Raw genomic sequence first — 144,179 nt, forward strand, 5'->3', positions numbered from 1 at the left:
TGCCGTGGCCATCAGTCCCCTAGAACTTAGAACTACTTAAACCTAACTAACCTAGAGACATCACACACACCCATGTCCGAGGCAGGATTCGAACCTGCGACCGTTGCAGCAGCGCGGCTCCGGACTGGAGCGCCTAGAACCGCAGCGCCACCGCGGCCGGCCGTGCTAGTATCGGTGAGGTGAGGTGAGTTTCCAGAGGGGTTGGGGAGGAGGAGGGGGGGGGGGGGGAGCGGTGAGGGGTTCTTGGAAGCCCAAATTATCCGCAAGGGGTTATAATCCTACTAGCAGTACAATAGAACAGACCTGTCAATCAAAAGACAACAATAGCTTTGCCTGGGAGTGTATACTTGCCCCTCATGTAGGCAACCCGCACTAACAAATTGTCCTGATTGTCTCTTAGTTTCCCTATTCCACGCTACATTGCGTTTCTTCATTAGTTAAATAGGTAACCAATGATCATGGAAGCCTTTTCATTTATGTTCTACTATCAACATGTTTCTCCATGACAATTACGGATTTCACACACAACAGTTTATCAACCATAAATCTCTTAATCACGCACACCTTTACGCGAAATAACTGAATTACTTTTCTTACAAAAATCGTCATAACAATTTCAACCATTAGTTCCACTTTATTCCTACTGCTTATTCAAGATGCGTCTGCACATGGCATCACCTCGTGGGAGTCTAGCACTGACTCTTCTTACACGCGCCAAGATTGCGCATTGCCACTACTGCATGGGCATTGTTGTCATTATACAGCAAGATAATGCTCCCTCACAGCAAAGGCGTGCTTGGCCGAAATCCCAGATGCCAGTGGTAAGTAAGGAGCATGATATCGATACGGTATGACGTCAAAGTCAGCATTACTCCTTACAGTGTCCTGAACGAACTAGCCTATAAATTCTCTTTTATACTTTATAGACAACTAGGACAAAGTTACTTTTTAATTCTTTTGCAAATGTGCGGATCCTTTCCATGCTTTTTATTGTGAATGATAGTTTGCTTTACCAGTAGATTAAACTTGTTTGAATATTTACTCACATTTGCGTGTTTCACACTTAATTTGCAAATTATTGACAGTGACAACTCACTCCGGAGAGAGTACTCGTATATGACAATTATACCCTTAAATATTACAGAACATACTTATATCAAATTAATAAGGAAGTCCCAGAATCTTTCAGATGCGAAGGACGATAACCCGCTATTTTACACTTCATAATTCGACAGTCCACACTCATACCCACTATACCAGGGTAACCATACATAAAATCGGCGTTAATGATGCAACTTATACCTCATGAAAGCTGTAACTGCTGGTATGTCATTATGTGACGTTTAATTATACAAATCGTACCAAGAATGACATGCTTTTACAAATCTTCTAGGTGCTCGTACCTTGGAACGGCGTACTTTCGTAACGCGGAAGTTATGATAGGGAAATTTTCAACTACGAAATCATGTACGAGTACGGCGACTCCAAGCACCCCAGATAGAGCGCAAACGAAAGTCGGTAACTGTTTCTGCTGTCTTCGACACTTCGTATTAAGTCAAAATGACATCAAGTGTGCTTGAAGTCTTATGAAATTAGTGATACCCTGTTACACGAAGCACCTAAGGGTGCATGTTTGGGACTGCAGACTGGTTCACGTCGACACACACGAGATTTTCATGGCGCGGATCCGCGCATGCGAGCTAGACGGCAATAACGCGTGATCAAAGGAGAATGTCTCATTTCTTGTAAAGTCCTTCATTCCAAATAAGGGGTGACCGAGGGAAGTTTGTGCTAATTCACTCTTTGAAAATGTACATTTTCAAAAGAACTCAATGTTAAAACAGTGAAATTTTTCTAAATGTGTATAAAATACGTGCCTGCATTTAAGAGTAAAACGAACAAAATACCTTTTTATGGCTCTAAAGAAAATTTGTCTTACTCTTTCACTAATAAAATTTATTTTTTCTCACTACATTAATTATAATAAAAGTTTGTTGGGTTAGTAGTTCTCATTTTACTTGTAATAACATATTACCATCCTGAGTACAAACTGGCCAAATTCAATATTTCTAACGCAATTGGTTAAGGTGACAATGGTACCTGAAAGCCAGAGAATATAGTTTTGAGAAAATCTATTGAAAGTTTAGTATTGAACTTTTAGTATAGTTATTGATGAGAAGTATTTACCACTAACTTGAGAAGGCGGAACATCGTGGTACTATACAAATCCACTCGGAAGACACAAGATCACCTAAAATCACCCAAGGATACTCGCAAGCCGCTGAAAAAAGCAGGAATTTATAGAATTCAGTGTAGTTATGGGGAAGCGTACGTGGGTGCTACAAAAGGAACAATCAAAATACGGCTAGAAGAGCACAAGGGCAATGGCACAAGAGGAGAGACTGACAGATTAGTTGTTGCGGAACATGATTTGCAGCCAGGACACCATCACATTCATTTTGATAGGGCTCAGATACTGGCAGCCACAAGCGGATACCATGAAAGGTTATACAGAGAGGCCTCAGAGATTGTAAAACACACCAGGAATTTCAGTAGGAAGGAGGAGGGCGTGAAATTGAATGACTCCTGGATTCCGCTGCTGAAGAAGATGAGTACCAGTCTTTAGCAACAGCTGACGTTGGCAGTCGACAACGGCCAGTTGCGCTCGCGTATTCAAAACATGCAAAGTCAGGCCACTGCGCGGAATCGGAATTTTGTTGCAGTCAGTAGCGAGCCAGGGTGTGAATCGGACATTCAAAGTAGCTACGATCTCCCTTGAAAATATTCTCCGCTGATGGAGACGAATCATTAGGTGCTAAGGCGAAATCCATTCGACCACGGCATAACAATCTGGAACATTTTATGCATTGTGACATTTCCGGCCTTGGAAGTTTACATTTTACAATTAGACACTTCTAGAGGAGATGTCAAGAAATGTGCGACGCATGGAAGGTCTCCAGAAGAAGAGAGTGCAACTTTTGTGTTCCCTCACATTTCTGTTTATATGTAGCTCGGTCAAGGTGCAGCGTATTTTCACGAATACCGAAGAGGCTTTGCTATCGGAGCGGATTCAACAGACCGGCCAAGACGTAGCAAATAGAAACTGTGCTATGTCTCTCCATATTACTATTAGTAACAAATTGTGTAGTGGTGACTGAGATAGAATTGAGAGGCTATTGCACGATACTATTAGGAAGCGTATGTTGACAACGTCTAAAAGATAGAAGAAGTAGTTTGATAATTTGCAATCTCATCAGACAAGCTAACATTTAGACGCTTCCCCCACGTTATTAATATATCCGGACGTTCGTTACCTGACGATGAGAGAGATCTATGCTTGCCAAGGGTGGAAATTTTGCTATTAGCCCACGAGTTGTGCACAGGGAAGAAATAACAGTTAGTGTAGAATCATACATTCGTAGTGTGGACACGGTTACAGCTGAAGAAATCCTTATAGAAGCTGTAAGAGTATTGTCTCGCGCAAAGCCTCCAAAAAGTAATTTAACTGTGGATGAAAGGATGACATAAAACGCCTGAACGAGCACGATAGTGTTATTATCTCCTCTGACAAGAGAAATGCAACGGTTGTTTTGAATGTGACCAACTATGATAGTAAGATTAGCTACTTATTAGATCTGCAAACATATAGGAAACTGAGTAGACTCTACTGCAAAAGTTCTTGTAACTGTTATGCGGTTGATGAAGTCCTCTATCGAACGGAGCGTTCAGTGAAGTCCTTTCAATTCAGTTGCGCTACCAGCAAGAATTATGTGGAACGTGTTCCTCTAAGGCCTATAATGAGTGCTACTGGTTCGCCCACATACTAAATTGTCAAGTTCTTGACGTCATTATTACGACCATATGTGGGCCAATCTGATTCATATATCAAGAATTCAGTACATTCTATCAGTGAATTAAATAGTACAGTTGTACAGCCGGAGAACATATTAATTGGTTTTGACGTGATTTTTATCTATTACCTATGGTTCTGCTCAATGAAGTGTTGTAACAGCCGAATAGCATTTTTCTTCCCGGTGTTGCAGAACTGCTTAAATATTGCCTCACAATCACGTATTGCAAATGGAACAATGAGTTCTATGAACAGACTGATGGTGTCGCTATGAGGAGCCCCTTCATGACGGTTACAGCGAACTTCTTTGTGCAAAACTTCGAGAAGCAGGCACTGAAAACTGCAAACAAAAATGGAGTATATGGTTCCGGTACGTAAATGATACCTTTGTTTTGAAGTGGCATGGCAAGGAGGAAGTGGATCATTTTCACAAACACCTCAACGGGATCACTCCGAAGATTCAGTTTACCACGGAGGAGGAGGAGGCAGTCAGAAGATTAAATTTTCTTGACGTACTAGTTTTCAAGAAAGATGGTAGCTTGGGCATATGGTTTACCGAAAACCCACCCACACAGACCGTTACCTACACTGGGATTTGAATCACCACCCACAACAAAGGCGAGGCATCATAAAAAAACGTTGACAAATCGAGCAAAGAAAATCTGAGAACCAGAGCTGCTTGACGCAGAATTAAAACACCTCACCAATGCATTGCTCAAGAATGCTTATTTGTTCGCTGAAGTGAAAAGTGTTAAAACCACCGCGTAGGAATCATAGTGACGCTCAAGCGCCGGTGCAATCTAAAGTTTTCCTGGCGTTCATTAAGGACGTTACTGACCTCACAGGAAAAATTTTGAAAAAGCGTATCATACTGGTAATATACAAACACACACAGAAGATACAACATCACCTACAATCGGCCAAGGATGCTCACCAACTATTGAAAAGAGATGGAATTTGTAGGCTTCTGTGTAGGTGTGGGGAATTGTAGGTGGGTGCTACAAAAAGAACTATCAAAAAATGACGAAAAGAGCACAAGGGCAATGGCAGAAGAGGGGAGACTGACAGATTAGTTGCTGCAGAACATGCTTTGCAGCCAGGACACCACCAAATTTATTTTGATAGGACTCAAGTACTGGCAGCCACATGCTAATACCATGAAAGGTTATACAGAGAGACCACAGAGATTGTAAAACACACCAGGAATTTCAATAGGAAGGAACACAGTGTGAAACTGAATGACATCTGATTCCGGTGCTGAAGAAGGTGTGTACCAGTCTTCCTCCTTGGGATGATAGGAACAGCGGACGATGGCAGTTGACAACGGAAAGTTGCACTCGTGCATTCAAAACTTGCGACAGCACGCCACTGCGCGGAAGCGGTATTTTATTTAGCTGTAGTCAGTAGTGAGCCTGGATGTGACTAACATTCAAAATATAATGCCATTTGAAAATGGCCTCTGCACATGGGGACGAAACATTGGGTTTTAATGTGAAATCCATTTGACCACAGCATAATAGCCTGGAACATTTTGTTAACTGGGGAGTGTGAATACTGCATATTGTTATGATGTTGGATTCTGCGAAGCCACCAGCTTGGATGAAGAAGTGTATACACTAAGGTCTGTGGTGATCGTGGGCTTAAAAAGACAAATAATGTCCTTCTGCTATAGAGTAGTCATAGGAGCGGAAAGTCTGATCTAGTAAAGAACTCCCTTGACAGTGAATACGAGATAACTAGTGTTTTTTTTTTTAAGTCAAGTGCAGAGCTCAGTGATGTTCCCTGTTATTTAGCCTCTGGAGAAAACTCTTACTTAGTAAGGAAAATCACAACTGTAGTGAGTGGCACTGGGGACAGTTTGGATCAACTACTATCTAATGAAGGGCAAGACCAGCACATTGCTATGAATGCTGATCACACAGATATTGAGATTTTGACACTTTGAGTGATATGACAAATCCTGAATGACATGTTCTGTTCAACACATAAATGCAGACCTCCAGACCCCATGCAACAGATAGGCAGTCACATATGGGTGTGACTGATACTTTGCCACGCGCACTGTCGGTATGTAGATCTTGGCATGTTATTGGATTGATTTTACTGATGTGACAAGTCCTTGAATTTAAAGGCCTTAACTGGTTCATGGTGTGGGTTCCTGGTATCATGTCCTAGTTCATGAACCACGGGCAACGTATGAGTGGCCAAGTAAGTGGTCCTGACAGTCGGGATACCAGTTACTTTGGAATAAGGCTGGGCATCTCTGACATATTCTGAGTCGTGGACACCTTTGTGCTCAGACGGCAAAGACTACCAAATCCACTGGTTAGTCCCTTAACTGTTAGGGGTAAAACTCAATGGGACCCAGGGCAAGTAAGGCTAGCAACCTGCTTCCCTGGTACTATATATGTATATCTTTCCCTCTCCTTCCTGAAGAAGCAACCATCGGTTGCGAAAGCTAGTAATTCTGTGTGTGTGTTTGTGTGTTTTGTTTATGTGCCTGTCTGCCGGCACTTTCCCGCTTGGTAAGTCTTGGAATCTTTGTTTTTAATTTATATATATATATATATATATATATATATATATATATATATATATATATATATGACGCTGGCAACAATCAGGGCAAAATGCCTCGGACCTTTGGAGGTGACGGAGTCCCACCTCTAATGGACAAACCAAAGAATCCTAAGATACAACTCGACAAACGAATGGTAACGAGATGGGGAGCTATTAATATCAATGGGGGCTACTCTGGGAAGAAGGTAGAGCTAGTAGAGGCTGCAAGTAAGATGTGGTTGGACGTTTTAGCTGTTAGTGACATTCGGGTAGGGGGGTGAGAAAGAAGAGGAAGTGGGAGAATACAAGGTCTACCTGTCAGGAGGCAAAGCAGGAATAGCACAATGGTGTGTAGAGCTTTTCATTAGGAAAGAAATGGAACCCAGCGTAGCTGCAATAAGGCATGTAAATGAACGACTGATGTGGATAGATTTGACAGTGTCTAGTAAGAAAATTAGGATTGTGTCAGTATATTCGCATTGTGAAGGGACAGATCAAGATAAGATGGATAGTTTTTATGATTCACTCAGTGATGTAGTTAGAGTAAAGAACAAGAACAGTGTTCTGCTCATGGGTAATTTTAATGCCAGGATTGGAAATCGAACAGAAGGGTATGAAAAGGTTATGGGTAAATTTGGAGAGGATGCGGAGGCCAACAGGAACGGGAAACAACTCTTGGATTTCTGTGCCAGTATGGGCTTAGTAATCACAAACTCATTTTTTAAACATAAGAACATTCACCGGTATACTTGGGAAGGCAGGGGAACCAGATCTGTCACTGACTATATAATGTGTATTCAGGGGATTCTTTGATGACACTGATCACTATTTAATCTGCATTGAAATTGGTATTGTGAGGCAGAAAGTGCAGGAGGTCACGTCCATATGTAGGAGGATAAGAGTGGAGAAACTTCAGGATAAGGAAATCAGGCACAAGTACATAACAGCGATCTCAGAAAGGTACCAGTTAGTTGAATGTAGTCAATTACAGTCATTGGAAAAGGAATAGACAAGGTACAGGGACACAGTACTAGAAGTGGCCAAAGAATGTCTTGGAACAGTAGTGTGTAAAGGTAGAATGACGCAAACAGCTTGGTGGAATGAAACAATCAAGGCAGCCTGTAAAAGGAAAAAGAAGGCATATCAAAAATGGTTACATACTAGAACTCAGGTAGACAGAGAAGTTATGTTGAAGAAAGAAACAAAGCCAAACATAATTACAGCATCCAAGAAGAAATCTTGGGAAGACTTTGGAAACTGGTTGGAGACCTTGGGTCAAGCTGCTGGAAAACCATTCTGGAGTGTAATTAGCAGTCTTTGAAAGGGAGGTAAGAAGGAAATGACAAGTATTTTGGACAGGTCAGGAAAACTGCTGGTGAATCCTGTTGATGCCTTCGGCAGATGGAGGGAATATTTTGAAGAGTTGCTCAATGTAGGTGAAAATACGATCAGTAATGTTTCAGATTTCGTTGTACAATGGGACAGGAATGATGATGGAAATAGGATCACAATTGAGGAAGTGGAGAAAATGGTCAATAGATTGCAGTGCAATAAAGCGGCTGGGGTGGATGAAATTAAGTCGGAACTCATCAAATACAGTGGAATGTCAGGTCTTAAATGGCTACACAGGATAATTGAAATGGCGTGGGAGTCGGGACAGGTTCCATCAGACTGGACGAAAGCAGTAATCACACCAATCTTTAAACATGGAAACAGAAAAGATTGTAACAACTACAGAGGTATCTCTTTGATCAGCGTTGTGGGTAAAATCTTCTTAGGTATTGTTGAAAGGAAAATGCGAGTATTAGTTGAGGACAAATTGGATGAAAATCAGTGTGGGTTTAAAACGACTTTGAGGTTGTCAGGGCCAGATCTTTAGCTTACGGCAAATAATGGAGAAGTGTTACGAGTGGAATAGGGAATTGTATCTACGTTTTATAGATATAGAAAAGGCATATGACCGGGTTCCTAGGTAGAAGTTATTGTCTGTTCTACGTGATTATGGAACAGGAGTCAAACTTTTGCAAGCAATTAAAGGTCTTTACATAGATAGTCAGGCACCAGTTAGAGTTGACGGTAAATTGAGTTCATGGTTCAGAGTAGTTTCGGGGGTAAGAGAAGGCTGCAACCTCTCTCCACTGTTGTTCATATTATTTATGGATCATATGTTGAAAACAATAGACTGGCTGGATGAGATTAAGATATGTGAACACAAAATAAGCAGTCTTGCATATGCAGATGACTTAGTTGTGATGGCAGATTCAATTGAAAGTTTGCAAAGTAATATTTCAGAGCTAGATCAGAAATGTAAGGACTATGGTATGAAGATTAGCATCTCCGAAACAAAAGTAATGTCAATGGGAAATAAATATAAACCGATTGAGTGCCAAATAGGAGGAAAAAGTTAGAACAGGTGGACAGTTTCAAGTACTTAGGATGCATATTCTCACAGGATGGCAACATAGTGAAAGAACTGGAAGCGAGGTGTAGCAAAGCTAATGCAGTGAGCGCTCAGTTACGATCTAATTTCTTCTGCAAGAAGGAAGTCAGTACCAAGACTAAGTTATCTGTGCACCGTTCAATCTTTCGACCAACTTTGTTGTATGGGAGCGAAAGTTGGGTGGATTCAGATTACCTTATCAATAAGGTTGAGGTTACGGATATGAAAGTAGCTAGGATGATTGCAGGTACTAGTAGATGAGAACAATGGCAGGAGGGTGCGCACAATGAGGAAATCAAAGAAAAACTGGGAATGAACTCTATAGATGTAGCAGTCAGGGGGAACAGGCTTAGATGGTGGGGTCATGTTACACGCATGGGAGAAGCAAGATTACCCAAGAGACTCGTGGGTTCAGCAGTAGCGGGTAGGAGGAGTCGGGGTAGACCACGGAGAAGGTACTTGGATTCGGTTAAGAATGATTTTGAAGTAATAGGCTTAACATCAGAAGAGGCAACAATATTAGCACTGAATAGGGGATCATGGAGGAATTTTATAAGGGGGACTATGCTCCAGACTTAAATGATGATGATGAACTCTTATAAATGGATGTACAGACTGTTGCCAACACATTTCACATGCAAATGTTAGATCACTTTACTAGCACTGTTTGCTAATGTGAAGTTTGTTTCTTCTCCTTCTGAAGAAGATTGGTTTAAATCCATTGAAACAATGGTTAAGGTTAGTTTAAAACCACTATTTATTGCAACTGGTTGGTTGTCTTATCCACATATCCCTTTCGAATAATATATACAGTGATGTACGTTAAGGTCCCAGATATCATACCTTGCAGCCCTTCACTCTGGTGGACCTTCATTTGTCAGAAGAAAAAAAGAGTCAGAATTGTGCCTGAAGCTCAATAGCATCAGAAAAGTAGGGTTCTTTAGGTCGGTTCAGTGACGTAACGGATAGCGTAAGGCCTTGGGTGGTTTTAAGTTCAAATCTCAACAGGTGCTTTAAATTTTATTTTTTAATCTTTATCAAAATGACTTATTTCTATTCGTTTGTCACAGCATTTTAATCTCTGTAGGAACTTTTTCACTGTTCTCATTTTTACTTCGATCATTCTTTCAGAACATGAATTTAACTGTATTTATCTGTTACAATATTTGAAAAATAGCTATTTTTTATGGTAATTGTCACACAAACATTTAAATCATAGCCTACGTTCCTACTACACTATGGACAAAAAATGAAGACTGAAGTGAAAGAAGGACTTATAAGAAAATTGAAACTCAAGCAATAGGAATAGAAATGATGAATGCAATAACATATATGAAAAAAATAAAATGACACAAAAAAAATTCAAAATTGATATATAAAATTGATTAAAATCGTTATCAAGTGGAAAAAGAATAAGAGGCATAAAAATGTGACCAAATGAACAAGTCAATATTATGATTAAACTGCTGCAATGAAGGAACAGAAATAAAAAAATAAATTTAAAGCAAAAAAACTGAATAAAAATAATCATCATAAAGAAAACTACACAAAATTTTAAGTATCTGATGCTTTTGGAATCCACAGCTGTATGCATGCGAAGGCCTTACCCTTTGCAGTACACCACCATAACCAGTCGATATAATATTACTTTTTTTTTAAAACACTATTAAGCAGTGTGCAAATTTCAATTTTTTTTTCTATCAATTACTCACAATCGAGGGTCCACCAGGGTGAATGGCTGCAGGGTGTCATACCTTGGTCTTAACCTACATCACCATACAGATGGTTTCAGAAAGTCAATCCCAGTGCTAGTGATCTCTCCTTGTGAGCTATACCTCTCTGCCTCCTGTAACCTCCTTTCTTTTTTCCCTTTTTTTTTTTTTTTTTTTTAGGAAATAGCTTAGAAGAGAATATTGAACTTTCTTTTCAAGAAGAAGCTTTTAACAACTTCCATAAATATTTCTCTGCTGAGAAAGCATCATATCTCATGAATTAAGTTAGGGAAGAATTAAATAAAAATAATTAGCCTGTAGGCATTTCCTATGACTTCTTCAGTCTTTTATTGAGTGATCATAAAATTCTACTAGGGACATTACAATGTTTTGGTATTAACGGCCTTCCTCATACCTGGATGGAGTCTAGTCTCTCTCTCTCTCTCTCTCTTTTCTCTCTCTCTCCCCTTTTTAATTGGAGTGTCACATTAACACATGATATGGCATGGACAATTCACAGGAGGGAAGCATTGAATATGCTGTTCTTCTTCTTGACCTACATAAATGACTCACCTAGGGTCTTGGAGGACTCTTCAAAAACTATAATGTTTGCTGGTTAAACAAGAAGCTGATAAAAGGTCCAAACATATTCATAGCAGATGCAGCCAGGAGAATAATGCAACAGGCTTACAACTAGTTCACAGGCAACAGTTTAAGTCTAAATCTTACAAAAATTAATATTATGCACATCCAAATAAATAATAACGACTTACAGGTACCAAAAGTAAAGATCAATGGGCATACGTGGAATGAGACACTTTGTCTCTAATTCTAGGCATACAGGCAGATGATAAACTGAGATGACACTAGCAGGTGGATAAGTTAACCAAAAAGTTCAGTTACAACTAATTTGCACCTAAAAGTCTTTCTCACTGCACTCACCTGTACACAAGATTGCTAGCATACCTTCTTTTAATACTGCCCTATGGCACAGCCTTCTGGAGCAATACAGCTAAGGCAAGAAAAGATTTAGCCTACAGAAGCCTGCAAAAAGATATTGTATTGTGTAGAATTGATAACTGAGTATACTGTAGAAGCCCCTTTATGGACCTATGTATTCTTACACTTACATGCCAATACCCCATAAAGGTATTTGCGGTTAGTAGCAAGAGGGAATCCAGGGTTAACTAAGCAATTCCCACTCCCAGTACCAGAGGTACAAACAATTTACATATAATGAGATTTTCACCCTGCAGCGGAGTGTGCGCTGACATGAAACTTCCTAGCAGATTAAAACTGTGTGCCGGACCGAGACTCGAACTTGGGACCTTTGCCTTTCGAAGGCGAAGGTTCGCAGGAGAGCTTCTGTAAAGTTTGGAAGGTAGGAGATGAGGTACTGGCGGAAGTAAAGCTGTGAGAACGGGTCGTGAGTCGTGCTTGGGTTGCTCAGTTGGTAGAGCACTTGCCCGCGAAAGGCAAAGGTCCCAAGTTCGAGTCTCGGTCCGGCACACAGTTTTAATCTGCAAAGAAGTTTCAATTTACACATAGCCTATGCAATTCTGTATGCAGTTTAGAATGGAGTTTTATACTTAACGGCAAAAATCTCAGGTTGCCAGCAGACATCAGGCAGGAAACTCAAAATCCTCAGACAGGCAATAACAAAATGTAAAGAATACCTCATTGCAGATTACTAATATATCAACAAAAGTAACCAATTTCTGAAAATAAAATGTAACTGGAGATAAAAAATCCACTCCCCAAGCAGCAGGAGGAGAAAACATATATAAAGAAAGATTCAGGAAATGTGCAAGCTTGCAGACACTCTGTCTCCTTTTTATGGCAAAAAGATTGAAGGGGAAGTAAGAGGTATGAATGAGAAGGAGTGATAAGGTTTAGGAAATGGGGACAATCACATACAATTCACATAGTATTGCAGGTCAGGGGGAGACATACCAGATGGGATGAAAATTTAAAACCTTTTCATCTTAGAGATGGTGAGAGTAGTGAGAAAGAAATATCGGAGACAAAAAAAAGAGAGAAAACACAAAGACAATCAAGGAAAACTGTAGAAAAATTTACATAAAAATCTTGAGAACAGACTAGGATTAAAAAAGAGGTAACAAATGGCAAAGTGGACTATATGATACAAAAAAATTACGATAGGAAAAAAATTTATGATAATATATCATAATTGATAAAATCCATGGAAAAGATGTTAAAACATACAAAAGTTTAAAAACAGTACAAACAGAAAGAAGAAGTCATTGGAGAAAACTGAATCCATTGTGTTTGGGAGATAAAACAATTCATGAGATGGCAGTAACAGTCAGTCAGTGCAGTTTGCTAAAAAACAAACACAAAAATGTGGAAGAATCGTGCACAAGCAAGATAAGTAGCGAGATGGAAAGAAAACTGCCATCAAATTCGCAAACAAACCTGTGAAAGACAGTTGGGAGAAAGCTCTGCAGTGTATTCTGAACCACACACTAATAGTTGCATGCAAATTCGTAATTAACAATGGACCCACCTATGCATGCAGAAATCAGTATTAGGAAAGATTTAGGGGAAAGATATTGGTTATAACAGATGGTACAAAGAAATAAACAAGCGAACTACCACAAAAGGTTGAAAACTGATGACAGTTACAACAAGATAAATGACAAGTGAGGCTGATAAGGGGGTTATATAAAAAGGCATGATAGACACAAGAGCTAATATATCAATGAAAGTAATCAATTTTTGAAAATATAATATAACTGGATGGATACAAGCATCTACTCACCAAGCAACAGCAGAACAATTCACACATAAAAATTAATGTAATCTTCAAGCTTTCGGAGCCAATGATTCCTCCTCCTGACAGAACTGTTGAAAGGGAAAGAAGAGGTATAAAGGAAAAGGACTGGCAAGATTTAGGGTGTTTCCTTCTCATCCCTTTCCACAAGTCTCCCCCAACATGGGATTCTGGACGACTTTTCTGTAAGTCTCCCCAGTCCCTAAACCTCTCCAGTCCTTTTTCTTCAGCCCTCTTCCTACCCCTTCAATACTTCTGCCAGAATGAGCAACTGTTTCCAATAGTTTGCACATTTCCTTAACCTGAAAGTGTGTTTTCTCCAGTCTCCACTTGGTTAGGTAGATTTCTCGCTAGTCACTAGTACAACTCATCAGAATATTTAGACTCAGGAATGTAATTCTGCATAACTCTAATGTTTATACTGGACATACATTAACTTTGTCAGTGTTTAGAAAGCCGATAGTTGTCTGCCTTAAGCGAATGCTTTGTATGAAGTATTAGATGAAAACAATCGCTGCACAGTATAAAACATATAATGGACATACGTAGTACAGCACGGCTCACCAGAAACCAAAATGAGTATAAGAATATGATAACCAGGAAAATTTAAGGACATAAGTTTGCTACATTATTTGTGGACTAATTCAGATTGAGTATTGAATGAAAAACGATAGTAGGTGCTGATACACGAAAACAATTGTGTATAATCCTTGCAGAATTAAAAATAATGTTGGCAAGAAACAGTATAGCTACATATGAATCTCATTGCTTAACAAAATGGTTCAAGGAGCCTCCGTTTTCAAGAAGAATTAATTGTATTACAACAAATGGGAGAAGGAATGTATTTTTCAGAGCCGACGGTCAAAATCACTGCATCCTTGACCACACTGAAAATTTACAGGTGGGGGGGAATGGACCATGCGAGAAAACTGGTCTCTCACTGCACCAAGACACCATGATGACCTACACTGCCTCGAAAGTGGTGATAACCTCAGTCTCCCTCCCTCACAGGATGCAAATGGTCGTTGAGGTAGATGGGATATTAAGTGGTAAAGAAATCTAATGTGCCCTTTTGACAGCCAAAATTTCTTTATCGAGAACTGCAAACTTTTCATTCTGACAACTTTTCATTCTGACAATTTCAAGTTTTCTATAGATTAAATGGACTAAAGCAATAAAACAAAAATATTTTCCAAAAGTAGGATTTGATCAGAATACAGCCAGCAAGGAACAGCTTATTAGTCTGTGGACTATGCCACCAAACTATGAAGTCACTACATTGTGTGTTCTCAGTCCTTAACTCCACCTCACCTCACGACTTCAAGCATCTTTTCCAAGTATGACCTATGACAAGCAGCACATTTTCTACTGTGTTTTTAAAGTGTGCTTCGCGCTGAATGTCAATAAAGCTTAACTTCGACTGTAACACTCAATTACAAGTGCCTTCACTTTTACGAGCAGCACTATTATTCTGTAATACAACTTACTCCTGCATAACATGTGGGCAATTCAAATTTCAGCCACTCCCCTTATTTTATTGTAGGTGTTCATACTACCCCTTAGATGTGAATTTGAAAATCTGGAAAATAGTCACCTATGGCTGGATGGTGTCTTCAGTAATATTTTAAAGCCACAAATTCAATATTTATGTAGATAACCAGAAAATGGAAAAGACAGAGAGAACACCATCAGTCTATATACTGGGAGAATAAACACATTAACAGGATGTTATTTGTGGATGATCAGCTTATACAACACAGCAAAGACAAATTACAAACAACATTACATAAACTAAATAAATGCAAGCTACAATCTGATTATACCTATAAGCAAAACTAGAACCATGGCCTTTTTAGGTATTCACCCACAACAATCAAAAGTAGTCCTCAATAATAACTGATACAACAAGTAGCCCATTTCAAGCATTTAGGATGTGACACATGAAAAATTCAGGATGGAATAATGACAATATTATCAAAAGGACAGATTGCTACCCACCTAAAGCAGAGATGTTGAGTCGCAGACAGACACAACAAAACAGCGGTCGCTTGCACGTGTGTGTGTGTGTGTGTGTGTGTGTGTGTGTGTGTGTGTGTGTGTGTGTGTGTGTGTGCGCGCGCGTGTGTGTGCGTGATTTCTATTTCTGAAGAAAGTCTTCTGGCCACGAGCTTGTGTGTTTAGTAGTCTGTTTCTTGTGCCTTTCTGCAACTCAACAACTCCCCTACAGAATGCAACATTATCATATTATCTATATACAAATTTACAGAAAACAATATAACATTTACCAATGTTTACACTAATCAGCGAACATTTACCAATGTTTACACTAATCAGCGAGAACATTATGACCTCTGACCTACTATTGATATAAGCCTGTTCAGGCAACAGCAGCTTCACACTGCAAAGAATAACTGGTAGTCAAACACATGCACAGTGCATGTAGTATAAGTGAGTATGCTGTCTACATGTAGAATGGCGAAGGCACATGATTTATCCGAGTTTGATGGAGGGCAGATTGTGATGGCCTGGAGGCTTGGCATGAGCAGTTTGGAAACTGCAGGAGTGCCATGGTGAGTGTCTTCACCATGCGCCAAAACCAAGGTGAAACCATGTCCAGACACTATGGATTTGGGTGGTCACCCCTCTCGCAGATGTCATAGGGCTGGGCAGACTGGTAAAACAGGAGAAGCAGCAAATTGTGGGAGAATTAAGATCAGATTTTCATGCTGGATAGAGTTAAAGTGCGTGAACACACAGTGTACTGAACACTCCTAACAATGGCCTCCGAAGCAGACGACCTAAGCTTATGTGAATGTTAACACCTCAGCATCGGTAACTAAGACTGAAATGGGCACTTGACCATTGACACTGAACATTGGTACAGTGGCAAAAATTTACATGGTCTGATGAATTCTGAAACCTTCGTCATGTCAATGGGAGAGTGTGAATCCATCATTTTCATGGGGAATAGCGCCTTAACACCTGTACTGCGGGATAGACACATGCTGCCAGTACCTACATTATGCTCAAGAGAACATTCACTTGAGTATCCATGGATCCAGTGGAGCTCATGCAAGGCAGCATGATGGTTATGTAATATACTGGTTGCAGACCATGATCAGCATGTTTCCCAACAGCAGCAGCATTTTTCAACAAGATAACGCACCATGTCACAAGCCCAGGAGTGTGGAGTGGTTTGAGACACAGTGTCAACTTACAAATTATGTGCTGGCCCCCCAAGTCACCAGATATGAACCCAATCTAACACATCTGGGATGTGAATAAATGTGGCATCGGAGCTCATCTCCCCCTCCCCAAAATATAAGACAATTAGGTGGTGTGTGTGTGTGTGTGTGTGTGTGTGTGTGTGTGTGTGTGTGCGCGCACACACACAGATGTGGGGCCAACTCCCTTCAGTGATCGAACAGATCTCATTGCTTCCTTGCCATGACACACTGCTGCTGTTATCCATGCCAAAGGTGAACATACTAGGTATTAAGTTGGTGGTCATAATGTTCTCACTGATCGGGGTATGTGGTACAATGAAGAGAACAGTTATATGTAAAATAAGGAAAGAGACAACTGAAAATTTTAGTCATGTCCTGCTTTATTGTATGGGGGCAGAAAGTCGGACACTGGGAAAAAAACAATTATGGGAAATAGAAGCATAAAAATGGAAATCTGAAGATCTGTGAAAGACTGTACTAGGGAAGACAAAATTAGAAATGAAGTAATAATGCAAGAATTAGGCTTGCAACCAATAACCCAAAAGGCAATCCAATACAAAGAAAAATGGGGAGAACATGTACTTTGTACATGTACTAAACTAACAATGGATTATAAACCATAGTGCAAGAGATGTGAAATGATTTTACCGATCACTGATTACGCAGCTGTTTCTATGCTAACATGGTTCGTGGATCTACATCTCATTCACAGAAATAAATGTGGTTGTGTTCTTTTTCACACAATTGATACACTACTGAAAAATTTTCACATCTGCTCTGTTCAGTACTCATACACACACAGCATACAGCATCCATATGCAGAAAACTTTCTCATTTTCCACAAAAAACATTTCATTGTTTCTCTCTGCCTTCCTCCATTTTTTGGCTCTCTTATCACAACACAAGACTACTCACTACAAAAGTATTCTTACATGACATTATGTACATTAGAGAAATTTAATACAGAGCCACTTGAACTTGAACATAAACATGAAAAAGCTCTAAATCAAGTACATAATCAATTTCTATGCATCATACTAGCAGCAACTGACCACAGGTAAAAAATTTATGCTTACCAAAAGATAATTTTTCAAAAGGCTGGACATTATGGCACTAAAATAAGACAAATTTGTCTCCTTCACAGAAAAAAGGTGGTGACGGGTTGGCAAACAGATGGGGGGAGGGGCAATATGTTTCGTCACAGTATCCACACATTCTTCGGAACATTTTCAATATCATGGTAACTGAAATTGATCCATTAGTCAGTACAATAAAGTACTGGGTTACAAAATAAAATCTAAGAGAAATGAACTATCAAGTATTTACATAAAAGTTTCTAGGCTCTCCAAAAGTTCAACAAAGAGCCAATTTCTAAATTACATATTGTCCTTGTTGTTTTATTTTAATTGACTGGTGTCAAATGGAACAGAGTAATTGCTTATATAATTGTTGTTAAACTTCATCCAAGACATCAATTAAGAAAACAACTTGTACTAACAGTAACATTCATTATTACTTACATGCTCTTTACGAATGTTTGAAAGTTATTTGAATTATTGTACTAACAGATTATAACTTTTAGGCAAGAGAGCATTTTGTACGACCTCTTACAAATGCAATCTGAAATGTAGAAGGACCATTAAATTAATTTCTTTTAGATAGAAATAACCTTAATTGAAGTTACTGAATTATTTTCATTATTTTACAGGGAACAGAACAAATCAAATTTGCGACTTCTGCTTCAATTTGTGGCTATCTTCCTTGCCTTTGTCAACACATTTAAATGTTCATATATTACTATGTTTAGGAAGGAAAAGCAGTGACATGTGTGCAAGCAATAGCAATAAAAAATACTCTCGCCTGCTTCTGTCCCCTCTCCAGAATCTGTCACAAAGAAGTCAAACATCAGAAGCCTGCTATTTTCATTGCAATGATTGTAGCCAGAAGGCTTTTATCTCACAGGTGAGCTCAATGGCAACTCATTTTCTTTAAACAGTTATTTCATTACAATTTCATTCTTGAAAACTAAAAACTAAAATCAGTTATTTTCAATGCAAAAATATCCTTTTAACAATATGTCAGATTATGAAAAAGAGTCTGCATAAGCTTTGAAACTGCGTATAGCTTTTTATTTAAAGAGAATTTATTTTGTATTATGGCAGAAGGTACTTTTCTGTGCATATTTCTTATTTGCACTGACACTAAACAGTAAATTTTGTAAAAACATGAATAACCTCCATTATCTGATTTAATTGTCAAGCTCAACCAACATCAATTTACTATCAGTGATTTAAAAAAAAAATTTCAGCATCTGAAAAGTCATGCTCTGAAGGTCACACTATTCAATGCATGGACATTATCTCTTGATAAAACTGTAACATTAGCAACTATCATTTAACTGCCCAATTTCATACATGTACTCGGTCCCTTGTTATGCTTAGCAATACTACAGTAGTGTTGATGTCTGCAACCAAAATTAGATACTGTATTATATTTCTTACATTGTAAGAAAAATGTTCTACACACTTTATTCTGTTTTACAGAAGTACAAGTAATAAATCAATAATATCTGAAAAATGCATAATTACTTCCGGCATCAGTACAAAATCAGTTGTGCATTAGCTTAAGACAAGAAATCCATGATTAAAGTTTAAAATTAATTTTCCATTCAATATGTATTATTTTTCTTTCTGTTATATGCTTATGATGATGATGCAGGGTGATCTAAGTACAATTTTTATACCCCATTAGCATTCTTCACATCCATTCAAGAAGACTGCAAGCAGTGTAATTTCATTCAATCAATTTTCAGTATTGTCTTCCAAGAGATCCCAAAATAGCAGCAATTGCCATTTAACACTAAAGAGGTACATGACTTTCATACAATATTTACAAGTGGCTGTACAACACACTACATAAAAAAGTCAGTCTCATATGACCAGGATTTTCATAAGACACTGATTTTATGTCCACAGAACAACATTTTCTGTCACCATTTGGTAGATAACTGAACTGGCCATTTAAGTCTCTTTAACAGTTAAGTCCCATTTTCAAACCATGTTTTTCTATGTACTTCTGACGAGCATTTTCTATAAGGCGTGCTTTACGTTCATGAAATGACTGCATACGCTCCTGAGCAGATTTTGGGAAGCATGGCGGGCAGCTTTCTGAGCTGGTGCTCTGCAAAAAGAAAACCAGGAAGTACATTAAATGAAGAATTCTCATCTAGTATCAAGTAAGTTACTCTTCAAAATTTAAACTGCTAATGCTGACAAGGATATAAACAACATGGACTTGAAAGTGTTGCAGAAACCATCTTTCTATTTCATAATGCAAATTTTGGGGCAGATGTCCATAAAATTATGGGAACAGAAGCCCTGCCTAAAAGTCCACCAAGTGAAACATTACAGTTGTAGTTTCCTGATTTCCAGCTACATTCCCTTTCATTAGCTTATGGTTCCTGTGTTGGCCACTAGATACAGTGGACATGTTGCAAAAGCCTGTGTATTTTTCCTCCTCCTCCTCCTAGGCCTTTTCTGTAACAAGTTTCTGTAGTGAATCAGCAAGTCTAAACATAGCTAGACCAATAGAGAAATTGTACGATATGTATAACACAGTCAACCACTTGCAACAGGATTTTACTTTAAACTGGCTTCAACACGAACTAGGGTGTCTTCATCAGAAAATCCAAACAATTACATGTAGTAACAGGTGAACAGATTTAAGAGCAAAATATTCTTGTCATATAAAATACTTCATAGGAAGACAATATTTAAATTATATAAAATTACAGGCATCAGAACTGAAAAAGTTGGTAATTGTCAGTAAAATTATGGTTACATGGTGTACAGTGTAATATGCCATGTATCTATAATTTTACTGGCAATTCTGTCGGTTCCAATGTCTGTAATGGTATATTAAGGTACTTCTAAGCAGGAAGTAAATTTTTACTCTTCCCTTCTCACTGACACACATATTCAAACACACTTTTTAACAACTATCCCAGGGAAACTAATTGAGTGGACCAAATGACATGGAATTCAGTCCAAAGGAAACAAAATAACATGGGAATGCAATTTAGAATTAAAGACACACACAAGTAGCTGATACATTGATCAATTTAATGATTCTGTGCTTGATTTCATTTGTAAACAAGTTCATAATGCACCTTAACGTAGATGGCCCATCAGTAGGAATGATGAATAAGCTATATCAATTGAAACTATTTCTGGAGGACAAAGTCTGTAAAAGTTATATGCTTAAATGAATTTGTAGGGGAGGGGGAGGTTTGGAAGATCAAGCATTCTAGTAGAGCAGTCAATAAGTTTTGCAGTCAGACAAGATTTAAATTGGTTGAGCAAGGAAACACTAATTGAAAGCTGCTTTAGTTTCTGTAAATCATTTTTACGATTATTTTATAGATATGATGTGGAACAAATAAGATTACAAGGTAGATATACACACATGAATAGTGCTAATATTAATATTACTGAAACTTTTAGTTCTAAACATGCAACTACATTTAGAGATACAATTTTTTTTTACCAGTTCTGAAACAGAAACTCTGTCCATGGAATAGAAGGAGTTGTCTAAAAGAAATGATTTTAAGCTAGATTTAAAACTTGATCTGCTACCTGACAGACACTATGTTGTTGGGCAAATGATCAAAGATTTATGTTGCTCAATAATGTACTCCTGTTTGAGCAACTGACAGCTTTAATAACAGATAGGAAAGGTCATTTTTCCCCTCTAGTATTGTACGTATGAACATCACTGTTCTTTGAAAATTCAGATGGATTATTTATAACGAATTTCATTAGCAAATGTATGTACTCTGATGGAGCAGTTAAAATAACTAACTCCTTGAATAGATGCCTTCATGACGTCCTTAGGTGACCACCACTAATTATTCTCACTGCTTTTTTTTTGTGCAATCAATACTTTAAGTCTACGTGGTGAGTTACCTCCAGAAAACTATTCCATAAGACATTATTCAGTGGAATGCGAAGTACGTTAGGAGGCTGATCTGTTTATTACCAAGACTAGTGATTATACGAAGAGCGAAAAAAGCTGAACTTAATTGTTTGAGAAGCTCAGTAATATGCTCCTTCCAGTTCAAGTTGTCATCAATGTGAACAACTAAAAATTTGGAGAAATCTATCCTGTTAACTGAGCCCTGTTCATGTGCTACTCAACTGTCGGTATGGCTCTATTCGGTGTACAGAACTGGATCTAGTGAATTTTTTCAAAATTAAGGGAGAGTCCATTTTCTGAGAACCACTTAATAATTCTTTGAAAGACATTCTTAACAATATCTTCAGCTGCTTTTTCTGGAACGGGATTTATTACAACACATGTGTCTCTGCAAAAAGTTCTAGTTCTGTTAAGTGAGAAGTCATTCACGTGAATAAGAAACAGCAGAGGACCCAAAATTGAACCCTGTAGGACTCCCTTTGTGATAACTCCCCATTCACTAGAATTTACTACTCTCCCAACATTATTTATGTTATTCAGCACAAATTTTTGCTTTCTGTTCATTATGTATGATTCAAACCAGCTGTGTGTATAGCCTTCAGTTCCATAAGACCTGAGGTTGGCATGGTCCACACAGTCAAATGCCTTGGAAAGATCACAAAAAATAACAACTGGCGATAATTTGTTATTTAGGGCTTGCACTATTTGATGAGTAAATGTGTAGATAGCATTCTCAGACAAGTAACCCATCCAGAATCCAAACTGTGACATGTTGAGTAAATTTTTTTCACTTAAATGTGAGACTACACCTTAATACAAAACTTTATTCAAATATTTTTGAAAATGACACCAGTAATGAGATTGGTCTATAGTTATTTAAGTCACTCTTGTCCCCTTTCTTATGAAGAGATCTGACAATTGTGTACTTCAATCTGAAAAAATTCCCTGTGCAAGTGAAGCATTACATAGATCACCAAGGACTCCACTTATTGAATTAGAACAACACTTCAAAATTCAGTTAGAGACTCCATCAACACCACATGAGCTCTTGTTTTTCAGTGTATTTATAATTCCCTTAATTTCAGCGGGGGATGTTGGTGCTATTTCTAAAGGCCTAAAGTCCTGGGGAATGACATTTTTATCATATTTTTTGCTTCTTCAACTGAACCCTTTAGCCCTATTTTTGCTGCTACATTCAGAAAGTGATTGTTAAAAATACTTGCAACTTGTGAATTATCACTCACATCATCATTATTTAGCTTAATTGCTATGGTATGCTGTGCATTGTCAGGCTGCCACGTCTTCCGTTTGAGAGTATTCCACAAAGTTTAAATCTTATTATCCGCATCATTAATTTCTGTCAGAACACACAAGCATCTCAACTTCTTAATGACTTTACTTAAAATATTACAGTATCTTTTATAGTAAGCAAGTAACGCTGGATCCTGACTTATTCTGGCCTGTCCATATATTTCGCTCTTCCTCTTACACGATATCTTAATTCCCTTAGGAATCCATGGCTTACTTGAATTTGTAATGGCTTTTTTGGATAACGCTTCAGTAAAGCAACTCTTAAATACTGAGAAAAATTTATGGTGGAATAAATTGAATTTGGCATCAGCATCATTTTCTGTGTACACTTCATCCCATTCTACTCCTTCTAGGCTGCATCAATAAGCCTCCCTGCCTTGTATGAACCTACCTGAAGCCTGTAAGGTGTTATGTGTGTTATTTCCATTAACTGATGTGCATCATGATCAGATAGCCCATTAACAACTGAGTTCACATTAATTGTTACTGCCTGAGCACTGTCTATGAAAATGTTATCGATAAGTGACTTACTATCCTGCTGCACACAAGTTGGAAAATTTACAACAGACACTAGATTGAAACAACCAAACAAAGATTCTAGCTCATTTTTCCTATCCGTATGTTAAGAAATCTACATTAAAATCACCACAAACCATTAACTAATTTTTTTTGCCTACTAGGTAGCTCAATAATGCCTCTACATTTTTCAGGAATAGCTGAAAGTTACCTTGAGGGGATCTGTAGATTGTTACAATTACTACAGAAGTATATTGCAGTAGCAACTCACATGCTTCAAGGATCTGATCTACACAAAAACTATTTGCTTCAATATTTTGGACTTTGTGTCCAGTTTTTATATAAGTAGCAACTCCTCCTTTTTCCATGTTGGCTCTACATGAATAAGATGATAATCTGTAATCCCTTAAATTCAACTTCTTCATCCCTGCAGTTACATGGTGTTCAGAGAGAGACAAAACATCTATACCTTCAGGATTTACACCATTTTCAAGGCATACAAGAAGCTCATCTAACTTATTTTTCAATCCTCTAATGTACTTACGAAACACACAAATTTTATTTCTTTGGGTACTGCTACAGACATTATGGCACTGTTCTGTTTTAATTTCTTCCAATACTCTGTCTGTAACCGGACTCTAACCTAAAAAATGTGTCCCTTTGACTCCAGCAATCACAGATATTTTGTCTTGTGTGCATGTGCCCCCCTCTCCCCCTTACATTTTCAGCAAGAAGATCAACTAATCTATCCTTCCCTCTCCTATTCAGGTGCAGTAGGCCATGACTAGTGTAACCCCAAATCCCAATTGCATCAACAGGCACAGCACAGATAGGAGATTTAGTTTCTGCCAACAGTACCACCTCCCCCGCTCTCTGTTAACATGGTTGATGACAGCCATATTAACCCATGACTGATCATGGCACTGCAAAGCATTCTCAAACCCCACACGAGTGTGAACTGTTGCTGTTCCTATTACATCCAGGTCACACCTAATACTATAGTCCAAATTGTTAGCCAGGGTGTTTCCTGCTCCTCCTACAATAAGAAATGGTCCTCACCATCACGATCTGTGCACAAGGCCCCTAGGTTTTCTTAACCTGGCTAGGCTTAGCACTAGGTTCCACAATGCTTGTGACCTGGTTACTCGACTCTTAGCCTATCCTGTAGCAACTGACCTACACTTCTCCCATGACTGCTACCTAACAGCAGGACTCTCTTCTTTCTGCTTGACTTTACTCCCGAACTAGTATTACAATTATTACTTTGAATCTGCTGCACCCTACTTTCCTCAAAAACAAAATGCTAGAATATTGAGTATTCATTATCAGCATATATCATATATCCTCCTATTCAGCCACATGTGAATTTCTATACAAATTTGAAATGTTGCTGGAGTAGGTTGGCCATAATTTTTACTGATTTCAACAGATATAAAAGATGACAGACTTGCCATTTCTCTGAAGGACTTGTTGCCTACACATGGCCTAACATTAAGTTTTAGTGAGTACACTAGAGTAACAATCTTCTGCACCATGTATAGATAATATTGTGAGCAGTACAAATTATGGTGCTACAGAAAAGTTCATATTAGACCTTAACAATATAATAAAAGGAAAGTTGCTATTCACCATATAGCGGAGATGCTGAGTTGCAGATAGGCACAACTAAAAGACTTGCACTACGAGCAGCAGCACCAGTGCATGATGGGAGTGGCAACTGAGTGGGAGTAAGGAGGAGGCTGGGAAGGGGACAGGAAGGGGTGGCGGACAGTGAAGTGCTGCTGGCGAGCATGCAGGGACGAGGTGGAGATAAGGTAGGGCAGCTATGTGCAGTCGAGAGGTTAGAAAGACGGCAGGGGAGAGTTGGGGAGGGGAGAGGGGTAGCGGAAAAGGAGAGTTCTGTGTGGTACTGAGTTATAAGGATAATCATGGTCTGTGAAGGCTTTAGTGAGATCCTCTTATATGGCAAAAGGGACCACTCATCATTGCAGACGACCATGGTTGGCTAGACTGTATGGAAGGGAATTCTTGGTATGGAATGGGTGGCAGCTGTCTAAGTGGAGGTATTGTTGTTGGTTAGTTAGTTTCCTTCACTGACTCTCCACATTTCCTGTCCCTTCACTACATAGTGCCCTGCTCATCACTACTGATGCCCCCTCCCTTTACACTAACATCCCTAATGCCCATGGCCTTACTGCCATTGAACACTACCTTTCCCAATGCCCAATGGATTCCAGACCAACAATCTCCTCCATATTTGCCATGGCCAACTATATCCTCACTCACAATTACTTCTCCTTGGAAGGTATTACCGAGAAACAAATGCGGGGTACAGCTACAGTCATCCGCATGACATCATCCTATAGCCAACCTATTCATGCCCCATCTAGAAGAGTTCTTCCTAAACACTCAGAATCCTAAACCCCACACCTGGTTCAGACTCATTGTTGACATCTTTGCAATCTGGATTGAGGATAGGGACATCCTATCTACATTCCTCCAGAACCTCAACTTCAGCTGCTTCACCTGGTTCTACACAACCCAACAAGCAACCTTCCTAGATGTTGACCTCCATCTCAAAGATGGCTATATCAGTACCTCTGCCCATATCAATCCTACTAATTACCAGCAATACCTCAACTTCGACAGCTGCCACTCGTTCCATACAAAGAAGTCCTTTCCATAAATCCTAGCCACCTGCAGTCATCGCATCTGCAGTGATGAGTGGATCCTCTCAAACTAAACTGAGGGTCACACTGAAGCCTTCAGACTGTAATTATCCATCCAACCTTGTACACAAACAGATCTCGCATGCCTTTTCTTTCCAGAGTCCCATCACCTCCCAATGTCCCATCGTCCAGTCGCAGAGGATCTTTATCCTCATAACTCAGTACCACCCAGGACGGGAGCAAGTAAATTACATTCTCTGCCAGGGTTTCGACTACCTCTCGTCGTGCCATGAAATGAGAAATGTCGTGCCCTCTATCCTTCCCACCCCTCACACAGTGGTGTTCCGTCATCCACCAAACCTACAAAATATACTCGTTGATCCCTATACGACTCCTACACCCAACCCCTTACCTCACATCTCATACCCCTCTAACAGATCTAGATGCAAGGCCTGTCCCATACATCCTCCCACCACCACCGCCGCCGCCGCCGCCGCCACCACCACCTACTCCAGTCTAGTCGCCAACATCACTTATCTCATCAAAGGCAGAGCTGAATCTGAAACCAGCCATGTGAGCTACAAGCTAAGCTGCAACCACTGTGCTGCCTTCTATGTGGACATGGCAACCAACGAGCAGTTGTCAGCATGAATCGCCATCGACAAACTGTGACCAAGAAACAAGTGGACCACCCTGTTGCTGAGTACACTGCCAAACATGACTACTCCATTTCAATGAGTGCCTGTGCCATGTGGACCCTTACCACAAACACCAGCTTTTCTGAATTGCTCAGGTGGGAACTTTCCCTGCAATATATCATACGCTCCCGTAACCCTCCTGGCCTCAACCTACGTTAGTCATTGTCCTCACCCATCCAGCCCCTTCCCTGTTCCCATTCCAGCACTACTCAGCCCTCATCCCACCATCACACCCAGTCTTCACTTCTCTCCCTTTCCACTACCCCCCTTCCCTTCCCACCTCTTCCCCTGCCATCCCACTAACCTCCCGGCTGCACATAGCAGCGCTACCTTATCTCCACCTCATCCCTGCACGCTCACCAGCAGCACTTAACTATCCGCCACCCCTACCCTACTACCCCTCCCCTTTCCTGCCCCATCCTGCTCCTTACCCCCACCCTGTGACAGTCTTTTTGTTGTGTCTGTCTGCGACGCAGCATCTTCGCTATATGGTGAGTAGCAACTTTCCTTTTCATTATATTGTTACATTCCATCCTGGATTTTCCAACGGGATATTTGAACATTCAGCATTTTTTTTCCTCATTGTTAAATTTTGATAAAACATATACAGTGAAATGAGTCAGGAACTGAAGCCAATAAAATGTGAATACACTCGTTTTGACACTAAATAAAACTTCCTGGTTATTCAGTGAACACTAATGCCTTTGTATCAGAAGTCATGTACTGGCAACAAATGTTTTCCCTTCATAAGAGCCCATGGCAAAGTAGAACAAACTCGTAGATAACGAAAGGCATCAGAAAGTCTAGTGTTAGAGGAAGTTGCATATGGACACAAAGAATAGCCATGATGCAGAGTTTGTCATTTATGTGAACAAATTCAACAGAATATTTGAGAGAGTAGTAAAACTGGAAAAACAAATGGCAAACAGTAAATACATCTCAAACGATACAAATAAATCAAAATTTGCATGGCAGACTGTCAAAACTAAAACAAGTGCTGAGAAAGGTAATCATTTTAATCCTCAATTAGAAATTGATGGGGGAATTTTAATGAACTCCTGATAGCTCTGTGACGAATTCAACATATACTTTATAAAGTCAAAGACAACTCATGATATCTATCTCTCTCTCTCTCTCTCTCTCTCTCTCTCTCTCTCTCTCTCTCTCTCTCCCTCTCTCTCTCCCCTCACGTAAATCCCAATATAATGCAACACAGATCAGGAGTTAAATTTACTCATTTATCCTGCCATAAAGTGGCTAGCATTATACAATCCCTAAGGAATCTAAGATCTGTGGGATGGGATGAAATTCCAACAAAAATAATAAAGGCAAGATGTGATAATATTGTATCCCAACTTTGCCACAAAATAAATCAATCATTTGATGAGGGCTGCTTCCTGGACAGGCTGAAATAAGCAGAGGTATGGCCTATCCATAAAAAGAGTGGACGAGGTGAGACAGAAAATTTCTGCTCACTATCAGTACTACATTGGAACTTCAATTTTACGTTCTCTGATTTTACATTTTTCACGATGATACTCCATTAATTTGTAGCCCCTGTAAAAAACCCATAAGGACAATGCTAAAAATTTCCCAATTTACATTTATCCCTAGTAAAGTTTACCTTGATTCTAAGCTCTTACTTGACCTCTCACTCAACTTTATCCCATTTTCTTCCTAGTGACATTTGATGTGACTGAACGAGTTATAACTGGCCCAAAAGGCAGATGGTTTGCACCACGTGTGGTGGCACAGTTAAGCGATTGTTTTAGGCCATTGTGGAGAGGGGAGACACGAGGGAGGAAATGCTGATGTAATTAACTACTGGTGTTGCCTCCAAAACTCTCAACATTTAGCTTCACTACACAATTATGATATAATTACTGCTAGGTTGCAGCAGTAAAGAAAAAACAAGACAGTCAATGTGAAGTGTTCCGAACCAAGAAAATACATGATGAAGGGGCCCAGCCACCACCTTTTCTTGTGTCACTTATTAGTCAGTCTCATCTTTTTGCATGTATTTCTGCTGTACTGCATTCAGCAACAATATCAATTATCAACCTTTTACATTCAAACACTGAGTCTCGAAGAATATGCTCTGTCGTAATTGAGGAAAAGTTGACCATTTCTAGCTAGTGAAATCTTATTGGCTGACGATTTGTTAAGTCACCCAATAGCCAATGCAGACACCACACCACACTAACACATGGAGAATGAGCTCACCTACTGGATGTGTGGAGAGAAGGGAGTGGCCCTTCAACAACGGGAATGCAGGAAGGGGAAAAGCATTTTGTGAAGCGCTGAAAATATACTTTTCATGCAGATGATGTGCTATGTCACACGGAAACAGATCAAGGATTTTTGCGCAGAGCATTTTAAAGACTTTTGTGTTCAAATCTCATACAATACAGTTGCCCAACTACGTACACAACTCACATATATACTTTGCACCACACACTGTAGATCATGAAGATTGGCAGCAGTGATAGAGGGCATGAAGCGAACTGTAGCATCTGAGCTTTCTTGCAAATTTTACACAATTCACAGAAATTTACAGAGCAGACTTCTAATAAGCTTGTAACATCAATTAGGGAAGTAAACTTATTTTTGCATGTGTGTGTTTCTTTCGTAAAGCTAACATAACATTTTTAATGGCAGTGAGCATACAAAGTGCAGGTTGCAAGAAAAACATTAAACAATAACAGCAATGGTGACAGTGACTAAGTTTGTCATTAGTCAGGCTTCATCTACGAAAGACTGTGGTCATGCGTGTGCGAGTTGCATGTGTGTGAGTGTGTCTATTGTCTATTTTTGACAAAGGCCTTGTCAGCTGAAATCTTACTTTGTGACTGCCTTTTTATTGTGCCTATCTGCAACACGGCATCTCCGTTATATGGTGAGAAGCAACTATCCTTTTCATAACATTGTTAAAGTCTGTCATTAAGTTGATGTCCACATTTATTTTTATGGTTTAATCGCTCAGCTGTTGCGATGTACTTGTTTTAATTCAACATATTCATAAAATTTTTCTTTTTTCTGGGTGAGAACAAAGGATGATCTCTCAAAAATGCATGTTTTGAACATATAATCTGTGGTCATGACATGTTGGAAAATAGCTAGATTATATTGTACCCAGATATGAATTTAAATTTTTTGACGAGTTTTTACTTGCTGTTACACATGCCATGATTTTTTAAGAACTGATAGAATTCAATACCACAGATTAGGGTATAAACATTGAATTGTACATTATATTTCCTTCACTTAGACAGATTTTATACAAAGTATTTGAGAGGATTGTGATTTTTAATCATGTATGCCAATTAAATGTGTTTGTACTTTGGGAGGTTTTAACATTTTCCTCAATTTTGTATTTTTCATTTCTGGACTTCAAGGAAATGTAAAATAGGGGTTTCACTGTACCAGTTTATTCTAAAATATTTGAGCAAATAGTGTGTAATCAATTAGAGTAGTATAAGAAGAACCACAACATTATTCTTGATTATAAGTGTGGATTTAGGATGATTCAAAGCATTGTGCATGCTATGAATGAACTAATAACTAAAATAAGCAACTGCCTTGATAACAAGGAGTGTATATATGTTATCTTTTGTGACCTCACTAAAGTGTTTGATACAGTAAATGAGAAGCTGCTGCTCCACAAAATGGCAGTTTATGGCTTCCGTGGAGAAACTTTAAGCTGGTCTCATTGTATCTCAAAAACAGAAAACAGAGGGTAGTTAGAAAACAAACAGGTGAGAAAGCCTGTTCTAGTTGGAAGGAAACAGAAGCAAGTGTACTCCAGGGGCCCACGTTAGGTCCATTAGTGTTCCTGTATTACTTACACAATGTCTCGTGTAAAGCAAAATCAGAAACCATTATGTATGAAGATGACTCAGCAGCAGTAGTTTGGTGTAAAAATGATGAAGAACTGGCACAGAACACAAAACAAACTCTTCAAGAAATAGAAAACTGGATAAATAATAATGCTGTGAAACTGTTCATTACAAAAATATAAATTGTACCTATTAGGACCAAACTGCTGAATATATATCACAGTTAAATTATAAGGGCATAGAACTGACCACTGTGGATTCCATTAAATTCCTTGGAGTGACTATAAATAAAAACTTGGCAAGAACTGATTATGTGGATTGCTTACTGAAGCGATTAAAAAATTCTGTTGATGCAGTGAGGATTCTAAATAAAGTAACTGATTTAGTTGTGAAGGAAATTGTTTATCATCTCTATTTTATATCAGCTCTAAGATATCGCATAACTTTTTGGGGTATCAAAAAAGGTAATCTCCACAGTGTGTTCAGGATACACAAAAAAATCGTTAGGGCTTCGATGGGAACAAACATCAGTCAGTCATGCATTTGTAAGCCTTCACTTAATGGCAATATATAAACTACTCCTCTTCGAGATTAAAACACACACACACACACACACACACACACACACACACACACACACACACACACACACACACACCTCTTTTGACGGAAAATCTTTTACACAGGCTAATGACACAGAGGTCTCAAAAATGAGATCGACAGGAAGTGCAAAATAGCTAAACAGGGATGGCTAGATGACAAATGTAAGGATGTAGAAGCTTATCTCACTAGGGGTAAGATAGATACTGCCTACAGGAAGAGACCTTTGGAGATAAGAGAACCACTTGTATGAACATCAAGAGCTCAGATGGAAACCCAGTTCTAACCAAAGAAGGGAAAGCAGAAAGGTGGAAGGAGTATATAGAGGGTCTATACAAGGGTGATGAACTTGAGGACAATATTATGGAAATGGAAGAGGATGTAGATGAAGGTGAAATGGGAGATACGATACTGCGTGAAGAGTTTGACAGAGCACTGAAAGACGTGAGTCGAAACTAGGCCCCGGGAGTAGACAACATTCCATTGGAACTACTGAAGGCCTTGGGAGAGCCAGTCCTGACATAACTCTACCATCTGGTGAGCAAGATGTATGAGACAGGCGAAATACCCTCAGACTTCAAGAAGAATATAATAATTCCAATCCCAAAGAAAGCAGGTGTTGACAGATGTGAGAATTACCGAACTATTAGTCTAATAAGTCACAGCAGCAAAATACTAACGCGAATTCTTTACAGACGAATGGAAAAACTAGAAGAAGCCGACGTCTGGGAAGATCAGTTTGGATTCCGTAGAAATGTTGGAACACGTGAGGCAATGCTGTCCCTACGACTTATCTTAGAAGCTAGATTAAGGAAGGGCAAACCTATGTTTCTAGCATTTGTAGACTTAGAGAAAGCTTTTGACAATGTTGGTTGGAATACTCTCTTTCAAATTCTGAAGGTAGCAGGGGTAAAATACAGGGAGCGAAAGGCTATTTACAATTTATACAGAAACCAGATGGCAGTTATAAGAGTCGAGAGACATGAAAGGGAAGCAATGGTTGGGAAGGGAGTGAGACAGGGCTGTAGTCTCTCCCCGATGTTATTCAATCTTTATATTGAGCAAGCAATGAAGAAAACAAAAGAAAAATTCGGAGTAGGTATTAAAATCCATGGAGAAGAAATAAAAACTTTGATGTTCGCCGATGACATTGTAATTCTGTCAGACACAGCAAAGGACTTGGAAGAGCAGTTGAACGGAATGGATAGTGTCTTGAAAGGAGGATATAAGATGAACATTAACAAAAGCAAAATGAGAATAATGGAATGTAGTCGAATAAAGTCAGGTGATGCTGAGGGAATTAGATTAGGAAATGAGACACTTAAAGTAGTAAAGGAGTTTTGCTATTTGGGGAGCAAAACAACTGATGATGGTCGAAGTAGGGAGGATATAAAAATGTAGACTGGCAATGACAAGGAAAGCGTTTCTGAAGAAGAGAAATTTGTTAACATCGAGTAAAGATTTAAGTGTCAGGAAGTCTTTTCTGAAAGTATTTGTATGGAGTGTAGCCATGTATGGAAGTGAATCATGGACGATAAATAGTTTGGACAAGAAGAGAATAGAAGCTTTCGAAATGTGGTGCTACAGAAGAGTGCTGAAGATTAGATGGGTGATCACATAACTAATGAGGAAGTACTGAATAGAATTGGGGAGAAGTTTGTGGCACGACTTGACCAGAAGAAGGGATCAGTTGGTAGGACATGTTCTGAGGCATCAAGGGATCACCAATTTAGTATTAGAGGGCAGTGTGGAGGGTAAAAATCGTAGAGAGAGACCAAGAGATGACTACACTAAGCAGTTTCAGAAGGATGTAGGTTGCAGTAGGTACTGGGAGATGAAGAAGCTTGCACAAGATAGAGTAGCATGGAGAGTTGCATCAAACCAGTCTCAGGGCTGAAGACCACAACAACAACAACGACACAAGGCCTCCACGTTACCTTGCCTTAAACTTTGCTTATTTGAAAATACACAGTATTACATGACTTTGGAAATTTGCCATAAAATACAGTCAAAGTTCAAGCATGGAATGTTATAAACCACATCAGTAAACACTGGAAAATATTTAAAAAGCAAGTGTTATTACAGTGTGGAAGATTTTATAAATGAGGAAGACAAGTAGAGGATATCAATTTTTTCTACTTTATATTATAAGCTCCTTACCCGTTTTTGTTCTCTTTTAATAGAGGTATGGATTCTTTTTATATGTGCCCATATCTATTTACTATAAAAACAAAAATAAAAAAATAGTTAGAAAGATGCTGCGTAAAAAAATTAAAAAAAGAGGAAGAAATATAACATGTATTTAGCTTTTTGTGGTGTAATGTGCTTGTGTGTGCATGCAGAAACATTCTTTTCATGTATGTAGTTTTTATATATACCTATGTAGGCACAGAACAAGTCAGCATGGTTTCAATCAAATAATGGTATATAACATGTCATGTCACAATAAAAATTCTATTCTATTCCAACAAATGCTTGTGCCATGTTGCTCGATGAACATGCATTACATACCTGGATAAAAGAAATCATAAATGTAGTTGAATGTTACAAAAGTGTAAATGGTGCAAAGCATCAAAAAACTGATACACATCATCTTGATGCAAGTGGTCCTGATGAGATGCCAGCAACTGTGTCAAGTGTTCCACGAAACAGACAGATGAAGAGGCCCCTGGGGACTCAGTGACACTGATCAAGGTCAAATACGTGAATTCTGGCTTTAGTGGGTCACTGTTATGTCGCCGCCTCACTAGAGAGTATCACACGTCACAAAACATCACTTCATTATGAATGTCCTCATTTACTACATATATGTGTGCAGTGGGTACTACAAAATCCGACTCCATGTTAAGTAAATCCAAGAATGGGCATCAGTCGTCAGCATCTCTTGTTATAAACAGGAAGACTATTTTGTGTTGTGCATTATGAAGGAAGAGGCTGAGAACTGGGTCCCCTATTACACATCAGATGCAATGTCAGTCTCTATAGAATGGAAGAATCCAAGATCTGCAATCAAGTAGTATTCCAAAGTGGCACTTTCTGTTGGTACACATAATGCTTTCTAGATACAAAGCGCATTATGATGTTAAATTTCTGATTGTCACAGAAGTGATCCCCCAATATGTCCTTCAGGTTGAAAGACCCTACTGGATGAAAGATCAGAACTGCTGTAATTCCATCATCTGTTGCTACACGATTACAATCTAATATCCCACAGAGTCACGAGTAAGCTGTAACAGTAAAAATGACTGGCTGCAAAGAGCTATTTCTGCTTTATGTAAATAGTATAAACGGAAGTAGTTGGAGTTGTGCGGTATGGTCAATGTGGATGAAAATTATATGGAAATTATATGGAAAAGAAAGAAAACTGTCATTCCATTCTCACAATAGGACAAAATCTGAAGAATGTTTCCTAAAAATGATATGAGAAATGATTGGCCACATGCTAGTAGAGTCTGATATGAGAAAACAACATGTGTATCCTTAACATACAAACAAAAATAAAAAGCTGACTTGGCAACACTGAAAATAAACTAAAAATCAAACTGTTTTACCAAACGATAAATAAATATGATATGACAGTCCCAAACTGCTTAAGAACATAAAACAGCCATTAACTATTAAGAGCACAAAAAAAAGAGAGAGAGGTTCAAAGCTAAGATGTATGAGACTCCTCAGGTGTTGTGGTCTTCAGTCCAGAGACTGGCTTGATGCACCTCTCCATTCTACTCTATCCTGTGCAAGCTTCTTCATCTCCCAGTACCTACTGCAACCTTCACCTTCTCAATTAGTTTTATGTATTCATCTCTTGGTCTCCCTCTATGATTTTTACCCTCCATGCTGCTCTCCAATACTAAATTAGTGATCCCTTGATGCCTCAGAACATATCCTAACAACTGATCCCTTCTTCTAGTCAAGTTGTGCCACAAATTTCTCTTCCCCCCAATTCTATTCAATACCTCCTCATTAGTTATGTGATCCACCCATCTAATCTTCGGCATTCTTCTGTAGCACCACATTTCGAAAGCTTCTATTCTCTTCGTGTCCAAACTATTTATCAACCATGTTTTACTTCCATACGTGGCTACACTGCATACAAATACTTTCAGAAACGACTTCCTGACATTTAAATCTATACTCCATGTTAACAAATCTCTCTTCTTCAGAAACGCTTTCCTTGCCATTGCCAGTCTACATTTTATATCCTCTCTACTTCGACCATCATCAGTTATTTTCCCCCCCAAATAGCAAAACTCATCTACTACTTTAAATGTCTCATTTCCTAGTCTAATTCCCTCAGCATCAACTGACTTAATTCGACTACATTCCATTGTCCTTGTTTTGCTTTTGTTGATGTTCGTCTTATACCCTCCTTTCAAGACACTGTCCATTCCGTTCAACTGCTCTTCTAAGTCCTTTGCTGTGTCTGACAGAATTACAATGTCATCGATGAACCTCAAAGTTTTTATTTCTTCTCCATGGATTTTAATACCTACTCCAAACTTTTATTTTGTTTCCTTTACTGCTTGCTCAATATACAGATTGAATAGCACCGGGCAGAGGCTACAACCCTGTCTCACTCCCTTCCCAACCACTGCTTCCCTTTCATGCCCCTCAACTCTTATAACTGCCATCTGGTTTCTGTACAAATTGTACACAGCCTTTCACTCCCTGTATTTTACCCCTGCCACCTTCAGAATTTGAAAGAGAATATTCCAGTCAACATTGTCAAAAGCTTACTCTAAGTCTACAAATGCTAGAAATGTAGGTTTGCCTTTCCTTAATCTATCTTCTAAGATAAGTCGTAGGGTCAGTATTGCCTCACGTTTTCCAACATTTCTACAGAATCCAAACTGGTCATCCCTGAGGTCAGCTTCTACCAGTTTTTCCATTTGTCATATTTAACTTAATAAAACTATTAAAATATATCTTCAAGAGCGTGTGAAAAGAAACAATGAAATATGATAAGAGAAACAACTGGAAGCAACAACGATATGAATAAGATAAAACATATACTTGTTCTGGGAAGATACCCCATTTTGTCAGGTAAATGAAAATTTTAGATTTTGAGAAAGCTTCAACAGTTTCAAGTGAATCTTTACTAACAGCCCCTGAGGAAAACAGTGTTAATTCAATTTACTATATCATACTAAAACAGAAGTTGAGTCTACAGCTTTCACTTGATCTCTCCACATTAGTGAGAAAGTCTAAATCAAAGTGGAATCCGATAATAAGATTCCACATAACCAAAACTATTTTCATCAGTTCCTGAGGAAGATGTCAGGTGTTAAAATTGGGTAAAAAGAGGAATACAAAATACAAATTAATGAATCATTCTGAATCACTTTCTGTGGATTACAGTGCACTATTTGACTCCAGTGAAGATAACCTTGATGCATTTGTGGGCTCGAAGTTAGTCCTGAAATCCAGTTAACGTATCAAAAAGAATATAGTGCAAATCAAAAATGAAGTCACAGAACCAGTTTACAAGTTTTAGTATTTGTGACAATTGAGGGTGATAAACTACTGCATCAACAGGGGGGGGGGGGGGTGTCAAGAAGAGTGAAAATGGTATGCAGTGTTTTTGGTAAACTAAACGGAATTTTCAGAACTAATTTTCCAATGTGTCTGAAAAGGGAATTTAAACTTACAACAATAAAATAGATTTTTAATAAGAGAATCATTACAAAAAATTGAATACTTAGTAAGTAATAGAGAGGTCACACTAACAATTACTTGGTGGAACAGCAAATCACTGATCAGGTTCCAGGTGGGTGAAGAACACACAATTACAGCTCTAACGAAAAAGAAATGGAAGGTGGGCAGGACATTTAGCCAGGTGAATGGATGGTAAATGGACCAAGAAAGTTCTTTGTTGCATACCAAGATATAAGAAAATACCGAGACAAAAATCTAGCTGAAGGTGGGTAAATGACACTAGAAGAAATGCTGGAGCAACAGCGCTACCTACAGGTGAATGTCATAAAACACACATCAAAAAATGTTTTGGATCACCTCGGTTCTGAGATTTCTGGAACCTGTACACCAAATTAGAAGAGAGATCAACATAAATATCATTTCCGCCCTTTTTATTGCTCATGAAAACCACACACTGCATGTTGTACCACCATACAGTGAGACCTCCAGAGGTGGTGGTCCAGATTGCTGTACACACCAGTACCTATAATACCCAGTAGCACATCCTCTTATTGATACATGCCTGTATTTGTTGCAGCATACTATCCAGAAGTTCATCAAGGCACTGCTGGTCCAGATTGTTCCACTCCTCAACAGCGATTCAGCGTAGATCCCTCAGAGTGGTTGGTGGGTCACATCGTCCTCAAACAGCCTTTTTCGACTTAACCCAGGCATGTTCGATAGAGTTCACGTCTAAGAACATGCTTGGCCGCTCTAGTCGAGCGATCTCGTTATCCTGGAGGAAGTCATTCACAAGATGTGCACGACAGGGGTGCTAATTGTCATCCATGAAGATGAATGCCTCACCAATATGTTGCCGATATGGTTGCACTATCAGTCAGAGGATGGCATTCACATATTGTAAAGCCATTATGGCACCTTCCATGACCACCAGCAGCGTACGTCGGCCCCACATAATGCCACTCCAAAACATCGAGAAACCTCCACCTAGCTGCACTCGCTGGCAGTGTGTATAAGGCGTTAAGCCCGGCCGGGTTTCCTCCAAACAAGTCTTTGAAGATTGTCAGGCTGAAGGCATATGCGACACTCATCGATGAAGACAACGTGATGCCAATCCTGAGCCGTCCATTCAGCATGTTGTTCGGCCCATCTGTACTGCACTTCATGGTGTCATGGTTTCAAAGATTGAGCTTCCCGTGGACGTCGGGAGTCAAGTTGCGCATCATGCAGCCTATTGCGCACAGTTTGAGTCATAACACGACGTCCTGTGGCTGCATGAAAACAATTATTCAACATGGTGGCGTTGCTGTCAGGGTTCCTCCAAGCCATAACCCATAGGTAGCAGTCATCCACTGCAGTAGTAGCCCTTAGACAGCCTGAGTGGGGCATGCCATCAACAGTTTCTGTCTCTGTATCTCCTCCATGTCTGAACAACATCGCTTTGGCTCACTCCGAGATGCCTGGACACTTCACTTGTTGAGAACCTTTCTTAGCACAAAGTAACAACGCAGACGCAATCAAACTGCGATATTGACTTTCTAGGCATGGTTGAATTACAGACAACACGAGCCATGTACCTCCTTCCTGGTGGAATGACGAACTGATTGGCTGTCGGATCTCCTCCGTCTAATAGGCACTGTTCATGCATGGCTGTTTACATCTTTGGCAGGTTTAGTGACATCTCTGAACAGTCTAAGGGACTGTGTCTGTAATACAATATCCACAGTCAACATCTATCTTCGGGAGTTCTGGGAACTGGGGGTGATGCAAAACTTTTTTTGATGTGTGTACACAGTAAGATACCACTTTTCCTTCCAATATTAAAGGGTGTTGACATAGTGTTTCCATTACTCAGAATGCTGAGCCACTGAATTCTGAGGAATTACAAAAAGAGTTAATTTATATTTTGCAATGCATTTCACTGTACTTTTAATTTTTCCGTTCCATGTATCTTACAATGCCTGAATGGGATGTGGTGATACCAGAGTGATCTGAACCACAGATACTACCGTGAGACAAAGATATCACACCTATGAACTACACCCAAAAAATGGTGACAGCTGTGATTCTTACAATGCTTATGATGAGTTAAAATATACTACTCGGTCTGTAGAAAAATGTCTGTATGCATTTTTAAGTCAACATACCTCAATGAAAGCAGCAACAGAATTTAAATAGTACCACATCAAGCAATTAAAAGTGAAAGATGTGGATCAGTTAAAATACCAGATGAAGATTTTTTAAATATATGTTTGGAAAACATAATTAAATAATTTCTCTTGTACCATTATCTATCTTTAAAGCAGAGATATTGCTAGCACAGCTCACTGCATATTAAAGAATTTTTAGTAATTGATGCTGCTTATTAGTTCTATTTAAAAAAAGTATAACCTTTTCCCCCACCTAAAAGAATATATAGCTGGAGGCTGGTCTGAAGGTTCTTTTTTTTTTTTTTTTTTTTTAAATAACAAACATATAATACGACAATATCTAAAGAAGACCTTTACCCTGCAGCTTACCTCACATAACTGATGAAGAATGTCAGTTTTTTTCACTCAACAAATATCCTTCACCTGAAGAAGACTGTTGAAATTATTTTTTGTAATTTTCTTCAAACATACTTTCAATAAAAGGCTTATTTATATTCTAACAGAACACCAACATCACAACTGAAATTCAAATACATTCATATATAGTATTATAGTATATTTATAACTTGTATGATTACCTGTGACGCTCCACTGGGAATACTTGTAATACGTGTAGATGACACAGGTGACACACTCTCGGGCAAAGGATCATACCTCACTTGGCCCTCAAGAATATTAGAAATTGTAATGTCAACACTGCGTGTCCTCACTATTGACAAAGAGAGAACATTCTAATAAATTTTGTCAAATAGATGAATACACACACACACACACACACACACACACACACACGCACACACACACACACACACATACACACAAAGAAAATGGTTTCAGATAAAAACACAGTTATCCATATAAATTACACAGTAACATTATACAACAGTTCACAATGTACAACAAATTCTATGAGGTTTTCCAACACCATTGTATTATAGCATCTGCTCACACAGTAGTTTACAATCCACATGTCAGTTAGGAAATAAGAATCTCATATGTTATATTTGTTGCATAGGGCTATTTATTGCACAAATCCCTTGGCTATAAATCTGAGAGGATGGTAAAAGCTATCACAGTCCACAAAATTCTGGTTTTCAGTTATTAACATTAAGGGAGACAAATTTTTAATATTTGTTGAAGACAGTAAACAGAAACACTCTTGGAGCTTTTGAGTTCTGTTGGAACATATGTTAAAATGCTGCCATTCAAAAATAGTTTTATGGCACCAAAAACTGGCACATAGAAACAGGTTCCCAATTATTGTTTATGAGCACTTAATGTCCCAATAACAATGGAACAACTGATGGAAAACTTCCTCCAATTATGAAAGCTGAGACTAATTACAGGAGAGCAATGTGCTGAGCACATGCTGTGCTATTCCTAATGTCCAGTGCTAACTTAGGCAGGTGATGAAGCAACAGTAACACCTTTTGATTTTAAGTTTTAAATTCTTTGTTTGCTTTCGATTTTCTTTTGATACAACATTTGTGTAATATTCATTGTTATCAGTGGATCTCTCATTTATTTTATCAGAGTGTGATGTGTTTAGAAAAGTCTGATAATTCTTGTTTATGTTGTTTGGTATGAAACATGGCACATCAATTAATACATATTAACTAACGACACCAACCTCTTCTTAGAAATAATTAGTTTTAAAGCAATGTTTACATTAAAACAGAGGAAATATCTGTCAAATCTGTGTATAACTGCTTTCTGTCTACCAACAGACAGAATACGGTGCATGGTGCAGAGTACACTGTACCACTTCTAGTGCTGTTCAACAAGCTTGATATTCAAGCAAGTGGTTCTCTTTTCTCCAAAGGTCTCTTTAATTTTCCTGTAGGCAGTATCTATCTAACCCCCTAGTGAGATAAGCCTCTACATCCTCACATTTGTCCTCTAGCCATCCCTGCTTAGCCATTTTGCACTTCCTGTCGATCTCATTTTTGAGACGTTTGCATTCCTTTTTGCCTGCTTCATTTACTGCATTTTTATATTTTCTCCTTTCATCAATTAAATTCAATATTTCTTCTGTTACCCAAGGATTTCTACTAGCCCTCGTCTTTTTACCTACTTGATCCTCTGCTGCCTTCACTACTTCATCCCTCAAAGCTACCCATTCTTCTTCCACTGTATTTCTTTCTCCCATTCCTGTCGATTGCTCCCTTATGCTTTCCTTGAAACTCTGTACAACCTCTGGTTCTTTTAGTTTATCCAGGTCCCATCTCCTTAATTTCCCACCTTTTTGCAGTTTCTTCAGTTTTACTCTACAGGTCATAACCAATAGATTGTGGTCAGAGTCCACATCTGCTCCTGGAAATGTTTTACAATTTAAAACCTGGTTTCTAAATCTCTGTCTTACCATTACATAATCTATCTGGAACCTTTTAGTATTTCCAGGGTTCTTCCATGTATACAACCTTCTTTCACGATTCTTGAACCAAGTGTTAGCTATGATTAAGTTGTGCTCTGTGCAAAATTCCACCAGGCGGCCTCCTCTTTCATTTCTTACCCCCAATCCATATTCACCTACTATGTTTCCTTCTCTTCCTTTTCCTACTATCAAATTCCAGTCACCCATGACTATTAAATTTTCGTCTCCCTTCACTATCTGAATAATTTCTTTTATCTCATCATACATTTCCTCAATTTCTTCATCATCTGCAGAGCTAATTGGCATATAGACTTGTACTACTGTCATAGGCGTGGGCTTCGTGTCTATCTTGGCCACAACAATGCGTTCGCTGTGCTGTTTGTAGTAGCTTACCCACATTCCTATTGTTTTATTCATTATTAAACCTACTCTTGCATTACCCCTATTTGATTTTGTATTTATAACCCTGTATTCTCTATTAAAAGTAACTGACTGCCATTTCCTTCTCTACAAGAATCAACCTGTATCCTGTAAACAGTCTCGATCTCAAAATCGCAGTTTTCAACAAAACAGTGCTACTTCTTATGCCTGTCACTGTCATACTTTAATTATCACTTACAATCTTTCCTTCTGACGAATAGTAGTTAATATCACATTATATAAAGCCCTACAATATCCTAAAGTGGAGATCAATGGTAGGGATTTTCCCAGTAAAGAAGTTGAAGCCTGACTATGACAGAGAAACCACAATGGGAGGTGACTACCTTTAAAAAAAAAAAAAAATGGTTCAAATGGCTCTGAGCACTATGGGACTTGACATCTGTGGTCATCAGTCCCCTAGAACTTAGAACTACTTAAACCTAACTAACCTAAGGTCATCACACACATCCATGCCCGAGGCAGGATTCGAACCTGCGACCATAGCAGTCGCGCGTCTACCTCTCAGCATCACTGCTGTGATGGGTGTATGACAAATGATCATGGTTGAGCACACTCTAGTGCAAGCACACCAGGGGTCTTTGACAAGATCCACATGCAGGCAGATCTCTCTCTCTCTCTCTCTCTCTGTCTGTCTGTCTCTCTCTCGCGCACGCGCACACACACAGGGTTGTTTTTTCCACCATTTATAAGCTCTAGGGATTGATGGAAGAGACGATACAGAACAAAAAAAGGTCTAAAGAACTTAAGTTCAGAAATGCATGGCTTCCATCCTAGAGACCATTTATTCAATCATAATTGGTAACAGGAACTGCAGTCTAACACACACTGTACCACGCAGCCACAGTTACAGTATGCTTGGTTTCCTCCTAGAGAGTGGTACTGTTCCTTATACATCATGCCCCAGCACCATCTCCTGCCACGGTAATTGGTAATGTTATGTCCAATTCACTTTTCTTTCTGACTCACTTTGTAGTGGATGTGATCCAGTGTTGTACACAATGGTTCTATATTTGAATCGTGAACTTGCCAATGTGGTCCACGTTTACTTACAAAAGGCAAATGGCAATGGGCGGTGGGCAGCAAGGTTGTATCAGGAGACCTATCCCTGTCAACAACAATTACAGCATTTAATGTTTGTCACAGTGTTTTGCCATGTGTACAAGACAGGGTCGTTTCAGGAAACAGTAAATCATGAAGAACGTACCCAAAATGTTTGGACATCAGACTTGGAGGAAAATGTGGTAAGCACTGCGGAAGGTGACCACCCTGTCACAGGCAGTTGGCCCACCTGTATAGGGTAAGCCACATGACCGTGTGGAACATTCTCTGTGACAACTGTTACTACCCTTATCACTTAAATCATGTACAGGGTTTACTAGTGACAGACTTTCCACATCGAGAGCAGTTTTGTCATTGGTTTCTTCACCAGGCAACAACCACAATTCCGGGGTTGGTGACATCCATGCTATTCACAGATGTGAGGTAGTATGCAGAACAACCATGGTATAGTGACTGCGAAACATCAGCATTGGTGCAGCCAGAATGTGTGGGCCAGGATAACAGGCAACTGTGTTTCATGACCAGTCTTCCTTCCACTTTGCTTAACAGACCGGAACTATTGGTTTTTCTTGCAGGTGACTTTGCCTCCCCTGTGGGAAGAAGTGCCCTTGATGATTCAAAGAGTCATGTGGCTGCTACGTGATCGCACTTCGGTCCACTTTGCCATTTACATCCAGACGCATCTCAATCGTGTCTTTCCTAGCCGATGGTTCGGACGAGGGGGGGGTCCAGTTGCACAGCCTGCTTGTTCACCGGGTCTCAACCCATGAAGTTTCTAGTTATGGGGTAAAAAGTATCATGCATACACCCTTTGCCTATGCCCTTTCATCCTAACTGACAACATGGTGGTAGTCATGCTGATGTAAAATGCCGAACAGTGTTTACGTAACAGTTTTTGTATGACATGTTTGCTTATGTTTTGCCAGTCACAGGGCTCGTATAGCTCGTTGGTGGTAGGAGGGTGCACAGGGCAAGTCTTGCAGCAGAGCTAGTTGCAGGGAAAGGAGCCATTGGGTAGGGAGATGGTTGCAGAAGGAACATAGCGTCTGACAAGGATGTAACGGAGATTGGCAGGCTTACAAAAAGCTATTATAGGTGTGGCGAGCAAAATCTCAGACTGAATGGATCTTATTCTAAGGCATGATTTTAGAAAGTTGTGGCCTCATCGAAGTAGTTGATTAATGGTTTAGCAGTAACTTCTGTCTTGTTTTTGTATGTCCATCCATTTGGCAGCAGGTCTTTGGAACAACAACTGTTTACTATTGTGACCGAATAAAACACCTACAGCCGTCCTTATGATTTTATTTTATTTTGTTTTGTTGGAACCAGTTTCAACACTCCAATGCGCCATCTTCAGGCCGTTGATGTGGTACGGATTGATATGATCCCTATATCACATCAGTTGCCAGCATAACTGGATACGCAGATAATGTGTCAGCACTCCAACCATCAACTGCCACACAACAAGCCTGATTTCAGTATTAAATGTTGTCTTTCAGTATGTTCGCCTATACAGCATACAGTTCCACTGGCAATACGACTGCATCGATGCCAGCTTGAATATCCCTGCATTCCTGAATTTAAAATTGATGTAAAGGTTTTTCAAATAACTTATGGGAATGGAGATGGTGGATGGCATTTGAAAAGTAAGTGATTTGTTCTAAAGTGTTCAAGGCACTTGAAATAACCAAAACAGCATATGCTGGTTGTTTTGTTTTATATATGTTGTAAGTGAACACGTTACTCACTATTTACCCATAGACTTTCAGTATTTGCCCCAAAACAGTGTTGATTATTGGTTGGAATAGTACAATTTTTAAATTTAACACACATTGCAAATATTTACATCACCCTCCTCTTTCAATCTGAACCTTTAAATGTATTTTCAGGAGGTTGTTCTCCACGTCTCTAACATATTTGAAAAATGTAATTACTGCTTTGAGCTGCTGATAAAATCATTATTTAAATAACTAGTTTTGGTCGACTAAACATCATCACGTTCTTACCAGCATTTACAGCATTTGAGCATCATCATGTTCTTAACAGCATTTACAGCATTATATTTAGGTGAATTTGAATCAATGGCATCATACAATAAAATTATGAATTGGTCACTATTGTCACATCATAATATAAATTACACTGTCAATATATAAAGAGTGATCAAAAAGTTTCTGTTTAAAGGCACTGCTGCAGTGTATATGCAACACAGTGTGACTCCAATATGGGTATACAACCACCAATATGTAGGCAAGGGATTAGTGTGGCATTTGTGTCCTTCTGAGGTGCCTGCAGTAGGTGATGTGGAAACAAACAGGATCACGTGCTGTTATTCTTTTCTTGGCTGCCGAAGGACAAATACTAGTAGACATCCATCGGAGACTGAAGAATGTGTATGCGGCAGCATTTCTGTCAGAAATCAACACTGTGGAACTGTGTGCCAAGTTCAGGGCTGGTCATAGTTTGACACAAGATGCCAGTTGATCTGGGAATTCAACCTCATCCATTACGGACAACTGGCAGACACTCCAGCACCTGCCCTACAGTCCTGACCTCTCCCCATGCAACCAGTCATGGTCCCAGTTTGTATATACGTGACATAATTTATATTACAATGTGACAGCAGTGATAAAGTTATTTTTTATTTATCTGGTATCAATGATTTTATATATGCCTAATGTGATGCAGTAAATGCTTTTAAGAATGTGACGGTGGTCAGTCACTTGTTGATTATTTTATCAGCATCTCAAGGCAGTAATCATGACTTTTTCAACCAAAGCCTTTCACATTCAATGTATGAAAAATATCACGTGTTAGTAATTTAACTAGCTGTCTCATAACCACCAAAGGAAAAACCTAACATGTCATTTGTTTACACAGTTTATAACAATATTTGTTTAAGGTTCACTTAAATTTTTATAATTTTTTTGATTTAAAATTTTCGCATCTTGGTACTATATTTTCTGTATATGTAAAGTGTACTAACTCGGAGGTTGAATTTCTTTGTATTGTGTGTAAATAATATAAGTAAAATAATATGTAAACTGTTTATTATGTTAAATCCATTTATGTTAAGTCAAATTAAATGTAAAAATATTTATGTTTATAAATTATCCATGTTAATGTAAATTTGACAATTTAAGAAATGGTCATGCTTAGCAACAATATATGAAATAGGTGTTATGTAAAAGTCATTGTGCTTTTGTCTAAAACAAACATGGTTCTGGGTAGTGGACAAGCTGGCAAGGGTGAACTGACGTGCTACCTAAAGCAAGTGCGGGAAGTAACACAAACAGTCTGTAGGCAGCAGCAGTAGTAGAGTAGTAGAGGGGTTTTGGGCGCACGACAGCAAGGTCTTCAATGGCCGTTCAGTAACTTAGTGAGACGGGTGTCAAGAAAAATCCCAGAACAGGAATATAAAACGGAACAGAAAACATGGATAACAATTGTTGAAAAACATGTGCTCAGCCACACCAAAGCGTGGGATGAAGCAGAGCGTCAGCAGTAAAACATGGACAACACAGGAAGAAAATGATAGAGGAAGCTAAAACAATGTAGCAGATGGAAGTGGCTGGCTGGCTGACTGCAAGGAAAAAAGGGGAGGAGTCAGCCACTCTGCAATACACTAAAACCTCCAGCCTAAAATTTTAGGCCAGAGTCCAGACACATCACAAAACTTAAAAACCCTAGACACACACGTCTCATCATTAGCTAAAACAGAAGGCAGATCCCCAGCAACTTGTGCTTTTGCCCGTGCATCACGGTATAAAATGCAGTCTGTTAAAATGTGCTGGACAGAGATGTGCACACCAGAAGCATCACAAACCGGTGGATCCTCCCGCCATAATAAAAAGCTATGTGTGAGAGGACAGTGCCCGATCCGAAGACGTGTGAGGGCCACCTCCTCCCGCCTGAGCAACCGGCAGGAGGAACGCCACGGCTGAGTGGTTGACTTTATCAACCGCAGTTTATTGGCCGTCACCGCCAGCCATTCGTCCTCCCACAACTCCATACACTTCCTGTGGAGTGCAGCGATGACTGACTGCAAGGGAATAGGACACTGGACCACATCCTGCTCTCTGCAGGCCTCCTTGGCAGCCCGATTGGCCTGTTCATTGCCCCAGATGCCAACATGACCAGGCACCCAGAAGAAGGATACTTCTGTACCCCGCCATTGGAGCAAGTACAGTTCGTCATGTATCAGCTGGACCATCGCCTCAGTCGGGTACAGGTTCTGCAGTGATTGTAAGTCACTACGAGAATCGGAGTAGAGAAGAAATCGATCGCCCCGAACATGATTCATCTGCTCCAGTGCCTTCAGGATCGCGTGTAGCTCTGCTGCGAAAACGGTATATTCAGCAGGGAGGCGAATCCGGGTAACTTGATCAGGGAACACTACAGAACAGCCAAGGAAATTCTCCTGTTTGGAGCCATCAGTGTACACGACAGTGAAACCGTGATGCACATCTAAAATGTTAAAAAACAGAGATTGGAATGTAAAATCTGGTGTGCGATCTTTCTTAACACTAGTCAAATCTAAAATAAGTTTGGGTCTCCGGAGGAGTCAAGATGGGGATCTGCTCCAACCGCGACGCAAAACACGAAGACCAGCCATAGACATCGCAGCGAGGCAATCCTGTGCGCGAATCCCATAGGGCTACGTCGCAAGTTGCCGGTTATGAAATAACTGTGCCACAGGAGGCTGAGCAATGGCAGGGTATGCAGGGGTGTATGGTGTGGACAAATTTTTATACGCCTGGTGCACTGTAAGTAGCCGTCGCTGCATAGGAAGTGGCGGTTCACCAGCCTCTGCACAGATGCTTGGTATGGGGCTAGTTCGGAATGCCCCAGTGGTCAACCGAAGCCCTTCATGGTGCACAACGTTCAACATCTTTAAGTAAGAAGGCCTCGCAGACCCATGCACCGTGCACCCATAATCGAGCCGAGATCGCACAAACGCCCTGTAAAACTGGAGCAGACAAGTCCTGTCAGCTCCCCATGTACTGTGGCTAAGACATTTTAAAATACTTAAAGCCTTAAGCGACCGACGTTTCAGGTCTTTAAGATGAGGTAACCATGTGAGCTTCGAGTCAAAAATGAGCCCCAGAAACCTCACCGTGTCTTTAAAAGTAAGAATAGTGTCCCTCATCCACAACTCAGGAAAGGTTAAAAAGAACACATACAGACTTCTCAATGGAAAACTTAAAACCACTCTTCCGCGCCCAGTCATCCAAACGTCTAATCGTAAGTTGCAACTGACGAGTTGTCGTTACAAGGCTTGAAGAAGAGCAAAACAAAGAGAAATCATCCACAAACAAAGAACACTGGACACGACTTTTCACTATGGACGTAATGCTATTAATAGCGATGGCAAAGAGAGTCACACTTAAAACGCTACCCTGAGGGACACCGTTCTCCTGCTCAAAGCGATCAGACAGGACGTCACCAATTCGGTATCTAAAATATCGTGGCGAGAGGAAAGACTGAATAAAAAGAGGAAGACAACCCCGAAAACCCCATTCGTGAAGTTGCTCCAGGATGAGACGCCTCCAAGTGGTATCGTAGGCCTTTTCAATGTCGAAAAATACACCTAGAAGGTGATGACGGTGTAGGAAAGCTTCTTGTATAGCCGCCTACAGTAGGGGCAGATTATCGAAGGTGGAACAAAACCTCCTGAACCCACACTGAAAGCGATTAAGGAGTTGCCGGGATTCTAACATCCAGACAAGGCGGCGGTTGACCATACGCTCCAAGGTCTTCCCTATGCAACTAGTGAGGGCAACACTATGGTAGCTACTTGGGCTCGTGCGGTCTTTCCCAGGTTTTAAAAAAGGGACTAAAACTGCCTCACGCCACACATCAGGAAAGTGACCCGACGCCCAAATTGCATTAAAAAGTGCGAGGAGGATTTCTTTGTTGCGCATTGTGAGGTGCCATAGCATACTGTAATGGATCCTGTCGTGACCAGGGGATGTGTCACGAGCTCCAGACAATGCAGAATCCAGCTCCCACATAGAAAATGGGCAGTCGTAAACTTCATGAGAGGTGGACTGGAAGTCCAGACTACATCTCTCAGCAACGGCCCTATGGCGCTGGAAACCTGGATCCTGACTGGTTGTTGCAGTAACTGTGGCAAAATACGCTGCCATAGTCTGGGCAATGTCTCACGGATCAGTGTGGAGAGTGCCGTTACTCATTACAGCAGCTATGGGACACCTCCCTCCTCTGCCAGAAATTCTCCTGATGGTCTCCCACACAACGGAACTTTTGGTGGAACGATTAATGGTGTTCAGGAACTGTTGCCATGACCTCTTCTTGCTCTCAAGAATACTGCGGCGACACCTTGCCCTCGCCACCCGAAATACTGCAAGATTCTCAGCAGTCGGCCGAGACTTGAACCGACGCAGAGCCGCATGCCTGGTCCTGATTGCAGAGCAGCATTCGGCACTCCACCAAAGCACAGGTGGCCTCTTCCAGGGGCCCGTGGACTGTGGAATGGATGCTGCAGCGGCATGGTGGACCGTTTCGGTAATATGATCCACCCACACCTCAACAGTCGCACAATGTGCGAATTGGGCCAACTGGCTATAAAGTGTCCAGTCAACTTCACTGAGCACCCATTGTGGTGGTCTCCTTTCGGGGCCCACGCCATCTGGCAGATGAATCCAGATGGGGAAATGATCACTGCCATGCATGTCAGCGACCTCTTCCCAGTGAGCACTGGCGGCAAGAGCTGGAGAGCAAAGCGAGAGATCAATGGCAGAGAACGACCCAGTCGCTGTGCAGAAATGAGTACTCTGTCCTCCATTGAGCAAGCAGGCGCAGAATGACAGGAGAAGCCTCTCAATTGCTCTACCCCTGGGGCAGGTAATTGCAGAGCCCCAAAGCACATTGTGGGCATTAAAATCACCACAAATAATGAATGGTTGGGGGAGCTGTGTAAGGAGGTCGGTGAGGGCCACTTCATCAAGTGCCTCATGTGGGGGCAAGTAAAGTGAACAGACAGTCAATGGATGACGTACTTGCACAGACACAGCGACAGCCTGTAAAGTCGTCATAAGCGAGAGAGGCGAGGAGTGGTAGTCCGTCCTGACAAAAATACCTACACCTCCTCTAGCTCTCTCTCCACGCAGGTCGTCCTTTTTGTGGAGTGTATAGCCTCGCAGCTCAGGGAAGTATGAGGGATGGAAATAAGTCTCCTGGAGACAGAGACACAGTGGTCTACCCTGAGAGAGTAGGCGAAGTTCCTCCACATGCGTCCTGAACCCTTGCAAGTTCCACTGAAGTATGGGAGCCATCTATGTTGGGGGTAGCACCTTCATCCTGTCTCTCTGACGGGGCGGGGAGACCGCAGCAGGTGGAGGGGCAGGTGTGGGGCGAGATGATTGCCCCACACATACGTCGTATTCCATCAACTCTGGGGAGGAGTCAGATGAAGCCTCACGTAAAACAACAGCCGCATGGTCAGACGGTTTACAAAGGGATTTGACCTGGTGTTGCTGCAGTACAGGAGCTTTCTGTGGTTTGGTGGCCTTTGGGGGAGCTGATGTGGGAGTGGTGATTGGCGCACTGGGCTTGGGAACAGCCTCAGCTGTTGGAGGCGACAGGGGCTGGTCCAAGTTCGCCACTATACCCTTGTCTGCCGTTCGAGTAGGGGCTATCGGCTCTGAAACACTGGCTGTGTTGCAAGTGCACTGACAGCTGCAGGTGTTAAGTGCCAACACTCACCACCTCGGTCTGCGTTGAGGCATCGACTTTTGGAGTAGGCTTCTGAACCAGGGATGCGAAAGATGTAGCGAATGTGGGAGGTTGCATCGACTTATAGATCTTCTTGGCCTTACCATAGGGGATTCGCTTGTTGTTTTGATTTCCTGGACTTTGCGTTCCTCTAAAAATATTCGTCAGTCCCTACTCCAAACAGGGTGGTTCCCAGAGCAATTAATACATTTAGCCGGAGACGAGCAACGAACTCCTTCATGAGCAACCTTACCACAGTTGCCACAAGTCGCTTCGCCTTTACATCCTAAGGTGGTATGCCCAAAACGCTGGCATTTAAAACAGCGCATTGGGGCCGGGAAATAAGGCCTCACACTAAGGCGAAGGAAGCCAGCTTTAACATGTTCAGGAAGTTTTGTGCTACTGAAGGTCAGAATAAAGGAGTCAGATTTGACAACATTGCCATCAACCCTCTTCATGATGTGTTGGACATCAACGATACCCTCCGGAGCCCACTCACGTTGCAGTTCGTCCTTGGGAATGTCAACTAGATCCCGGCATGTGACAAGACCTTTGCTGTAGTTCAAGGTGCTGTGCAGTTCAGTGTCTATGGCATACTCTCCAAGACATTTAGCAGATTGGAGGTTAGTTGCTTGCTGGGAAATGGAAGTTTCCACTAGCAAGGTCCCACTACGTAAGCGCTTCACCGATTTTGAGGAGCCACAGATGCCCTCCAGACCCTTCTGTATATAGAAGAGCGAAACCTTCTCGAAACTACCCTCCTTCCGTTTCACAATGAGAAACGGATTCTGAGTACCAGAATGCATCCTGTTACTAAAGACTTCACTTGTCAAAGATGTGCTGCAGTCAGGGGGACTGACTGCACGAGCCCTCTTCAGAGACTGGGAGTTAGAACCTTCCAGCGGCCCACCCTTTCCGCTGGGAGGAGGAAAAGAGGATTTCGAAGGATCCATCTCAGTCCCACGAGCAGCTAGGGAACTAGAAGTCCACCTAGACAGAGCCCCGCGTGCCTAGGTAAGCCTTATACAACTGAGGTGCGGCAGGTTCCCCAGAGGTAGCCCGCTAATGACTGTTCCACCTCAACAGCCATGCATCTCATCGGCGCGCAGCACACCTTGAGATTGAGGGGTTGTTTATAGAGGTATATTCCATCCTCGCGATCCGGGTGGCCAAGCCAAGATCCCCACTCCCTGAGACACACGACATTCCACCGCCGTGCTGCACGGTGGTCGTTGAAGTATGCCCAGAGCTTATGGTGACAGGGGACTTGTGGCACTTACCAGTCCCCAGCTCAGGAACCCCGGGGTCGCCAAGCCCATACACAGCAAATGAATGCTGAGCCCCTGGGGACTGTAGGCAGCAGTGATTGAAGCAGCACCTTTGTGGAGCAGAAGCAGCTTTGCCTGCAAATTTGCACAAAATGCCTTGGATGGAGACTGCAAATGGCTTAAGGCATAGCTGCAAGTTGTTAGGCTGCTCTAACTAGAATTGAATGATGCGAAGAAGAGAAATTTAACCCACACAGCAAGATACTTACAGGCTGTAGTGTGGGCAGTGTAGCTGCCATAATTATTCACCACATTCGAGCCTACAGCCACCAGATACATTTTTTTACAGTACATCTACTTTTCTACAGTGTGAACCATTAATTTAAACTGTGTTTTAATAACCATTCCTGAACTTTAAAGAAAGTGGTTCACCCTGTTATTTCATCCTAATCATACACCCATGTAGGGTTCCATCCTTGTGTTTGATGAATCCGAGTATCCTATTTTACAAACTTACTAAGTGCCAAGAGGTACCATTTAATTTGTTTTCTTAACAACTGCAAAGTGTCATAGCAAAAGTCGGCTTACATAAAATTCAATCAGAGTGTAGCCAAGTTACTAGAATCTGGTAAATGACTATACCGAGTTAGTTCAAAGAATAATATTTATACTTTTTGAAAACAAATTCCAGTAAGAAAGAGGTTTTCTTGAAGTGAAATGATCAGTATAAAGAGTGTGTGTATCTAAGTATTTTAGTATTTAAGTTTGTTTAGTACAGAATTTTTTTTAGCTTCCCTGCAGTTATCTACTGGGTTTGTTCTCCTTTTAAAACGCAATGTATAAGGGTGCAGCAGATAAAAAGAAATTCCAGTGTCTGCACTAACATTGTTTACGTGGAGTAATATTAATTCGAAGAACCAAATTAAACAGTAGGAAGAAAGTAGATAAAGACTCATACTTCTGCTTTTCCAATACTTCACTGTTTCAGCACCTGGATAGCCTGGTGGACATTAGTACATGTTTTAAACCGCTAAATGAACTCTGGACTGAGTTGCCCTAGCTTCAGTATAATAATAATCATATTGCGTTTCTATGTAACTGCGGGGTAAAATCTTGGGACAAGAATTGAGTAGTCAGATTTACTTATATATTTGACACAACGCGCAGTCAAATCCTGTAAAAAGGGTAACTCTACTGATTAGCTTTTCCTATTAACAGGACTATACTCCCATAGTGTACTTTATTTGGAATCTAAACTAAATTTTAGTAAGGGGGTTATGCAAGTCTTTTCCTGTAACAGAACTATTTGTTCTGTTGGGGTATAGTATATGTGAAAACATCAAGACAGGTTTTTCTATTAATTAGGTTAAAGCATACTAAATTACAATAGAAGTGGTAGCGTTATAGGTTGACCTACAGTCAAGGAAGTTGGTGCAATGCAACCGCACCATTCTCTCGCCTAATATGCAAGTGTTCATTTCATCAAAACCAAAGAAACAGTGGTCTTGAAATGTGCTCTTATCACCTCCTCCTCATAGTTTCTACAAGCAACAACCAAGATGAATTGGATGTGCCCTGTTCCTAACCACCAATGGAATTTAGCTAAAAGCATTCCTTCTACATGCAGCTACAACAGCTTATTAGGGGAAAGACATCTGGATCACATGAGGTGCCAGTGAGATTCCACAAACATTATGCAAAAGAACTTGCTCTCCATCCAGCAGCAGTTTATTGTAGATTATTGGAGTAATGAATGGTAATCTATCAACTGGACAAAAGTGCAAATCATTCCCATTTTCAAGAAGGATTGCGGGACAGACACACAATTACAGGCCTACATTGTTGATATGAATCTGCTGTAGAATTATGGAATGTGTGTTACATTCACATATTATGACATTTTTGAAGAACAAAAAATATCCTACAATTTTTTTTTGCAAAACTGACATTACTATTCCTCCACGACATCCAAGTACTGTTGGTATCACACCTCAGGTTGATGCAGTGTCCCTTGACCTCAGGAAGGCATTGGACACCACCCTGCACAGCCATTTAATTGGAAACGATATGGGCTTACCAAGTATCAGACCAGATTTGTGACTGGATTCAAGATTTCCTTGCAGGAAGACATCTTTGCAGATAGAACTCAACACATCACTCTTAACAGAACAAAATTGTCACCTGTAAAAGGTGTTTAAGGAATAGCCCAAGGAACTGTGATATGACAGTGACTGTTTACAATACTTATGTAAACTGTCTAATTAATTACATTGGACTCCATGAAGCTGTTTGCAGATGATAGATGATGTGGTTGTCTATAAGAAAGTGACGATGTCAAAAGACAGTAGCTAACTGCAGGAAGATCTGCAGAGGATTGATGGATGATACAGGAACTGGTGGTTGACCCTGAATGTGAATAAATGCAACCTAATGCACATACACAGGAGAAGAAATCCATTACTGTATAAACAATCTATTGATGAAAAACTACTAGCTACCATAATATATCTAGTAGTAACCATCCAAAGGAATAAATGGAATGATGACATAAATAGTTCATGATTTAAATAACGAAAAATTGCATCCGTTATTTATTTTTGTCATGCTCAGCACAGCACATTTAAAGAATTTGTTCTTATATTCAAACGTATTTGTTAACAAATCTTTTTGTCATGTTTGCATGTGTGATTTTCTGCCTCTCTTGCACAGTAGCTGTCTTTCTGAGGATGTATTCCAATCAGAAAAATAGATAAAATAACTATTGGGATTTTTTTTTTTTTACATGCCACTGTTTGAAATGGTATTTTTGTCTGTCTACAAGTGTAGATTAAAACTGAAGAAACTACAAAAAGGTGCTACTTTAAGGAGACGGGACCTGGGTAAACTGAAAGAACCAGAGGTTGTAGAGAGTTTCAGGGAGAGCATAAGGGAACAATTGACAGGAATGGAGGAAAGAAATACAGTAGAAGAAGAATGGGTAGCTCTGAGGGATGAAGTAGAAGGCAGCAGAAGATAAAGTAGGTAAAAAAGACAAGGGCTAATAGAAATCCGTGGGTAACAGAAGAAATATGATTTTCATTGATGAAAGGAGAAAATATAAAAATGCAGTAAATGAAGCAGGCAGAAAGGAATACAAACGTCTCAAAAATGAGATCGACAGGAAGTGCAAAATGGCTAAGCAGGGATGGCTAGAGGACATATGTAAGGATGTAGAGGCTTATCTCACTAGGGGTAAGATAGATACTGCCTACAGGAAAATTAAAGAGACCTTTGGAGAAAAGAGAGCCACTTGTATGAATATCAAGAGCTCAGATGGAAACCCAGTTCTAAGCAAAGAAAGGAAGGCAGAAAGGTGGAAGGAGTATATAAAAGGTTTATACAAGGGCGATGTACTGGAAATGGAAGAGGATGCAGATGAAGATGAAATGGGAGATACAATACTGCGGGAAGAGTTTGACAGAGCACTGAAAGACCTGAGTCGAAACAAGGCCCCGGGAGTAGACAACATTCCATTAGAACTACTGACGGCCTTGGGAGAGCCAGTCATGACAAAACTGTACCATCTGGTGAGCAAGATGTATGAGACAGGCGAAATACCCTCAGACTTCAAGAAGAATATAATAATTCCAATCCCAAAGAAAGCAGGTGTTGACAGATGTGAAAATTACCGAACTATCAGTTTAATAAGTCACAGCTGCAAAATACTAACGTGAAATCTTTACAGACGAATGGAAAAACTGGTAGAAGCGGACCTTGGGGAAGATCAGTTTGGATTCCGCAGAAGTGTTGGAACACGTGAGGCAATACTGACCTTACGACTTATCTTAGAAGAAAGATTAAGAAAAGGCAAACCTACGTTTCTAGCATTTGTAGACTTAGAGAAAGCTTTTGACAATGTTGACTGGAATACTCTCTTTCAAATTCTAAAGGTAGCAGGGGTAAAATACAGGGAGCGTAAGGCTATTTACAATTTGTACAGAAACCAGATGGCAATTATAAGAGTCGAGGGGCATGAAAGGGAAGCAGTGGTTGGGAAGGGAGTGAGACAGGGTTGTAGCCTCTCACCGAAGTTATTCTATCTGTATATTTAGCAAGCAGTAAAGGAAACAAAAGAAAAATTTGGAGTAGGTATTAAAATTGATGGAGAAGAAATAAAAACTTTGAGGTTCGCCGATGACATTGTAATTCTGTCAGAGACAGCAAAGGACTTGGAAGAGTAGTTGAACGGAATGGACAGTGTCTTGAAAGGAGGATATAAGATGAAGGTCAACAAAAGCAAAACAAGGATAATGGAATGTAGTTGAAATAAGTCAGGTGATGCTGATGGAATTAGATTAGGTAATGAGACACTTAAAGTAGTAAAGGAGTTTTGCTATTTGGGGAGCAAAATAACTGATGATGGTCGAAATAGGGAGGATATAAAAATGTAGACTGGCAATGACAAGGAAAGCGTTTCTGAAGAAGAGAAATTTGTTAACATGGAGTATAGATTTAAGTGTCAGGAAGTCGTTTCTGAAAGTATTTGTATGGAGTGTAGCCATGTATGGAAGTGAATCATGGACGATAAATAGTTTGGACAAGAAGAGAATAGAAGCTTTCGAAATGTGGTGCTACAGAAGAATACTGAAGATAAGGTGGATAGATCACGTAACTAATGAGGAGGTATTGAATAGGATTGGGGAGAAGAGAAGTTTGTGGCACAACTTGACTAGAAGAAGGCATCGGTTGGTAGGACATGTTTGAGGCATCAAGGGATCACAAATTTAGCATTGGAGGGCAATGTGGATGGTAAAAATCGTAGAGGGAGACCAAGAGATGAATACACTACGCAGATTCAGAAGGATGTAGGTTGCAGTAAGTACTGGGAGATGAAGAAGCTTGCACAGGATAGAGTAGCATGGAGAGCTGCATCAAACCAGTCTGAGGACTGAAGACCATAACAACAACAACACTTACAAGTATTGTGCATCCTCCAGTACACTCAACTTCATACATATGTGCAAATCATCTGTTACAATGTTTGTTTTTTAACACACACACACACACACACACACACACACACACACACACACACACATTCTTTGGGAAGGAGTAGTGAAGTGTCTTTAGATCTTCTAGGCTTTCAAATGAGTGACTATTGTTTTTTGTGTGTATTGGTATTGCTGATTTTGTGAAGTTGTTACGTGTGTAGCAGTTGACATGTTCTGTGTATCTAATTTGAGAGTGTCCTGAGAAGTAGATGACACAAGTTTTACATTAAATTTTGTATATTGCTGGGTCTGAGATTTTTTTTTTTTTTTACTTTTTAAATTATGCACTAATTTCTGTTGCAGTTTGTAGTTTATGGAGAAAGGTACTTTCACTTTATGTGACCAAAGTAGGTTTGCTATTTTTTGAGACATGTTACCTAAATGAGGTATGCTGGTCATACATTTGGTTGTATAATTGGTTCTTTCTAAAAGAGCCAGGAAATTCATTCTTTTTTCTATTTTTTCTGCATTTTGTCTACTGCTGAACCGGATAAGTCATTAGCCACTACAATTTGCTTAATGATATATAATTCTTTCTCCTTGTCCTCTTTGTTCCCTGACATGTTGTTTACTCTGTGTACCATTGTTTTGTATGCACCTTTCTTGTGTGCTTTTGGGTGACATGTTGTGACAAGAGTTGTGTTGTTGGAAGCTGTCTTTTTACTGTGTATCTTGAAGCTGTGATGTTCTGCACACAAATCTAGAAATTAGTGCTTTTAAGTTTTTGGCATTCAGCTGTGACATTTATGACAGTGTCTAATGACTTCCCCAGTTCAATGACAGACAAAATGCAATAAAATAGCAAAATGAAAGAAAGAAATTCCTGGCTCTTTACATGGAACCAATAATACAATCAAATTTATGATAATATGAAAGTAGTCTTCTCCACAAACAACACACTACAACAGAAAATAGTGCACACCCTAAACAATAAAAAACAAATTCTGCAGCCTCAGGAATATACTTGCACCTCAAAACTTGCACCTCGGCTATTACATAGGACAAACTAGCAGGAACTTTCAAATTAGATACACAAAACACATCAACTGCTACACACACAACCAGCAAATTCAGCAATAGCTACACACGCACACAACCTGGCCACCCATTCGAAAACATACAAGATGATGTTGAGAAATTCCACCACTTCCAAAAATCACTTACAATGGGTTTAATGGAGGAGCTGGAAATCTTTGTACACCACAAAAAGCAAGGTGGAAAAGTTCACAATGACGAACTAGATAGCAACACAGTTACTTTTTTTCAAAAGTTAGATAGCAACACAGTTACTTTTTTTCAAAAGTTTCTCCTTTACACAATAACTGTAGTAATTTCCATAAACATGTTGATTTCCTCATAGACTACTCAACATCTGCAACAAAACAGAATATATTTATAATCAGTACTTTCACAATGAATAATGGTAAAATAAATTTTGTAACTGAAAACTTCATGTAAATAATACAGTTCAGAAAAATTAACGGCTCAGGCTGTATACAAACTCTCTGTGGAATCATACTGTCATAATCTCCCTGTAACATGTTTTGATTACAAAAACAAACAGTGCAAGTGGTGATTTGCGTGTGTGTGGTGATATGTGTAATGGAGGAGGCACAATGCATTTAAGGAGACAGACAAAAATAATGTTTCTGACATTAGCATACAAAAACATCCCAAGATTTATTTTATCCAATTTTGCAATTGCAGAGTAACTTCAAAGACAGAACTACAGTGCAAAAGAGGCAGAAAATTACACATGCAAACATCACAAAAATATTCATGTAAACAAATGTGTTTCAAAATAAGAATAAATTCTCAAAATGTTTTGTGCTACACATGAAAAAATAAGAAACTGACAGATTTTCATTATCTAAATCATAAATGACACAGTTGCAAGCTTTCCAAAAACATTGATTATGATGAACAAAATTAAGTTAAAACAAACAGTAGGAACTGAAGATGACAGACGGATTCATAGGAAGAATCTCAAGGAAGTGTAACTCATCCACACTTGTCTGACCTATTCTTGAGTACTGCTCATCAGTCTGGGAGCCTTACCAGGTGACCCGGTACAATTAATGAGAAGGGGGGGGGGAGTAAGTGAGAGTGTGTGTGTGTGGGGGGGAGGGGGGGGGGGGGGCATGCATGCCCTCTGTGTTTCACTGTGTTTCATCACAGGATCACTTTGTTGGTGTGAGGGTAATTTTCAGAGATACTCTACAAAGCCCAGTGGCAGATGATACAAGAGAGGATTGGCCCATCATTGATAGGTTTACTGTTGAAATGCCAAAAGAGTATGTTCTGGGTAGAATTGGATAACATGTTAATTTGTCCCACATACATCTCACCAAACAATCACACCGAGAAAATTCAAGAAAGTAGAGTTAATACAGAGGTTACCCGACACTGATTCTTCCTAAGTGTCATTCACAAATGAAACAGGGAAAAGGGGAGTAGCTAGTTGTACCAGAAGTACCCTCCACCACACACCATTAGGTCGCTTGCAGCATAATATATACATGTAGATGTGCAGTGAAGGATACGTTTCAGCACTGAACAAAAATGTGAAACTTTTACTCACTGAGATCTCGCAGGATGGCATCATGTGGCACACGGGGCAGAACCTCCGCAACCTGCCTTACCATCCTTTGAAGGTCACTGCTCGTTCCCTGAGCCAAAGCTCTTCTGGCCGCAGCCGCTTGTCGACGCAGTTCTGCAGCTCGTCGCTTTGCCCACTCTGCCTGAAAGGCACAAGAAAATGCTTATATGACTATCATGAATATTTACTTTACATATCCAGGTCAGCAACTATACTGCATATTTCCAGTAATCAGCAACATGGATGGCTTTGCCATTTACTATAACACAATTTTTTACCTATTTTTGGGAATATCACTAGATGTTGATGACCTTGTATTGTAACATACTGACTGGAGTCACTCTCTTTATATCCACATTTTCTCAGGTTGGTATTGCACTGGGTGACACCAGTTCTTACTAGCAGTGAAGCACCCTCCATCTCAGAAACAGTGGAGGATTCCAGCAGTCAGTTGTTGTTTAGGTTTTTGCCATTTATTTTCTTGCCGCAATTCCGGTGGTTCATATTCAAGGGTTGGTCATTTGCATTAGACTTCATCGAGACTTCAGTCAACTGTGCTGTATTTGGTAGTCATAAAATGGGTGCCTGTGATCATCAGACGGCTTCCTCCTTTCAACTGTGACTTGCCTTCTGATTGTGGAAGGAGCTAAGCCGACAATGAGGTAAATTTGTTGAATTGGCATGGGTTTTAGGCAGCCAAACACCATGGACTCTGTCTCATTAATTGATATGTCAACATATTTGGTCTCTGCTGAGTTGTACAGACAGGTGTTATATAATCTGCTGCAGAGAAACATTCTGAGATAGGCAATGTTCTCAGAGTTTTTGAAGCTGAGGTCCCCTTTTCCTGCTGCTGAGTCTGGATGATGATATCCCTTGCACATACTTTTCCTTTAATGTTTTGACAGTGCTTCTGAAATGTCAGTCCTGTCAAGTCGGATGTTCAGACATTTCAGCTAATCATTGTGGTTCAACTCCAGACCCAGCTACAGCACTTTCAATTGCCTACATGCAACTTTGTTTCTAAGAAGGAAGGCACACGTTGAGTTTTTACACTGATTTGGATAAGAGAAATTCTCTCCGCAGTAGTCAGGTATATCTTCTGCAATAAATTTTCCTTGTGCACTGGGGGAGGCCATTCTTTCGCCTTCTCCATTGGCTATATCTCTCTGGTAGCATCACATAAAAATATCTAGTCTTAATCAAAGATTCCACTAATTTCATCAATAGGAAATACTCAGCCTTGTAATAAAACTTGACGAACAGCTGTTGTTGGTTGACAGTATCACAGGCAGCCCAGAGGTGACTTTAGTTATCTGCTTCTGTTTGAAGTCACCCTCTATGTTTGGGCGAGATTGAATATTTGGCCACAACATGATTTATTAGGCATAAATCCTACTTGCTCTGGTATGATTTTGGTACCTATTGTGCCACAAATTCTGTCAAGAACAATTCTTCCAAATGCCTTGTAGACATGCGATGGAAGCAACACAAGCCAGAAGTTTTGTGGGTCTATAGGTTCATTCCCCAGTTTTAGCAGGGTTACTAATTTGGCTTTCCTCAAGAGTTTTGGAATGGAGTTTTAGAGGAAGCAACCGCAAATTTTGAACTTGTTACTAACAAGAACATTGACACACTTCAAGAGCCACCAGTATGGATATTTTCTCCCTCTATAATGGATACATACTTGAAATTCTGTAAATATGAAATTATCACCTTGGTGAAACTACATCCCACGTCACTTATCCAAAGAGAAGGCACCTTGCTTCTGCATACATTCCGGTAACACAAAAGCTACAATTTTTACCAGTCTTTTACGTAAGCTTTAGTGGAACTAAGGAGACATTTAATATTTATCCTTCCATAAAACTGCATCATTACAGTTCCAACTATAAATGAAATTTTCTATGTTACATAAATGCTTTATGACCAGCCTATAATTGCCAATTCACATTTCAATAAATATATCTATACCAAATTTGCTACTCCCTTTTATCATATAACTGATATAGCTTTCCATATAACTGTATAAAAAATGAAGGAGGAACAATTTCATTGGCTCTCTAATGACTGCATGTGCTCCTATTATTATGATAAATTCTTATTACTTTCTTATATTTTGTTTTTATTTTTTAATGTAGTGGGAAAAATTAACATTTGTTACAACAATTTAGAGACCTGAAGCTTGTGCATCAGAAGAACGAAGTCAGAATGCAGCTAACATCAACGCAAAGTGTCTGCATACTTTGTCAAATCTTTTAGAGAGGCAGCTTTCCATTTCAGTCTCAACAAGCTGTTAATTTTTATAATGAAATAATGCCTGCCTCAAGGGAGGGAAAAAAAAAAAAAAAAAAAAAAAAAAATCTGAGGCACTAAGATGTATCAAAATGACTAAGTTATTGGAATATGCTACAACACTGGTAACAAATACTTCAATATAGAGTTCAGAAGCTATCAATGTAGTACAACCTTCTCTGATACAAACGTTGTCCTTCATTAAACAGAGGAAAAAGAAGGTAACTCAGCAAACAGGCCCTGAAGATCAAGTAAGCCCACCCAACCACCATGCCATCCTCTGTCGTATGGCTGCAGTATGGTTGGGAATGGAGTCAGCAAACCACTCTCAGCTTTCAGGCCTTAAGAGTCGCAGTTCCTCATTCAAGGAGTTGGTCCTCAACAGGCCTAGCAAGGGTGAGTAGATCCCAATGCAAGCCGGCCACCAAGGAAAAATCCCTAACATTACCAGGAATTTAACCTGCTTCCACCTCATGACAGGCAGACACACTGACCACTTAGCTAATCAGTAAGGGTAATGTGAGGGGTTACCAATGTGGAATTAGATTCCTTATTAATAACCCCTTTCATTAGCCTCACTGATGGATACCTTAAGTCACAACATTAAACATCCAAATTCAGAACTGATATTAGGACAGTTCTGAAAGCTGGCATTTGAAATAAAACTGGGTTTGTTTATAATTAACTTTTTTTGCTAGGAGTCAAGACTCATATTTTACACAAGGCATTTTGGGAAATGACTCCCATTTTCAATCTGCTGTGTTTTGTTGACTTTACTGCAAAAAATTTAAAAAAAATGTGCAATTTTTACTTACTCACAGGCTTTCACAAAAACATTTATAATTTTATGTAGGTTGATTCTTACAAAGAAGAAAACAGCAACCAGCCACTATTAATACTGCTATTTATTTTAGTAAATAGCGCCGTAACCGGTTTCGAACTGAAAAGTTCATCTTCAGACGGCTGTTCACAATATTTATAAGACGCACTTTACATAATTATCAGTTTTTGATATTTACGCTTCCACTGCAGCGAAATATTCATGGTGTGTTGGTGCCATCGAACATTCCGCGAAATTTTTTTGCGAAGTTGCAGGATTGCATTTTTCAAATATTGTATAGTATATATGGCACTTATTTGATTTGCAAATGAAAATATTGTGCAAAGTAACACACACACACACACACACACACACACACACACACACACACACACCAAAAAGTATTTGCCACATGTGTTGACACAAAGACTGAAGGTTTACCAGATCAAATGAAATATAAATAAAAAACAATGTATCAATGACAACACACAAAAATACAAAATAGCACCCTTTTTGTCATGCCGCTGGAGAGATAAATGACAGAATTTAGTGTTGAGAGCAGTTTCAGCCTCGGCACCATCAATGATGGTTCTCACATGTAGCATCAACCAGAAGCATATTAAGCAACACCATTCAGAATAATCTCTTGGCCCATGATGTGGTAGCCTGAAATTACTACCACCTACAATGAAAGAACAATGAACAGTGCCAGATACAACTCAATTGACATCTGTCACCGAAGAGTTATCTTTTCTACAATTTTAGAATAACGCGTTCTCCAGCTGGTAAAATGCTTACAGATAAACTTTTGTGTTCCAACATACAGTGCTACATAAAATCATAATCACCAGACATGTCCCCCACTGAATTAATCTGCACTACAGGTAACTGTCCTTAAGAGTTGTGACAACATGTAGGACACCTAAGAAGATGACATACCACATGTATATGCTTGATAGCAGGAATGTATTGTAGATTCAGGAGAGTATAGATGGATCTAAAATTCTTTCCACTGACAAACTTGTTCACTGACGAATGACATTGTAATTATGATGTACTACCAGTTTAACATACACCTTAAACTAGATGTTTGTGGAATCGGTCCATCTACATCCACACAATTACTCTGCAATTTACAATTAAGTGCCTGGTAGTGTGTTCATCAAACCACCTTCAAGCACTTTCTCTGACGTTCCACTCTCTAATGGCAGGTAGGAAAATCGAGCTCTTAAATCTCTTATGTTATCATGAAATCAAACCATGGAAAATCCAGGATGAAATTTAACAATATTATGAGAAGGAAAGTTGCTACTCACCATATAACAGAGATGCTGAGTCACAAATAGTCTTTTTGTTGTGCCTATCTGTGACTCAGCATTTCTGCTATATGGTGAGTAGCAACATTCCTTCTCATAATATTGTTATGTTATTTTATTTTGATAACTTCTCCCTGGGTAGGTGGGCACCAAAAGAATATTTTTGCAATTTGTGGAGAAAGTTAGTAATTAAAATTTCATGAGAGGATCCTGTCACAATGAAAAAATTCTTTGTTTTAACATTTGCCACCCCAACTCTCATATCGTGTCTGTGGCACTCTCTCCCATATTTCTCGAAAATACAGAACAAGCTGCCCTTCCTTGAATTTTTCCAAAGTGCTCCACCAGTCCCACCTGATGTGGATCCTACACCACACAGCAATACTACAGAAAAGGGCGGACAAGTGTGGTGTAAGCAGTCTCTTTAGTAGACCTGTTGCACTTTCTAAGTGTTCTGGCAATAAATCACAGTCTTTGGTTTGCTTTATCCATGATGATATCTGTATGGTCTTTCCAATTTATGGTATTTGTAATTTTATTCACTAAGCATTTAGTTGAATTTACAGCCTTTAGTTTTGTGTGATTTATTGCATAACCGAAATTTAACAGATTTGTTTTAATATTCATGTGGATGACTTCACACTTTTTATTATTTAGAATCAATTGGCACTTTTTGAACCATACAGATATCTTCTCTATATCGTTTTGCAATTGGTTTTGATCATCTGATAACTTTATAAGATGGTAAATGACGGAATCATCTGAAAACACTGAGGGGGCTGCTCAGATTGTCTCCTATGTTGTTTATATAGATTAGGGACAGCAGAGGACCTATAAAACTTCCTTGGGGAACATCAGATTTTACTCCTGTTTTACTCAACGACCTTCCATCAATTACTGCGACTGTGAAGTTTTTGACAGGAACTCATGAACCCAGTCGCGCAACTGTGGCAATACTCCATAAGCACGCAATTTGATTGGAAGACATTTGTGAGGGATGGTGTCGAAAACCTTCTGGAAATCTTAAAAATATGGAATCGATTTGACATCCCCCATAAATAGTCATTACTTCATAAGAGCAGCTAGCTCGCTGCACAAGAACAATATTTTCTGAATCCATTCTGCTTATTTGTCAATAAATTGTTTTCTTCAAGATAAATTCATGATGCTCGAGTACAGTATATGTTTCGAAACCGTATTGCGAATCGACATTAGTGACAAGGGCCTATAATTCAGTGGATTACTCCTATTTCCTTTCTTGGGTATTGGTGTGACCTGTGTAACTTTCCACTCTTTAGGTATGGAACTTTGAATTAGCTAGTGCCTGTATATGATTGTTTAGTATGGAACTATTGCATCAGCATACTCAGAAAGGAACCTAACTAGTATACAGTCTGGTCCAGGAGACTTGCTTTTATTAAGCGGTTTAAATTGCTTCACTCCACCGAGGATACATACTTCTAAGTTACTCATGTTGGTAGCTGTTCTTGACTCAGATTCTGGAATATTTGCTTCTTCTTCTTCTTCTTCTTCTTCTTCTTCTTCTTCTTCTTCTTCAGTGAAGGAGTTTTGTAAAACTGTGTTTAGTAATTCTGCTTTAGTGGTGCTGTCATTTGCAACATCAGAATTTTTATAGCACAGTGAAGGCATTGATTGTGTCTTGCTGCTGGTGTACTTTACATGTAACCAGAATCTCTCTGGGTTTTCTGCCAGATTTCGGGACAAAGTTCTGATGTGGAAACTATTCAAAGCATCTTGCAATGATGTTCACACTAAATTCCAAGCTTCTGTAAAACTTTGCCAATCTTGGTGATTTTTCATTGTTCTAAAGCTGGTATGCTTTCTTCGCTGCTTCTGCAACAGTGTTCTGGTCCATTTCGTGCAACATGGGGTTTCAGTACCCTGGCTTACTAATTTATTTAGTATGTACCTCTCAATTGCCACTGACACTATTTCTTTGAATTCAAATCACATCTCGTCTATGTTTACACAGACAGGAAGAAGTGAAGACTGTCTCTTGGACTGGAGTTAAGTGAATTTTTATCTGCTTTTTTAAATAGATGTACTTCGTGTTTACTTTTGATGGGTTTGTATGTTATGGTATTACATCTTGCTGGAACAGCCTAGTGGTTACTAATCCCTGTATCCATCACGGTGCACACTATTTGCTCTTATTTGTTGTTGAGAGGTCAAGTATGTTTTCACAACCATTTACACTTCAAGTGGGCTTTTGAACAAACTGTTCAAAATAGTTTTCTGAGAAAACTTTCAGTACAATTTCGGATGACGTTTTATGCCTACTGCCAGCTTTAAACATATATTTTTCCTGGCATATCAAGGGTGGATTGATGTGGCCACCAACTATAATTGTATGAGTGGGTACCCATTCGAAAAAAAGACAAGTTTTCTTTGAACTGTTCAGCAACTGCACCTGGGTGAGGGGGTCAGTGAAATAAATGAACTACTAATTTATTCTGGTTGTCATGTATAACCTTAATACTTTCAAATTCGCAGGGACTACATACTTCAATTTCACCAAAAGATAAACTACTACTGATGACAATAAAAGCTTTACCACGAATTGTATTTAATCTATCCTTTCTGAACACAATTAGGTCTTACGTAAAAATTTCGACTGAACTTATTTCTAGATTTAGCCAGTTTTCTGTGCCCGCAATGATTTGAGCTTCAGTGCTTTCTGTTAACACTAGGAGCTCTGCTTGTTTCCTAGTTCAGCTACGGCAGTTTACAACTACAATATTGATTGCTGCTTGGTGTACCTGCCTGCATTTGTGCTGAACCCTTTTAGACAAATTATCCTGAGTCAATAACTAGTATCAAAACAGTCACAGGGATTAATGAACACAGGGTTGTCGTAGTGAGATTGAATATTATAACCCCCAAATCTTTCAAAAATAAACGAAAAATATACCTAGATCTACATGACTACTCTGCAATTCACATTTAAGTGTTTGGCAGAGGGTTCATCGAACCACAATCATACTATCTCTCTACCATTCCACTCCCGAACAGCGCGCGGGAAAAACGAACACCTAAACCTTTCTGTTCCAGCTCTGATTTCTATTATTTTATTTTGATGATCATTCCTACCTATGTAGGTTGGGCTCAACAAAATATTTTCGCATTCAGAAGAGAAAGTTGGTGACTGAAATTTCGTAAATAGATCTCGCCGCGACGAAATACGTCTTTGCTTTAATGACTTCCATCCCAATTCGCGTATCATATCTGCCACACTCTCTCCCCTATTAAGTGATAATACAAAACGAGCTGCCCTTTTTGCACCCTTTCGATGTCCTCCGTAAATCCCACCTGGTAAGGATCCCACACCGCGCAGCAATATTCTAACAGAGGACGAACGAGTGTAGTGTAAGCTGTCTCTTTAGTGGACTTGTTGCATCTTCTAAGTGTCCTGCCAATGAAACGCAACCTTTGGCTCGCCTTCCCGACAATATTATCTATGTGGTCCTTCCAACTGAAGTTGTTCGTAATTTTAACACCCAGGTACATAGTTAAATTGAAAGCCTTGAGAATTGTACTATTTATCGAGTAATCGAATTCCAACGGATTTCTTTTGGAACTCATGTGGATCATCTCACACTTTTCGTTATTTAGCGTCAACTGCCACCTGACACACCATACAGCAATCTTTTCTAAATCGCTTTGCAGCTGATACTGGTTTTCGGATGACCTTACTAGACGGTAAATTACAGCATCATCTGCGAACAACCTAAGAGAGCTGCTCAGATTGTCACCCAGGTCATTTATATAGATCAGGAACAGCAGAGGTCCCAGGACGCTTCCCTGGGGAACACCTGATATCACTTCAGTTTTACTCGATGATTTGCCGTCTATTACTACGAACTGCGACCTTCCTGACAGGAAATCACGAATCCAGACGCACAACTGAGACGATACCCCATAGGCCCGCAGCTTGATTAGAAGTCGCTTGTGAGGAACGGTGTCAAAAGCTTCCCAGAAATCTAGAAATACGGAATCAACTTGATATCCCCTGTCGATAGTGGTCATTACTTCGTACAAATAAAGAGCTGCATTGCACAAGAGCGATGTTTTCTGAAACCATGCTGATTACATATCAATAGATTGTTCCCTTCGAGGTGATTCATAATGTTTGAATACAGTATATGCTCCAAAACCCTACTGCAAACCAACGTCAATGATATAGGTCTGTAGTTCAATGAATTACTCCTATTACCCTTCTTAAACACTGGTGCGACCTGCGCAATTTTTCAATCTGTAGGTACAGATCTATCAGTGAGCGAGCGGTGTATATGATTGCTAAGTAGGGAGCTATTTTATCAGCGTAATCTGAAAGGAACCTAATCAGTATACAATCTGGACCTGAAGACTTGCCCGTATCAAGCAATTTGAGTTGCTTCGCAACCCCTAAGGTATCTACTTCTAAGAAACTCATGCTAGCAGCTGTTCGTGTTTCAAATTCTGGAATATTCCATTCGTCTTCCCTGGTGAAGGAATTTCAGAAAACTGCATTCAATAACTCCGCTTTAGCGGCACAGTCATCGGTAACAGTACCATCGACACTGCGCAGCGAAGGTGTTAACAGCGTCTTGCCACTTGTGTACTTTACATACAACCAGAATTTCTTCGGATTTTCTACCAAATTTCGAGACAATGTTTCATTGTGGAACCTATTAAAGCCATCTCGCATTGAAGTCTGTGCCAAATTTCGCGCGTCTGTAAATTTTAGCCAATCTTCGGGATTTCGCGTTCTTCTGAACTTCGCATGCTTTTTCTGTCGCCTCTGTAACAGCGTTCGGACCTGTTTTGTGTACCAAGGGGTATCAGTTCCATCTCTTACCAATTTATGACGTATGAATCTCTCAATTGCTGTTGCTACTATATCTGTGAATCTGAGCCACATCTAGTCTACATTTGCATAGTCAATTCAGATGGAATGGAGATTGTCTCTTAGGAAGGCTTCTAGTGACACTTAGTCCGCTTTTTTGCATAAAATTATTTTGAGTTTGTTCTGGTGGATTTGGAAGAAACGGTATTGAGCCTAGCTACGACCACCTTGTGATCACTAATCCCTCTATCAGTCATGATGCTCTCTATTAGCTCTGGATTGTTTGTGGCTAAGAGGTCAAGTGTGTTTTCGCAACCATTTACAATTCGCGTGGATTCGTGGACTAACTGCTCGAAATAATTTTCGGAGAAAACATTAAGGACAATCTCGGAAGATGTTTTCTGCCTACCACCGGTTTTGAACAAGCATTTTTGCCAACATATTGAGGGAAGGTTGAAGTTCCCACCAACTATAACCGTATGAGTGGGGTATTTATTTGTTACGAGATTCAAATTTTCTCTTAACTGTTCCACAACTATATAATCAGAGTATGGAGGTCCGTAGAAGGAGCCAATTATTAACTTAGTTCGGCTGTTAAGTATAATCTCCACCCATACCAATTCGCACGGAGTATCTACTTCGACTTCACTAAAAGATAAACCACTACTGACAGACACAAACACTCCACCACCAATTCTGCCTAATCTATCTTTCCTGAACACCGTCTGAGACTTTGTAAAAATTTCTGCTGAACTTATTTCAGGCTTTAGCCAGTTTTCTGTATCTATAACGATTTCAGCTTCTGTGCTTTCTATTAGCGCTTGAAGCTCAGGGACTTTCCCAGCACAACTACAACAATTTACAACTACAATTCCGACTGTTCCTTGATCCAAGCACGTCCTGTATTTGCCATGCACCCTTTCAGATTGCAGCCCACCCTGTACTTTCCCGAGGCCTTCTAACCTAAAAAACCACCCAGTCCACGCCACACAGCCTCCGCTACCCATGTAGCCGCCAGCTGAGTGTAGTGAACTCCTGACCTATTCAGCGGAACCCGAAACCCCACCACCCTATGGCGCAAGTCAAGGAACCTGCAGCCAACACAGTCGCAAAACCGTCTGAGCCTCTAATTCAGACCCTCCACCCGGCTCTGCACCAAAGGTTCGCAGCTGGTTCTGTCAACGATGCTGCAGATGGTGAACTCTGCCTTCATCTCGTAACCAAGACCGGCAGCCTTCACCAAATCGGATAGCCGCTGGAATCCAGAGAGAATTTCCTCAGATCCAAAGCGACACACGTCATTAGTGCCGACATGTGCCACCACCTGCAGCTGGCTGCACCCTGTGCTCTTCATGGCATCCGGAAGGACCCTTTCCACATAAAGAATGACTCCACCTGGAATGCACATGGAGTGCACACTGGATTTCTTCCCCTCCTTAGCCATCATATCCCTAAGGGGCCCCATTATGCACCTAACACTGGAGCTCCCAACTACCAATAAGCCCACCCTCTGTGATTGCCCGGACCTTGAAGGCTGAGGATCATCCTCTGAAACAGGGCAGGCAGCTGCATCTGGCTCAGCCAGAGACAGTGCCTGAAACCTGTTTGTCAGACGCACCGGGGAGGTTTTCTGATCAGCCTCCGGGGACGTCTTTCGCTGCCTACCAAGCCTTGGAACGACCTCCCAATCAACCACAGGCGAGGGCTCAGCCCCACTGCGGGCAGCAGCCGGGGCAACCACAGCGGCAGACCGATCTGGGGACAGACGGGACGAGGTTGAGATCCCCATGATACCCAAGCCAGGCTCCCCACAGTGGTGCCCATTGCAACAGCCTCAAGCTGCGTGACCGAAGTCAGAGCCACTTGCAGCTGTGAGTGAAGGTATGCCAATTCAGCCCTCATCCGAACACAGCAATCACATACCCTATCCATTCTAATCTATGTTGAACAACAGTTACTGAAATATGAGTCCGTGCCAAGATAACGCAAGGGAAACATGCAAAGAATGTATTAGCTAACCTGTACAAATTCCTAACGACTGCGCTATAATCTGCCTGAATTTACGATTACAGTAACTAAAATTCTAAATTACACCTGCTATACGAAACTCAAATGCAATTTAAGTAAGAATCTATGAAGTGAACACTAAAGCGCGATGCTACAACTCTCAAATACTATAATACGCCCGAAATGTATGATTTAAACAGTCCAAGTACCCAAAAACACGCAAAGAAATTAAGAATTAAACTATGTAACAAATAAGTGAGCTAGGGGTATACGACTTGCTGCTGCAGCTGCTTATCCAACGGCAACAGGGAGGGAGATACGGAAAAGAGATCAGGAAAGGACAGAACACACTTTATTGTCTATAATAAATCATGCAATCACCATTGATCTTTATTTTACAATTGCCATTGCCAATTTTCGCCCATAAAAAGAGGTACTCATCAGCATTTAACTTCTTCTTCCCTCTCGTAGTCGAAACAAATGGCATGCTTGGAACAAGAGTACCATAAGGCTGTTTAGCCAACAGTCCTGTAGTCTCAGCAATACTCCATGTCTTCCAAGCCAAAATGTTAGCATCTGGAAATGCTTCAAGGCCATCATAATCTGCTTGATTGCCCCATACAACAGCAAGTCTCAGCCAGGTACTACCTCCAAACACTGCTTATACATCATACGTAAAGTTTAGATGGATCCACGAAATACATTTGGACCTGTTTATTAAACTGACCTATTCAAAAAAGCAGATAAAAATTCACTTGACACCTTCCCGAGAGACAATCTCCACTCCTTCCTAATTAATAATACAAGCGAAGACCAGATGTGGCTTGAATTCAAAGAAATAGTATTGGCATCAACTGAGAGATTTATACCAAATAAATTAACAAACAATGGAGATGACTCTCCTTGGTACACAAAACAGGTCAGAACACTGTTGCAGAAACAACAAAAAAAACATGCCAAATTTAAACAGACGCAAAATCACCAAGATTGGCGATCTTTTACAGAAACTCGAAATGTAGCATGGACTTCAATGCGAGATGCTTATAACAATTTCCACAACAAAACTTTGGCTCAAAATCTGCCAGAAAATCCAAAGAGATTCTGGTTGAATGTGAAGTATGTTACGAATACAGTACTGCCAAAGCAGAGTTACTAAACACAGCCTTCCGAAATGCCTTCACAAAAGAAGGCACAGTAAATATTCCCAAATTCAAATCAAGAACAGCTGCCAACATGAGTAACGTAGAAGTAAATATCCTCGGAGTAGTGAAGCAACTTAAATCACTTAATAAAAGCAAATCTTCTAGTCTAGACTGTACACCAATTAGGTTTCTTTCAGAGTATGGTGGTGCATTAGTTCCATACTTAACAATCGTATACAACTATTTGCTCGACGAAAGCTCCAAACCCAAAGACTGGAAAGCTGCACAGGTCACACCAACATTCAAGAAAGGTAGTAGGAGTAATCCACTTAATTAAAGGCCCATATCATTAATGTCGATATGTAGCAGGATTTTGGAACATATATTGTGTTTGAACATTATGAATTACCTACAACTAGCTCCTTATTCGCATGAAGTGTTGAGTGCTACTGACAAGGGATTTCAGATCAATTCCACATTTATGGATTTCTGGAAAGCTTTTGACACTGTACCACACAAGCGGCTTGTACTGAAATTGCTTGCTTATGGAATATCGTCTCAGTTATGTGACTGGATTTGCGATTTTCTGTGAGAGAAGTCACAGTTTGTAGTAACTGACTGAGTGTCATTGAGTAAATGATTTCTGGCGTTCCCCAAGGTAGTGTTATAGGCCCTTTGCTGCTCCTAATCTATATAAATGATTTGGGAGACAATATGAGCAGCTGTCTTAGGCTGTTTGCAGATGACGCTGTCATTTATCAACTAACAAAGTCAACATAAGATCAAAACAAATTGCAAAACAATTCAGAAAAGATATCTGAATGGTGTGAAAACTGGCAGTTGACCCTAAATAACGAAAAGTGTGAGGTCATCCACATGAGTGCTAATAGGAATTCATTTAACTTCGGTTACACGATAAATCAGTCAAAGCTGAAGACCGTAAATTCAACTAAATACCTAGGAATTACAATAATGAACAACTTAAATTGGAAGGAACACACCAAAAATGTTGTGGGGAAGGCTAACCAAAGACTGCGTTTTATTGGCAGGACACTTAGAAAATGTAACAGATCTACTAAGGAGACTGCCTACACTACACTTATCTGTCCTCTTTTTGAATACTGCTTTGTGGTGTGGGATCCTTACCAGATAGGTCTAACGGAGTACACCGAAAAAGTTTAAAGGAGGGCAGCACATTTTGTATTACAGCAAAACATGGGAGAGAGTGTCACTGAAATGATACAGGATTTGGGCTGGACTTCATTAAAAGAAAGGCATTTTTCTTTGCGATGGAATCTTCTCATGAAATCCCAATCACTAACTTTCTCCTCCAAATGCAAAAATATTTTGTTGACACAGACCTACATGGGGAGAAATGATCACCACAATAGAATAAAAGAAACCAGAGCTTGTACGGAAAGACACAGGTGTTTGTTCTTTCCGCACACTATACAAGATTGGAATAACAGAACTGTGAAGGTGGTTCGATGAGCCCTCTGCCAGGCACTTAAATGTGATTTGCAGAGTATCCATGTAGATGTAGATGTAGACTGATAACCTATCTGCAGTTTCCCCGAGACACTTTAACCTAAAAAGCCACCCGGTCCCCTCCACAGGGCCTCTGCTACCCATGTGGCCGCTTCCTGTGTGTACATCTTTAATTTTACGAAGTCTACACTGATAGGATATCCATGCTTCAGAAGAGGGCAGTTCTAATAACTGCTAATAACAGAAAATGCCAATTCTGTAAGGATTACTTCATCAAGTATAATTTACTGACTGTGTACTCATTGTATGTCCATAAGACAATTATGATTGTAAAAGAGGATGAAGAAATAAGTGTAATGAGGTGAGACGTTCATAACTAAAATTCGTGAACCTGGTGCAATTACCATTAGATGCTGAGTAATAAGAGAGCTATAGATCACAGTGCACTTGTAGCTGGAAGACAATTCTGTAACATTTAGTTTTTACAGATCCATCATATAGATGCAGGTGTGTGGCTGATCACTAACTTGTAGAAAAAGGCCACCAACAGCTGTAGTTCTTCCTAAAATGAAGTGTCAACACAGGTTGCTTAAATAATAAAAGGAAGAGTTACAGCTATGGGTATACTTTTTCTACAAGAATTCTGTAACAGGTTGCCAAATAATATAAGGCAATTCTATGGAAATCTTTTTAATGGTAATCTGAAACAGTTGCTAGTTAAATGACATTTATACCCAAAGATTTCTGATCACTTATCAATATTACTACTTTTGTAGACATTTCATTACATTAGTGGTGATAAGTGTTTATATAGTAGTATCTAATGTGCTACTTATTTGTATTCATTATATTTATGGCATGGTAACGTAAATGTACAAAAATAATGTTCAAAACTGAAATCATTACAGTGGTATCCCTATTTTAAGTTTTTGTGAGGTCCAGACTTACAAACTGTAAAACAGAAAAATGCGGAATCAAAGATGTTAAAACCCCCAAAATACGAGCAAAAACAAATGTATAAAATCTGTCTCAATGAAGGGAATTAAATGTACAATAAAATGGTTATACAATAACTTGTGGTAAAATCACATATTTGTAACAGCAAACAAAAACTCATCAAAAAATTGAAATTGGTATCTGGGTACAAAGTAATTGAGCTATTTTCCGATGTACTATGAGAACCAATTATACCTAAAACAATGTGTCTTTGAGTCATCTTTCCTCCATGTTCAACTAGGAAAAAACAAAAATTGATGAATGCGGTGAATTAAACTGAAAATTGTCAAGTACAGTGAAAGACATCAGAATCTAACATGGGGTGGTGTGTTTCCTTCTATAGCCAATGGTAGTTTAATTGGGCTGAGTAGACTTCAAGCTGCATATATATTAGCTTGAAACATGGAAACATCTTTCAAAACATGGAAACATCTTTCAAAACATGGAAACATCTTTCAAAACATGGAAACATCTTTCAAAACATGGAAACATCTATCCCTAGTCAATATAGTTCACAGGAATCAATGTTTCAGGACAACTACTGCATGTCGCCTCTGCACAGTGCAACTGTACATTTATATGTCACATTGTGTCATCTGTTGTATAGAGTTGTTTTCCCTTGCTGTATTAAGTTTTCCTGGGGGAAGAAAATTTGCAGTATACGAGGCAGCAGACTGTCAAGTTTTTACCATTGAATCAAGCTGACAGCTGTTTGTGAACTATATGAAGCAAGCAGTACAAGAACAGCAATAAAACAAGACACACTGCAGAACACTGCTCGTATATTTGGTAGAATACTGAGAAAACAAAATAAGGTGGTTTGTCATAGCTTGCTTCAAAACATGAAATAAGTACTCAAGGCTCTGGAATGAATCTCCCGCTAACAAATCACTAAGACTAACAGCATATCTGGTTGAACCTGCTTTCCTTATATTTCTTTTTTTGAGAAACTGTAGTACCAAATTCAAAATCATTAGATGATATCCATTTGAAATTATGGAAACTAAAGCTGTCTTCCATATACAGTTTTTATATGTAGTTTTTACCAGCCATTTGTTTTATAGTATGTTTTCCATCACCAAAGTCAACGACTATATGCAAACCAACAAATCTATTTCTTACAACAACTAACACAATTTTATCAACCAGTATCAACTACTGTACAAACTCTCCAACAAAATAATTTAGTAATTTTAAAAGCATTTACAAAATTCTTTGATAAATGCAACCTTATTCTGTAAAACTACGAAACAATGAGAGATGCTTATGGCCTTCAGATCACAAGTCACATAAATAAATAATTAACGAACAAACGAGGACAACGTCTTTCATTGTGTTTGCGTGAACCTTCGAATATTAATAATGCAGCAAGCAGCACATATTACAGTTTCCTCATCTCTAGACATGGCGTGGCAGACAACACAAAAAAACGCAACAAATTGCATAGCAGACAATGCGGATACACTGAGAAATGTTTACTGCAAGTGAAGACAGAAAGAAGGACAAGAAAAAATATTGGAAACAGATGGGAAACATGCAGGAAATAATGTTTCCAACACAAACATGTTTCCAGTGGCATTGTGAATGCAACTTCAAACCACTTTTCGCATTTGTGACGTCACTAGTGGGCTTTCGACTATCAAAATTGCGAGTGCTCATGAACAACCCCTGCGTGAATTGTGTGTATTTCAATCACTCATTTCCGTCATAGTGTGTGATATGTGGACAGTATGCTGTTTCAGAGCAATGGTATATTGAAAATATATCACAAATACCTCACACTTATCATTAAAAGTCAATTAATAAAGAATTAATTATGTAATGCTCCAAGAGATTTTATGATAATTAATGCACAATACTAAATTCATATGAAAAATCTGTACTACAATGGATAACGCCATAATTAGTTGACCTAAGAGGTTATAGATTTGTAACTCAGTGCATCACAATATTTTTTTTCAACTTAGCATTGTTATCACATTCACTGTTTTTGTAATACAGCACGTTCTGCAATATTCAATGTTGTTAAACATTACTGTTTATTTATGAATATGTGGTGATTTCTGAGTATATTGTTAGGAAGGAACATACAGCTTAATTGCTGGAAGTGAAATGACGAGCCATATCCTTCCTTGTCACAAATATTTTGCATAAACATATTCCCCTGAAGAGTTGTTGCTACAACTGAGATTCTCCTGTCACTAACACATCGATAAAAAACAACTTGACGTTATAATGATTGAAAAATCATTCCTTGTCACCTTCACAGTGCCACCACATTATGATTACATCAGTTCCTTCAAAAAATAGTGTGAAATGTACTCAACCGCTCATCACTGCGCGGTGAAGCTAAACGTTGCAAGTTGTGTTAGCAATGACAATAGTGGATTTTAGTATTCATTTACAATCATAACCAACAGAGGCAAACATTTACCTTATCTGCTGCAGTGTAAGTTGTGGCTGAAAGACCTAGTGCAGCTGCAATTTCTGTCTGCAAGCGCTTGGCAAAGGCAGAGTCGTCCTCATCCTCTTCACGCCTCATCACAGGAAGAAATCTGAATAAGATATACAATTCATCACCTAAAATGACAATTACATAATTACCAAGTGATTTTCTGAATGGAAGAAATTTGCACGGAAGTGTGAATAGTTAGTGTGAATAGTCATCACTCAGGTGGCAAGAGTTATTTAGATTTTAAAAATTTCCAGCTCTATACGTCAGTTATTCATGCAAATAATGTTTCCATGTGCAATCTGTTTAGTGCCAAACATAAGGTGCTACTATAAAGCTACTAAGACTGAAATGGGACATTGATGCTTTTCTTTTTATATCTGTGATTAAAACAATCCTTACATTAGCGATCAGTACACATAGAGGGGCACTGGTTTTCCTCATGCAGAACCACTATTTTCTCATTTGTCCCATTATTTCTACCTGGACATTCCTTCACTACCACCTTTATCAATCAGTATTTCAGGGTGATCATAGTGCAATACCAAGTGCATGTGCAAGTGCAAATATGTGTGCGCACATTTGCCTATACATTTTGCACCAGAATTTGTCATTATCACAATAAAATGAACTCAGCATATTGATAATCTGATTCAAAAATTCCTGTTTGACCTGCAGTCCACTTAAAATCTTTGTCACTGTGTTGTCCAGCAATCAGAAATTAAAAGCTCGCATATATTACAGACCAATATTGTCAAACATTCAAAGAAAAATGTATGAAATGTTTGTTCTGCAAATGTTTTGTATAACGTTGAAAAGTAAAGACATGCAGGGCTCTCTTTATGAAAATTAACATTATAACAATACCAAGTCATTATGCTCTTAAAGGCATTTATGGATTCCCAGTGAAATATGAAGCAGACAACTACAACACCATTTACACACAGACTTTGTATCCTGTTTTCAGTTGCATGGAGGAGGTATATACTCAAGTGCAAATGCATTAAGGAGGTGGCAGCAGATGTAACACAAGAGTCACTAACATGCCAGGAATAAAAAAAGCAAAGAAAAAACCTTAGCAGTGATTCCTTGTGGACACTTTAATATCCAGATCCTGTAATCATATACACTACTTTTGTAAGAGAAATAGAATGTTCCTAACAAAAATACAGCAATAACCTGACAGTACATAGATCATTGTTTTCCTCTGATAATCCCGTATATTCATATAAATATATTAAATAACCAAGACCTATTTTAACTATAAATAAAGGTACACTAATATCATGTAAGCAGACTACTATTAATGAGACAGTAAAGTTAGCATAATGTACAAGCACTATCTAGTAGCAGCTTCAGTCTGCAATGTGAACTGTGGAACAAAGTCTGCAGAAACAAGCAAATCAAAATCAATTCATTACATCAGTCACCATTCAGATGGACTGATTGCCAACATAATGAAGAGACTGTATCAGAATAACTTGATGAGAACTGCATGTAGTAACTAAAATTAATTAGAATTTTCTTGGACTGTGGTATCATAGCCAGTTGATACATCACAGAGGGTAATCGTTCTGTGTGCAGAGGTTGGCACTACAGGTTTTGCAGTTGTCCGACAGCACCAGCGACAGTTATCAGCACTACCCAACCATTGGCCACATGACTGCCATGCCCCCCCCCCCCCCCCTGAGCTGAGGCACCACTGGCATCACCAATCACCTGGACATGAGATCGCCTGACTACAGCTCTAGCCAGTTCCTGCAGAGTAGCTCCAGTTAGCAACAGACGAGGACTGTCACGGTGCAGTCGCAACTTTCTCTACAAAAGTAGTACATAAAAACTGGCCTCAGGACTTATCTTTATTTGTGCATTATGAACAGTTAAAGTTTTTAACTTATACTGGATTTCACAAGGACTTGTATACACAATTTGATAAGGATGCTCTGTACCAAAGTTTTGTATAGTACAACATTGCTCTCCGTGATGGTGTTTTCTCATTCTTTTGATTTCTGCCTTAGAAGCCATGCACTGTCCTGACAGAGCAAGAGTACTCTTTGCAATGAGATATTACTTGGCCACTTCATGGAGTTTCAATCCTATAATTCCCCTTCTCTTCTTCTTCTTCTTCTTCTTCACAAAAACAAAGAAATGCATATCACTGATCCTTCAAGCAAAATACATTCTTTGAACCATGAATTACTTTAGGAAATCATAACAACAAAGATGGTTCCATCTTGCTTCTCAAACTAATAATAGTGACAATATAAATTACATTGATGATATCAGGTTTCTCACAAGACGAGAGAAACGAAAGCTTAAAATAAGCCTAGTGAAGTCTACTTCCAACTAACTGACTTCTTTCTTACATTTTCACTTTTATCTGAAGTTAGAAACCAAGTTAAACAACTCTGGAAACAACAACAAAAAAAAGAAAAATGGACCGAATCAGCTGAATTATTAGAGCTTTTGTAGCTTCTGACTGCAATGTTTTCTTGTCAAATATTTCCACAGACAGCAGTATCTGAATTTTACCAATAAAATCTCTTGTATCAATATTCTTAATGGAAGTAATCTGCCTGAATTATCATAACTTAATCGTTCTCCAATATCATTTACTACCAACCCAGATTGAAGGATAACTTGTTAACAAGGAAGATTTACTTGTCCTTTTCCCTAAGTGATCAAATGTATTCCTTTTCTGTAAGTACAAAGTGTGAATTTAAATAAAACAATAAAATATGTACATAAGGTAATACAACATACAGGATGACAATTATTGAACTATATGAAATAAAACTGTCATAACCTTTGAATGTTTTGCATTAGGACGTTCAAACTGCATGGTTGGCCATGGAGCATGATGGGAATTACTACGCCCACTTTCATTTGGATGAGTTTGTAAGCCAAATTAGCACATTTGGGGGACTGCGAATCCTCATTTCGTGACCGAAGTCTCCTAACCCTCAACAGGTAACTATGTGGTGTGCAATGTCCAGTAACAGAATAATCGGTGAGATATTCCTCGATGGCACAGTGACTAGTAAAGGTATGTGAAGGTTCTGCAAGATGATTTCATCCCCATTATCCAAAGTCACCTAATTTTGACAAAATGTGGATCACGCAAGATGGAGCTTGATCCCATTGAAGCAGGAGAGTGTTTGACATCCTGGAGGAGCACTTTGGGGACCACATTCTGGCTCTGTGGTACCCGGGGCCACTGGCATGGGCCTCGACTGGCTGCCCCATTCTCTGGGTCTGAACACATGTGATTACTTTTGTGGGGCTATATGAAAGACAAGATGTACTGCAATAACCATAAAGTCATTGTTGAGCTGAAAACAGCCCTTCAGGAGGCCATTGACAGCATCTAAGTTCCTACACTTTAGCGGGTATTGTAGAATTTCGCTATTCATCTGTGCCACATCCTTGCTAACCTTAAAATATCTGCAGTGATGTTTACATGTTGAATAAAGTGTATGCACCCCGTAGTTTGTAACTAATTTACATTTCTTTTTTCCCGTATAGTTCAATAATTGTCACCCTGTATATGTCATCACTTGAAGCTGCATACTAACATGAGTGTATACATTGTGTAAGGCGTAAAGAGAAACCAGAAGAGATCTGCCCACGTGGAAGATGACAGCAATGTGGGTGCCACATCTGCAAATGCTGGCCGCTTGATTTTCACAGCGACTGGCTGCACAGCACTGAATTCACATGGAGCAAATCTGGAAAAAAAATTCAGTCTGGCAATGTCTAAAAATAAATACATACAACACTATTGCAACAATAAGTTACAGAACCTGCGGACAGTGTAACTAAGTAAATGCTACTTCAGAAAGTGGCTAGTCTAACACACACACACACACACACACACACACACACACACACACACACACACACACACACACAGAGAGAGAGAGAGAGAGAGAGAGAGAGAGAGAGAGAGAGAGGAGGGGGGGATGAAGGAGATGGAGAGAGAGGGTGGGGGGTATTATTATTATTATTATTATTATTATTATTATTATTATTATTATTATTATTAATCCATGCCAATTGCACAGCAGGAATTACAAAATTCAAGAGTGACAGTGTTTGCAGCAACTTCAATGTAAATATCATTGTATTCAGCTTCACTGTATTCAGCTATCAGCAAACAAGAGCCTTGTTTCATTCAACCTGAACTAAGTTGTGGATTTTGTCTGCTCCTCACTCATTATCCTCACAGAAACCTCTATGATACTAAACTATGGGAAACAAGCAGGAGCTATATTTAAGTCATTATCTGCTATGAAGCCGGGTTGCATCACCCAAGGATGTTAAGCAAATACACTGAAGAGCCAAAGAAACTGGTACGCCTGCCTAATATCATGTAGGGCCCCCACAAGCATGCCACAGTATCTCAACAGGATGTGCCATGGACTCTACTAATGTCTGAAGTAGTGCTTAAGGGATTCAAACCACGAATCCTGCAATGCTGTCCATAAGAGCATGAGCTGGTGGAGTTTTCTTCTGAACAGCTTGTAGCAAGGCATGTCATTATGTTCAATAATGATCAAGGGTACATGAGTGGGCCATTGACCAAAAGCCCATATCGATTATGTTTCATTAAATGGTTCATGTGCTTACACTTGTTGATGGCCCAGCATTGAAATCTGCAGTAATTTGCGGAAGGGTTGCACTACTGTTACACTGAACGATTATCTTCAGTCGTTGTTAGTCCCTTTCTTGCTGAATCTTTTTCTGGCCATGTGAAGTCAGGGATTTGATGTTTTACCAGCTCAAATGGGTCTGAGCACTATGGGACTTCACATCTATGATCATCAGTCCCCCAGAACTCAGAACTACTTAAACCTAAGTAACCTAAGGACCTCACACAACACCCTGTCATCACAAGGCAGTGATGTTTTACTGGATTCCTGACACTCACAGTACACTCAAGAAATGGTCGTATGGGAAAATCCCCACTTCATAGGTACCTCTGAGATGCTATGTCCCATCGCTTGTATAACACCACGTTCAAACTCGCTTAAATCTCGATAAACTGCCATTGCAGCAGCAGTAACTGATCTAAAAGCAGTAACTGATCTAAAATTGCGCCAGACACTTGCTGTCTAATTCTGCCTGTTTACATATCTCTGTATTTAAATACGCATGCCTATCCAATTTTCTTTGGCACTTCAGTGTACTTTCTATGTGTTTCAACCCCCTTACATCCTGAATTTCACACATCTTTCCAGCATGTCTGCCCACTGCAAGTATCCAACTTTCCCCTCTTCCTTTTTAATGTGATCCCTGGTGCTTGATTGCTTCATAAATTCAAGATTTCAGCCATATCCTTAGTTTTCGGAAGACACACCCTCTACAGTCTCATGGTTAGCATTGCAGACTTCAAACATTTGAATACTGATGACCACCTAAACCAAGAATAATGGGAACTTCTGGAAATAATGGAAATTTGTGACACCACTTTCTTTTCAGTAACGTTTTAAATTAATTTCAGCAATAAATTATATAATTCATGTTTTCCAAATATTTATGTTATGTACTAGTGCACTTTCTAAAATTTTCTTTCTATAAAAACTGATACATGACTATAATAATAATAATAATAATAATAATAATAATAATAATAACATTAATAACAATAATTTTGCATATCTTGGTGAATTAATCTTGTGCTAAGAAAATTAGTTATCCCATAGATATGACACCAATCTGTCTCACAAGGACTACTGAGAACTTTTTTGAATAAAATATGCACCAATAATGATATACAAGTGACCAAAGTTGTCCCCTCAAGCTACAGCTTTCTTAATCTTGTTTATGTACCTCAAATGTTTGCTGAATTGTTAACTTCACTACTTTAATCATTTAATATACACACAGTTCTTTCACATAATCTAACTTTATCGACTGTTTTGGGATTACACATTGCACAGTGCGAGAAGAAATGAACACCTTTGTTTATGTTTGCCTGTATTTACAACATTTCACAACTGCAATCTTATTTTTATATCAATCGTATTTGTATTTCAGCCCTTTTTTTCCCTAACAGCTAACGGTTTGTAACTTGTGTTTTGTCCCATGCATTGCATGTACGAGTGCCAATTAAACATCTACCTAGTCTGGAGATGTTTTTGAAATTTTCAATGGAATAAATAATACAACGCATCTGTTTAAAATATTCTCGCTTTTCTTGCCAAGTAAATCTGCAGTGAACCCACAAGATTTCAGAAGGCATATTTTGGCTGAGTGATAAGTGTCTTGCGGTCCATCTTATACAATCATCAGCGATACTGGATACTCTCATCCCTGCAAAAGCCATACTGTAACCATTTAATTTCTGCACTGGCCCTGTGTTAACATGACCAGCCTGCACTTGCTGTCCACTGTTGCATCACGGAGTCCAGAATGTTTATGTCAATACCATCTTATAGCTTCCAAAAAAGGATGTCAAACGGTACTGAGTGCCCAGTCCCTACTCCAATCAATAAGATTCAATTTAACTCTTATTTCAATTGCCACCTTAATAATACCGTCTCAGAAACCACTTGTCGGACAGTTAATACACATCTTTTCAAAATCTGAATTGTGCACCTCCATTAAGCTGTGCTCAGTGTGTACTGCTTTGACAAAGCCTTACATTGCATATATGTTCAGTATAACGCAGCGATGGGACTGTCCGACATACGATTTGCTGCACGTTTAAGGAATTTGATATACTCCAGATGTTAGAAAGGCCTAAATTATCCGTACTACCCAAAAGATTTATCAAACTCTACAAGCGACCAACTGATAGGCTTCATTCATTTCTTGTTTGGAGCTCTGCCATTTCAGCATATGGTAGAAAGCCAAGTTGATCTTCTTCTTTGCTCTTGTTTCTGTGTGTTGGTGTGCTTAGTGCCTTCTTAAACTCCTACCTCTTACAGCCACTGGAAGCAAAGATATTTTGCAGATGATGCAGCTCCATATGGTATGTTCTAACAAACAGTCCTCATTCTGTATATCAGTGACATCAAACAAGAAAATTACTTTAGTGGGTGATGGCACAGGTCTTTACTGGCAGATTTTGGCTGGTATGAAAGTTTTCTATGTACTCCACATTACAGAGTCAGGTCTCTTTGACAAATGGACATCCAGATGTGGAAAACAACTGTTCTTCTCCACCTCCCAGTTGAATTTAATGTTTCTGTGAGTGCTACTTACGTGGCTCCTACCAAACGTGTCTACCCTACAGACGTTCTTTGCCTTGTGTGGCACTGTTTTTGGTGTGATTTCTTCAAATTCCTCATGTAGACATCTGTCACAATAGGTAATAGAGGCGGGCACATTTGAACACCAACAACTTTACCATAAAAGTCCTCATCATGTAAGAATATATCATTAAGTGGTGACAAATCAAACTTAAGATGTAGTCTTCAAAATGTTGCTCCAGTACAGACTGTTTTATTTTTCTTATGATATCCACAAACTGTAGTGACCTAATACAGTGACTGCAGTGGACCACATGATCACCTGGCATGGTGGCCTTCTGTTGTTTCAGTTCACATGTCTAAGGATACAACCATCTGGTGTACCTGTGGATGACCCTGCAGGCGAGCTGGTGTGGTGCCTGTGGTTTCAATTGCTTCGTGATATCTTGCAGTAATCAACAGTAGTCCAGGAGTGTAGAAGTCTTCCTTGTAACAGTAGATATTGGATCCCTTTCAGTTTTGCAATTTGCCTTCTGAAAAGCCCCAAACACACTGTGGATTGCCACAGCAAGAAACCCGAGCAGATTTTATTGCCTTCACATACCAAGAGAACCTTCATTTGCATAATATTTGCTTACTTTAGCAATCCTTTAGTTCCACTAGTAGTGGTTCCCTCTGGGAGGAGGAGGACAGCACCAGAGCTAGAGTCTGAATCCTGGTGCCTTTCATCCACCAAGTCATCCTTAATGCCAAGAAGGTCATTTACCCATAAGGGAAGACCCCAGTCTTTTGGTTTCTGAAACAGAAACATAATATGCACCACAGGTCCTGCAGACTGCAACAAAAGATGTCTTATAAAAATATTAATATTTACAAAACAATACACATTATAGCAATACACTAACAGAAAAAAATTGGATCTGCACAATATTTGTAATAATTAATAAAACACTGATGTACCCAATTTCAAATCTCCCCTGGTGAAAAGTCAGCCACTCATTAAGGAAAGGTAGGTTAGAGTTAAAAATGCTGTCTACATCAGTGTCAGGTATAGAGCACAAGATTGAATATGGATAGGGTGGTGGGGGAAATCATCCACGACACTGTTTAAAGGACCATTCTCACATTCACTTTATGAAAGTGGAAACCATACAGAGGCCGTACGAGGCAGGTTTGACAGGATGTGAATCCCACTACTCCCAGACTCGAAAGCAATCTCTCCTGAAAGTAAACATGCAAACAGTAATATGAGGAAAGAGCAAGCAGCTACATTTAAGTAATTCTTCCATTGTCATCTATAGGAAATGTATGCGCTTGACCATATTTTAACATTTTACATGACTGGTCACAAGTTAGATATGAGAAAAAATGACAAAATTATGTTAGCAAATGTTCGAAGACTCACAGTATAAACTGATCGGCTTATAGGGCCATTACAATAAATACCCCAGTGAATAGCATTCATTTGGTGCAATCTGATGGCAAAAAGACTCGGTGAATGTTACAGACAGAATTATTACTCACTTTCACTGCCAGCTACTTTAAGGCAAGAGGGATTTACACTATATGGTCAACAAGTGCAACGAAAATGGAATTTTGTTAAAAATAGATATGAAACAAATGATTTAGCAGCACAACTGAGATGACTCCAATGACAGCAGGTCTTCACAATGGATGGACCACAGTTTCATGATTTTTTTTCTTGTTATTCTTAATGTCAGGCATTAAATAAAATTTAAGTTGTTCACCAGGCATGTGCAGCACCTCCCATCCATAGGAGATAAGGTTGAGGTCACTTCATAGTAGTACTTTAATGGTCCTTTATTTCATGATCTAAACCTGTTGACAATGCTGAATAAACATGACTATGTAGGTAATCTGAATGACCAAACTTTTCACCACCATTCAGATCACAAACATAATCTGTTAAAAGTTTATGAGAAGGCATTCATGCATTTAGCATTCATGCACTTACCTCGAATGATAATTCCATGAGTGATAATGGGTACTGACATGCTGAAGTAACAACCAATTTTGAACAACCAATGACATATTGATCACATAAGTTTCTAAGGCAATGAAAGTAACTATTTGTTTCTAATGTAATGGAGACTTTGAAATATAACTGCTCAAATTGCAGGCATGCTATATTTATGGGGAAAGCAGTCCATTTGTTGGGTCAAAATATACATAGCTATATAGGTAACAAACACAGTTTATGGATGATCAATACTAATCTCTAGCTATCAAAATTCTGGAAATGCGAATTTCAAGTTTACTCATGCCACTTTAAGTAAATGGAAGTAACAACTTAGCATAGAATAAAGACATTGGACTATGTTACACATTAGCCCATTACCACAACCATAATCATTATGCATTTCAAAGTAAATCATTAATAACTATTTCATCTACAAGCAATAAAAAAGTACTATGTAGGTCTACACCAGTAACTGGAGTGCTGATATGAGGAAGAATGGCAGGAAGTATGTCTATGCTATATGACCAGTTAGTATTTTTTTGGTATGTAGATGTAATCATGTTAGCAGTTTCCCCCTACGATCCTCTAACTAGCTATAGCAAATCTGACCTACTGCCAACATCAACATCATCTCTATTCCACAAACAAAGTGAGAGATTGAAAGTAGTGAAACTTTTAGACCATTCTATTTGCCCCATGCACTTGAATTGCATTGTATTAGAATAGTACGAGAAATATTTCATAACACTACCAAATATATTCTTTCAACAACTTTCCAAATTTAAATCCAGAAGAAACACAATACAATTATTAGAAAGATTTGGTTTGTTACAGTTTAGAGTAGATCTGCTTCATTGGAATATTTATCAGCATAGTGTAAGGCATAAAACAGTCCGAGATACACAGTGAGAACCAATACAATGTGCCACGGCGTCAGGGATGGCAGTGTATGCAGAGCTGAACACACATTCAAGGCGGTCAACCTTTAACATTTTGCCACTTCTACTGAGGACTGGATGTGGTCAATCACATGTTGACAGCATAGGCTTGCAGACAGCATTGTGATGAACAAAACCTTGGTCATGAATATCGGCAAAGGGTTGTGAGTCTGTTGATCTCTCAATGAAATGTGATGGAGCTTCTGTATCTGTGTTCAGTCTGTTGATAAAGTCCAATGCCTTGATAAGTGTGTCTGGCATGTTGCTCAGAAACTCACTAGGCAGTCTGATTGGTTGGCAGTAGACAAGATTTGCTGGTGTAGATTTCAGATCATGATTGGCAGTGTTTCTGTCCAATGTTACGATTTGTGGCAACAAAAGGATACCCTTAACTGTTGGTGCAGATGTTACACTGAACCATATTCTGCCAGGTGATAAGACATTGTTCGAATGTGCTTAATGCCTAACAAGCCTGCCTTGGTCAAAGGCAATGCAAAGGAACACTCCGAAAAAAGCAACCCATCCATGAAAGAATGTGGTTGTGAACATTTTGGCAATGATGTTGACCATGGGAAAGACTTCAGGCAACCAAGTCGGTTGTGGCAGTTATATCCTTCATAAGGTGATAAAGGTCTGATGATGCCGACAAGTACATGCTCGAAATGCTGGTTAGGTAGGCCAAATGTGCCACTGGTTGCACTGACATAGCAAGAGATCTTATTCTGCTGACAGGTCAAATGCTGGAGCACAAATGCCTTGCAATCTTTGTTGATATTTGGGTATACAAAAGTCCATTTAACCAAATTTATTGTAACTTGGACCCCTCGATGAGAAGTTGTACAGGGATGCAATTGCCTGTTGTCAAAATTTAACAGTCACAAATGGTTGTGGCTTTGATGTGGATACATTCCAATACAACAGCACTCTTAATGGTTGTACTTTGACACACTGGAACCGCATGCTTACATGTATTTGCTAGGAAATCTTTGAGCTCACTGTCAGATTGCTGTACCAAAGTGAGTGCTTCATAATCAGCTGTACCTGTAATCACTTCTAGATGAGAGGTGACACCTGCTGGTTTGTTCAGTTCCCCCACAACATGGACCACATGAATCATAAATTGTCCTACGTAGTCTAACAGCAAAGCCTCAGTGATAGTGGTCTTCATATTGTTGAAGACTGTCTCAGCTTTGCTTGTCCATGGCAGTGTATCACCATTTCAGTGGGCCTTGCAAAAGTTCATTCAATGTGGCGGCCAAAAGTGAACAGTGTCACACAAAAAATGGTAGACATTAGTGACATTGAGAAATTGTCACAACTCACAGACAGTCACAGCTGCAGGGAGTTGATTATTGCTTTCACCTTCTCTTTTGAAAGCAGTATTCCTTGCATGTTGATGGTACAACCCAGGAAGCGGGTTTCTGATGACCCAAAGATGCACTTTGACAGATTATGAGTAGTCCATGCAAACAAGGGTGAGTAAAGATCTGGCACAAACGTTTCAGGTGTTGGAATCTTATATCATCAAAACATTGTTAATGAAAAGATATCATATTTTATGGTGTATAAGACGCTATGGATCGTAAGACATACATTCATTTTTAAGCATTTATTTTAAATGACATTTTTACCGTTTTTATTATTAGACTGCAAACCCAGACAGCAAAAATCCTAGTTTATAAAACCGAACTGACCTTTAAAATCCCTGAAAAATCATCATCTGAACCACCTTCTTCTTCTTCTTCTTCTTCATCCTCTTCTTTTTGTTGTCATCGTTTTCCTATTCGTACATAGGATGGTCTTCACTGTCACTAAGAGCGTTACTTATATACTGCACTTCTTGAAAGAGTTAACAATAATGTCTTTTCTCATTCTAGACATCATCATCATCATCATCATCATCATCATCATCATCATCATCTTCATCGTCATCAACAGAATTCTGCCAAAAGGCAGATTTACACATGGTAGTTCTCCAGGCTGTACGGTCTTCTGCCAGCCTCTTCAGGTCTGCATAACTTCCTCTTCCCTTTATGTCATCTATCATCTTGTATCTCCTTCCTCTCAGTCTTCTTCCACAAATCAGTCTTTCCAAAGCATCTGCCAGCAAGCACTCCCTTCTCAATTAATGTCCCAACCAGTTCTTTTTCCTTTCTCTTACAACCTTCAGCAGACATCATCTCTCACCAACCCTTTCCAATACTCTTTTTTTACTCACTCTTTCCATCCAGCTTATTTTCCCCATGCTTTTAACATTTTTTCATCCTCTTGTCTCAGTGTCCATGTTTCTGCCCCGTATAGTGCCACACTCCAGACGAAACATTTGCCAAACCTTTTCCTTAGACCTTTATCTAATTTGCCACATAAGAGTCTCCTCTTTCTGTTGAATGCCTCCTTCACTATGGCAATTCGAGTTTTCACCTCCTGGTGACATCTCAAGTCTTCAGTTATTGTGCTTCCAAGATATTCAAATGCACTTACTTGGCTAATGGTAGCTTGTCCTATTTTAATACTAGACAATCTGTGTCGTACTGATGACCATACTCTTTGCTTTTGCTGTGTTTATTTGCATACCATATTCTACACAAGCTTCACTCAGATCTTTCAGCATGTTATTCACTGTCCACTCACTTTCTGCCACTAATACCAGATCGTTCAGCATGTTATTCACTGTCTGCTCACTTTGCCACTCATACCATGTCATCCGCAAATCTTATACATTCCATTCTCTTTCCACCAACACATATTCCTCTTATCCCATGTCAGCCTTTCACAATGATCTCTTCCAGGTAAGCGTTAAACAACAGTGGGGAAAGGCAACAACCTTGTCTACCACCTTGGCCAATGATACTTCCTTCTGACATTTCATTTCCAAACCTTATCCTTACTTTCTGGTGTAAATATAGATCCTGTATCATTCGTCTCTCTTTCCAATCCACTCCTTTCCTCTTCAAAATATCAATCAGCTTGTTCCACTGAACTCTGTCAAAAGCCCTTTCTAAATCTATAAAAACGGTAAAGATTTATCTACATTTTTTCATATATCTTTCCCCTATAGTTCTTAACAGGCCAATAGCATCATTGTTCCTTTTCCTCTTCTAAATCCGAACTGCTCCTCTGCAATCCCTCTATCCGGCTGGCCATACAGCCTTCTATTCAACACTCTCAGCAACACGTTAGCTGCATGAGAAATTAGACTGATAGTCCTAAGCTCTTCACATTTTTTAGTGTTTCTCTTTTTCTCTATTGGTATAATAACTGTTGCAAGGAAGTTCTCAGGCCATTCCCCTTTGTCATATATCTCATTACAGAAATAGACTATTTCTTTTCTTGCCTTGTTTCCTAGACTCTTATACAGCTCTGCTGGCAAATCATCAACTCCACATGCCTTCCTATTCTTCATCTCCTTCAGCGCCTTTTCTACTTCTGCTTCCAAGATGGTCTACATCTACATGACTACTCTGCAATTCACATTTAAGTGCTTGGCAGAGGGTTCATCGAACCACAATCATACTATCTCTCTACTATTCCACTCCCGAACAGCGCGCGGGAAAAATGGACACCTAAACCTTTCTGTTCGAGCTCTGATTTCTCTTATTTTATTTTGATGATCATTCCTACCTATGTAGGTTGGGCTCAACAAAATATTTTCACATTCGGAAGAGAAAGTTGGTGACTGAAATTTCGTAAAAAGGTCTCGCTGCGACGAAAAACGTCTTTGCTGTAATGACTACCATCCCAACTCGTGTATCATATCTGCCACACTCTCTCCCCTATTACGTGATAATCCCTTTCAATCTTCTGGCACATATTGCTCCTCCTCAACCTTGATTTCGCTTTGCATTTCATCCCCCTTATATAGACATTCAATATATTCTTGCCATCTGTTCAAAACCTCATGGGGTTCTTCTGCTAGAGTACCATTCGCTTTTTCTGTTTCCATGTTATTCCTCTTTCTTTTATGTTCAAAAAATATCTCACTAGCCAGTCTATACATCATTTCACACTTTCCCTCTTTCTCCATTTTCTCTATTTCATTGCATTTCTGTTTCATCCATTTTTCCATTGCTTCTTCAGTTTTTCTTCTTAATTCATTATTCAGTTTCCTGCACCTCTTTTTGCCTTCTTCAGTTTCTACATTTTTCCACTTTCTCTGCTCTTCCATCTTTTTCAACATGTTTTCTGTTATCCATTCTTTCTGGTACTCTGGGATAATCTAATTCCTATTATTTCTTTGGCAGAGTCCATGAGTCCTTCCTTCATTTTTATCCATTTGTCATTCACACTTTCCCATTTTTCATAAATCTGTTTTCCAAATCTGATGCCTTTCCTACCTCTTTGAGTCGACTGTTTTCAACCTCACTTTTATTTCCCCCACTACCAGGTTGTAGTCTGAATTTATATCCGCTCCTGGATGAGCTTTGGCATTCTTCAAACAGTTCTGCATGACGACAGTTCTTTTACTCAGTACACCAAATATCAGAGGAGTTTCACCCATATTCACTATTTGCCTTAGTTCCCCACTGGTTTTCTTTTTATGCTGAATAATAAAGCGATGGGAAAATAATATTCTCTTCACACTCTTGTGGTATTTTCTAAGATATTTTGGTTTCAGTTCACATGCTTTGTTCATGGTGCTTCATAAACCTGTTGCACTAACCAACTCCACTTTTGAAGCTGCTTAAGTTCCACTGTATCTACACTTAGATCTATACTCTGAAAACCACCGTGAGATGCATGGCACATGGTACACCACATTGCACCAGTTACTAGGATTTCTTCCTGTTCCAATCATGTAGGGAGCTTGAGAAGAATGACTGACTGAACGCCTTTGTGCATGCAGTACTTACTCTAGTCTTATCCTCATGATCCCTATGTGAATGATACTTAGGGGGTTGTGGTACATTTCTAGAGTAATCATTTAAAGACAGTTCTTGAAACTTTGTTAACAGACTTTCACGGGACCGTTTACGTCTATCTTCAAGAGTCGACCAGTTCAGTTGCTTCAGTATCTCTGTGACACTCTCCCAGGGATTAAACAAATGTGTGACCATTCATGTTGCCCTTCTTTGTGTGTGTTGGATATCCCTTGTTAATCCTATCTGGTACAGGTCCCACATACTTTAGTAATATTCTAGAACAGGTCGCATGAGTGATTTGTAAGCAATCTCCTTTGTAGATTGATTGCACTTCCCCAGTATTCTACCAATAAACTAAAGTCTACCAACCACCTGCTTTATCCTGTAGCGCTAGCTTGCGAGTGAGTATATGAATCATTTTGTACACTCTTGGAAATGGAAAAAAGAACACATTGACACCGGTGTGTCAGACCCACCATACTTGCTCCGGACACTGAGAGAGGGCTGTACAAGCAATGATCACACGCACGGCACAGCGGACACACCAGGAACCGCGGTGTTGGCCGTCGAATGGCGCTAGCTGCGCAGCATTTGTGCACCGCCGCCGTCAGTGTCAGCCAGTTTGCCGTGGCATACGAAGCTCCAGCGCAGTCTTTAACACTGGTAGCATGCCGCGACAGCGTGGACGTGAACCGTATGTGCAGTTGACGGACTTTGAGCGAGGGCGTATAGTGGGCATGCGGGAGGCCGGGTGGACGTACCGCCGAATTGCTCAACACGTGGGGCGTGAGGTCTCCACAGTACATCGATGTTGTCGCCAGTGGTCGGCGGAAGGTGCACGTGCCCGTCGACCTGGGACCGGACCGCAGCGACGCACGGATGCACGCCAAGACCGTAGGATCCTACGCAGTGCCGTAGGGGACCGCACCGCCACTTCCCAGCAAATTAGGGACACTGTTGCTCCTGGGGTATCGGCGAGGACCATTCGCAACCATCTCCATGAAGCTGGGCTACGGTCCCGCACACCGTTAGGCCGTCTTCCGCTCACGCCCCAACATCGTGCAGCCCAACTCTAGTGGTGTCGCGACAGGCGTGAATGGAGGGACGAATGGAGACGTGTCGTCTTCAGCGATGAGAGTCGCTTCTGCCTTGGTGACAATGATGGTCGTATGCGTGTTTGGCGCCGTGCAGGTGAGCGCCACAATGAGGACTGCATACGACCGAGGCACACAGGGCCAACACCCGGCATCATGGTGTGGGGAGCGATCTCCTACACTGGCCGTACACCTCTGGTGATCGTCGAGGGGACACTGAATAGTGCACGGTACATCCAAACCGTCATCGAACCCATCGTTCTACCATTCCTAGACCGGCAAGGGAACTTACTGTTCCAACAGGACAATGCACGTCCGCAAGTATCCCGTGCCACCCAACGCGCTCTAGAAGGTGTAAGTCAACTACCCTGGCCAGCAAGATCTCCGGATCTGTCCCCCATTGAGCATGTTTGGGACTGGATGAAGCGTCGTCTCACGCGGTCTGCACGTCCAGCACGAACGCTGGTCCAACTGAGGCGCCAGGTGGAAATGGCATGGCAAGCCGTTCCACAGGACTACATCCAGCATCTCTACGATCGTCTCCATGGGAGAATAGCAGCCTGCATTGCTGCGAAAGGTGGATATACACTGTACTAGAGCCGACATTGTGCATGCTCTTTTGCCTGTGTCCATGTGCCTGTGGTTCTGTCAGTGTGATCATGTGATGTATCTGACCCCAGGAATGTGTCAATAAAGTTTCCCCTTCCTGGGACAATGAATTCACGGTGTTCTTATTTCAATTTCCAGGAGTGTATTAGTTTCAATCCCATTTTTATGGCATCCTTTATCTATTTCGGTGTGTAATGTTCTAGTTTTGGACATTTTGCATTCAGTCCTCTATTTGCACATTTAGTATTCCTTATTTTTTTTCAGTTCTTCTGTATTAGCCAACCAATAATGAATTTTTTTTTTTGGTTGGCGGAGAGCTGAAATGCCACCCAGTTGCTCTGCTTCCAGGTTGTTCTGCATATTCTATTACTTTCAACTCATAGCCCACAGTGTACTGGGTTTGTTATGGTGAGGTAGGAAGGAGATAGTAAGAGCAAACTTGCGAGTCCCCACAACTTCTGTTTGCTGCATTAGTGCAATGCCGCTGCCAGTTGAATCCAATTTTGCCAGACAGGGAGAGGTATTCTGCGTCACCCAATATATAGCCATTTTTAAGATGTTAAATCAAGCACCGAACTTTTGATATTAATTTGACATATAAGATACACCTGAAATTTCGAGGCAATTTTTCTAAGAAAAAGTGCATCTTTTAGTCTGTAAAATAAGCTAAAAGAAATCATGATCTCATGTAATTTCATGCAATTGCACATAAAACACTGAATGGTCTGTGCAACATTACATGGTCCAAAAGGCTTTCTCGTAAACGAAAACAGACCAAATCCGGTACAGATGGCAATTTTATTTACTTCTTCTGGAGCAACGAGTACCTGGTAAAATGCACATACCGAACCTAACATGGAAAAAACGTGATTGCTGTGGTCTTCAATCTGCAAGACCAGATGGCGATCAGGAATTTTTCCTAGGGTTTAGTTGCCAGTAATCATCACATTGACATCATCCATTAGTCTTTCTGGGAACTATGTGCAGTGGTGAGCCCAGCTACTGCTTGAAAGGCAGCAGATTCCTTGTGCAAGCATAAAGAAAAACTCTTGTTTCACTGCTTCCAACTTTTCTACCATTAAGCAACAAGATCAAGTGTGAAATGGTGGTCCTGGTGTTGTCAATATGTAATGTAGTGTCGAATGTCTTACCATCATTAGTGTCGGCAGCTGCCAAAGTACGTCAGGGAAGTGCTCGAGAAGTTCTACATAAGGAGAATCACATGCAATCATTCACAGAGCTGTATTGTCCACATAGCGTACCGTATTTACTCAAATCTAAGCCACACTTTTTTTCCGGTTTTTGTAATCCAAAACACTGCCTGCGGCTTAGAATCGAGTGCAAAGCAAGCAGAAGTTCTGAAAAATGTTGGTAGGTGCCGCCACAACTAACTCCTGATGTCTAATATATGTAATGCTACACAGGCATGCTTTGTAGGCACAAAGATGAATACTGGCGCCAAAAAACCTCTGCGTCAGTAACTCAATTTAAAAGAGGTGGAAGAAGAGCTTTTTTTCTCTGCCCCAGGTTTCAACCACTGCATTTTCATACATTATCCAACGAAGTAAATACAAATTCCTTATTGTTCATCTTCGAATGTAGCATCATTTCAATGTACTACGAAGATCCAACTGGCGTATACTGTTTGGGATTGTTTGTCAATATGGCCAACTCTACGTTCTGATTTTTTGCAGATCTGTGAGAAGAGATGGTTGCTAATAGGAACTTTTATGAACTGTGACTCACATGCAGCATTCTCTTCACCATAAGAATAATACGAATATAAACATTTTGCCATGTATTGTTTTGTGTTTGCTGCTATCTCATTTAAGTCCTGTCTGCCTAATAAACTATGAAACTAGAGTGAGTCATGTTTATATTCGTATTATTCTTATGCCTAACAGTGATACAGTCAGAAATGAAGCACGGCAATTGACTAGATTTTTAAATCTAAGATGACTCTAATTTCTGTGCAGAATGTAATGTACTAAAGAGGCGCCTGCAAAGATTTTCAAACGAAGAAAATTTTTCGCTAAACTCTCGTTCAGAACATCATCTATCATATGCAGTCTATTATTTGGTTCTTGTTGATCATTATCAAAGAAACCACCAGAGTAAATAACAACAAATAGCAGTCTCTTGTCATTGTTTCGCTAATGAGGCGATTCCTCTCTCTTTTTTTTAAAAAAAAATTGTAAGCGGTGGTAGCACGCACAAAAGCAAGTCATGCCGCAAGCGGCGACAGGCCGTAAACACACACTATCAGACTGCGACAAACAACGCATGACACAGTACAGTAATGCATTTTCAGCTTAGAGTGACTTGAACACCTATAGCAAAGAGAACGGCACTTATCAGATCAAAGAAAAATAAGCAATCAATTCAAACCAAATGAAGCACATGAAAAAGGAAGGGTACCTGTATAAATACGTACGGAGCGCCTGACGCATAGCAATGGCTACCTGGTAAAGCTTAACTGCTAAGCTTACTACTCGAACCAAACTACTGTATCTGTATCGTCATTCATTCGACCTAAATTGTGTCTCATATTACAATGGACCAACTTTGTTTCAATTTGGAGGTGCGGTCTAAAACTTTTCTCTCACCTTGAATTTCGAGTCTCAAATTTCTGGTGTAGCTTAGATTCGGGAATTTTTTTTTTCCCTTGATTTCGACTCTCATTTTTCAGGTGCACCTTAGATTCAAGTGTGGCTTAGATTCGAGTAAATACGATACTCATCCACGACTGTCCGATTAGTGGTGGTGTCGAGGAGATGACGATGATGACAGTCCAGGAGCAGGCCATAAAATGATAGAAAGTCTGCTCTAAGAAAAGGATGCATTACATCTGCCACAATAATTTGTCAATCAAATTTGCAGCACAGGCCTAGGTTTAGCTACAGTGTCATGCGACCATATGTTTGGACGGCAGAAACACTGGCAGAAAAGACACACACACAATATAGAACTCAGTGACAAACAGTCATGGCTGCTGTTTGGAAAGCTAGTCACCATCAACACTGATCTCCAGGCATGTTTACCGTATCACGTGGAGGAGAAGTTCAGCAATTTGTGCGTGTAATGATGCGATAGCACTGCACAACTGTGAGCCAATAGCTGCTACACCTGTGGACGGGTACTGTTCTGAGATGCGGTCTGCAGTTTGTGCAAGTGCATCAAGATTCAAAGCACACATCTGCGTGTCTGGTGGTGAGGGCAACAACCAGATATCTCGTAGGATATCCTCACTGACAGTGTTACTTGCTAGAATCCATATCTGGCACAATAACTGTGAGGAAGTGTGGTCACATAATTCCTCGGTATGCATTAACTTCTCTTGAAGCTTTGCTTTGGACTGTAACATTTCAGGGCACTCTTAATGGGCGAATACCGGTTGGTGCTTGGAGGTAAAGCCAAAAATATCCTTCCATAGCCATGTCTTCATTTAACCCAGCAACAATGTAACTGTATTTGGTTTCCATCAGTGATGACGTGAGCTAGCACAAACTGACTCTGAAGCTGTGCAAACTGCAAGATTGGGTTTTGCTGCCAGAGTGGTGGTGGTTTGACCATGACTGTTAACCAGTGCATTCGGTGATGAATCCAACATTACAAAACTATGATACAGTATGCAGAAGGCAGGTGGCATGGTTGATTTCTGCTTGATGTTTAGGATGGAACTGCAGTTCAGTGCACGGAAAGTCCAAGACGTGATTGGTCTGTACTTGACGTTCATAGCAAAATGGTATGTAACATCAAGTAACTCCATGGTTCATGTCTGCTTCCACCAGATAGGTTGGTCAGTGTCTGGGATCAAGTCTGCATCACCACAAATTTTGTGGCTTGTAGTAAATCTGCTTCAGTGCAACATTCAATAACACAGTATGTAAAGGTGTAAAATGGTCTGATAATACAGAGATTAAAAACCAAATTATCTATGAATGTCAGTGATAATATCACTCAGCACAAACACTTTGCATCTTTAACATATCTGATATAACAATGCACAATCACTACAGGTTAAATGTAAAAGGAAGCCACATACTTTGATGAATCTTCATCTTAAAAGCTCCCTAATCAGTCATTTCATTATTAATGGATCAAAGCACTCATTACTTAAACACGTTCATGTATTCATTACTGAAACACGCTTATTTTAAGTCATAATGCAACTCAGGACCATGCAGAACTTTACATACTCACTACCAACATATAGCACCAACCTCATCTATAAAACACACAAGAAAAATTTAGCAAAATGTGCATACCCAGTAAATGTCAATTTTTTAATAAATAAATAAAATAAAATAAAAAGTTCTTACCGTTAGGCAACCTAAAGTGATATGGAAGATGAGAGCATCCCAGCGAGTGACATGATTGGCCGCAAATACCCGGCAGGTGGTATCTTTGGCTTCCTTGTTCTCATGTGATACTAGGAGACCAAGCAAAGGGCAGACAATATGGAAGGCTTTGCTGTAAAATTATGATAAATTTTGAAATTATCTTTTTACATCAGTGAACATAACAGGAATGAAATATGTAACACAGAGAGCAGACTAAGGCAAATTCATAACAAAGTACAGTATTTCGTTTCCATTTCATGCCAAGTTAAAGTGAAACAGCTAAGATTTTCATATTACCAAAACACAGTCTTCTCCTCATCATTGCAATAGAAACCAAATAATGCTAGCCTCACTAGCCAATTGTAATGAGTTGTGTAAGTTTCTTCAACTAACAGAATTTCATTACAAATTAGAACATGAGTTACCAGTTTAATACAGTTTGTACAAACTATCTTGAAAGTATGAAAAAGCAGGTTATTTGCTTTATTCAGAAAATAGCTTGTCCCATCCAAAGCACATTATCAATATTTTACCAAAAACTAAAAAATCAGTTATAATCAACAAAAATTCATTTCATCATCATACAACTTTTAGGTACATTCCATGAAAATCATTTAAGTCTATGCACAAAAATGTAGGACATGTGGATGACATCGGAAGTTCACTGAGGCTTTTTGCAGATGATGCTTTGGTGTATCAAGAGGTTGTAACAATGGAAAACTGTACTGAAATGCAGGAGTATCTGCAGCGAATTGACGCATGGTTTAGGGAATGGCAATTGAATCTCAATGTAGACAAGAGTAATGTGCTGCGAATACATAGAAAGATAGATCCCTTAACATTTAGCTACAAAATAGCAGGTCAGCAACTGGAATCAGTTAGCTCCGTAAATTATCTGGGAGTAGGCATTAGGAGTAATTTAAAATGGAAAGATCATATAAAGTTGATTGTCGCTAAAGCAGATGCCAGACTGAGATTCATTGGAAGAATCCTAAGGAAATGCAATCCGAAAACAAAGGAAGTAGGTTACAGTACGCTTGTTCGCCCACTGCTTGAATACTGCTCAGCAGTGTGGGATCCGTACCAGATAGGGTTGATAGAAGAGATAGAGAAGATCCAACGGAGAGCAGCGCGCTTTGTTACAGGATCATTTAGTAATTGCGAAAGCATTACGGAGATTATAGATAAACTTCAGTGAAAGACTCTGCAGGAGAGACGCACAGTAGCTCGGTACGGGCTTTTGTTAAGTTTCGAGAACATACCTTCACCGAAGAGTCAAGCAGTATATTGCTCCCTCCTCCTTATATCTCGCAGAGAGACCATGAGGATAAAATCAGAGAAATTAGAGCCCACACAGAATCATCAGAATCATACCGACAATCCTTCTTTCCATGAACAATACGAGACTGGAATAGAAGGGAGAACTGTTAGAGGTGCTCAGGGTACCCTCCGCCACACACCGTCAGGTGGCTTGCGGAGTATGGATGTAGATGTAGATGTAGGACAACTACACAGCACAGCTCGGACTATAATGTCTAAATTTGGCAGAGGTCTTACATTAGTCAACAATGTTTTTGTTCAGAACACATCCTCCTATAGCAAAACAAACTGAAAATGGACATAGCACAAGAACAAGTTTGATATTGGTGTACGAAATGATGGGGATTCTCAGTGGATGGTTGTTCAACACATACATAAGTTATATTGTACATTGTTCTCTTGTACATTGTTCTCCAACAATGTTCCTATTTTATACAGATCATGCTAGTATTTACCAGAGGCTCCAAACGAGGGCTGGTGGACTCACTTTCACATTACATTGTTGCAACTTGTTACACAGATGTTATTTGACATTGATTAAGAACACCGAAATTGGCAAACAGAAAATAAGTCTGAAAACTGTTCAGCCCGTAACACACAATGTTTTCGTTTGATAAATAACAAAATTATGCAGGGTTTGACAGTCCTGAATAATATTAGACTTCCAAGTGCTATAATCAGCGACTCCAAATATATTCAGAGGTACAAATCAAGAGAGAAATAAACCCATCAGGCAAGAAATCTGAACTTTGGAGAAGAATTTAAGAATAGCTAGATGGGTCTTACAGATTAAAACAGTAAATTAAGACTCTTTGATAATGATGATTGAATGGACATACATGAAAACTGCAATTATTTAATGAAGGTACTTACCCAAACAGCAAAAGATGTTGCTGGTACAAAAAGCTGGTACAAAGAAAGCAAGCCCTATAAAAGAGGAGATTTGAATTTCAAACAAACCATAACAGGATCATGATGGAATATCCTCAATTAAATAACACTCTTTAGGGATGTCTTCAAGAACATCTAATGAAAATTTAACTAGATAAGCATTTTAAAATAATAGGAGTATGGGCAATATAAATATCTTTTGGGTAAATACCAAGTTTCATTAGTTACGATGACAGATTAGCCCACTGAGAGAAAAAACTGCATAAACGCTGAAAGATTTCTTTATGTTAGTACAGTTCAAAAGACAACAACACACATTGTTTTTACTGGATACAATAAAATTCTGGAGCTATGCGAGATGAGGGGTGGAAAGCCTTTTGAGGCACAAATCAAGGAAAGGCCCCTACAGATGGTTAATGACAGAGGAAACTTAACAGAAAAGTAATGTGCAAAGTTATTTACAGGTATTTGCAGAAAAAGGCATTCCTCAAAACTGGAACAATACTAACTGTTCTGCTTCTCAAAGAATGGCTAGATAACACATTCATTTTTTAAAAGTGCAAGATGTTCAATAAAATTATCACAAACCACACAAATAAATTTTGGACTTAATCGAGCAAGTAAAAAATTAGATGTAGAAATGGGCAGAGCACAATGACCATTTGCTGCAAGTCACGGCGACATTACAAAATGGAACAATAATTATGGATTATGCTATTGCCTGATACAGGTTTTGACTCATTTCATCCAAGTCTGCATGAACAGCCTTTAAAGCCAAAACATTTCTTCAACTTAAATAAGTAAGAACAACCTAAATGGTACTGCTCCCATTATACTGCATTACGAAAGTTTGAAATTCACAATTTAAAGACCAGCAAATGGGGGGGGGGGGGGGGTGTAGGCAAGTGTATTCCACATAACCAAAACTATTGTCAACAGCCCAAGAGAAAATTTCAGTTCTTTATATAGAGAAAACAAAGAATAAATAATTTTTAATGAAACAGCTGAGTCACCATTTCTTTTATGAATTTGTGCTGTTTGCATCTATTGTGGGTAAACTTCAAGGGACTTAATAAGGGAAATTTGAAACTATGACAGAATATCAATAATAATATAACTAAAGTTTCCAAAATAATGAAAAGAAAAAAATAAAGTCCATAAAATGTTTCAAAAAATCAGTACAGGTAATGAAGCAAGAACAACATAACAAATGATTCTGTTACAAAAAGGATAGCTCAACATATAGTGGAGATGGTGATTAGCAGGTAGACACAACAGAATACTGTCAAAGCTCTCAGCCGAACAGACCTTCATCAGAATTAGACAACATACACACAAACACTCAAGCAAACAACTCTCTCTCTCTCTCTCTCTCTCTCTCTCTCTCTCTCTCTCTCTCTCTCTCTCTCTCACACACACACACTCACACACACACACACACACACACACACACACACACACGATCACAGTCTCTGGCCAGCCCTAGCAAAACCAGATCATTATTCCATTCTGGATTTTCCATTTTTTGATTTTGCCTGACAGCTTTTGGTTGCTAACAAACGATACAGTACGTGAAAGAAAAACAATCAACAAAAATTTTTATTCGCACAATAAATATTCTAAGTGCATCCCTTCGTCGCACACAACACATCTAAAAGTAGTGCAATGCTGCTCATACCTGACTTGAGCATATGAGTAATGGTTGTAAGAAAATTTGCAGTGAGACAAGTCTTTATGTACGCCACAATTGCAGCATGTCGAGATGGCTGACACCATTTTCAGCAACTGCAGTCAGTAATGTAGTCATTGGTTTGCCAAACTAACTTGCCAGCACCATATCCAAAAATTTCACAGTTTGTCTTTTACATGCTCTATCATTTGTTCCTAATGTTCAACCAATCATCCATTACATTTTTTTAGAAATTGTCCATTTACTTCATAGATACCCTTAGTAAAACTGAAGTCACAGAATTTGTTGATGGGTTTTGGAATTTTGGGCAGATGCAGATCGGGACTTAAAATATGAAACTATTCTAAAAACAAAGATTTCCCATTTAACAAATGAGAAAAATGCATTAAGAATTAATAAAAGGGACAGATGTTTGGTTTGGTTTGTGGGCCACTCAACTGCGCAGTCATCAGCACCCAATAAAAGGGACAGAAAAAAATACTTATGTCAGCGAACAAAATGGAGTGGAAAACATAATTGTGACACAGCTGGAAAGTTCTTTGCTGGACTGAGAAAGAAGGAAAAAAGAAACGATAACCTACTGGAAAGGTAGTAAGTTACATTAGAAAACATGTAGGAGCGGTTTGAATGCATGTAACTAAGACTGCAATACACTGGGAAGACTAGAGGGGGACTTCATTCAGCAGTGGGTAGCAAATTGCTGATATATATGTAATAATCAACTGCTCTTATATGTAATACCAACAAATCTGGGATTTTCAAATATTTAATATGGCAGGAAGTTAGAAATGTAAGTTCCATAAAAACGAAAATCATCTCTTTTTTATAATATAAAGTAAATGGATAGAGAAAAAGTCTACTCACCAAGTGGCAGCTGGAGAATGCACATAAAAAATGGTTTTAGGTAAGCAAGTTTTTGGAGCCAATGGCTCCTCCTCGTGGTAGAAAGGCTAAAGGACAAGGAGGGGGGGTGAAGGGATAGGACTGGAGAGGTTTATGAAAAGGGTTAGATTTGGGAAAAGTCACCCAGACGTTACTGTTAGAACATCATGATCAAATTAACATGAGTGTACTGTATGTAACACCGGTGGGAGGGGGACAGCGAAAAATACACAGGTCAAAAAATGAAAGATGTAGAAAATTAAAACGGAGTGAAGAAAGGAGCAGTTACTGTGAAGGGCTGCTGAGAGGGGAGAAATTAACGTAAATAATCCCAGGTGGGTGGCGAGAACCAAGTCAATGTTGTAGCATTAGTCCCCATCTGTGGAGTGCTGAGAAACAGGTGTCTGGGGAAATAATTCAGATGGTGTGTGTGTGTGTGTGTGTGTGTGTGTGTGTGTGTGTGTGTGTGTAAGAACTTCCGAGGACACGATTGTCACATTGTAGAGCATGCTCTGCAACAGGATATTGTGTGTTGCCTGTATACACCATACATGCCTAAGCCCATTCATCCTGACTAATCAGAAACTGGGAGGGTGATGAAAAGGTGTTCTAGGTATAGTGGGCAAAATCTCAGACATAATGGATCTCATTGCAGGAGGTGGTTATAGGAAGTCATAGCCTGCCAAAGTAGCCAATTAATACATTCAATATTAGGCTAATACTGAGTGACAAGTGGTGTGTTCTGAAGTTGGTTTTTGGAGGCATTAACAGTACTGGGATTGGATATGATGGCCCAGGAAATCTGCTTTTGAACTAGGCTGGTGGGGTAATTATGTCCAGTGAAGGCTGAGGTGAGAATGGTGGTGTATTGCTGTAAAGAGTCTGCATGCCAAGGCTGTACAGGAGAGAACATTTGAAGTGGAAAGGACAGCAACTGTCAAAATGTAAGTACTGTTGCTTGTTGGTAGGTTTAATGTGGAGAGAAGTGTGTAGCTGGCCTTCGATGAGGATAAGATCACTATCAAGGAAAGTGGTATGGGATTCAGAATAGGGCCATGTGAAATTTAATTGGGAGTAGGTATTAAGAGGTTTCAGGAATCTTAACAGGTCAGCCTCACCACATGTCCATATGGCAAAGATATCATCAAGCAACCCATGAAAATGGTGGCATAGCGAGGAGCCATCCTGATTCCCATGGCAATACACCTGATCTACACCTACATCATACTCCACAAGCCACCTAATGGTGTATGTCGGAGGGTACTTTCGGTACCACTATCTGATCCCTTCAACCCTATTCTACTCGCAAATAGTGCATGGAAGTACAATTGTCGGTAAGCCTCCATATCAGCTCTAATTTCTTTAATTTTCTCCTCGTGGTCAATACGCAAAATGTACGAGGGGAGGGAGTAATACGTTTTCCGACACCATCTGAAAAGTGGTGTCCCGAAATTTCAATAGTAAATCTCTCTGTGAAGCACAAAGCCTCTCTTGTAATGTTGGCCAGTGGAGTTTCTTTAGCATGCCCGTAACGCTCTCCCACTTGCCAAATGATCCCATGATGAAATGCACTGCTCTTCGTTGGATCTTCTTTTTCTCCTCTATCAGTCCTACCTGACAGAGATCCCAGACGGATGAACAATACTCAAGAATTGGGTGAACAAGCACCTTATAAGCCCCTTCTTTTGTGGATAAGTTACATTTACTTAAGATTGTTCCAAAGAATCTGAGTCTGGTTTATGCTTTTCCCACTACATGTTTTCTGTGGTCATTTCACTTAAGGTCACTCTGGGTAGTTACACCTAGATACTTTACAGCAGATGCTGTACTCAGCTGTTTGTCCTCTATAGTGTAGCTGAAATGTAGTGGATTTCTCTTCCTATGTATGTGCAATATGTTACATTTATTTACGTTCAGGGTCAACTGCCAGAGCCTGCTCCATTCATCAATTCTCTGCACGGTGTTCTTTAAATGTTTACTATCTTCTGGTGTTGCTACTTTCATACAGACAACTGCATCATCTGCAAACAGCCTTAAAGAGCATTGTGACACTTTCTACTAGATCATTTACATATATTGTAAACAGCAAATGTCCTATCACACTTCCCTGTGGTACTCCGGATCTAACCCTTACATCTGTTTATTTAATTCCGTTACGAGTAGTGTGTTGAGTTCTATCTGCAAGAAAGTCTTGAATCCAATCACAAGTCTGCTCCAATACTCTGTAAACTTGTATTTTTTTCATTAAACAGCAATGTGGGGCGGTGTCAAATGTCTTACTGAAATCAAGGAACATGGCATCAACCTGAGCACCACTGTCCACTGTGCTGTGGACCTAGTGGAGGAACAGAGTGAGCTGAGTTTCGCAGGATCTCTGTTTGCGGAATCCATGTTGATTTTTATAGAGGAGATGTTCACTTTCCAAAAATGTCACAATTCTTGAGCATAAAACGTGTTCCATAATTCTACAACAGGCTGATGTCAATGATATAGGTCTACAATTGTGTGGATCTGTCTTATGGCCTGTCTTGAAAATGGAAATGACCTGCACTTTTTTCCAGTTGTTAGGTACCTTTCGTTGCTCAAGCAACCTACAATAAATTACTGCTAAAAGAGGAGGAAGTTCTTTCACATAATCTTTATAGAATCTTACAGGCATCTCATCTGGCGCTGATGCCTTACCACTACTAAGCAATTGTAGCGGCTTTCCAATTCCATGATCTGTTTGTATGTCTGCCCCTCACAGGTAAATTAGTTGTTGGTAAGTATGACGATTAAAGTGAGCAGGAAGGATGTCATAGGTTTGGAAGCAGGTGGGCATTAACTGAGGGCATGTTCAGTGGCAAATACACTATGTATGAGGGGGATATTGGTGTAGAGAGAGGTGGCATTAATGATGAATGGTTGGTGCCTTTAATACATGAGGGAAGTTTTTGTACTATGGGTTTCATGTATTAATGAGCTAAGGCAGATATACGTGTGGTGAGTACTTTGAAGCCAGCAACTAAAGGACAGCCACGATGACTGGATGTGTGAATCTTATGAAGAAGGTAAAAGGTGAGGGTGTGTGGTTTGAGTGGCGTAAGAAGTTCTACAGACTGGGGTGTTAGTCCTCCAGAGGAGCCTGAGGTTTAAAGGAGAGACTGCAGGGATGGCATCTTTGGTGGCTCATGAACCTGCATTCCCTCCTTAAAACCACAAGCCCTCCTTAAAACCACAAACCCTCGCATGGACAAACACCTCAATCCATAGAACTTCTTATCCCACCCTAATCACACACCCCCACCTTTTGCTTTCTTCCTAAGATCCACAAACCCCACCACGGCCATCCTATAGTTTCTGGATTCAAAGCACTCATCAAAGGCATATCTGCCTTAATTGATCAACATATGCAACCCATAGTACAAAGACTTCCACCTATATTAAAGACACCAACCATTTCCTACATGATCTGAAATTTGTGCCTGTTCCCCTCCAACCACACACCTTGCTTGTCATCATTGGTGCCATTTCCCTCTACACCAACATCCCTCACATACATGGTACATCTTCTGCTGAACATTTCCTCAGTCAGCTCCCACCTGATAGCAAACCTCTGACATCCTTCCTGCTCAGCTTAATCAACTTTATACTTTCCACAAACTACTTTACCTTGGAGGGGCAGACATACAAACAGATCAGGTGTTCAGCCATGGCTCCTTCATATGCCACCCTTCTCATAGATTGCTTTGAGGGCACTTTCCTGGGATCCTTACTTACGCCTTCACCCCTGGATTGTTTTAGATACATTGATGACATCTTTGCCATAAGGATACATGGTGAGGCTCAACCGTTAAAAATTCCTGGAATCTAATCGTCACTGAAGGCCAGCTACACACTTCTGTCCACATTAAACCTACTAACAAACAACAGTACTTACATTTTGACAGTTGCCATCCTTACCATGTCAAATGTTCTCTCCCATATAACCTTGGCATTTGAGGCAAATATATTTTTTTAGATGCAGACTCTTTGCAGCAATACACCACTATGCTCATCTCAGCCTCCACTGGATGTAATTACCCCAGCAGCCTAGTTCAAAAGCAGATTTCTCAGGCCATCACATCCAATCTTGGTACTTCTGATCCCTCCAAAAAGCAACTTCAGAGCACACCACTTGTCACACAATATTATCATGATCTTGAATGTATTAATCAGCTGTCTTAACAAGGACATGACAACCTAAAATCATGTCATGAAATGAGATCCATCATGTCTGAGATCTTGCCCATCAAATCTAGAAGAGCGTTTCGTCGTCCTCTCGATCTCCACAATGACTCCTACCCCGGGGCCATCCCCACAGCAAGACTTGCCCTATGCAACCTCCTACCACAACTACATCAGTCCTGTACCTGGCATAACATATACTATCAAAGGGAGATCAACCTGTGAAATGACACATCACATACCAGCCAGCTGTTGTGTAAACACTGTTTGGCTTTTTACGTTGGCATGACTACTACCACGTCATCAGTTAGTGTGAATGGGTTTAAGCAGGAAGTGTACACTGGCAATACAAAAGATCCTGATGCAGAGCAGCATGACAGTCATGGTCTCGGTGCCCGTTTTGCCACATGCGCCATCTAGATTCTTCCGTGATACTCTATTTTCTCAGAACTCTGCAGGAGGGAACTAACGCTACAACATGGCCTTGGTTCTCGCCACCCACTTGGCCTTAATTTATGTTAATTCCTTTTGTCTCAGGATTTATTCGCAGTAACTGCTCCTTTCTTCACTCCATTTTAGTTTTCTACATCTTTAACTTTCAGTCCTGTCATTTTTTGCCATCCCCCTCCCATCTGTATTACATACAACGCACTTAGCTTTTCACTCATATTAACTTGTTCACAAATTTTTAGCAGCAATCTCTACGTCCGCAGCTGTAGCGCAGAAGTGGCGTTACTGCCGAACCACACAAGGGAGTCCGGTTTGATCCCCGGCAGGGGACTGATTGTTGTGTGCCCATCATTATTTTCATCATCACTGACATGCAAGTCGCCGAAGTGGTGTCAACTAAAAAGACTTGCAATATGGTGGCCGAACCCCAAAGGGGATATCCAGAGCCAATAAATGCCATACGATCATTTCATTTTTTTCAGCAGCAATCTCTGCCTTGCATATTACCCTGTCTTCCACCTTTAAGCTCTCAGGCTTTCAAATCTTTCTGATGCACTCTCCAACAAACAGTCTTTCCTTGTCATTCTGTCTGGTAAGTCTCTCCTGACCTGGATTCTGAGTGACTTTTCCAAACTTTATCCCTTTTTCCAAACCTCTCCCGCAGCTTTTTTTCGACCCTCTTGCTTCCGCTTCAATCCTTCTGCCAGAAAAAGGAGCCAAAAGCCCGCAAGTCCAAAAACCCTTTCTTTGTGGTATGTTTTCTCCTGCTGCCACTTGGTGAGTAGGATTTTTATACATCCAATTACATTATAAGATCCATGAAAAGAATTTCAAACTGACATGCAGATTGACAATGTTCATTCTTTCTGCTCACCATCCAAAAAATGTAATAGAGAGAATGATACTTGCATAGTATGCTACCTACTACAGCATACCATTCATGGTGAAAGGGGCCAAATCTACAGTAAACACCCTATAGAGTGTACACCCTTTTATAACTGACAAAACCAGCACATAGATAAATTATTAGGGCAAACGAAATCCTGTGAGACGGCCAGCCCAAAATTTATGGGGCAAACAGTTATCTTGGCTTCTATTACTGGAATAATATTGTGAAATTTGTTAATACAGAATTCATAGACTCACCAGAGGAAATTTTGTTTTTAACTGAGGTTCTGAATTTAACTACTTATGTCTTGCATCCAACATGTACAATATACACATTGTCGATGATATAACATACTTCCCCTTTCATTATTTTGAAGACACACACTAGCTTTTCTCTTTCTATTGATCTACCCTTGATTCAACTTTGCTACTTTTCTTTACATCTATCAAGCTTTCAAAACACCTGACATTTATCTTACATAAATCAATATAAATCTGATACTGGGAAGTCTCTGGCAGAATACAAATAATAAATACAGTTAAGCTGACCACTAACAACATAACTGAAGAGTTGAAGGATTGACAGAAAATAAAATAAAAAAAGACTGTAAACATTGCTGAGCTTACGGACAATGTCTTCAGTCAAATTACTTAACACAAAACCATGCACTATATACATTGACCCTACCACAGAACACAAACTTCTCCAACAGCCTGCTGACTCAAAAACCACCACCTCACTCCTTATACAACTGATCAACTACATAATTATCCATAATTACATCTCCTTTGAGGGGAAGATACACCAACCAATCTGCGTCATAATTATGAGCACACATATTGCACCCTCATGTGCCAATCAATTTAGGGGCCATCTAAATGAAACCTTTCAAGTTGTCTTCGATGCTAACCCCTTGTCTAGTTCAGATCTATTGATGATAGTGTCATGATTTAAAGCCAGATCCAAGATACTCTGTACTTATTTCTTCACAGCCTCAATACCATCTCTCCTATCAACTTAATCTTGTCCTCTTCACCCCAATAGTGGTTCCACAACAGCTTCCGTCCATATTAACTGCACTAACAATGAACAACATTCCAATTTTGATAGATGCCACACTTCCACAATTAAAGTCTTCTATGAAATCTGGCCATATGTGGATGGAACATCTACAGTGACAATCAACCTGTACACAGTATTTTGATTTTACTAGTGTCTTCAGACAGGCAATACCATACAAAACATGTATGCAAACAGTTTTCTGGGCCATATCCAAATGTCACATTCCTCCAACCACTTTCACGAGACAGCTGCTAAACGAGAACTTCTCCCAGTCACTGTCATCTCATCTTATGAGAATGCACTGTGTCAACTTCTTCATATTCTTCACCAGGGCTTCGACAAACCTGCCACTGTGTCTGTAACTGAGGAAAATCCTTCCTGTGTCTCACACAGTAATATTCCACAATCTACTCCTCTATGAAATATATTGATGTATCTTATACCACTACCAACACCTAGTCATGGGTCACATCCCAATAGCTGATTTAAGACCCAAGTGTAATAGCCCTTTCATATTTTAAGATGAAGTTCACTTTTGAGATGTTAAATCATATGGAAATCAGATAGTTTACTTAGAGATCATGACCACTAAACTTGAGAAAAACCTTGTTTCACTTGTGTCAAAATATGTAGGGATTAAGTCATATGAACACTTTCAGTGCAGCCATATTTCTCCATGCATTTTAATTTTAAAGGTCTCTCTTCACAATTCATTATCTATGATAATAATGGATAAGTAACGGACATACACTGTGTTATTTTTATACAAAAGAAAACCAGAGGCAAAGCCCTGCAAACATAAGATAGTTTGTGAATCTTTTGCAATTTCTGTTATGTATTTTTATCAACTGGGCCCACATGCCACCACAAGTTGCAATTGAATATGGAAACAAAATGCAATATTAAATATTTTTTTCATTTTATTAATATAATAACAACTAATCTGGGTTTTTAGCACATTATATTCTACATGACTACCTCTAATTTAACGAAATAAAATAATAGATACCCAAGCAAAAAACTTAATGGCTTAAAATAAAATTATGGACAAAGCCTTTTGAGGGTTGCATATTTGAGTACAAATGATCAAAATCTAAATTCTTGTCTCGGAAAATTTAAAAAGAAATTACTAGACTATAATTATTTTAAATACCAGAACTATTCTTAGCTGTGATTGTTGCAGATGTGAGCTGATGAATCAAATAAATTAGACCTGAATATAAATCAAAGCTGTTTAAACAAATGACAGCAAATATTAAGCTGCTATTGATGCAGCCTAGCTTCTCTCTAGAAGCTTTCATTCTTTTTTTTTTAATTACGTAATTTATTTGTATCCACTGAAAGATCATCTCACAAAGATCCAGGATCTGTCAAGATAAAACAATGCAGATCAATAGGCCAAACGTACAACACACAGGACAGACAACATGCTTTATGAGGATTGGACATCTAAAATGTGGGCATATGACAGGTGGTTGGCCATGGCCTCTATTAAGGAACCATCCCAGCATTTGCCTAGGAATCTAGAAAAACAAGGGAAAGCCAAAACAGGAGGGACGGGAAAAGCAGAGTAAAAGCATACATTTAGCTGCAGCATTATGTCACAAAGCTGCCACAGTATTGTATCAAAAAGTCACTTCTATTTTAATAGTAAATGTGTAACTAACACAAAACCAAAAGAGTTAGATCATGTTTGCTGAAGGGTCATTCCATATCAAATCAACCAATAAAAAATAAATTTTACACCCACCTCCTTAGATTTTCATGAAATTTGGCTCAATGGTTCTGTTCTAATACCATCCTGACAACACCTGCAAATTTTTTTTCTGTATCTCTTATAGTTTTTTTTTTTATAAATTTTTAAAATTTTTATGTTTTGCATTTTCCGAACCTTCGGAAATGGTAAATTTAATTTGTATTTAAAACTTTAAAATTGCTTACCTTAAAAACTCTTTTAGATAACATCATGAATTTTTGCAGTAAGTTTATTTATTATACATATTTGAAGATAAAAATGATACTATTAAAATATATTAATATTTTCTACGAAAAAAAATATATATGTGTATATTTTTTAACGGATGTTTTGTTTTATACGAACTGCAATATCTAGAGTCTCAGACCTGATAGGATGCTCAAATTTGTTTTAATTTACTCTTAAACATATAGGCTACTTGACAAAACAAAAATAATGATGGCTTTTTAACATGTTTGTTAATTATAGTACATTACATTAGAATTATGTACAAAGATAGTGTACTTATGACACTTATGTATAACCCAAATGATTGCTTGAAACATTGAATTTTTTGAGTAAGTTTGTCTTTTTAATAAACATTAATGCTGATTCAAACTGTTTTTCCACTTCATACAAGAGCTTTCAGTTCTTTTGATACAGTCTTTTTTGAAGTAATACATTCTTCCAGTGCCACTTGATTCAGGTGCGTCTACTACACAGACTATGTGCTCCAAAGGCACTATGCAAGAATCTTCTCTTTCAGGCCAATAAAATTATACAGCTGGTCCTGAAGGATGTAGAAATAGAATTTCTGCATCTTCCTCATCATTGATTATTGTTTTTACCAGTCCAAAGTACCAGTTACCATCATAATTTGCAGCCACACAGCTATTTACGGATGGTTCCACACGAACCCAATCAGAAGAAGAATGGAAAGAAAAGACTAAGGAGGGTTTTACACCAGTCCTTCTAATTTCAAGATTGTTTGTTGGAAGTGGTTTGAAGTTATGAAAACTTCTTGTTCCAGGAATGGTTCGGGCCGCTGAAAAATGTTATTCTAGTTTTAACCATAGCAAATCAGCTTCTCTTTTGTCAATAAAGTGAAAATGATTGTTTTCAATATTTTTCTCACAAAACTTAAACACATCGATTGCTGTCAGTATTTGTTCTTCGTCTGAAAGCTGTAGACTGGCTTTCCTTAAAATTCTTTTAATAGTTCCTCCTAGGTCATCACAAATTGACTTCCCATGACTTGTTGAAAAAAAAAAAAAAAAAAAAAAAAAAGAAAAAAAAGTGTGTTGGGCTTTCAAATTAAAGTATCTCAAGTGTTCAGTCAAATTTTTAAAACTGTTTATATTTTTGTACTGCCCAGCACAACCATCTGTAAAGTAGCGAACTGAGTCAATGTCATTATGATGTAATGGCAGCCACTTTGTAATTTCTTTTTTTACAAAGTTAACAAAACCAGTGTCATGTTCTTGGTCATCACTAATAAAACAGTGGTTGGAAACAAAAACATTGTTTTCTTCATTTCTTAGAAAAACTCCTACTGGGTGTAGAGTACAACCACCTCTATTCCAGTGGTAACTTTGTATCTCATTTTGTATAACAAAGGAATAATTTTCACTGAAATCCATCACAATAATTGCTGTTTTGGGTGGTGGGTCTTCTTTCGATCTTTTAAAGGCTGCTGATTGGGATTTTGTTATAAACGAGTGCGGGGTGAGCTTTTCCAATAAAGAAATGTAATCTTCAACACTGATAGACTTTTTGATCATTTCTGCACTGTCTGTGTTGACCCCCTGACTGATTACAATTTCTTCTTCTAAATCATAATCTTCACTTAGTTTTTCAGTTAAGTACTCAGTCAGTGCAGTATTTGCAGGACAGCTGTCGCAAAGATGTAGCATGCAGTTTTGGTTTTCCGTGTTGCGCACAAGCATCTTAATTAGGTCTTTATAAGATTCTTCAATTTTCACAGCATCCAGTAATAATTTAACATTCTGGTGGATACTGCATACACATACAGTGTGTGTGCCTGCAGCACCAGCGAGGATACACCATTTAGGTCTCAAGAAACAAAATTTTGAAAATCCTACTTCTACCTCGGGATTCTCCCATTTGAAAGAATAAGAGAGTTCTCTCAAGTTACACAAAATGAGTCTTTTTTGCATGTAGACATTTTTTGAACACTTACTTTGTCTTTTGTTCCAGGTAGCACTCTGGAACTTTCATCCTTTTCACAAAGAGTTTTACCTTTTTTTTGGACCAGGAGTTTCCAAAATATCCTTTTCAGATTTTAGCTTTCTAGCTTGTCGCACCATGTACTCACTCTCATTAAATTTTTCATCACTTTATTTTGACTCCAAGAATCTGGAGCCAAGATCAGAATCTTGATTTTTCTAGACCTCCCAACAGATGAAATCTTCTCTTTCATAAGAGAAATCATTACATCAGAATCCTTTGCTTTCTCAACCACACTTGTATCTTCTTCGTCGTCATCAGAACTTGATTCATCATATTTTGATGCTTTTGAAACCGCCTTTTTTGCAGTCTTTTCAATACTGCTAACATTCCTTTTAAAATAAGAACCTTTACATTGTTCTGACACGCCATGAAGCTTTATTGGTGTTAAACCTAAATTATCAAGAGCAATGTTTGTTTGTATCAGGGATTCATTTCTGGATTCCAATGATTCTAATTCAACCATGACTTCATCATCTGTTTCACTTTCATTGACTTCAACTCTTTAATTTTTCCTCACAGAAGTTACGGCATGTTGAGCAAAGCTTTTGTTGAGGTTTCATGCTAATATTTTTTGTCAGTAATTGTTTAGAAAGATCCAAGCCTACACTTCTCAATGATTATTTGATGGGCTTTTTGTGTTTTTTTAGTGGGTCTACACATGTTGTTTGATACTTTTCAGAAACATTTAAAAAGTAGTAACTGTGGTGTGAACACATGTTCTTAAATTCACACAGATTAATTCCAGATCGTAAGTAGATCAAATCTTTTTCTTCCTCACTCAATTCAGATACCGGTTGTAACTTTTTTGAAGGTGTGTAGGTTGTTTGGAAACAGTCAGATTTTTTAAATAACATTACGCTACAGGTTTGAATATCTGACATACTGATTTCACTTTTGGTCTGATTACTGTACTGGTTACTTTTATAGGATATCGAATATACTTTTATAGGATATCGAATATACTTAAATAAAATACTATCCAAGCACTATTTAACACTGTAATAATTTTTTACTTCAAAACACAGGAGTAACAAAACAAAATCCAAGCGTACATTGTTACTCCAAGAAGACAAAAACTAATTTTCGGTGTCTAAGTTACTTGGTACTTTTTATTTTTAAAATATAATTATTTTAAAAATTAGATAACTATTAAACAGGTTAAAAAGCCAACATAATTTTTCTTTTATCTAATAGCCTATATAATTAAGAGTATTTTAAAACAAATTTGAGCTTTCTATCAGGTCTGAGACTCTAGATATTGCAGTTTTTGTAAAACTAAACTTCCGTTAACTAAATAAAAAAAATAAAAAAAAATTAAAAAAACTTGTAAATGTTTTTTCATTTGGAAGATTTTAATATATCTTTTTTTTACTTGTGAGAACACGTTTAAGTTACAATTTCCGACTGCTGAAACAACGCCAAATCTAAACACTTTAAAAATTTATTTAAAAAAAAACTACAAGAGATAGAGCAAAAAAATTTTACAAGTGCTTTCAGGGTGATAAAAGAAGTACTGGTACAAAGTTTCATCAAAATCTGACATGGTTTGTGTCAAGACCTGGGTGACTCGACATGGAATGACCCTGAAGTGGGGTACTTCTATGGATCAAGCTTGGTACAGAAAATTCATATAAACCCAAACATAAGAAATGAAAACAGGCAGCAACGACACTAACATTTTAGCTTAAGGAACTATTTCTAATTATCGTTTAAGATTTTTGGAAATGTAGGAACAAAATGTGCTACAACAACAATGTTCATCCCCAACACAACAGGCAGCATGAAAGCAGAAATAAGCTCTAAATTTTCAGATTAAAATGCACATACAAATTAGGGAAATTTTTGTAAAGCTTGTATGGACAAAACAAACTATTGTTGATATGGACAATATTTATTAAAAAAAATACATCACATGAGCTACATTTGTTAATGATACAGTGTTCTGAAAAGTGTTTCTGAAGAAGAGAAATTTGTTAACATTGAATATAGAGTTAAGTGTCAGGAAGCCTTTTCTGAAAGTAGTTGCATGGAGTGTAGCCATGTATGGAGGTGAAACATGGACGATAACCAGTTTAAAGAAGAAGAGAACAGAAGCTTTCAAAATAAGTCACTACAGAAGATTGCTTAAAACTACACGGGCAAATAAAAAATAAAAAAAAAATTATTAAAGAGAACGTACCAAAGACATTAGGAAGAAAACAAATTTGTGGCACAATTTGGATAGCAGAAGAGCTACGTTAATAAGACATATTCTGAGACATCAAGAGATCATTAATTTAGTGTTGGAGGGTAGTGTGGGGGATAAAAATTGTAGGAGAAGACCAAGAGATGAACACAACAAGCAGATTCAGAAGGATGCAAGCTGCAGCAGTAATCTGAAGACGATGAAGCATGCCCAGGATAGAGTAGCATGGAGAGCTGCATCAAACCAACCTTCAAACTGAAGACGACAATGACGGCGACAACGACCGCCACAACACAACAACATGTTAAATGACATGGATGGAATACCAGTCACCCTGGGCCACATGTATCAATCACCTGCTTATATCAGACAAAAAAAGTTCCCATATGTGAGTATAGCAGCTACGAACAGCGAAAGGCAAGTTTGACTAACACCTCAGAGCTTTGCCCTTTGTAATTTCCTATTACAAGATCACCTCACAAATGAGGAAGGAACAACTTCAATCGACAATGTGAGAAATGTAGGAGACATTACGTTTCAATACAGAAAAATTCTATAACAACAAATGCTATGAGAAATATGTTTTTACCAAAAACAAACTTTTGGTGAAACTGTTGACACAAAAATGCAGCCTCAAATCATCAGGATACAACCAACACCTAATTACAAAAACCTTCCTTCATTATACAAGTGAGAAACTCAAAAGAAACACTGCGGCAACAGACTTATCAAAGGATTTCTCGGATTTAAATACTACACAATTTCTTTTTTAAATATTAGTTTGTGACAACTGAAATACAACTTTTAACATCTGAATATCTCACCATGGAGATACATCTCAAAAAGGAGGTATTTTTAGCAAATTAAATATCTTCAGCAACACGAAAACTGCTTTCACATCACTATGAGTCACAGGTTAATTTCTGTAAACTAAAATTCGCAATAACAAACATCTGCTGCATAAAGACTATAAAGGTTCCTAAATGTGCCCCCCCCCCCCCAAACCTCTTCGTCAATTGAATTATATAATATATTTACTAATCACCTTTTGGCGATAGACAGCTGTAACCTCTTCGTCAATTGAATTATATAATATATTTACTAATCACCTTTTGGCGATAGACAGCTGTGGCAGCAGTCTACTCGTAAGGATTAGCTGCAGTCCAAACAAAAATCTGAGCACTGCCAGCAGCAATCCAAACGGCGAATAGATGGATAGAAGTAACGCTGACAAACCTGAAGGATATCTAGAAGAAATGAAACAGGTGTTAAGCCAGCGCCAATGCCAGTTAACATTTTTTCAATACTATCCTGGCCACAAACATATCCACCTGCTCTCACGAAACAGTTCTTTCACTTCCATTGCATATGTCAACGTGATAAATTATCCACAGCAGAAGTTCTCAAAAATGCACCATGAAGTTTAACTATCCGTTTTCGTTATTCTATACGTAAACAAACTCCTCAATTTTCCAAAAAAAAACGATTTCACTGTACACCGCGTTTTTAAAAGGAAGCTTTAATGACTTAAATTTTGAAACAATACCCCTGTCAGGCTGTCACACACACTCACACATTATGAAACTACGAAAGTCACATACTCCACGAAACTAACATACGACTCTCGATACAGTGGTACTGCGTCAGCCTGATCAGCGCTGCACTTTGATACCTTTGTATGCTAACAAACTGTTTGCTATTAAATTTGTTCAATCATCTTGAACTGTATCTCTATACTAGACTCTTATTTACGAACTACACAAATTTTAGCGTTATATATAATGGTTATTATGGTGCGCATAACTTAAGACATTGTAATTAAGAATGCACGTAATTGGGTATCCAGTTTGCGCTTATCAAATAAAATAAATAATAGAAGTTATAGTTGGATTTTTTTAAGCATTTGTAGAGAAAAATGTGAATCAGGTTCTAGCTCCGTAAAGATTTCTGGGAACTTCTTTCTTATCTTCTGCTACTGCGCTCGAACAGGTGCTATTGAGCAAAAATAATGTTCGATTGCTTTGCGAGATTCAACACAGAACCTGAAAAAAAATCTTTGAAAATGAAAAACAGACACATACACATGACTATAAATAACGAAATATAGTAAACGTATCTCCAACACTAGACGTTTACTTGAATATTTTACTTTTCTACGAGAATTACATTTTGATAGGATATTTGGATTCTACACAACTTACAATATTTACGTCACTATTTATTAGCTTTGTGTTGCACTTCTAGAATGTAACAGTACTTGCATAGCCTTACCATACGTCCGGGATAAGCCCGAACAGTCCTGGCGTTTTCGAACTGTCCGTGAATGCGAAAATGTCGTTAGACAATATTATTAAATTTTAGATGTTCGACACCGCGTTTTTAAACACTCTCTCAGCCGACCTTGGAGCAAGCGCTGGCGTCCATGGGCAGGTTATCAGTTTTCATTTGCCAACACAATATGATTGTGCGTTTATGTTGGTTTCATGTCTGAAGTAATTCGCCTACGTAAACGTTTTGAATAGTTTTTTTCTCTGTTCGTTTTTTGTCTTATCATTTAGCAATGAGGAAATAAAGTGTGTGTTAAATGTTAACCTGCAACGGGAACACATTTTTTTTATTGTGTAAGGACAGTAACAATGAATGTGCATATTGTTCACACTACACTCGAGAATTTTCTGATGTTCATGAAGAAAAAAGTACCAGAAACTACTGAAGAAAGACTTTTTTTCAATTATGGAGAACATTTGGTCTGCCAAAAAAAAAGTTAGAATTTCAGTATCTGCTGTTAAATATCTGCTAAATGTTATAGTTAATTCACAACTTTCTTGTAAATTTAATGGTGTAATTAACACAAACAAAATTTCTAAAAGAAATGTATGACTGGTGGAAAACACAACTGAATAAATAAAGTCCAGTGTTTCAGATAACTGTTAAGACTTTTAAGTAATTTCGAAAATATGTCCTCGGTTGGGCCCCAAAAGACATTATCTTTTCTACCAATGCTATGACATACACCAGCCATGACTGGACAGACAGCAACAAGTTTGCAATAACATTACAACAATGAAATGGTTACAGTACTGCAATTTAAACTATGATACTGAAATGGATACTGTAAAACATGAAGTAAAAAACTAGATTACAATACACTTTACAGCTATAAGACAATCGATATTAGAACACAGTGTAGCAAAACCACAGAGATGCTGCTGTTTTCAGTGGCTCTGAGCTGCGGCTCAGGCAGACACTGTTCTGTCACTAGATTAGATTGATTATTCATTCCGTAGACCCATAAAAGAGGGAATCCTCTTGGGTATGGAATATGTCAGATAAACACATTATAAAAATGTAATTAGAAAAACTTGAGTTTCATTAATTTTAATGGTCCTCAGACAATAAACAGTAAAATTATGTACATGAATTAAATCTAAACTTCCAATATTTTCAGGTTTAATACTTACATCTGCTTTCATTAAATCCACCAATCAGACATTTGCTAGTTTCTTGGCTATTACAACCAAGTATTGTCAAAAATTAAAGTAAATTATTCATTTCAGTGATCCTCAGTTAAGAACAGTCAGATTATGTACAAGATTTAAAATTAAACTTCCACTATTTACAGACTTAAGAGTTACATATGCTTTCCATACATTCATTCACACAGTAGGTAGTTACTTGGCTGTTACAACCAAGTGTTGTCAAAAATTAAAGTATAATAAATTTTCATTAAAATGGTGTACTGAACTTGTTGAGAACTCGTGGATGGAATAGAAGGAGTTGGCCACTAAAATTCTTTTAAATTATTCCATACATCCATCATTCACACATTAGTTAGTTACTTGGCTGTTACAGTTCTAAGTATTGTCAAAAATTAAAGTATAATAAATTTACATTAAAACGGTCTATTGCCCTTGTTGAGAAACTCATGGATGGAATAGAAGGAGTTGGCCACCAAAAATTCTTTTAAATTATGTTTAAATTGTGCATTATCTGAAACTAAACTCGTAATGGTTGCTGGTAACTTATTGAAAATATGCGTTGCTGAATACTCGACTCCTTTCTGGGCAAGAGTAAGTGATTTTAAATCTTTGTGTATATTGTTCTTATTCCTAGCATTGATACTGTGTACTAAGTAGCTAGTTGGAAAAAGATATGTATTATTTACAAACAATTTCAATAAGGAATAAATATACTGAGAAGCTGTGGTTAATATGCCCAATTCTTTGAATAGGTTTCGACATGAAGTTCTTGGATTTACACTGTTCATTACCCTTATTATACGCTTCTGTACTCTAAAATTTTTTTATCTATTTGTGGAGTTACCCGAAAATATCATACCATATGACAAAATAGAGTGAAAATAAGCCAGTTTTTTATATTTATATCTCCTAAGTCTGACATCATTTTATTGCAAACACAGACTTGTTTAGGCGCTTTAGCAGTTCGTTAGTATGTTGCTCCCAACTGAATTTATTATCAAGTTGTAATCGCAAGAATTTTACACTCTCAACTTCTTCTATTTCCATGTCATCATATTTTATACACACACCAGAAGGAAAAATCTCGTGGAAGTTTTGAAATGCATATAGTGCGTATTTTCAAAGCTTAATGAAAGTGAATTGGCTATGAATCACTTATTAATGTCAGTAAAAATTTGATTAGGTGCCCTTTCTAAATTTATATTTGATTTACTATTTATTGCAATCTTTGTATCATCTCTAAATAAGATAAACTTGGCGTCTGGTAATGTAAGAGATGACAGGTCATTAATATACACAAGCAACAGTAGTGGACCTAGTATGGAACCTTGGGGAACACGACATGTAATTTCGTCCCAGTCAGATGATGTTGTGATTGCCTACTGCTGCAGTGTTACCTAAATAAACCCTTTGTTTTCTATTATTAAGATATGACTGAAACCACTTTGCAGCACTACCAGAGACGCAATAATATTTTAATTTACTTAAAAGAATGCTGTCAATCACACAGTCAAACGCCTTTGACAGGTCACAGAACATGCGAGTTGCCACTAATTTGTTGTCCAATAAATTAAGGACATTTTCGCAGAAAGTGTAAATTGCTTTCTCAATATCAGAACCCTTAAGAAACCCAAACTGTGACGTTGGTAGTATGTTATTTTTACTAAGGTGTTTAAGTAGACGTCGGTAATTTGACGGCATTTCTTTGTGCCCTTTCTTGTGGAGACGTATAACTTCAGCATATTTAAGCCAGTCCGGGAATGTTCCTGCGACAAGTGATTGATTACACAAATAACTTAAGGTATGACTAAGCTCACATGAATACTCTTTTGTTAACTTTGTTGATATGTTGTCATATCCACTAGAATGCTTTGATTTTAAGGACTATGTGATGGATTCTATTTCTTTGGGTGAAGTAAGTGTCAATTCCATTTTACTGGGATTTCTTGTGTGAACTGGTCTCAGATATTCCATTGCATTATTTACTGAACCTGACAACCTCATGCTAACAAAGTAACAAAGACGAAATACTTGTTTAAATGGTTTGCAACACAATATGCGTTTGTTACCAGGGTTTCATTTATTTTTAGAGCTATTTGTTCCTCCTCATTTCTGGTCCTACCTGTCGCTGACTTAACTATAGCCCACATTGTTTTTATTTTATTGCTGGATGTATTTATCTTCTTCTCATAGTGCAGGTGTTTAGATTTCTGGATAACCTTCTTCAATATTTTGCAGTAATTTTTGTAATGAGCTATAATGCTAGTATCAAAGGTGTCCCTACGTATCAGATAGAGTTTCCTTTTTGTCTCACATGATATCTTTATTCCTTGTGTGTACATCCATGGTTTTTTTATTAGACTTCTGCTTATTTTGAGTTACCTTCAGGGGAAAACAAATTTCAAATAAGGTGCTAACTTTATTAATGAATGTTTTGTATTTTCCATTTGTGTCTTGGATGCCGTAAACATCCATCCAATTAATTTCTTTGAGCAATCTCCTAAATTTCTCAGCTTTTGACTGTTTTACTAGCCTTCTGTACTCAGTTCTGATAGATGTTTTACCCTGAGAATTTTCAAACTTTAATGTTAGGTGTTGCATGTCATGGTCAGATAGCCCATTCACTACTGGTTTTGTAATGTGGCTTAGTTACCTACAATTGTCTATAAATAGATTATCAATTGCAGTCTCTTGTATACCCTGTTTGAGAAATTTACAGTAAAAATTAAACTGAATGACAATGTAACTGATTTCAGCGACTGTTCACTGACAGTGTTTTCAGAACATTTATATTAAAATCACCAGCAACCACTAGTTCTTTGTTTTTTGATTTTAGATGAAATAATAAATCTTCAAGACCGTTTATAAATAGGTTGAAATTTCCTGAAAGTACTCTGTATATGGCTACTATTATAAAGGACCTATTACGAAATTCTATTTTTGTTGCACATGCTTCTAAGTGCTGCTCTAAGCAAAACTTATTAATGTCAATATGCTTAAATTTAAAACTGTTTTTAACAAATGTGACAACTCTTCCTTTCTCCATCTTTTGTCTAGAGAAGTAGAAGGCTAACTTAAATTCTGTAAGGTTTAATATATCTATACCAGTGATCACATGATGTTCAGAGAGGCACATTATATCGACTAGGTTCGATGACTTTAACTCATCAATGCATATAAGTAGTTCATTAATTTGACCTCTAAGCCCTTGAATATTTTGATGCACTAAAGATAGTTGGCATTTCACATTTACTGAGACGAAATCGGGTGGAAATAAAATTTCTGCTAATTGCTGTAAATTTTTAACCAACAGCAGTGTTCACTGATCCAATGTGCCAGGATTATGCTGTTTGATTTCTTTATCAAACTGAAGATTTGTTTCAACCTTTACTTCTCTCAGAACTTGACTTCATTCTGTCCTATCTATCCTAAAAAAAAGGCGCTGCTCCAACACCTATGGCCACTAGTATATTACCACTCATGACAGTGCCTCTCCCCTTACAGTTCCTGCTATTAGCCCAGCCAGTTTACCCTTCCCTTTCCTGTTGAGGTGTAGGCCATGTCTAGTATAATTCCACCTACTGAGAGAATCAACAGGAACCAAACCAATATGTGACCCTACACCCGACCCAAGCAGCTGTTCCAACTCCAAATTAACTCTCCTGACAGAAGAGTTTAAATGAGATCGGTCATGGGATCTAAAACAAACTCAACACTGGTACGTCTTACTACTGATGCAGTCTTTGCCAGGTCACACTCTATATTGTACTCAGGATCTCTGTCAATACTCTTGCCTGGCCCTCCCAGAATAATCACGGTGTCTTCCTTGGTAAAATCTGTACAGAGTGAAACTAAATCCTCTGTTACCAAACCAGCACTTGGTTTAAAAAAAAATTGTGACCTGGTATTCCGACCCTAATTGGTTCTGCAAAAGTTGGCCTACCCCTCTGGCATGTGAATTACCTAATAACAAAACTTTCTTATTCTTTGCTGACTTCTCTACATTCTTATCCAATTTTCTACTGAAAGTTTGTTGTGCCATCTTTACACCTACCTCAGTCTGAGGCTCATCAGCTTCTAACTGAAGCAACAGGTCAAACGTATTTTTCACATTCACCACAAAGCTGTCTGACAAAGTTCTAGGTCTGTTACTCCTGTTACCTGTTGGCACTTCCAACCTCTGTTTACCCTTCTCCCTCCTCAACCTGTTCAGATCTTCACTAGCCTGCTCCAACTGTGCCTGAAGGGCAGCAATTTTCCCCTCCTGTTCGACTATTTTCCTATCTCTACTGCATATCCTACAGAACCACTGATGGGTCTGATCCACTTGCCCATTTCCCACGCCACTACAGTCACCCCAATGTATGTAAACAAAGCTACTACCATATGTGCAAAGCTTCCAGATACCGGAATTTAAAATTCATGCTGAGTTTTGCAAAATAACAGTTAAACAACAAAGGGATACACTTTTCTTAACTTGCTTCAATACTGTGCAAAGGTTGCCCTTTTAGTATACGCAAAAATTTAGTTCTGAATCATTCGATTGGTAATAACTGAATATCCTTCGGTAGACCATTAAATAATTTTAGGGCCACCATTGGGAACCTGTTCTGTATCTTAGTTAATTCACTATTGGGAACCTGTTCTGTATCTTAGTCAACCAACACTTGGCCTGTCGCCCGCATCTCGTGGTCGTGCGGTAGCGTTCTCGCTTCCAGCGCCCAGGTTCCCGGGTTTGATACCCGGCGGGGTTAGGGATTTTCTCTGCCTTGTGATGGCTGGGTGTTGTGTGTTGTCCTTAGGTTAGTTAGGTTTAAGTAGTTCTAAGTTCTAGGGGATTGATGACCATCGATGTTAAGTCCCGTAGTGCTCACAGCCATTTGAACCATTTTTTAACTTGGCCTGTCCATATTTTATTTTTAGTGAGTGCTATGTTGATGAACTTCATTTCTCTTTTTGTAGGGCTCAGGATTTGTCTTTTTGTGAACAAGGCAACTGAAAATACATTGGATGAAAACGTTCAGGCAGTCGGATATCTCTTGGGTTTTAGTGGAAAATTTTCATCAAATTTGACTTTAACGGTCTGAAACCATGGAACTGAATGTATCATTTGATGTCAATTCTTCATACATATGATGTCAATCTGTAGAAGACGAGGCAATTTTAAAATTATTTAAATTTTTCTTTATAATAACCCTACTTCGCAAGACATAATTTGAATGTTATCTGGGAATTTGTTGTGTATTTATTTATTTATTTATTTATGCATTTATTTTACCTGGCAAGATTAGGGCCTTCAGGCCCTCTCTTACACCTAACCAGGCATACTCAGATTGAACGAGTTACAGTTACTAAATAACATTAAGAACATTTAACGTATTATGCAGTATTGATGTCAAACGAAAAAAATTTGAGATTATAACAGTGGTACAATGATAGTTATAACAATAAAAATAATTATAACAATCAACGATAATAATGATAATAATAATAATGATAATAGTAATAATAATAATAATAATAGTGACTAAGTATATGAAAGTAAACATACATTTCTTTTGTGAATGTCAGTTAGTTGGGAATTTTCTCGTTATATTCTTGCAGCTTGTGAGTTATTCTCATCGAGCAGAGACATAAGACGATAGAATGGGGTGAAAGAGATACATAAGAGGTAGATAGGTTTGAGGAAGAGAAAAAGAATGGTAAAATTCGAAGCTGTGATGGAGAGAAGAAAGAAAGAGATGTTAGGGGCACAACAATGGTGGCTATACCGTCCCTAATATGTAAGTTTTGAGTTCCCTCTTGAATGTTGAGTAGTTCTGGATAAGACGCAGATCACAGGGGAGTGCGTTCCATAGTCGTATGGCTGAGATGGAGAATGACACGGAGAAAGATTTTGTGTTATGTGAAGGTACAGCCAAGATGATAGACGTATCCGATCTGGTATTGCGATTGTGGAATGATGATAGATGTTTAATGTGAGAAGATAAGTATTGAGGGCACCAGTGGCTAAGAAATCGATGAAGTAAGCACATCGTGTGGAGATCGCGTGCCTTATGTGGGCGTATCCAACCTAGCTGGGAGTATGAAGGACTGATATGATCATACAACCGAATATTGCACACGTATCTGACGCAAGCATTCATCACTAGCTCGAGGCATCTAGAATTTTCACTATTCGTGCCGTGTTGAACTACATCGCAGTAGTAAAGATTAGGCAAGACTAGTGTTTGGACTAATTTTTGTTTAACATGGGTTGGAAATATTTTTCTAAATTTTTGAATTGCATGTAGGGAGGAGAGCGATTTCCGGCAAGCTGTGACTGTTTGTTCTTCCCAGTTTAGGTGTTCATCCAAGATTATTCCAAGGTCTTTTACTGTTTTTTGGTATGGTAGTTGGGTACCATTGAGGAGTATTTTAGGGACCGTTTCGCGAAAGTACCGGCTGATTAACTTTGGATGAGATATAAGTGTGACCTGGGATTTCTTGGGGTTTAGTTTCAGACCTAGGTTCTGTGCCCATCGAGAAACAGAGCAAAGATCTGCGTTCATACTCGCTACTGCGCCAGCAATGTTTTTGGGGCTTGCACTTATGTACAGTTGGATGTCGTCAGCATATAGATGGTAGCTGCAGGAGTGAATCACTGAAGAAATATCATTAATATACAGTGAGAAGAGTAGTGGACCAAGGACGGAGCCTTGGGGAACTCCAGAGCGCACGCTTTTCCATGATGACTTTTCCGACCCACAAATGACTTGTTGACTTCTGTTTTTGAGGTAGCTGTCGAACCAGTGTATTGCGCTGTTTGAGAAATTCAGCTGTTTCATTTTAATTAGTAATATATCGAAGTCAACTGTGTCAAAAGCCTTGCTAAAGTCAAGCAGTGTTAGGATAGTAGCTTCACGTCTGTCCATAGCATGTTTAATGTCATCAGTTACTTTGATTAATGCAGTTGCTGTACTGTGGTGCTTTCGAAAGCCTGACTGATATTCGTCATGGATGTTATGAGTTTTGAGGTAATCCGTCAGCTGTTCATGGACGATGTATTCTAGGGCTTTAGATATTGCAGGTAGTATGCTGATCGGCCTGTAGTCACCTGGCGACTTAGGGTTGTCAGTCTTGGGTATAGGCTGGATTAAACTTTGCTTCCACTCAGTAGGATATATACTACTGACAAGAGACAGGTTGAAGATGTCTGTGATAATTGGAATAATAGTGGCTACGACGTTTTTAATCATGCCAATGCTCACTCCATCATTTCCTACTGCCTCGGAAGAGATTCTCATAATTGCCTTGTGTACTGTGCCGGTAGTGACATGTTTTAGGAAAAACTTGTCTCTCAAGAGATTGATATCTTGGGGCTGGTAATTTGTCGCTGCGTGGCAGATTACAGCTGTTGAGAAGAAATCGTTTAATTCTTCTGCAGACGCTTGATAAACAGCGTCATATCTTCGCTTCCCTATACCGAAACTGCGCAGCTTTTTCCACAGTGCAGCAGGTTTTGATATGCCGCATACGACAGAGCGGGCATGTCTGATTTTGGCATTTCTCACGCTTTGCTTCGTTCTGTTTAGGAGTTTCCTATAAGCTTCGTACGCCTCGGGAGTTGGGTTACGCTTGAAGGCCCTGTGTGCAGCATCACGTTTATTCATTGACTGGCGTAATGCAGTGGTGAGCCATGGAGCAGGAGCTCTCTTTACCTTGACAGTGCGTTGAGGAGCATGTTTATCATACAGTGCAATAATTTTGCTACATAATTGCCGAATTTTTCCGTCTAAAGTCGGTTCATTGCTTATATCATGCCAAGGGATGTCTGAGCAATCCTTTTGAAGAGCGTCATGGTTAACATTTTTTAAGTTTCTGTAGGTTACCAGGTGAGATTTTTCTTTGGTAGTATGCACTGAGTAATTTAAGAATATCACGTCATGAGCAGAGAGTCCCGGAGCGGATGTCTGATTGGCGCGGATTATTTTATCTGGTCGCTTTGTTGCTATTATATCTATGAGTGTGTGGCTGTGTGACGTGTGGTGAGTTGGGTCCAGCGGTGTTAAACTCATATCATTGGAGTGGAACAGTCGCCTTAGTTTTTCGGCAGAGGGAGATTTTAACTGTAAGTCGATGTTTGTGTCGCCCATAATGATTATGTGTTCATACTGGGTTTGTCCATACTTTCATGATTACTGCATCGTAATCTGCAAGTATCAGCTCAACCACACTTACTTTGTAGTCCCAACTATTTAGTTTTTTGACATCTATCTAGACATCTCGTCTTTTTGGTAGATAACTTGCCACAATAGTCCATAGCTGCTTACTAAGTTGATAAAAATCTTTCACTTTGTCTCCACCTTCCCTGATACGGATTTTGAAGTCTCTCCATGTGGAAATTTTTGCTCCTAGTCGCAGTAGAGGACACAGACAGCTTTTGAGTTTGCTGACAAAGTTTTCAGAGTTACCATTTGGTTAATAATACACAGAAACAACAATTAAATTGGCATCTGGCAGACCCAGGGCAGCCAATTCTAGTTCCAAGTCCACACATAAATTATCTGCATCACTCTTGTTGGCACTGAGCTTCCTATTTACAAACACAGACACATCACCAGGAATAACTCTGCACCATTGATTTGCCATTTACAGATGTTCAGTGCGCCCATGGTATTCTATTTCTGGCTGAGTTAGCCAGTGATCACATATTACAATAATATTTTCCTCTGTATCTGGTTTACAATAAAAGATTTCTATAATTTTCAAGAAAGACAAAAATTTATTATGAAGACAGGACTTTGAAAGTGAGAAAATAAAATGATTAGCATAGCTGGTTTCCATGTTCAATCATCAACAGGGTGATACTAGACCGTTTAACACTAATAATGGTTTGGAACAGCAATGCTGGTATGTATAAAAATCCGTTCAATAAATCGTAATCGGACTTTGTAAATCGTGAAAGGGTAATGAAGGCAGGTTCTCTGATTGAACGTGCAAATTTGCTTATATGCAGCTGTAATGATAGCCCATCAACCATGACACTATATCAAGAATTCCAGGTTGTCATCTTACAAATTCTGAAACAAATAAAAATGCATTAGGAGAAGGAAAACAAAAATCTTAGTGAACATTAGTATTCTGTTTTAACATATGTACAGCCATAAATGTACAAGTAGTTGAAATTATTGCACCTCATTATTACACTGTGTATCTATGAAGAGACAGAAGATGAGAGAGAGATTGAGTGACTGAGATAAAGACAAAATCCCCCTCTAAAGAAATTAATTTCATTTGTTTCATAAACTACAAGAGGGCGTTATTTCATTTCTGGAATTGTCGGTAGGGTGTTTAATTTTTATAAAAGTGGTATTACACAGACTCCCTTGAAGGGCATTGACATAGTTTATTGCCTAACTTTGCAACACCAGTCAACATATAGTGAGATGGTCATAGTTAACTGTCTGTAGTAAACCTACTCATTTCCAACCAACACATATTTAAATTAACAATTCACTAATCTACTTCACAAACATTGTATAGAATTTCTTATTTCATGTTTGTAAAGTTAAAGTTGACAAATTCTAATTTGACACTCATTTACAAGAACCGGCTTTAAATGATGATTCTAGGAATATACTACAATCCCAAAGTATCACTAACTTAGGGATCCTGATAATAAGATTAGAATAATTACCTTATACGCAGAGGCATTCAGATAATCATTCTTTCAATGCATCATAAGTGAATGGATTGGGAAGAAACCCTAATAACTGAAACAGTGAGATGTATCCTCTGCCATGCACCTCAAACTGGTTTGCAGAGTATAGATGTAGATGTAGGTAATGTCTTTTGCTCACATTAGTGCTGCATTGCAGTTTTCGTTTTCTGTACATCATTCTCAATAAATAGTTGTTTCACTAGTAACAACTATTTATGCAGGGTGAAGCGAAATCCGTGCATTCGGGCTTCGCAGCGAGTCTCCTCACATGTCGGTAATAAAAAAAAAACCGCCTGTCAAAACATTTTGTCTGGTGAGTTCACCCAGCAGAAAAGGATGTTAAAGAGTGACAATCTAGCAACACTATAACCACATTTATGGTAACTACCTCTGTCAGCACATACCAGTTGTGCTGTACAGTTGGTGCAGTGGATAGAGGTTTTGGGTTAGCATACAGGAGGTCGATGGTTCTATTCTTTGTTGAGGCATATGCTTTTCATTTGGTAAATGTAGTCTGGGTGGTACAGTATATGGCATCTTAATTGTCAACAGTGATTGCAACAGGTCCTCTAGAAAACATCTGTACTTACATACTACAATCGTAGAAATGGAAGATTGGCCAGCTTTGAAAGAAGCACTTTCCATGTCGTGGACGTGAGTTTATTTGCACCACTTCACCTACAAGATGTGAAACCTGTTTTCTTTATACCTTCCTCCAGTAGTCCCATAGATTAGTACCAAATATTATTCCTGTTTCGTTTAGGTCCATTACATTTCGTTAGGACCTTACATTACCAGTAGGACTAGCAACGTGCTTTGCAAATAATGTCCAAACTCGGTTACTGTTTGTATGTGTTGTCTCCATGGTCCCACTAATCATGCCTTTCAACATTGAGTCTAGTAACCGCATGCTGTTTAGTACATATCTCAATGCATTACAATAATAATAATTATTATTATTATTCTGTCGTTCGGTCTGTGAAAATATCGCATCTATTACCTTTAGGGAAACAGTGTAATTCGAAACTGAACATTTTCAATTAGCAGTGTCGGGGTGAATCATGCAGAACAGTATCTGCCAGAGAGGTAATGCATGTTAGGTGAAACAGCGCGCAAGAATGACGGCGTGTTTATACTGTATGTGCTGTCCACCAGACAGGGACCGGTTGCGAGTGGAGTAACACACTTGTGACAGACTCCAATGTACATGAGTACACATATTTAATTTTTTCATTATAAACCTCTCAACCAGTGTGTCAGGCATATGGCATGTACAAACGATGAATGTGTGGATATGCTCCTGGTCCTTGCTGCATCTGATAACTGGGGTGGTGTTGCCGTTTGTGAATATGCTGCTAGATATCCTTGTCGACACAATTCAGATACAAATGTGTTTTGTCATCTGGAGCTGCACCTCTGTCACCATCGTGTGACAGAGGTCGTCCAAGGACTCGCCATACTTCAGCTACTGAGGAAGCTAATCTGGAGGCCATACACTAAGAACCTCAGCGAAGTACATTTAGCGTAGCAAGGTAGCTGCATGTCTCGCTATGCACTGTCGTTAACATGCTGCACGAGCATGGACTGCGCCCCTATCATTATGCTTTCACACAACACCTGCGTCCTGCAGATCGCCATCAGCGGATGCAATTCTGTGAGTGGTTCCAGCAACAACAGGAAGCCAATGGTGACTTCGTAAACACCGTAATACCCTCGGATGAAGCGGCATTCACTAGTGAGGTTGTCTTCAATGTGCACAATGCCCACCATTGGTGTGAGGTTAATCTGAACATCACCTGCAACCATGGATATCAATTTCACTTTGGTATAAACGTCTGGACTGGAATATTGGGCGACCGGTGTTTGGGCCCCTACGTGTTGCCTGACCAGTTGACTGCACGAAGGTATCACGCATTCCTCTCAAACTATCTGCTTGATGTGCTGGAAGATGTTTCACAACATTTTCCGCAGAGGATATGGTTTCAACATGATGGTGCGCCTCTTAAGTCTGGAATTAATGTGCAACAGTATTTGGACAGAACATTTCCAGGGAAATGGCTCAGATGTGGAGGTCCAGTTGTGTGGTCTCCACATTCACCTAACCTAAATCCTATGGATTTCTTCCTGTAGGGACACCTAAAGGAGCACCTCTACCCTACTCCACTGAAGGAAGTGGAAGAATTGGTAGTGCGTGTTCATGCTGTTCTTGTTACTGTGGATGCAGCTTTGCTGCAAGGGGTCCAGAGCTGTATGATCCAGCAGGTTGCACAATGTTTGGACATGCAGGGAGCTCGCTATGAGCATCTGTTGTTCTGAGGACAACGAATTCTGTTTTGAAGGTTATGCGGTCATTAATACGGACATTATTATTGTCACTGATTGCTAATGTGCGACTTGTGAGCGCTCATATTACATGTAGTATAAATGACGATAAGATGTTGTGTTGTTGTACTGTACTATCATTTTTAGCATCTCCAAATTGATATTCTTTTTGTAGTTATTTTTTCCTAAAACAGGTCATTTGTTTCAACTGTTTATTTCTTATTTGTCTAACCATGTATTTGTTATATTCAGCGTTACAAAATGTTGGATATTTAAGATACATGTGATCTAAAAAACGGTGTATATTACAGTATGAAATGTAAGAATTAAAATAGCAAATAAAAGAATGCGCCCCAATCCAAGATCAAACCATCGCCCTCCTGCATGCTAACCCCAAATTCTATCCACTGCACCATCTCTACAGCACTGCTGACTTGTGCAGACAGAGGTAGTCACCATACATGTGATTACAGTGTTGGCAGATTGTCACACTTTAACTTCCTTTTTCTGCTGCATCTATTCACTGGTCGAAATTTTGTAAGACACTTCTTTATCGCTGGCATGGGAGGAGTCACGCTGCATAGTCCAAGTGCGCAAATTTCGCTTCACCTGTAGAAAGAATAAAGGTTGCAGTTTTAGATTTTTTCGCTCACTCCATACCATAGTGTATAATGTGCTTCACGTACAACCATTGTCAGCATAGAGACCAGGTGTGACAAATAATGAGGTGGGGTGGTGAGTAATACCAGCCCAGGAAATAGATCCCAAGCAAGAAGTTGTCCATCTAGACTGACACATGATGTTGTAGTAGGATTACCAGGATGTCATTCAGGCCTCAGGTGCTCAACAGGTGCAGGAATCACAGAATAGCTACACAATAGACTCAGTGATATCTCAGAAGAATGCATGATGGTTGTGCTGAAAGAAAAAACATTAGACATAAAAATACAGAATTGTTGTTCTCGACATCAAGTTTAGAGACACAATGTTAAAATGGTTTTTGTAATTATTTTCTAGATCCTAGCGACGTACCTTTTGTACAAGTTTATTAGCTTTATTTTGTTTACTAGCTTTCGTTACAGTATAGCCCAAGTTCTGCAGTTGCTGTACAACATAGCGCAGTCTTTATCATCTTAGTTCACAATAAATGTTCATAACAATGTACTATGTACAGGAGGACAGTTATTGAACTATATGAATTAAAATTGTCATAACTTTTGAACGGTTTACATTGGGGCTTTCATCCCCATAACCCAAAATGACTCTGACTTCGACAGGTTGTGGTTCATACAAGATGGAGCTCGACCCCATTGAAGCAGGAGAGTGCCTGATGTCCTGTAGCAGCACTTTAGGGACCGCATTCTGGCTATGGGGTACCCAGAGGCCACTGGCGTAGGTCTCGATTGGCTGCCACCTTCTCCAGCCCTAAACACATTAGATTCCTTTTGTGGGGCCTTATTAAAGACAAAAGTGTATAGCTAGAGCCAAAGCCATTGATGAGCTGAAAACAGGCAGTCAGAAGGTCGCTGACAGTACTGATGTTCCGACACTTCAGCGAATCACGCAAAATTTCGCTATTTGTCTACACCACACCATCGCTAATGACGGCAGGCATATCGAACGCGTCTTAACCTAAGTTCGAATATCTGTTGTGACGTTTACAGTTGAATAGTGTGTGCAAGGTGTAGTTTGCAACTGATTTACTGTTTTGTTCACGTAGTTCAATAACAGTCACGCTGTGTTAGCTCCAATGTTATTTATTCTCTTTACTCCCATTGATGCTTTACGTTATTTGCAGCCCGCATCTCGTGGTCGTGCGGTAGCGTTCTCGCTTCCCGCGCCCGGATTCCCGGGTTCGATTCCCGGCGGGCTCAGGGATTTTCTCTGCCTCGTGACGGCTGGGTGTTGTGTGTTGTCCTTAGGTTAGGTAGGTTTAAGTAGTTCTAAGTTCTAGGGGACTGATGACCATAGATGTTAAGTCCCATAGTGCTCAGAGCCATTTGAACCATTTTTTGAACGTTATTTGCAATTCTGCAACGACGCTGCATGCGCTGCAGTCAGCTCAACAACGTTTGTTCTTTCCTTGAGTGTCTGCAAAATCGTTTGTTCGAATATGGCTACTTGCACCAAATAATCAATCCTGTCTAGGTTCAAATCTTTTGTTTCATGATCATGTCACAGTAGGCACACATACATGCAAAATGGTTTCCCAAAGTTTTCATTCTAGTTCCCTTATAGTACTTTCACTTTGCAGCTTGCCATAGTTTTTAATTGGTAGAATAGCAGTTCAGGTGTTTGTCCCTCCTGTTCTTGGCTAGAAGCGAATTTACTCTGTCTGTATGTTCTAGGTAGAAACATTAAGAGGTTTCATTTGCATTTCTGAATTTATCCTTGTCATTTACAAAAGCATTTAATTTGTATCTCATTCACCAGGTAAAGCGACATAAATAACAATTATACCTGGTTTTCTGAGAACAGATTTTGATACCGGCGGTACACTATTTCAAATTCAGACATAAAGCAACATATAGCAAACATCTGTAACAGTAGAACAAGAAAAAGCGAAAACTTGTTTAATTTACCTGTGAGTTAAGTCAAAGTAAAGAAAAGCTCAAACATGATGCATCACTGGACAGTGCACATGCAACTGACTTCACCAAAAATTTTCGTCCACCAGAAACCAAAGCTGTCAGAATAATACCTTAAATGGCCTTTGGAGCTTCATGCAAGAAACAATGTAAGAACAAAACATATTTATTTAAAACACTGCTTCAATGTAAAAAGATTCCATAAAAAAATCTCTTCAGTGCTCGCTGTAAAAAATTAATGTTATATGTTTTCATAATCACACAGCAGTTTAGTCATAAATTAGTAAGTACAGTTAAATTCATATTCATCTTCAACATAAAATCGTAGTATTTGCTAAAGACAGAATAGTTCATGCCTCTTTTACTTGTTCATAGAGCACAGTAATCAACTATTATTTAAATAAACTGCTTGTTTGGAGTTTCCATATTGATTATACATTTGTATCGTGGAAACAATAAATCATTTTCACAAACAGATCTGGCTTTTAGCCACTGCTAGTGTCTTTATAACGCAAACAAACAGTTAAAATGGGATTACTATATCAGAATGTCTTTCCATACTAAATAAAATGATGGAAATACAGAAAGGATGTTTAGACAGCAGATTATTCTTTAGTTTTTCATACTGGTAATAATATTTAAATTGAGTACATTGAGTATGTCAACATAACACAAAAGCTTGAATCTATCATAATATCTCATAATCTACTGCCATTAAACAAATATACTTTTATGATGATTTTCAGATTGAAAACTTGGTGGCGAACCATATTTTATCTCTTCAAATTCTGGTGGAGATACACTCCTGGAAATTGAAATAAGAACACCGTGAATTCATTGTCCCAGGAAGAGGAAACTTTATTGACACATTCCTGGGGTCAGATACATCACATGATCACACTGACAGAACCACAGGCACATAAACACAGGCAACAGATCATGTACAATGTCGGCACTAGTACAGTGTATATCCACCTTTCGCAGCAATGCAGGCTGCTATTCTCCCATGGAGACGATCGTAGAGATGCTGGATGTAGTTCTGTGGAATGGCTTGCCATGCCATTTCCACCTGGCGCCTCAGTTGGACCAGCGTTCGTGCTGGACGTGCAGACCGCTCAATGGGGGACAGATCCGGAGATCTTGCTGGCCAGGGTAGTTGACTTACACCTTCTAGAGCACGATGGGTGGACGGGATACATGCGGTCGTGCATTGTCCTGTTGGAACAGCAAGTTCCCTTGCCGGTCTAGGAATGGTAGAACGATGGGTTCGATGACGGTTTGGATGTACCGTGCACTATTCAGTGTCCCCTCGACGATCACCAGAGGTGTACGGCCAATGTAGGAGATCACTCCCCACACCACGATGCCGGGTGTTGGCCCTGTGTGCCTCGGTTGTATGCAGTCCTGATTGTGGCGCTCACCTGCACGGCGCCAAACACACATACGACCATCATTGGCACCAAGGCAGAAGCGACTCTAATCGCTGAAGGCGACATGTCTCCATTCGTCCCTCCATTCACGCCTGTCGCGACACCACTGGAGGCGGGCTGCACGATGTTGGGGCGTGAGCGGAAGACGGCCTAACGGTGTGCGGGACCGTAGTCCAGCTTCATGGAGACGGTTGCGAATGGTCCTCGCCGATACCCCAGGAGCAACAGTGTCCTTCATTTGCTGGGAAGTGGCGGTGCGGTCCCCTACGGCACTGCGTAGGATCCTACGGTCTTGGGGTGCATCCGTGCGTCGCTGCGGTCCGGTCCCAGGTCGACGGGCACGTGCACCTTCCGCCGACCACTGGCGACAACATCGATGTACTGTGGAGACCTCACGCCCCACGTGTTGAGCAATTCGGCGGTACGTCCACCCGGCCTCCCGCATGCCCACTATACGCCCTCGCTCAAAGTCCGTCAACTGCACATACGGTTCACGTCCACGCTGTCGCGGCATACTACCAGTGTTAAAGACTGCGATGGAGCTCCGTATAGAAGGCAAACTGACTGACACTGTCGGCGGCGGTGCACAAATGCTGCGCAGCTAGCGCCATTCGACGGCCAACACCGCGGTTCCTGGTGTGTCCGCTGTGCAGTGCGTGTGATCATTGCTTGTACAGCCCTCTCGCAGTGTCAGGAGCAAGTATGGTGGGTCTGACACACCGGTGTCAATGTGTTCTTTTTTCCATTTCCAGGAGTGTATTTGTCTTTGATTTTATCTGATCTTCGAAAAACCAAAGGTAACTGCTGGGACTATGTATGCTAATGATTTTGTATGAAATCAGTGTAAAGCAACTGCCATTTACTGTTGCGATCATGCACCATAGAAGATTCTGGATGTGATTTTAGCATAACTGTTTCTCCAAGAGTATATATTTGAACTCGTCCTAACTTTTATCTTGTATTTTCTTTCGAATTATGTGGTGTTATGTGAGTATGATTATTGCGTCTCTTATCTTATTTTGCGGAGTAATTTCTTCTTTCTACACATATGGCAAGGGATTCATCCATTCATTTGCTCCTTTTTTGTTGCTCAGTAATTCAGCAAGCGTGTAGGGTGTGGTGTGTTGTAATTTGGCAAGTTATTTACTATTTTCTAGAAAGGTTACATTAGCTAGACCAAGTGTGTGTGCTGTGTCTTTGCACATTTTCTTACAAATCGGTTAAATTACATAAAATGCTTCCAATGGGATTACTTTGCAGGTGAAAGTGGGAGGTGAAAACATTATTAATGTCATTGTCTTTCAGAAAATCTGTCCATTTGCTACAAATAAAGTTTGTTGTATTATCTGTAAGGAATGCAACAGGTTTACAAGCCATGAGTATGTACCATTTGTGAATCCATCTTATTATACCAGATGCTGCTCTTGATGTCAAGGCACATAGTTTAACATATTTAGAGAGGTGCTCATATAAAGCTAATAAAAATTTGACACTGTCTCGTGCAGTCAGTGTTGGCCCAGCTGTATCATCAGATACTAAATGTACTGGTTGTGTTTGTAGTATTGGGTGTAGTCCCTGTTACAACATTTGGTTTTTGGCTTAGCCTTCTGGTACATAATACAGGGTCCGCAGCTCGTGGCCGTACGGTAGCGTTCTCGCTTCCTGCGCCCGGTTTCCCGGGTTCGATTCCCGGCAGGGTCAGGGAATTTCTCTGCCTCGTGATGACTGGGTGTTGTGTGATGTCCTTCGGTTAGTTAGGTTTAAGTAGTTTTAAGTTCTAGGGTACTGATGACCATAGATGTTAAGTCCCATAGTGCTCAGAGCCATTTTTGAAGGAAATACAGGTTTTAAATCTGTTCAGTGTATCACATATTTGGAATATAGCAGTATGAATTCAGTTTCCTCATGCACTTAGTGCCACTGTAGTGAACATAAAATAGTGAGTATGCCAAACTAGAGATTCTCTATACATACTGGGGATACAGATACTCTGTACTGCATCAATAAAACAATACATCTTGTAATGTTGCAGAATTCTATCACATGGATTGTTTGATGGAAGTGTTCTTATCTTATGCCATCCAGGATCTGAATCCTGAAATGTTACCATGATATTACATATATCTAAATAGTACTGCCTGTAGCAAGTGTCGTTCATCAAAATTATTATGTAGTCTGTGATTTGTTCAGTGATATCAGAAAGTTCAGTTACTCCTTGTGGCAAACACGATGAAGCACCAGCTGCAACATTATCCTTACCTCGTATATGCATTAACTCATTGTTTTTTTCTCAAAGAAATGCTGCCCCTCTAGTAATTCTAGGGTTGATAACTTACATGTTAAAAGAAAGCTAAGTTTATCTTTATCATAGTACACTTTAATATGTTTACCATAAATGTAAGCATTAAATGTCTTAAAAGCCCAATTTACAGATAGTGCTTCATGGTTGGTAACTGAGTACCCATGTTTACTTTAGACGAAGTCCTACTTTCAAAAATCGATCATTTCAATCTCAACTTCACCATTTCTTTCTGGCACCTGACAAAGAAAAGCTCCAATTACTCTTAAAGATGTGTCAGGGACAATACAAAAATCTGACTTCATCTCAGGGTGAAATAGGATAGTATCTTTAATTGCATCAAAATCTGTTTGACAACTATCTGAGGAAAACCAGAACCTTCTTCAGTAATCCTAAGAGTGATAAGCTGTTCAGTAATTGACAATGAACTAAACAATGAAAGAAAGAACATAAGCCAATGAACGCTTTTTAACTGTCGTTTATTGCATGGTATAGGAAAGTTCTTGATTGCACTTACTTTGTCAGCATCATGTATTATACCTGATGAGGAAATAATATAACCTAGAAACTTAATTTTTTCTCTACCAAACTTCGGTTTTTGTAGATTAGCTGTCACTACAATCTATGAAAATTTACACCAAATGTTATCCAATAAACCCAGGTATTCTTCCTATGTGGCAGTAGGAGTTAAGATGTCATCAACATATAACATTATATTGTCTAGCAAATCAGGTCCAAACACAGTGTAGCGCTGTAATAAATACACAAGAGCTCACATTTAGACTGAAAAGCAAAATATAAAACTGATAACACCTAGCAGTCTAAACAAATGCTGTGTATTTCACGAACTTTACTGTTAATGGGTCTGCCATTAGGCAGATCTCAGATCGACACTAGATAATTAATGGACATTGTGAAACTTTTGTAATTGCTCCCCCAAATTTTCTTGGTGTGTATGTACTGATATTATAATTTTATTAGTTACACATGCATCATTACAGGTACTGAGAGTGTGGAGACTCAATACTATTCCATTATAACAGCCTTTTAATCATGCGACTTACATCTTGATGTTTCGGCCAGAGGCCGGGTATAACTTTCTATAGAAAGTTTTATGTGGCGCTACATCGTTGCGGTATCTGTAAGCGTTTATTACTCCAAGTTTTGGATCAAATACATATGAATATGTCATTAGTAATTCTTTCAGTCGTTGTTGTTGCTTCTTATCATGATATGGTTATTTAAGTATACCATCAAGCACATTAGTGTTATCTGTACAATTCTTACTATCGCAAGTCGTTATATCGTCAATAGGGGGATTCGTAGGCTTCAAAAATTATTCCTTGATGGTATTTATCAGGTTGAAACTCGTATTAAACCGACTTCAACATGTTTACTCTCAATGTACAAGTAGCGTTTACCTTGTGAGAACCCTATTGTTGCATCCTTGTTCCCTAGAAACTCCATACCTATCAGACAGACGAATATAAGATTCTTTACAATTAGAAATGGGCATAATATCACTACATTTACCATCAAAATTTTTTACTGAAGTCATCAGAATTTCACTGAGGCTTTATGCGGATGATGCTGTGGTATATCGAGAGCTTGTAACATTGGAAAATTGTACTGAAATGCAGGAGAATCTGCAGCAAATTGACGCATGGTGCAGGGAATGGAAATTGAATCTCAATGTAGACATGTGTAATGTGCTGCGAATACATAGAAAGATAGATCTCTTATCATTTACCTACAAAATAGCAGGTCAGCAACTGGAAGCAGTTAATTCCATAAATTATCTGGGAGTACGCATTAGGAGTGATTTAAAATGGAATGATCGTATAAAGTTGATAATCGGTCAAGCAGATGCCAGACTGAGATTCATTGGAAGAATCATAAGGAAATGCAATCCAAAAACAAAGGAAATAGGTTACACTACGCTTGTTCGCCCACTGCTTGAGTACTGCTCGGCAGTGTGGGATCCGTACCAGATAGGGTTTGAAAAGGAACTAAAAAGTGTTGTAATATAATCTCAAAGAAACAAGAAGAAAATTTCTTCGACTGTCATACCAGAGGAATACCCTAAAAATAATTTTTTATCATTGAGAGACAAAGGACTAATTTCGAGATTCTTTTATTACTTCTAGTATTAACTACCTTTTTGTTCTGATGTGCTGGCGAAAAGACATACTGTATAGTTTCATATCTATGTGTGTGTTAAATGATGAAAATGTGTTTTATAATACCCATATGGTGGCTGCTTTATACACGGTTTTATTCATTCATATTACAGACTTGTATCTCATTGACTGAAAGATATGCTGATTTGATGAACTAAATGGAGATGAGACACGGACTAGGTACAGAATACGTGAGGAATGCATGAAGACCTCATGCACCTTGACAGAGTTTATTAACATTCATAGGTATTTTACACAAATTAGTTCTGTATACTAATGTACACTCCTGGAAATTGAAATAAGAACACCGTGAATTCATTGTCCCAGGAAGGGGAAACTTTATTGACACATTCCTGGGGTCAGATACATCATATGATCACACTGACAGAACCACAGGCACATAGACACAGGCAACAGAGCATGTACAATGTCGGCACTAGTACAGTGTATATCCACCTTTCGCAGCAATGCAGGCTGCTATTCTCCCATGGAGACGATCGTAGAGATGCTGGATGTAGTCCTGTGGAACAGCTTGCCATGCCATTTCCACCTGGCGCCTCAGTTGGACCAGCGTTCGTGCTGGACGTGCAGACCGCGTGAGACAACGCTTCATCCAGTCCCAAACATGCTCAAGGGGGGACAGATCCGGAGATCTTGCTGGCGAAGGTAGTTGACTTACACCTTCTAGAGCACGTTGGGTGGCACGGGATACATGCAGACGAGCATTGTCCTGTTGGAACAGCAAGTTCCCTTGCCGGTCTAGGAATGGTAGAACGATGGGTTCGATGACGGTTTGGAAGTACCGTGCACTATTCAGTGTCCCCTCGACGATCACCAAAGGTGTACGGCCAGTGTAGGAGATCGCTCCCCACACCATGATGCTGGGTGTTGGCCCTGTGTGCCTCGGTCGTATGCAGTCCTGATTGTGGCGCTCACCTGCACGGCGCCAAACACGCATACGACCATCATTGGCACCAAGGCAGAAGCGACTCTCATCGCTGAAGACGACATGTCTCCATTCGTCCCTCCATTCACGCCTGTCGCGACACCACTGGAGGCGGGCTGCACGATGTTGGGGCGTGAGCGGAAGACGGCCTAACTGTGTGCGGGACCGTAGCCCAGCTTCATGGAGACGGTTGCGAATGGTCCTCGCCGATACCCCAGGAGCATCAGTGTCCCTAATTTGCTGGGAAGTGGCGGTGCGGTCCCCTACGGCACTGCGTAGGATCCTACGGTCTTGGCGTGCATCAGTGCGTCGCTGCTGTCCGGTCCCAGGTCGACGGGCACGTGCACCTTCCACCGACCACTGGCGACCACATCGATGTACTGTGGAGACCTCACGCCCCACGTGTTGAGCAATTCGGCGGTACGTCCACCCGGCCTCCCGCATGCCCACTATACGCCCTCGCTCAAAGTCCGTCAACTGCACATACGGTTCACGTCCACGCTGTCGCGGCATGCTACCAGTGTTAAAGACTGCGATGGAGCTCCGTATAGACGGCAAACTGGCTGACACTGACGGCGGCGGTGCACAAATGCTGCACAGCTAGCGCCATTCGACGGCCAACACCGCGGTTCCTGGTGTGTCCGCTGTGCCGTGCGTGTGATCATTGCTTGTACAGCCCTCTCGCAGTGTCAGGAGCAAGTATGGTGGGTCTGACACACCGGTGTCAATGTGTTCTTTTTTCCATTTCCAGCAGTGTATTATTTGTATTGGAACACTGTCTTACAATTAACTTTAAAAATTATTAAATTTTAGTTTCAATTAATTAACTATGGAGAACACATTGTTGTTGTTGTGGTCTTCAGTCCTGAGACTGGTTTGATACAGCTCTCCATGCTACTCTATCCTGTGCAGGCTTCTTCATCTCCCAGTACCTACTGCAACTTACATCCTTCTGAATCTGTTTAGTGTATTCATCTCCTGGTGAGCCTCTAAGATTTTTACCCTCCACACTGCCCTCCAGTACTAAGTTGGTGATCCCTTGATTACTCAGAACATGTCCTACCAACCGATCCCTTCTTGTAGTCAACTTGTGCCACAAATCCCTCTTCTCGCCATTTCTGTTCAATACCTCCTCATTAGTTATGTGATCAACCCATCTAGTCTTCAGCATTCTTCTGTAGCACCACATTTCGAAAGCTTCTATTGTCTTCTTGTCCAAGCTATTTATCGTCCATGTTTCACTTCCATACATGGCAACACTCCATACAAATACTTTCAAAAACGACTTCCTGACACTTAAATCAATACTCGATGTTCACAATTTTCTCTTCTTCAGAAACGCTTTCCTTGCCATTGCCAGTCTACATTTTATATCCTCTCTACTTCCACCATCATCAGTTATTTTGCTCCCCAAATAGCAAAACTCCCTTACTACTTTAAGTGTCTCATTACCTAATCTAATTCCCTCAGCATCATCCGACTTAATCTGACTACAGTCCATTATCATCATTTTGCTTTTGTTGATGTTTATCTTATACCCTCCTTTCAAGACACTGTCCATTCCGTTCAACTGCTCTTCCAAGTCCTTTTGCTGTCTCTGACAGAATTACAATGTCATCGGCGAACCTCAAAGATTTTATTTCTTCTCCATGGATTTTAATACCACTTTAAGTGTCTCATTTCCTAACGTAATTCCCTCAGCATCACCCGACTTAATTCGACGACTACTTTAAGCGTCTCATTTCCTAATCTAATTCCCTCAGCATTTCAAGACACTGTCCATTCCGTTGAACTGCTCTTCCAAGTCCTTTTCTGTCTCTGACAGAATTACAATGTCATTGGCGAACCTCAAAGTTTTTATTTCTTCTCTGTGGGTTTTAATACCTACTCTGAACTTTTCTTTTGTTTCCTTTACTGCTTGATCAATATACAGATTGAATAGCATGGGGGAGAGGCTACAACCCTGTCTCACTCCCTTCCCAACCACTGCTTCCCTTTCATGTCCCTCGACTCTTATAACTGCCATCTGGTTTTTGTACAAATTGTAAATAGCCTTTCGCTCCCTGTATTTTACCCCTACCCCCTTCAGAATTTGAAAGAGAGTATTCCAGTCAACATTGTCAAAATCTTTCTCTAAGTCTACAAATGCTAAAATCGTGGGTTTGCCTTTCCTTAATCTTTCTTCTAAGATAAATCGTAGGGCCAGTATTGCCTCCTGTGTTCCAACATTTCTACGAAATCCAAACTGATCTTCCCCGAGGCCGTCTTCTACTAATTTTTCCATTCATCTGTAAAGAATTGGCGTTAGTATTTTGCGGCTGTGTCTTATTAAACTGACGGTTCGGTAATTTTCACATCTGTCAATACCTGCTTTCTTTGGGATTGGAATTATTATATTCTTCTTGAAGTCGGAGGGTATTTCGCCTGTCTCATACATCTTCTTCACCAGATGGTAGAGTATTTGTCAGGACCGGCTCTCACATGGCTGTCAGTAGTTCTAATGAATGCTGTCTACTCTTGACACCTTGTTTCGACTTGGGTCTTTCAGTGCTCTGTCCTCAAGAACATCGCCCCTTTATAGACCCTCTATATACTCCTTCCTCCTTTCTGCTTTCCCTTCTTTACTTAGAACTGGGTCTCCATCTGAGCTCTTGATATTCATACAAGTGATTCTCTTTTCGCCAAAGGTCTCTTTATTTTTTCTATAGGCAGTATCTAACTTAACCCTCGTGAGATAATCCTCTACATTCTTACATTTGTCCTATAGCCATCCCTGCTTAGCCATTTCGCACTTCCTGTCGATCTCATTTTTGAGACGTCTGTATTCCTTTTTGCCTGCTTCATTAACTGCATTTTTATATTTTCTCCTTTCATCAATTAAATTCAGTATCTCTTCTGTTACCCAAGGATTTCTACTAGCCCTCGTCTTTTTACCTACTTGATACTCTGCTGCCTTCACTATTTCATTCCTCAAATCTACCCATTCTTCTTCTACTGTATTTCTTTCCCCCATTCCTATCAATTGTTCCCTTATGCTCTCTCTGAAACTCTGTACAACCTCTGGTTCTTTCAGTTTATCCAGGTCCCATCTCCTTAAATTCCCACCTTTTTGCAGTTTCTTCAATTTTAATCTACAGTTCATAACCAATAGACTGTGGTCAGAGTCCACATCTGCCCCTGGAAATGTCTTGCAATTTAAAATCTGGTTCCTAAATCTCTGTCTTACCACTATATAATCTATCTGAAACCTCCTAGTATCTCCAGGGTTCTTCCATGCATACAACCTTCTTTCATGATTCTTGAACCAAGTGTTAGCTATGAATAAGTTATTCTCTGTGCAAAATTCTGGATAACATATTGATTAATAAAATTCACTAATTATTTACCCAATATTTAAACTGACCGTTTCATCTTACATGTCGTACCACAGTGCAGCAGTTAAACCAAAGAGTTCATAAAACAGTACTTGCATCAAAGTTTCTCATTTATTTAATTTAACAGAAACTCAATTTCTTAATGAATACTTGATTTTAATTAATTAAATAATTTGATAATGCTGTTGCCTACCACATACTTGTTAGCACATAGCAAAGCTGTTTGTTTCTAGTTAAAAAGAATTGTTAGTAAAGCTGACAGAATTGAGGTGATGTAGTGACTGTGCACTGCATTGCCAAATACGATTCATACACAAAGTGTTTATGCTCCACAACAAGACTACTGACACATGTTTATCCTTCATTTTATATAATTATGCCTTGACTTTGTTTTTCAGTGTATTCTTGGGCTCTTGC

At 39.4% G+C, this 144,179-nt stretch overlaps 1 protein-coding gene across 2 annotated transcripts; it reads right to left on the minus strand.

Annotated features, from left to right (window-relative positions):
• Window positions 1–18,684: 18,684 nt before the first annotated feature.
• Window positions 18,685–117,961, minus strand: LOC126353775 (lipid droplet-regulating VLDL assembly factor AUP1-like). Of its 2 annotated transcripts, none has more exons than XM_050002856.1 (10): window positions 117,713–117,961; window positions 116,773–117,483; window positions 116,551–116,688; window positions 97,861–98,011; window positions 84,696–84,853; window positions 80,437–80,589; window positions 76,844–76,964; window positions 59,482–59,641; window positions 39,570–39,700; window positions 18,685–19,762 (listed from the first exon to the last, which is right to left on the minus strand). In XM_050002856.1, the coding sequence occupies exons 2-10, from the start codon at window positions 116,802–116,804 to the stop codon at window positions 19,613–19,615; spliced, it is 1,194 nt and encodes a 397-aa protein (XP_049858813.1). In that variant the 5' UTR covers window positions 116,805–117,483; window positions 117,713–117,961; the 3' UTR covers window positions 18,685–19,612. The 2 variants fall into 2 exon arrangements, with proteins under 2 accessions (XP_049858813.1, XP_049858812.1); XM_050002855.1 differs by lacking the exon at window positions 117,713–117,961 and adding an exon at window positions 117,643–117,692.
• Between the last annotated feature and the right edge of the window lie 26,218 nt (window positions 117,962–144,179).

Source organism: Schistocerca gregaria, chromosome 3 (assembly GCF_023897955.1).
Source record: "Schistocerca gregaria isolate iqSchGreg1 chromosome 3, iqSchGreg1.2, whole genome shotgun sequence".
NCBI classification, from domain to species: domain Eukaryota; kingdom Metazoa; phylum Arthropoda; class Insecta; order Orthoptera; family Acrididae; genus Schistocerca; species Schistocerca gregaria.

Coding starts and splice junctions, on each gene's coding strand:
- LOC126353775 (XM_050002856.1), bottom strand. CDS start 116,804: ATGGAAGTGAAAGAACTGTTTCGTGAGAGCAG. Junction 84,854..97,860: donor TCACTTTAGGTTGCCTAACG/GTAAGAACTTTT, acceptor TTTCTGTTTCAG/AAACCAAAAGACTGGGGTCT. Junction 19,763..39,569: donor TTCCCAGTGGAGCGTCACAG/GTAATCATACAA, acceptor TTCTTTTTGCAG/AGCACCAGCTCAGAAAGCTG.